General features: G+C 38.2%; 1 protein-coding gene and 1 long non-coding RNA gene across 2 annotated transcripts; one reads left to right on the plus strand and one right to left on the minus strand.

Moving 5' to 3' along the window:
- Positions 1–22,179: 22,179 nt before the first annotated feature.
- Positions 22,180–81,753, minus strand: ACTR3 (actin related protein 3). Its single transcript, XM_082689268.1, has 12 exons — positions 81,497–81,753; positions 55,336–55,391; positions 51,969–52,093; positions 49,301–49,411; positions 45,470–45,565; positions 43,629–43,736; positions 40,753–40,896; positions 38,694–38,867; positions 29,473–29,565; positions 29,145–29,270; positions 24,691–24,774; positions 22,180–23,407 (listed from the first exon to the last, which is right to left on the minus strand). Exons 1-12 carry the CDS (start codon positions 81,538–81,540, stop codon positions 23,312–23,314), a joined length of 1,257 nt encoding a protein of 418 aa, XP_082545394.1. The 5' UTR covers positions 81,541–81,753; the 3' UTR covers positions 22,180–23,311.
- A 398-nt stretch (positions 81,754–82,151) lies between these two features.
- On the plus strand, positions 82,152–94,008 carry LOC309843665. The gene is made up of 3 exons (XR_014300273.1): positions 82,152–82,249; positions 88,162–88,352; positions 93,570–94,008. It is a non-coding gene; the product is annotated as an uncharacterized lncRNA (long non-coding RNA).
- Positions 94,009–144,179: the final 50,171 nt, after the last annotated feature.

A 144,179-nucleotide genomic window follows, 5' to 3' on the forward strand; every position in this document is an offset into this window, starting at 1 on the left:
AGTCAGGAGATCCCTCAGTGTTGAATGTCAGAATCACACAAGGCCCATAATAAAAAAAAAAAAAAAGAAGAAGATGTAGATGAACTTTACCTTTGGGTCCCCCAGGCCCTCATTCCTGCCACCATTGCTCCTTCCTTTCTGCTCATCCCTGCCGTGGCCGGTGAGCCAGCTCAGGGTCCTCCTGCTCTCTCCCTACCCAACCTCCTCACCCAGGCTAAAACCTGTTCTCGGGAAAGAAGCAGCTATCAGCAGCTCGGACCTCCGTGAGAATGGAAATTGCTCCCTTTCCCTCCCATAAACCTCGCCTCCCATGTCTCCTCTCTGATTCCAGAATGCAGGTATGTGTGGCCAGTTCAAGGGACTTCAGGCATCTGCAGAGGACGATATGATAGTGAAAGGCAGTCAGCAAAGTGATAAAATCAGGCCACCCAAAGGACTTGCAGATCCTACTCTGCTTTATTACTCTGGGTGCTACGAGAGCCACCCCCAATGCACATGGACCAGTTTTTCAGACAGAGTGGCTCCAAATGTTTATTCTTCCCTCACCTTTTTGGAAAATCGTAAGTCACACCCGTAAGTGCTTATGATATTTTGATCCAGATGACAGAGCCTTCTGTCCATTGGATATTGCACGTGGGCCCTGGCTTCGGGGCAGGGCTGGAGATAAAGCTCTAGGTGGCCACCTAGACCCAAGCCACGGGCCTGATCTGACGCTGAGAGACTGACTGCATTCCATGATGCAGCCTCTGGCAGGCAGGGGGGACGCTGGTGGGGAGCCAACATTTCAACCCCCAAAGCTAAACATGTTGCCACCTTTTGCCACATCAGGGTTATAGGAAAGCTCCTTGAGAGCAGCAAGGCCTGGATCTCTCATTTCCATGAGCCCAGGCAAGCCCAGGCAATAGTCCGCACTCATAAAGGGGCTGCTTTGGTCACAAACCAAGACATATGGTCCACACTATGATTATATCCCTTGCTAGTGCTATGAGGGATACAAAGGAGTATGAGACACAGCATGGGCTGCCATCAAAAATACTCCAAAACAATTGCCAGAGTTGAAAAGGAGATGACAATGTGTTTGGAAGACTTGGAAAGCCCTCCTGTGCCAGGCCTGACATCAAAGATAGGATTATGAAGGAAACAGCAAAGATACAGCCTGATCAAAGGGCTGGAGTAGAGAGTACACGGTTGTACGTGGAACACAGGGCCCAGTGCCATCTGGCATAGTGCCAGGCATGCAGCAGGGAAAACTAGAAACAATAATGAAGGGCAGGACGGCTTGGCAAGCCGGCAGAAGCGGGCCTGAATCCCCCCGCCAGAGCGGACCACCCGGTGGCCGTGGTTGACTCGCTGGTCGACATCCTAAACCTCAGCTCCTAGAGCAGCCAATCTTAGCCCACAAACCCAAGCAATAAGACAAGTTTCACAGTAATCACTCCATTTCTTATGCACTTTCTGTGTAAGGCCTCATTCTTCCTGATGTCAGAGGTGTCACTGCCCACAGTCCTGGCTCCCACTGTAGGTGTTCCCAGCCTCGGTGGGCCCACCCAGTACTCAGTGCTGGTCTCAGTGCTGGCCTTTCCACCTCCAGGCTCGCCAGCTGGGACCATGCTAAGTGCCTCTCCTCCACCCTTGTTCAGGTCAGGGTCATCGCCCGGGGCTGCTAGAACAAAGCACTACAACCTGGGTGGCTTAAAATAGCAGACACGTATCCTCCCACAGTTGTGGAGGCTGGAAGTCTGAAATTGAGGTGTCACCAGGGCCAGGCTCCTTCCAAAGGCTTTGGGACAGGATCCTTCCTTGCCTCTTTGTCACTCCTGGTGGTGGCAGCTGGTCGTTCTGGGCGTTCCTTGGCTGTGCCGTCATCTTCACAGGGCACCTTCCCTCTAGGTGTGTCCCTCTGGGTCCACGGTTCCCTTTTCCTACAAGGACACTAAAGCATTGGATTAGGACCCACCCTGATCCAGTATCACTTCGTCTTAACTTGATGATATCTGCAAAGGCCGTTTCCAAATACCGCTGCGTGGTGAAGCCCTAGATGGACATGAGTCTGGAGAGGCACCGTGCCGCGGTCCCCTCTCCGAGAAGTGCCTGCAAGCGCACGGATTTCCCTTGCTGGCTCAGCGCCTCTCTGAGGCACCCGAAGCTCTCTGGCCCTCTGCTCTGGGGTAAGAAAACAACCCTCTCCTCTCTGAGGTCTGCATACCCCTCCTGGGTTCCCCCCCAAGCCAAGGGGGCCCGGATCCTCGCCCTGAGAGCAAACACTTCTCATCCTTGCCAGCGAGCTGACAGAAGGCAGACGAGAGCCAACATGCTTCCCTGCTCAGAGGCCCGCGTCTCATCACCCCAGGCACACTCTTCTCTCTCCCCAGCCTGAGAAAACTATTTATTTACCAGCTCTTCTCCCAAATCTATCATCTAAGGCCTAAACTTTTGAAACTCAGAAGCCAAGAGAAGACCCCTTTCCTCCAGAACATTGCTTTCCCTGACATAAGTCTCAGTGGCAAAAGGGAACCTGGGAATCTGGTAGGAAAACAACAGCAACAAAATGATTCATAATTTCAAAATAGTATTGGCTGCCCCCAATTCCCCAGCTCACTTCGTGTGTGTGAAGGTCTAGCCTCATCCCTGGTGTGACCATCCCAGGCAACCAGGATGACCAACCACCCCGGGCCAGAAGCAGGAAAGTACCAGATAGTGGGCCCCCTGCAGGAAAGACCAGTTATCCTCCCATTCCAAGGACACCAAGCAACCCGGGGAGACTGCTGCTCAGGCCTCAGAACCCAAACTGTTCAACGATGAGCAAGTCCCTCCAACAGAGGCTTTCTTTTGTGGGACATCTAGCCACATTTCAGAGCACTCAGCAGCGCTGGGCAGACCCCAGGAAATAGCACCCAGGCAGCACCAAGGACTTTTATGACCAGGCCTCCTGGGGGCTAACCTCAAAGTCCTACTCTCCCTGGGAGACTTCTCTATGACTTGATTCCACACATCTGCACGCGGCTCTCCTCATTATAGAAAGGACCCTTAGGCTTCAGTCCCATATTCCTGAAAGTGAACACACTGTCGCTGCCCACCCACCCCCGCCCCCAGGCCCTCCAGTGCTTCCACCAGGAGAGGTGTTCTCATCAGCTTCCTTTCCTTCTAACAGCAACTGGGGCAAGCGTCTGATTCTGTAGCTGGTCTGCGGGGTAGAAAAAACGCTGGAGTCCCGCAGCCTGAAACCTAATTTCTGGTAGGAAGGTACCATCTGGTGGATAGTTGGGAAACTGCTCACGTCCTGCGTTTGAAAAGGAGCGTCTGAGGGCAGTCTGTGCAGCGGCATGCCACTGGAAATGTCACTCAGAGACAGGAGGACAGCCCTGCATCCGAATAGGGGCTGAGCCCCTTAAATGCTGGACTCCACGTGCAGACGGTTATTCTTAGAACCCATCTGAAGCATCCACCAGAGTCTTCTCCATGTTCTGGCCTCCGCTGTCCAGTGTACCATGAATTCAAACAGCTACTCGTTGTCTGTTCGCTTCCTCTCAAAGTAGAGTTCTTGCTTCTTACCACATTTATTGATGAGCATTTTATCTTGAGAAATCTAGTTACACCTCATTCCATGAACACACTCACACAGTCAGCGACCCTTTGTCGGGGGACTTCCCACGGCCCCTTCTGCCAAGACTCTGCCTGGCCTGGCCTTTCTTTATACCCTTGTATCAGCCAGTCACTGGATGTGGTCATGTGGGAAAGGCCTGGACAAGGAGGCTGTCTTCAGCTGAAGGCTGTCTGTTGACCACTAGGAATGGGGAGACAAGTCTTCCCTGAGGGAGACCCTAATCTCTGAAAACACACTGGGCTCTTAATGTAATCTTTACCCACTTGCTAAAGTCTCGTTCCCACTAAGAGATGGCATCTTTCTTGTTCGCTCTTTTTTTGCTTTGTTTCATTTGTTTTTGTTCTCTTCCTTCTTTACCTCACTCCATGAGCAATGGACATTTACCTAAAGTAGATCAAACCATTCCCAAAAGATCGGGACCTCTGTGAGGAATACTGGGAAGTCATCAGTATCTGTTCCGTTTCTATTCTTGTTCCTTTGCCCTTTCCTTTTGCTGTACCCGCTCTCCATTCCTTCCTTCTACAGTCAGAGTTCTGATTTCTGAAGAATAAGCAACAGGATAGACTGATTTATACTATGGAATGAATGACTGCTAACCAACCATTCCCGTCCAATGTAATCTTCTCTATTCCTGCTGTGGACCAAATATTCAACATAAGTGTATTTAGACGCTCCTCTACCTGCTCTCCCTTCTCCATTTCTGAAGCCATACCAGCAACCTTAAATTTCAGTTTTGTCATGTCACTCCCTCATTCAGTGTAACCTCACCTCACTGACATGCCAAGTCCAAGGACAAGAGCACTGGACCAGGAGTCAGAGGACTGAAGCCGTGAGGAACTGAGAAATTAAGAGCACAAGCTCTGGAGCCCAACTGCGGCATTGGAGTCTCAGTTCTACCAGTTACTGGCTGGACTTTGAGCAAGGTACCAGTACTCTTCTGCCTCGGTATCTCCATGTGCGAAAACACCATTTCAGAGGTGAAAAGAACATAACCTGTATTAGATTCGTTGATACACTTAAAGCACTTAGGATAGTGGCTGGCACACATAGGTACTCTGTAGTCTTAGCTATTAATAGCACTGTTAGTACCATCATTAGTACTACTATTAGTACTACCAGTTGTAGTACTATTAATCACGGGGTTTCCAAGACCGAATGACCTTGACGTTGAACAAATCACTTCATCTTGTGGAGAAGGGACTTCAGTTCCCTCATCTTCAAATTGAGGGGATTGCCAGTGTTCCTTCCAGCCCCAGAACTTTGTTTCTCCCACCCTCTGCATATCATCTAGGACCTAGCCATCAACATGCATTATATTATTGTGTGGTGGCTGTAATTTTTGGCTTACCCTTACATAAGCCTCTGTTCAGATTTCTGCCAGCCTAGAATTGTCCATGCACCTCTCCTTGTGCTGTCCGTCTTCCTAAACATCGGACCGAATGTCGGTCTCTCTGATCTGTGTGTGTGCCTATGGACTCTGGAATAGCTTCTTCTATCTGGGTGTTCGGGAAGTGTTTATTGATCAAATTGATGTCAAGTACCCAATGGTTCTGGCCACATTCCAGCGATTTGTCTTCCCTGCCTCTCCCCCTCTGGAACGGCTCCTCTAACAGAGGTTCTGGAAATGCTCTGGCTTTTTCAATTGCCAGTTTAATTTGCCGCCATCTGTCATAGAGTATGTGTTCCCAGAGGCCTGGAGCACATCTTCCAGGGGCTCAGTGCTTTGCCGAGTCCAAGCACGCAGAGCGAGTTTACATGCAAGAAGCCCATATTGGTGGTGGGAGGGGAGAAGGAAGGTGGAACCTGGAAAGCAACACGCAGCTATGGCCTCCACTTCCTGAACTATGCTCATTCAGGGAGCACAGATACAATTTAGGAATTGATATCTAAACATTTAGAAAAACCAGTGTCCTTGAATACAGAAATATTCCAGAAAGATAACCTCCAACACACCATCTATTCTTTTGTATGTTGCCACTTACAGCACCAACCATAAGTAGGTTGAGGTTTGGCCACGATAAGAGAAGAACTGACCAAAAGTCTCAAGATCCACAGGTGTGAGAAGGGATATGGAAGGTGCCCTTTATTTCTCAAGGAATCAGTGATAAATGTGTGATTTCAGATGAAGAAGCCACCACAATGTGAATGAGTGCAGCAGCCTTGCACCAGTGTCTTCTGCTAGAAGGTCAACAAATATATTCACGTATTTTCAACCTGTGTATATTTGGGCCTTTTATGGCAGTCACACTGAGAACACTTGCTAGAGGTTTCAAAAAATATATCCTTTTTAAGAGGTAGCCAGTAGTATCTAAAATCTCTAAACACCTTATCAGACTCAACACCCAAAGAACAAATAATCCAATCAAGAAATGAGCAGAAGACATGAACAGACATTTCTGCAAAGAAGACATCCAGATGGCCAACAGACACATGAAAATGTGCTCAACATCACTTGGCATCAGGGAAATACAAATCAAAACCACAATGAGATACCACCTCACACCAGTCAGAATGGCTAAAATTAACAAGTCAGAAAATGACAGATGCGGGCGAGGATGTGGAGAAAGGGGAACCCTCCTACACTGTTGGTGGGAATGCAAGCTGGTGCAACCACTCTGGAAAACAGCATGGAGGTTCCTCAAAAAGTTGAAAATAGAGCTACCCTATGACCCAAGAATCGCACTACTGGGTATTTACTCTAAAAATACAAATGTATGAGCTGAAGGGGCACGTGCACTCCAATGTTTATAGCAGCAATGTCCACAATAGCCAAACTATGGAAAGAAGCCAGATGTCCATCAACAGATGAATGGATCAAGAAGATGTGGGGTACACACACACACACACACACACACACACACAATGGAATACTATGCAGCCAACAAAAAAAAGAAATCTTGCCATTTGCAATGATGTGGATGGAACTAGAGGGTATTATGCTAAGCGAAATAAGTCAATGAGAGAAAGACAATTATCATATGATCTCTCTAATATGAGGAACTTGAAAAGCAGGGGACATGGAGGTGACGGGGGGGACAGGAGGGAAAAAATGAAAAAAGATGGGACCAGGGAGGGAGACAAACCATAAGAGACTCTTAATCTCAGGAAACAAACTGAGGGTTCCTGGAGAGTTGCGGGGGATAGGGTGGCTGGGTTATGGACACTGGGGAGGGTATGTGCTATGGTGAGTGCTGTTAATTATGTAAGATTGATGATTTACAGACCTATACCCCTGAAGCAAATAATACATTATATGTTAATCAAAAAACAAACAAAAAAAAGAGATAGCCAGATCTGTAGCAACTTCAACCATCCAGAACACAAATGGGATCCCAAGTAAAAAGCCACAGAATTTCTGTCTTGCTGTCCACTGACATACATTCAAGGAGTTACAGGATCAACTTAGACTGAGCAACACACGCTCCCAAGCATCATATCCATTGTGAAACCCATCTAATATTCTGGGAGCCCCTTTTGTGCTGCAGATATAATTTTGAAAATGAATGCAAATAAGCAGTGTTTCTGAATTCAAAGTCCAGTGTGTCCCGGTTTGCTTTGCCAGCCTTCCAGTCGATGCTAATCTCACCTGTTGGTGCAATAGTTCCATCCCTGATTAATTTGATCAAAGGACATGTGGCCAGTGTCTCTTGCTAACACATCATAGTTGGGTTCCTAACCCAGGGCTTGCTGCCATCTGCCACAATGTGAGAGACATTACAGATTGTCTCCTGGGAGGAGGGATCTGGGAGAGGGATTTCTACCATCTAGCCTGAGCAGTTAAAAGAGGCTTCCTCTATATGCACTGCTTTGAAATCCAATTTCCTAAACCCTAAGGAGGCCATTTTATAAATTTCATATATTTAGAGTAGATAAAATAGAAAATCTCTTAAGGAGCGTGTCATGCCGAGAACAAGTGATTACAACCAGCATGCTCCATCCACACCCAGGAAGGGCTCACCCATTGTCTCCTCCTCTACTGCTTTAAGAGAAGACTGACTCTTCTCTACAATTCACTCACTCACCCCCAGCCCCGGCACTTTCCATCCCACTGTTCCTTATAATTCTTCTGGGAAGCTGAGTCGGAAACACTCTCTGCCTCTTCTGCCCAGGTTAGGGACATGCTCAGTGCTTCCCAAGGAAACAAACCGCACAACCTGTCCTCCAGCCTTTCCTCCCATCCTCCTGCTACCCAGAGCCCTTCTTTCATTCCTCTAAGTGCACATTTCTTGAAAAAAAGCTGTATTGGCTCTATCTCAGTACCTCTTACTCCACAGCTCCTTGCAACCTGTTTCAACTCCCATTTCTCTTCTGTAATTGATCCTTCAAAAGCCGGCAGTAAGCTTCCAGTTGGCACATTTAATGACCTGTCATTGTTTCACCTTGGTCAGCTCTCTGAAGCTTTGGCATTTCTAACTACTTCCGTATCCTTTGCTCTCCCAGTTCTCAAGATACTCCATGCCCTGCTATTCTCATCCTAATGCTGTCACCACCCATCCTTCCCCCTTTGACTTCTCTTCTTCCTTGAGCCCTCTGCATGGCCTTCTTCAAAGCTCCATCCCTATTTATCTCCTATAACTTTCCTTTCTCATGATTTCAACATTCACCTCCTTGTGTATAGAACTCTTGACCTCACCCTCAGTTCTGAAGATGGTATTGAACTGGAGATCTCTTTTACCGACCCCGTGAACATCTCCAGTGTTGCCTTCCATACTCCCCTCAAAATCAACAGAAACCAAACTCACTCATACTTTTCCATCTTCGGCCTGGTCTACTCCTAGTTCTGCCATTGGCACCAACACTCATCCTTACTCCCAACCTGATCATGTCGGTCACCATCCAGGCTAAACTGCTCAGCCTTGTTCTTCTAGGACTGAGGAGGTACCAAATTTCATGGGTGCTGCCCCTGTACCAGCTCTCTCTACCTTGTTTCCATGTTCCACTCTAACTCGGGCCCTCCTCACCTCTTCCCAGGGGGACCATTGGGCAAGCTTATTTGTTATCAATTTGTTTTCACGTTACCTTTCCCTCCTCTATTCCATGGAGACACTGAATACTTTGTGCATCCTTGCCTCTAGTAAAGTCCTTTATGGCTTTTACTGGAGAAAACATACTTAATGCCTCTGAAATCAACAGAGAGAAGGAAATGCTTTTATGGAAAGAGAAAGAAAGAAGGGAAAGACAGAAAGAAGAAAGAAAGAGGAAGGAAGGAAGGAAGGAAGGAAGGAAGGAAGGAAGGAAGATACCATTCCACGACAAAAAATTACTAGGCAACAAAAAAGGAATGACTGTTGTCAAACACAACAATATGATGACTCTCACAGATAAAATGTTGAGGGGAGAAGCTGGAGAAGGATTTTACTTATATGAAATTTTACAACAGGCCCACTCATCTATGGGGAAAGAACCTACAGCAGTAGCTGCCTCGGGGTAGGGAGAGGATTGCTTGGAAGGTGGCATGAAGGAACTTTCTGGAGTGATAGAAATATCCTGTACCTTCAATGGGATGTGGTTATATGGGTATTTGACTTCTCCAAACCCTTCTAACTCTACACAGAGGTCTATAAATCTCCCTGAATTCAAAGCTTAAAAAGAGGTCGGAGATTGGGGCACAGTGATGGGAGCGGTACTGATGGCAGGACCCTGAGAAGGAAACACCACCTCATGTCTGTAGAGAACCTGGACCTTGGGCTACAAGGGTCTCACAAAGCTTCGCACATTCTAAGCCGCAGGAGGCCACCAGCCTTCGTGGATGTTGGTGCGACCATGATGGAATAAAGGTCAGGGATCCTTTCCAGGCCGGGTGTGTAGTAGTTTCCAGATTCCAGAGCATGCTTGGGAAGGCAGACGTGCCAAAGAATGGCCTACCAGCCCAGCAGAATGAAACTGAAAATTAAACAAGAAGAAAATGAAGAAATAGGCATGTCTGGCACGTCAGACTCCTACAAATGTAAAAACCTCTTATATTTCTCTCAATTCTGATCTACTTTGACAGATTAGTCTCCCTAAATTGCAGTCAGGGTCATGTCTTCCTGTGGCTAAAATCTTCAATGACTCTATATTCCTTGGAGCAGGAAAAAAAAAAAAAAAAAAAAAGTCTATATCCCTTAGCCTGAAATTCAAGGGACTCCTTAATCTGTCTACCTTCCCAAACTCAGTAGCCAGCACTTCTCAGTAAGGACAGAGCAAGAGGGACACTATAAAGCACTAACACCAGTCAGAGGAATTGTTTTAAATGCTGCTGCCCTGCTGCTGGGGGGGATGAGGGTGGGGTGTAACATTCATGACCACAGTTGTTCCACACACCGCTTGGCTGATGTTGAGAGAAAGTGAACACTTTAATATTTACATAACCCAAATATAATTACAAGTGTGAACTTCTCAAAAATTGGGATTTGTTCGAGTCTTTTTTTTTTTAAGATTTTATTTATTTATTGACAGAGATTGATCGATCACAAGTAGGCAGAGAGGCAGGCAGAGACAAAGAGGGAAGCAGGCTTCCTGCTGAGCAGAGAGCCCAATGCGGGACTCGATCCCAGGACCCTGAGATCATGACCTGAGCCGAAGGCAGAGTCTTAACCCACTGAGCCACCCAGGTGTCCCCAGTCATGTTTTTCTTAAGAGCCACACGCAGGAAACCCTCATCCACACGTGAGCTTGGGGAGTGAGACACACCTAGGCTTTGGGATGAGACAGACTGGGTTTGAATCCCTGCTCTGCTGAGAGCAGCAGAGAGGGTTGCACTTGTACCTAACCACCAAGCACGCAGGCGCGTACACACCCCTTCCAAACTGCCAGATTTGTTTCAGTAAGTCACATTCCTCCGCTTGTCTCCCACTAAGCCAGTCACTAAAATCCACCCTACTTAGAACGGACATACGTGGCAACGCTGATCACTGAGACGTAAGGAGAGCTCTTCTGAGAAGCTTGCAGGAAATTTTCCTCTCTTAAAATTAAACTACCACCCAGGACGAGAGGGCTCTTCTGATGCTGGATTTGATTGTCTGGATGTGAAGCCTGAAAGAGCAACATCTGTCAACCAGAGGAGGAGACACCCTGAGGACAGAGGCTCTCCACTGAGAAGGGCACGGCAGAAAGATGGGGGCAAATGCTAGGGGTACAGGTATCGGTATTGGCAATCAATGACACATACCCCTTCCCAGGCTCTAAGAGGCAGAGATTTCCGGTTCCCCACCAGTCCCCTACATAAAGGGCAAGGCCCAGGGAGAAGGCACTGGAGTAATTGAGACTGTGCTTTTAATGCTGCTACATTCAAATCTAGTAATGTCTTCAGTGGTTTTCCTGAGCTATTTTTAATTGATGGTTTAGTTCATTCACTCTTCTTCAACTGACGTGGTGGATGAACAAAAGTAAATTCGCAGAGGTCTGAAAAACAAATCAGATTGAGGTGAGGAATTGTACATTTACTTCTGCGCATTTTTAAATGCAAATGACATTGTTATTTCCTCAGAGTGGAATCTGACAGCTGATCACCTCTTTGAGTTCCTGTGCATCTATTTATCTCTAATGATACTAACAGGGGGCTTATTTCCACTTACCACACATTATGACAAACACATCTCTCCATTGACATTTAGGTGACTGCAGACAAATGGAGCCATAAAAAGCTTCAATTGCTCAGCGCCTCATTGCCTAAGGATAATTTGTACATTGTAAGGTAGAGGTGGAATTGTGAAGAAAATGCCACAGCCTGCTTCTTTCAAACTTAGTGAAAGTATCAAAGAAACAGCTAAGACACAAAGCTACCTTGATTCAATGTGGAAAGTATTTATTGAGCATCTACTGTATGTACAACACTAGCTAACACTGTAAAAAATTCAGGTGAAATTTTAAGCAGCCAGACTACCCTCCAAAAAGAGATGCTACTTTTGTGGAAGTAAAGTACCTACATATAAAATCATAAAAGTGAAAAAAACACAGCACTGGACTATATGTAATGTACACCTTACATAAATACATTACACATACACATATACTTAATGCTAGATTTGAGAACTGTCAAAATGGAAAAAAAAATCCAAAAAATGGAAATTGTCAAAAAGAAGAAAGTTTACGTAGTCTCAAGTCTGTAATACCAAATAAACTGTTAATGACACCTAATAAATCATTAATACAACTGCCTTCTTAACGTGTTCCTGAACACTCCGTTAAAATCAGTTTCTGGATCTTACTCTGCTTTGCACTTTTAATGCACTTCTGTCCTAGGCCATCAGCCTAAGACTTCAGGGAAAAATCAACACTTTTCCTCTGACAATATCAAGTTTATTGACCCATTACTATGAAGGATGCAGCACATTGAGGAAAGGTGGTAACTTAAGATCCGGGGTGGGGTAGTCAAACAAAAAAATGAAATAAATTAGCTCTGCGACAGACTCAGAGTAAAGCACGGCTGAAAACAGAGGGCTAGACATCAGATCTGGACTGCAAAGTGGACCAAGGGGAACATAACCTTGAAAACTAAGTTTAGATGTGAAGTGCTATGTCCCCAAACCTCTCATCTGTAACTCTGTATCTTGTTGGAAACCGAGGCAACTTCTTTGGATCAAAGTAAATTATATTATAAGTGGGATGTTTCATTCTTACCGGTATCATTTCAAACAGCAAAATTTCTGACAGTCTGATTTTAAAGAACAAAGTTCCTCTGAGTGAAAAAGCAGCAGACACTGGAAGGGAGTTGTTATGACAAGGGTACAGCTGCAGTATGTCCTTGGGAAAATTGTTTTCCTGCTAACTGCAGTTGCTTTATCTGTGTCTGATGGCAGGGCAAGGCAGATTTATATTTTCTTAGTCTGAGCTAATTTTTACTTTCTCACGTCCATGACAACTCAAAACACACACTGCCTCGCATTTTGGTTAGTACCATTCAGAGCTGTCTCCAAGCTAGACTACAAATACAAAGTGTTGTGTGCCCACCAAGGGCTAGCAGTTGTCTCTGATGTGGTCGGTGGGTGCCCAAAATATTTTCTGGATTTGATTACCAAGAAATAGCAGTATTTCAACTTCATCAATGAGGGCACATCAGGCCCAAGCAAAACTAAGATCAGGGGATATTAAGTAGCAGGTTAGGAATTTCTTCTAGCAACAAAAAAAACCTCCCACTTCCAAAACAAGGCAGGCCATTCCTCCTCAGCTGGAAGAAACATTTAACAGGATTTCAACAGGAATCCATATAGCAAAGATGCACCTACAAAAAGAACTTGCAAAAGAAATAGGCAGCTAGGCACATGGGTTAGCCTTCTGCTACATGAACAGTATACTTTCAAATCTGCATCATTCGGATTTTGCTCTTTTATGAATGGTGACAGTGATCAGCTTTTTCTATCTTATCCTGCCCTAGGCATACATAATTGCTTAAAAAGGCATAGCCTGTCAAGTTTTTATTTGTTCAAGTAATGTCTGTTCAATCATCTCAGTTCAAATATGTCATCATTAAACAATCACACCCATTATAGAGAACACAATGAAACTATTTGGAGTGGAAAACTGTTCTTAACCCCGAAGTACCCCTTAAGTAAAGGGCTTTTGTGTCATAGGAGCACTTTCTACTTCCTCTCATCATAAAATGTTAACACAGTTCAACTTATTTGTAAATTGGCCTAGTGGGTGGAAACCAGAGAGCAATCAGTACAAAAAGCTGTTTTTCACAAGACCTAAAGAAATGACACTAGAATCTTCCTATGCATTTAATAATTCTAGGGTAAACTTATGAGGATTTGGTGAATGCCACAATTCCCATCTCATAATGCAGTTCTGCTTTGCACCAAATTATAAGCAAGAGTCCATGACAACATTGAGATTACTAAATGAAAACCATTCTTAAAGAACATTCCTTACCAAGAGTTCTTCCAGGTCCTGATGATCAGCCACATCTGGGAGAATGGGCATTCATCTCGGGGTGCGTAAGACACGGGTTCAGAGGCAGCAATGATGACAAATGTCAGCAATGCCTCTCCCTAAAAAAGACTGCTTTGCTTTCATTCAACATGTGGAGCCCCCTTTTGAGGTAAGGAGCAACATGACACGTGTATTACTAATAGCTGTGTTTTAGAGTCAGGGGGTCTCTGGCCTGGTGTAATCTTCAAGCTCTCCCACGGTAAAGTAACTCAAGGCCACCCAAAATACTTATGCACAAAACAATACATGGGACATTTATTCCATTTTCTCAAAACATTTGTATTTCGCTTCAGGGAGCTTTGATCAATCTGAATCACCATCCCCCAAACTCAGAACAGCCAAGGGACATGGGGGCCGGGGGGCTGTCAAGAGTCAGCTTTGGCTTGTGTTCAGTTCATTTTGAGGTTTATGAGGATGCTCTAAAAGAACGTAATAGCACATAGAAAAGAGAAAAATGCTTGTTTGATAAAGTATAACCAGTTTATTTACTACTTGGCTAAAATGCCCCACACCCACTTAACCTTTAATCACTTCCTTCTGCTATTGTTATGTCACTCACTTTTGAGACCATAATGGGTCCAAGCAGGAAAGCTTCTTGGGAATAGGCCATTATCTAGCCAAGAATACAAGAAACCCAGAGGACACAACTATTAGGACTCAGAACACCATAAATTCTCAGTTTTTGCTTCAATTGTTAAGACATTCATCAATTAGGACAAAAAAAAAAAAGTTGAGATTTTCTTTGGGAAATCACTAAACAATAAATTATTAGAATATGTAGTAGAGGAGGGGAGAATCCCAAGTTAATATATTCTGGAACCAAACCCACAATCCTCTCCCATCCCAAAGTTCAAGTTTTTCAGGACCAGACTGCCTACGGTAAGTTTTCTGCTCAAGCAGTAAGAGCAACTGACTATACCAATTCATACTGTCATCCAAGGTTCAGTTCAATACATGTAAAACAACTCATGAAGTTCTATATCACATGTTGCAAAGCAGTAATAGTTTTTAAACTTTGTTTCCAGAAAAGTATCTTCACGTACACTGAATATATTAATAGGAAAATGTGGGACATTAAGCTGATTGTTGCCTGATATCTGCATGATAAATTAAAGGCAATTATCATGTCCATGTACCTTCATAGTAAGGGACTTTGTTGACTCTGCAATCAAACTCTGCACCTTTTCAATGATCCTATCACTAAAGAGAATTTGTACAAAGTCTAACCTTAGAGAAACATGGAGAACACTAGTAAGGATTTTTTTTTTTCATATTTTATTTATTTGACAGAGACCAGGAGAGAGGGAACACAAGCAGGGGAGTGGGAGAGGGAGAAGCAGGTGTCTTGTGCAGGGAGCCCAACTCAGGGCTTGATCCCAGGACCCTGGGATCATGACCTAAAGCAAAAGTAGACAATGAATGAGCTACCCAGGTACCCCTAGGAAGTACTATTAAGAACTAAACTTAAAGCATTAAAAAAAGGCTTGAAATGTTACCCAAACCCTTACCTTTTCTGGCTTTCCTTAACATAAGAATATAAATGATGATGGTTGTCTTGTCCCATTGCAGTTTTAATATATTTTGCTGTGGCCTGAACATTCTTTTCAAGTTCCAGGAGGCAAAACATGTCTGTTTTGCCTATTATATCCCCACATACCTTGAAAAGTGTTTAGCATATTAAAGATTCCAAATTGATCCTGCTGAATAAATAAATTACACTGACTTACTATCACAACCTAAGGAACATCTTTTTTTTTTTTTTTTTTTTTTTTAAATCATGGATATGTTGCCGAAAATGGCATGAAACAGCATTTAAACGGGAACATGAAATGTGTTACTTCCATAACTCAGATCCAACTTGCTTTTGACAGGAGCAAATTTAATTGGAATATATTCATTTACAGATGAGGGGAGGAAAGAGAGACATCTAGTGGATGGACTGAAAGATTCAAAACTCAAAAGCCACATCTGCCTTTCCATTCTTCTTCTCTTGCTAAATGTCTCTGAAAAAAATTACTGTCTTTGTGAAAAGTTCAAGACTACTACTGCTAGAATGCTAATGCCTGAATGAAAATTCTTCCACCTGGGAGTTTAAGAAGTCATTTCGTTCTCCTGGGGGGAGGTGTGGGGGAGTACTTAAAACCATTTCCGTTCATGCTGCAAGTACCCTAAAAAATAATGTTCATAAAGTTGCAACTTTTATAATGGTGAAGGAAAAAAATAGGTAGAAAAATTTAGTGCTGTTCAGATCAAATAACCCAATTTCTTTTGGGAGAAATATTAGAGGCAGGTGAATCCACAGACATACAATTCAAATGTAATCCAAATATGAGTTCATTAGCAGATTACTGATCTTGAGTTTATTAAAACAAACATTCATATAAGGACTGAACCATTTTTTCAATGGATCATCTTGAAAGGGATGAATTTTTAAAAGATAGCTATAAATGGATATGTAAACAGAATTTTAATTTGTGCCAAATGTGATTTTAAGAGAGGGAAAGAGAATCCCATGCAGATTCCTCTGCTCAGTGTAGAGCCTGACACAGGGCTCAATCCCTCAACCCTGAGATCATTACCCAAGCTGAAATCAGAGTTGGACGCTCAACCAACTAAGCCACCCAGGTACCCCAAACATGTGACCTATTTTAAAAATAGATTTTCACCCTGCCTATATGATAAGTATTCTTAATCACTATCAAAACAGTAAGAAGATCAAAAACACCATTTTCTCGTGTTTTTTTTTTTTTAAGATTTTATTAATTTATTTGACAGAGAGAAAGATCACAAGTAGGCGGAGAGTCAGGCAGAGAGAGAGGAGGAAGCAGGCTCCCGCTGAGCAAAGAGCCTGATGCGGGGCTCGATCCCAGGACACTGAGATCATGACCTGAGCCGAAGGCAGCGGCTTAATCCACTGAGCCACCCAGGCGCCCCTCTCGTGTTTTTTTAATCCAGAACTTTTTTCAACAAATATTTAAGCACTTGCCACATGCCAAGAATTGTATTTCATAACATTATCACAAAGTACACTTTTATCTGTAGCCTAAAGATGATTTCCCAGTCTTTAAAACTAATTCAGGTACTTTCTAATTAATAAAAATCCAGTTATATCACTGACAAGTTTAATTTTCAGTAGATCTGCTACTAGGTACCTTAGTCTAGCTAATCTGGAGAGACACGGCCAAAATGTGCAAGAGTTCTAATACACTACTTGGCCTAGATCACGACAGTTCAATGCTTCAGAGGTTGTTCTGTATGAAGAGGGGTCTCTTTTATCTTTCTCCTTTTTTTAAAGAGATCATTTCCTTATAACATTCAATTCAGTCTCCAACAGATTTACTGAGTTTTTGCCTCCTGCTATTAGCTCAGCACTTTGGTCTGCTAACTGTGGACATCATGCATGATTTGGTAGACACATTTGATACCTCCCTCACATCAGAAGCATCTACCACAACAATGAGATCAGCTCTCCCAACTAAATGGCTCACTGCCAAGTTTTGAGAAAACTAGTTAATAAACTAAATGCTACTCCATATAAATAAAACATAAAAAGAATACTTACTAATAAGTCCTATTCTACCCCTAACTACTAATATGGCCTTTGCCAAGTCACTTACAGTATCAGTTGTCTTCCTCATCTGTAAAATGTGATTAGGACTAGACTAATCTCTGAAAATTCCGTATTACTGATGTCAGTTGTTTTCATGAGTGGTCTCAATCTTAACTGCATCCACTTTTTTCAGTCCATGTATGAGGACAGCAAATATCCCCATTGCAACCCACCACTATTTCCAACTTGCATACTAAAGTCACAACACACTCACCCAGACCGCAATCACTAATTGCTATTCAGGCTCCTTCTCCCATATTAAAATATCTTCCCTACCTACTTTCCATCTACCAAATTCTTACTCACTGTTCAATGTCTTGGGAAAGTCTGTTCAAACAGAACTGCTCTCTAAAGTACTTTGGTCATCCCCAAAATGTACAAGAGATCCCAATTAAGCATTATTGTACCAAAACAGGAGTCTCATATTTTCTTATTGCACAACCCTCTGAACATTTTTAATTTGTTTGTAAAAGATACTATGTACTCCTAATAAGAGAAAGGATGTACTCTCAATTCCAGTATCAACTTTCTAATAAGACCTCCAAGAAAGAGAAACAATCTACCGTACCAATGATTCTCATTCATTGAAAATGGGAGGAAATTTGGGGGCACCTGGGTGGCTCAGTTGGTTAAGCATATGCCTTCAGTTAAGATCATGATTTCAGGATCCTGGGGATTGAGCCCACATCTCTTCCATGCTCAGTAGGGAGCCTATTCTCCCTCACCCTTTACCCCTCCCCACTCTCATGCTCTCTCAAGTAAAGAAAAAAGAAAAGAAAATGGAGAAAGTTTTGATTTAAGTCATCATCTCTATATTTAGAGATAGGACTAAATAGAGATATGACTCTATTTAAGTCATATCTCTATATGAGATATCATATATCTCAAAATGGAATCTGGGTTAAGAGAGAATCAAAACTGGTGAACAAAAGCAAAGCTAGAAATTAGTAGAGTTCCTACTGCTGATAGAGAATGGTACCAAACATTTCAAAGCATTTGTTAGCACTGTACAACGCTCAGATTTAGAGTGCACATTATATTACAAAGATTTAAAAATGACCATAAACTAGATGAAGAATTACTGAAGACTCACTTCAGAAAATTTATAATCACTTAATAATCATCCACTGTTTTATATAGAATATCACTGTTTAAAGATAAAATCTAGAGAAACAGAAAAATATAGTAATTTTTACTTTCTTGTTAAATATGGGTATCTTTTAAAGGACCAAAAATTATATACACAATTCAAAGTTTTAATTTCAAAATGAAGGATGGATTTTATATTCACTCATTCATTCATTTATCAAACACATTTATTGAACCATTCCTATGTGCCAGGTAATATGTAAGGCACTAGAAATACCAAATGAATTAAGAATGCTCTCTATTGTGTAATTACTTTCTTCAACTATTGTTGGATTTAATATTTCTGATTGTTTTAAGAATGCCAAGAATACATAAGACTAATTTTAAACTGCAGCCACACATTTAACTTTTACCATAGTTTTTTCCCCTCAAAACAACCACCATCATCTTTATGAAGAAAAATCCTAGGCTTATGAAGACATCTCTGAAATCTCACTCCTCTGTGTATTTATCACTACACTAACCTCTAAGCTCAGTGCAGAAAGTTTTATTCATAATGAGACACAGTGCCTGAAACACAGTATGCAGTCAAGAAATGTCTCTTCAGATTGGGAGCCCAAACCCTGATGCAGTACATGGGTGGTATAAATGCATTGTAGTGTTTGAACAAATGTGAAACCATTTCAATTCAGCACCTTAATTTTAATGTAATGTATAAAAGTCACCAAAAGTGATGGAATGCTGAAATACAGTAAGGATCATTTGTTAAATCAAAGTAACAGTAATTGTTTTCTAATTTTTAACTTCCTCAGTTTTTTCCTTCAGGTGCCATTTTTGCTAAATCACTCATTTGTATTTTTGTACCCCCCCCTTTTTTAAACTGCTGCACCATTCATTAGAGCAAGATTAACACAATTCTGAAACTGAATAGGTGTTATTTAATTCATTTAATTCAGCTCCAAGTTCCAAGTGCATCAGTTAAACTGGGTTATGGCATGGAGAGTACCACAGACAACCACAGACTTGAATTTATTTCTGTTAAAATTCTATTAAGACCAAGCACATTACAATAAAGTGCCGGTATGCTGATAAATAAATACTATGGAAGAGGAATGAACAATATCGAGGACTCATCAACAAAGAATAGCAGAAATCCTTTTTCACTCAAGTCTACAGACCTTCCTACAGATCCAAACATTCTTAAGGTCAGCTTAAATGTGATACGGGCCTAATTAAAAAAACAAAGTACTGGGGCGCCTGGGTGGCTCAGTGGGTTAAGCCTCTGCCTTCAGCTCAGGTCATGATCTCAGGGTCCTGGGATCAAGCCCCGCATCGGGCTCTCTGCTCAGCAGGGAGCTTGCTTCCTCCTCTCTCTGCCTGCCTCTCTGCCTACTTGTGATCTCTCTCTCTCTCTCTCTCTCTCTCTGTCAAATAAATAAATTAAAAAAAAAAAAAAAAAAAAACCAAAGTACTTATTTTTAGGTTTTGCTATGAGAGTCACATAACTTCTTGCTGACAAATCTGCCATGGCCAGGGTGGTTCAGTCCATTAGGCATCTGCTTCAGCTCAGGTCATGATCCCAGAGCCCTGCTCAGCAGGCAAGCTGATTCTCCTTCTGCCCCTCCCACTGCTCTCTGTCAAAAAAAAAAAAAAAAAAGGACTATATCTTTAAAAAAAAAAAAAAAAAAAAGGCAAAAATACCTGCCCATGGCCAAGTGTATAGGCTACATGCTATTACACTGAAATATGCTCTAGGGCATAGAGAAGTAGAGGTTTCACTCTAAGAGTCTGTTAAGTATGTTGGTTTCTGTGTACTTTAGGTAATATATTTAGTGACATTAACCCAAGTCGGGAATCTACATGCTAACGGCTTCAGAGACTGTACCAGGCTATCAGAGATACCCAGGCACGGTGATATGAACAAGGTAAGGGAGTAGAGGGTCACAGGAGTCAAAGCTTGAGCTGGTAACAAAAGCAGAAATACACTGGACTTTATCATGGACTGATTAGTCCAGTATTTAGAGGAACAAGAAGTCTTTACAATAGCACAAATACCTTATGACACTAAAAATACTTTCATCAAAAATGTTACCTGGTACCATCTTTATGATTATCTGAATGAAGAAAGTTTCTATTTTGTAGATATATTCTCTAGGACTTCTCTGTAGAAAATAAATAAATAAACAATATAATAGCCTATTATCCCTATACTTCATATTATTTCTGAAGCTATTTCTACAAATAACTGCAAGAACAGTTATTTCAACTTGTTCAAGTAGCTTTGAAAACAAACCAAAAAATTATATTGGTGGACCTTAACAATACTGGATTGTTCTGTTTTATAAAAAAAGAAGGCAGACAGGAAGGTGATCAGTTGCAGTATATGCCACTTACTAATGGGTAAAGATTAAGTTGTGAAAACCGGCTTACTGAAGAGTAGGCAAACTAGAGAACCATTATCTACTTTATTTCTGTCCATTAATATTTCCCAATTGATCAAAGCTCTGCCTATTAAAATGGAGACATCAGAAAACACCTTTACTATCACAAATGAATCAATTCTAATAAATCACAAAAACTGCATTGTTAATCCATATATCACCTTCTATGTAAAGTGAATTAAGGTCCAGAAAATACAAAGAATTTGTCGAGGATTATACAACTGTATCTTCCATGTTTTAATAATAACAACAAAAAATAAAAGTTGAAGGAGTTCTATTATCAATTTGTAGAACCAGAATAAAAATTTCAGTCACTGGTCTCTTTTCCAATGTACCACACTCATGCAGCCTGGTATCAAATCAGTGTTACAGATCTGAATTAATCTTGGCCAGAATCTACACTTATATAACCAAAGGTGCTGTAAAATGAAAAATGATATACAGTAATAGGGAAGATGTAATGAAGAAAGAGCACTGTTTCTCTCATACTACAGCTCAGTCCCAGAAAAGCAGAGCAAAAGGGCCAACAAGAAATATAGTAAAGGTCTGAATTTTCTTGTTTCCCTAAAATATATGTAAGTTTAAAGGAAAATTTTTGATTCAGATTTTTTTAATCAATCAGTTAACATCTTTATATAAGTATGTATGAGACTGTAATCTGTAGCTCTGTAAACATGTCTTGAGCTTACTCACTTACTATTCAATAACACTAGGTGGAAAAGACATATTTAAGGTAATGCTAATTATACTTTATTGGACCAGGAGGATGCAATCTTTAATGCTTATCCATTTAGCTCTGTATCAAAAAAGATTTGAAAAGCAGAATGAAGAACAGTATATGTAGCAAACTCCAATTCGTGCTAAAATAAGGGAGCTATACTTCTTTCCATATGCACAGAAAATTACAAAAACACAAAGACATTTCTAACTGAAATAAAATAAGACAAGCTAGGGTGAAAAAGAAAACTACTTTCACTATCCACTCTTTGGTACTGTTTGAATAGTTTTTTTCTTTACATGTTCATGAACTACTTTTTTTAATAAGGGGGGAAAAGTAAGATCTTTGATTCTGATACTATCACTACCAGAGGATATACACTCTGCTCTTTACTCCCAAAGTTTCACAGAAATGATTAATACAATTTTAAATACCCTGCTTCATTTTAAATAAAATCTGAAGTTTACTCCTCAATTCTATCTTTATATTAAACACAAATAACAAAGACCCTTTACTTGTTCTTTAACTTTTAGATAGACGTATACTAATTCTCTGTGCGTTTTCACAGATAATGAAGTTCAAGTGTGCACTGACATTAATGCTGAAGTTCAAAAAGGCCTAAAAACATCTTCCATTTTTATTCTTCTATAAATATAACTGGTGAAATTTCAAGTTCACAAGGTATTTTCTACCATATACATTATAGAGATTTCAATGAATCCTATTATTCCAACAGAAACAGAAATCCTATAAGATACATAAACACAAAATAGAATAACACTGCTTCTAAAAAAAAAAAAAAAACTTTAGAAAAGGTAATTCAGTTTTAATTTATTTTCATCACTTTTTCTTCATGATCCAGATATTTTAAAATGCAAAGAAAATTAACTTTCCATGATATGTCAGGGACTGGCACTAAAAAAATTTTCAGACTGCAAATGAGTTATACAAATGAAAATATCAAATGGAGATCCAGTTATCAAAATGAAAGAACTCAACATATTAAAAGTTCACAATTATTTGTTTAGAGCACATAAAAAAGTCAGCTTGCTAACCAATTGTGATTTTAAAGAATTATAGCAGAGGTTTGAAGAAAATAGATTAGTTAACTTATAAAGAGATTAAAGAGCTTGAAACAAGTATTAAAAAGAAATTTGTGCCTTTATTAGAATGGTGTTAGGCTTTAAATATACCAATTTTGGTAATCAAATTTACTTTTAATAAGAAATGACACTACAGAACTGCAGTACTGGTCCAACAGTCTTCTCTTTACTTTTCCTTTAAAGCAAGAAACAGGATTCGAGTAGTCAGAAAGCACTAGCGGGCATCAGTTAATCCAAGATACTAGCTTCTTAGTTCCAAAAGCACTTGCAAAGAAAACCATTGAGGGGCACAAGGGGGTGGAAGCCATTTGTAATAACTGGAATCCCATGAGTGTGTGTATGCCAAGTCTCAGGAGGCTTTTTTTTTTTAATTTATCCTTTACTTGGTCACTTGATTCTCCTCAAATACTAGTTTTTCTTTGACTTTTTTCCTCAAAGTATAAAAAGTATGAAATATAAACAAGCTCTTGCATTGCACACTTAGAAGTGTACAACTCAAGCATTATAGAGCTATCTACATACCGATAAATCCCATCAAATCTTGGATAATTCAATAATATACAAAATATCAGGGCACAGAAAGAACTAAAACCCACTTCTTTTTGTTACACATAAGATTCAAATATTCAGTCTAAAGAAAAACACTTAATCATTTTGGCTCTCCTCTACATTCGCATGTTGATACACTTATTAAAATATTCCTGTATAATTATGTTTGGTCTTCTTACTTCAAGTCAGGTTTAAAACCTCAAAACCAGCCATCCAGACAAAACAGGTAATCAGAAAGATTATTTCTTCCCCACCTCCCTAACCCCAATAATTATGAAATCAATTTTACGACATGACTCCAAACACTGGATTGTGACGACAAATGCTAGGTCCAATTTCTTCATAATCCTTTTTGGTGTGGCATACTTGGTAGAACTCGGGCTGAAAATAAAAACATGTATTTTTACAAAGGTCAAAAGTGTACCAGCTCTCAAAATGCTTTAAAATAGAACAAAATGTTTACTATTAGTCCATCTGGGTATTTAAATGAAGCTTAAAAATTCTAGAAACCGTGACTTAAAAATCAGCTACAAGTAAGTATCAGTAATGAAAAGCAGGATTTAACACATGTCCTAACACACATCCTCCTACCTCAACATGATTCTGACATTCTGAGGACTGGAAGACTGATTCTCAAAAGCTCAACTATTCTGATGAGATTTCCCCACACTGTACAATAAATCGATATTCTAAAAAAGCTGCATTAATTTAAAATGTAAATAAGGGGCACTTAAGAGGTGCAGTTGGTTAAGTGTCTGACTCTTTAGGCTCAGGTCAATGATCTCAGGGCCTTGGGATCAAGCCGCATTGGGCTCCATGCTGAGCGCTGAGGAGTCTGCTTCAGATTCTCTCTCTCTCCCTCTGCTTCCCCACTCGCACCATCACTCTCTAAAATAGATACAATTTTTAAAGTAAAATAAAATATAAACTCCTCTTAGTCATATACAAAAACTTCTAGATTGTTTCCTCAATAAAGGTCTGACATAGACAGAGGCTCTCTCTCCCATAACTTCTTCAAAGGGCAAACTTACAAACTCATCAGGTTATGTGAAACAAAAGGAAGATAACTAAAATAAGGTAGAAAGTAACTACCTCTTATTTTTCAATGGTTTTAAAAATCCAAGTTTATGTAATTTTCAAAAATTCAGATAAAATTTCTTTATCTTATTTAATACTCTGTGTACTACAAGATAAAACACTGATATTTAATAGACAAATGATGTTACATTATCTTTTAAAGAGGTTTTAAGATGTTTTGTTTTGGGGAAATGGCCCTTAGAATAATTCCCTTTACTAACTTTTGAACATCATACTTCCTATGCAGTGATCTTGATGTTTTTAAATATTTGCACAGAAAAAGTAATGACCTTCTGATATCTGTATCATCACAAGATTAACAGAACTTTACCTACAGATTAATTTTAAAACCCTTAAGTGTTCACTCTAAAAAACTGTCTAAGCAAGCAAAAACTAAAATCCAAATAACTACATTTTAAAATACTATGTACATACCAACGTTTCTAATTTTAAAACTTGTTCATGCAATCTATAGCTATATGCGATAAATTTAAAGAAATTTCCCTTGTTATTCTACACTGCATAAATACTGTATTTCTTCTCTCTGGAAAAAAAAAATCAAATTTGAAATATAAGCTTTATCTCACCGTGGAAGCCAGCATGGATCCTCCAAACCAAACTGCATATCGCTGCATGTGGTGTGTAATGACTTGTACATCAATAGGTTTTGGCTAAAAATGACATAGCAAGAGCAGTTCAATAGTAAATTCAAGTAACAATTTCTGTATCATTTAACTGTAAATGTAGGTAACACAAAACTGTGTACTCAAAAGTAAATAAAACTTTAGAAGAGGAAGGATCCATATAAAGCAAAACAGAATACAACAGAAACAAATTAAGCTAATTTTATTTTTAAAAAGTAGTAATAGCCACACTGAAGTGGGGAAAGAGACTAACCCAAGTAAATTATGAACACGGGATTATGACTAGCCCTCTGTCTTAAAATAAAAACGAAGTAGGGTGACTGGGTGGCACCGTGGGTTAAGCCTCTGACTCTTGGGTTTTTATTTATTTATTTATTTATTTATTTATTTTTAAGGATTTTATTTATTTATTTGACAGAGAGAAATCACAAGCAGATGGAGAGGCAGGCAGAGAGAGAGAGAGAGAGGGAGGGAAGCAGGCTCCCTGCTGAGCAGAGAGCCCGATGTGGGACTCGATCCCAGGACCCTGAGATCATGACCTGAGCCGAAGGCAGCGGCTTAACCCACTGAGCCACCCAGTCGCCCTGACTCTTGGGTTTTAGCTAAGGTCATGATCTCAGGGTCAAGAGACCTAGCCCAGCCTTGGCCAGCGTCCTCAGGGCAGAGTCTGCTTAGGAGTCTCCCTTCCTCTTCCTATCTTTTTGTTTAAAAAAATAAAAAAGGTAAATATTGAACTCCAGTTAGTATTTTTATCACTGTGGTATGGATTAATAATTCTGAAAGCACTATAATATGTATTACAGTTCGAGCAAAAACATAAATATATTGTTTCTGTCAGAGAATAGCATTACAAATATGGAAAATTGGAAGGCTACAATGAACTTCTGGTATTCTGGAGCTAGCAGTATCACTATGAATTAAGTTTTTAATTTATATAAATATAAAACTGGATATAGATGAGTGTGTATATGCATGTGCACAAACATCTCCCAGTTCTGACTCCCAAGAAGGCCTAAGGCAGTGACCCAATAACAATGAGTATTTGGTTCCTTTTTTTTTTTTTTTTTTTTTTTAAGATTTTATTTATTTGTCAGAGAGAAAGAGAAAGAAAGAGAGCACAAGCAGGAGGAGTGGCAGGAAAAAGGAGAAGCAGGCTCCCTGGGGAACAAGCAGCCCAATGCAGGGCTCCGATCCCAGGTCACTGAAGGCAGATACAATGGACTGAGCCACCCAGGCAATCCCCAAAATGTGTTTGCTAAATAGCATTCTCCACTAAAAGAAACAAGGGTGTCTTCAGAAAGGAAGCGGGGGGGAGGCTGATTCCAATATTGGAGAACAGAAAGTACAAGATGAATCTGAATTGTTCTGCTGTATCAAGGAGTAGCAAAGACCCTAAGGAATACTAGGGACACATCAAAAGGACAAAAAGCCACTTTTAATGGCTCCCACTGGCCAAATCTAAGAAAATTTGAGCATCAAAATTAAAGATATTAATAGTATTGATACGCTAATATTTTATTGCAATGATATTAGTGATACAGCCTAAAGAAAAATATGAGAAATCAGGTTTTTATAGAGGTATTACTGAATGAATGAGAAGGGAAAACTCTTCCTTATAGTAAAATGAGACTAAAAACCATAGAAGGAATAACAGAATTTACAAAATACCAGTTGGCAACTACCACATAGTGGTAACTATTTTAGAAAAGAGAAATGGATGTTAAAACCAGTGGTTCAAAGTCTGATAAGAAACATGATAGCTAGGGGGGCGCCTGGGTGGCTCAGTGGATTAGGCCGCTGCCTTCGGCTCGGGTCATGATCTCAGGGTCCTGGGATCGAGTCCCGCATCAGGCTCTCTGCTCAGCAGGGAGCCTGCTTCCTCCTCTCTCTCTCTGCCTGCCTCTCTGCCTACTTGTGCTCTCTCTTTGTCAAATAAATAAATAAAATCTTTAAAAAAAAAAAAAAAAGAAACATGATAGCTACATAGTCCGAAAGTATCTTCCCGTAGTATTCTTATTACACATAAAGAAAAAATAACAATTTTATAGAGAAACCCAGCAGACACAACTAAAACCAACTGATCAAAATTAACATCTGGGACAAATTACACCATGTGTCTAGTGATATAACAAACTAAAAAAGGATACAACATCATTTCTGTAGTATTACTGCCAAAAGTACATAATCTAACCCTAACTAATCATGAGGAAATACCAGACAACCCCAATTGAAAAACATTCTGTAAAATAAATGGCCTGTATTCTTAAAAAAAAATGTTAAGGTTAAATAAGAAAGCCAAAAAAGGGGTTTTGGGTGGCTCAGTCAGTGTGGAGTCTGCTTCAGATTCTTTCTCCCGCTCCCTCTCCCTCAAACCCTCTCCACTCAAAAGCACTTACGCACACTCTCTCGCTTGCTCTCTAAAATGAATAAATGGAAGAAAGGAAGGAAGGAAGGAAGGACGAATGAATATAAAAGAAGACTGAGTACTTACTCCAGATTGAAGGGACATGACAGCGAATTAATGAACTGAAACATGCAATCCTAAGATTGGATTCTAGAGCAAAAAAAGGGGTGTGTGTTTTTTTCTCCCTTTTGCCATAAAGGACAATAATGGAAGAAGTGGTGAAACGTGAATCAGGTCCATAACTAGATTTTTTACTTTATCAGGTTAGTTTTGTGACATTTGCAATGTCCTGTTTTAAGACACACACACTTAAGTATTTAGGCGTGATGGGACATTATACTTCCAATTCATTCTCAAATAGTTCAGAAAAAATATTTGCACATATAGGTATGTGTGTTTATTTGTGTATGTAGGTATCTTTGTAGATACAGAATAAAGCAAATATAAAATGCTAACATTTGGAAAATCTAGGGGAACAATATACAGAAATTCCTATTAGGTTCTGTACGTTTTCTGTAAGTATGAAATTATTTCAAAATAAAAAGTTTAAAAATATTTACATGTCATAAAAAATGGCATTATTTTTTGATTAAGAAAAGTTATTTAGTTGTCATTAAAAATTACAAATTGAAAGGCAATAAAGTCAGATTTAGATACAGATACATAAAAATGTGATGAAAATCCATAAAAATATAAAGTAAAATAAAAAAGAAGGCAGAGTCCTCCAGTAAACTGGATTTCTCCTTTATCATTAATGTCAATACAGTGCTAATATCACTGACGAGGGAAAAAAAGTCCTCATTTCTTATTTTGAAATGTACAAAAAGCCTAAAAATGTGAAATTTTTACTTTACTAAAATACTATACTAATAAACAGCATTTGTTTCATTTCATTTATCTATAATGAGCCCATTACAAACTAAACAACTACTTTGAAACAAACTTTTTTTACTGTGCTCCAAGGGTAAGTTTAAGATAATCAAAATTTAGGGAATGAAAACAGTCAGCAGTCATGCAATTTCTAAACAAGCAGCAAACCATAGAGGATTATGTTTTATTTTTAAATAATTTTGAATGACTAGTAGTCTCAGATGAAGCCCTAATTCTTGATAATTCTCCAAGTTGAATAAAGCTTGTTTTTATTTAGCAATGTCTCCTCTAAGTCAATATTTTGCTTCAATATTCTAAACTGAACAAGGATGAAACATAACATTTACTGAAAAACTATCCCATAAATATAGAAAGCAAGCATCTGAGAATTTAAATTCATTTTGATTTTGACAGCAAATCCAAAGTCCAGGACATGTAAAAGAAGTTATTTCAGCTAAACCACCAACTGGATTTCACACTATGAGGCTGCTGTGGGGAAGCCAGAATGAGTCTGTGCAAGCAGGATAAACCTCACAACATCAGCTTCTCTATCAACTAGGCTTTGTTGTACTGCTATAGTATTCTTTAAAATTGTGTGGGTCCTTATGGAATATTATCCCTAAAATATGCAAGGAATTCTTCTCTATGTAAGTTATCTGTGAGATACGTATGAAATATTGTCACTCACACAGGCTAACAATATTTTCCATAAATGTTGATACCATCCTAGAACAATCAAATGACCAATTAAGGACATGATATTCTTGAATGATTTCATGTATGTAAATCCTTTAAAACTATATGTTTTTACATGTTTTTACATGCACAGTTAAAAACATGACCTGGGTAACCTAAACTCATGATAGCAACTACCCTCAGGAGGAAAAAGAAAGGATGGAAACCAAACAGAGAAAGGAAAAGGTCTAAGGAAGGTAAGATACTCTTTTTCTAATATTTTATTTCTTAAAATAAGATCTCAATATGATTAACCACTTTCCATTAGAAAACCTGACAGAAATCCTCTTATTTCCCTAAATAAAAGCAGAAGTTGCAGACATTTCCCATCCCCACTACAATTATCAAGGCACCCTCAACCCTCCCACCAATATATGAAAAAACCAACCTTCAATCTGCCACCACTCAATTCCTCACTTAATTTCAGCCTGGCATCTACAGTTCTTTTCAAATCTCTTTGCAAGCGACGTCCAAAGTCCCTGAACATGGTTGAACCTCCAGAGAGGACAATATTCTATATCATTGGAGAAAAATATATAAGTATGATTTTTATTTAGAAAGAAAAACAACAGATTTTAAGACATATGAAACAGTACTAAAATCTTATCATAGGCTTTTGAAGAGAGGATTTTTAAATTTAATATTCAACAATGGACAGAAAAATAAAGAAGTTTTTTTAAAAGAAGACCTTGAACAATTTTGCTGTAAATACTGACCTTGTAGAGTGGACGTCTGACATCGATAGGACAATTCTGAATTACTTCATCTACAACTTCTGAGATAGGTTGAGTAAAGTCTGGATTAGCAAACTGAAAAGTAAAGGTGGATACATGACAGAGATTAGATCCCTACTTAAATATCACAATAATAAAATAAAAAGTTTTGAGTTTTAAAAAAAAAAGGACTTTTTACAAACATAAATTCTGGTCTCTAACTCAAAATTAAAGACTCTGAAATCAGAGATTTCAGAAGAAATCAAATTATAGTAATGATGATATATATCATTTCATAATCATCAGAATAGCAAAACTATAAAAGCACACGTATACCATGAGCTGGTAAAAACCCAGAGGCATGCACATGAACAGCACTCTGAAAATCTGAGTTGACCAGCACATTCGTATTTGAGGTCAAAAAAGGAAATGCCCAGTCTTCTCATTTCAGCTTTCATACTGTAAGTGTCCTTTGCATGATCTATTTAGTGCCACAGCTTCCACATTTTTGTGGGTAATTTTGCTATTTAAAAGGGTCTCTGGGGCACGTGGGTGGCTCAGTCGGTTGGGGGTCTGCCTCTGGCTCAGGTCATGATCCAAGGGTCCTGGAATTGAGCCCTGAGTCGAGCTCCCTGCTCCACAGGGAATCTGCTTTCTCCTTCACCCTGCTTTTGTGCTCTCACTTAATCTCTCTCAAATAAATAAAAAATCTAAAATAAATAAATAAAAGGTTCCCCAATCACAGTAGTGCCAAAGTGCTATCTACTATTCTTAAGCTTAAGGCTATGATATATGTCATGGAGAAAATACAGTTTTGGATAAGGTTCATTCAGGCAGGAGTCACAGTTTTGCTGCTGGCCATGGGATCAAGGCTAATAAATCAATGATATATACTAAATACAACATCTTTAAACACAAATAATAGCTCTATGTTCACCTGACAAAAGTGTTGTAACCTAAAGCTCCAAGAACCTAACCCTGTTTCCTGCTATGAGCAATGATTCAGTATTCACTAATTCAGTGTTCACAGCAACTTTTTGGAGTATCTACTGTGAATAATGAGAATAAACTATATACTCACATGATGATATAACACAGTTAAACTATTTCCAACAGCTGACACTCAAAAGCAAAATCATTTTTTTAAAAGCTGACTTCAAAAAAACTTCAGTGATTCCATACATGTAAACCCTTTAAAAATATGTTTTTCTGAATATATGTACAGTTAAACACATGAACTGGATATACACTAAAATTTAAAGCAGCAACTGCCCTCCAGAGGAAAAAGAAAGAATGGAAACCAAATACAGAAAGAAAAAGGTCTAAGGAAGAGAAGACACTCTTTTTGTAATATTTTACTTTTTAAAATAAGATCTCAATACAGTAAATATTAAAATATTAATATGTATTTATTTGGAATGGAAGGTACATGTATTACACAAAACTTTTCAGAATTCTTTAACAGACTGGATAAGGTGTGAGGCAGAAAGCAATTTGACAACTTCAATTATTATGGAAATAGAATGAGGTTAAAAATAATAATTTTTAAAAAAATGTTTATATATAACAAACAGGCCTTACCAGATAAAGGGCTAGTACCCAAATTCCATAAAGAACTTATAAAACTCAACACTCAAAGAACAAATAATCCAATCAAGAAATGGACAGAAGACATGAACAGACATTTCTGCAAAGAAGACATCCAAATGGCCAACAGACACATGAAAAAGTGCTCAACATCACCGGCATCAGGGAAATACAAATCAAAACCACAGTGAGATACCACCTCACACCAGTCAGAATGGCTGAAATGAACAAGTTAGGATACAACAGATGTTGGCAAGGATGCGGAGAAAGGGGAACTTACACTGTTGGTGGGAATGCATGCTGGTGCAGCCACTCTGGAAAACAGTATGGAGATTCCTAAAAAAGCTGAAAATAGAGCTACCCTACAACCCAGCAATCGCACTACTGAGTATTTACCCTAAAGATACAAATGTAGTGATCCAAAGGGGCATGTGCACCCCAGTGTTTATAGCAGCAATGTCCACAATAGCCAAACTATGGAAAAAACCTAGATGTTCATCAACAGATGAATGGATAAAGAATATGTGGTATATACACATACAATGGAATACTATGCAGCCATCAAAAATGAAATCCTGCCATTTGCAACGATGTGGATGGAACTAGAAGGTAGTATGCTAAGCAAAATAAGTCAATCAGAAAAAGACAATTATCATATGCTCTCTCTGACATGAGGAATTTGAGAGGCAGGGTGGGGGGGATCATGGTGGGTAGACTGGGAAAAAAATGAAACAAGATGGGACCGGGGAGGGGAACAAACCATAAGAGAATCTTAATCTCACAAAACAAACTGAGGGCTCCTGGGGAGCTGAGGGGTAGGGATAGGGTGGCTGGGTTATGGACACTGGGTAGAGTATGCACTTTGGTGACAGCTGTTAACTGTGTAAGTCTGATGATTCATAGACCTGTTTTCCTGAAGCAAATAATACATTATATGTTAATAATAAATAAATAAAGCTTAGCAACAAAAAACCCCCTTTTTTAATATACAACAAACAGGCCTTATAAAAGGAGAAATAAGATTAAAGAGGTCTTCCTTTCTTTCCCGTTATTTATTTTTATATGCATGCTATGACCCTCCAAAATCATATAGATAGAGAAATGTAGCTTAATCTGAACGTTGAGAACCCAATGTATAGACTATTTCTTCTGTCAGAAGCAGTCCATACTGTATTCTGTGGAAAAATAGGAGAACATAACTCAGGTGGCTCTGTATGCCATGTATAGACAAGCTTAGTTAACTGGCAGGGAATGGCTCAGTCCATAACTAACTAGAATGAGCAAAAGAATTGGCATCCTGAAAATTTTATTTTGTCATCTGTAGAAACTCTCTAGGTTCTGACCACGAAATTTCTAAGGAAACTAAGTTCTCAAAACATGCTTTTATGATCCCATAAAGATACCTCAACCTGAGACCTTGATATGAGATTTAATCCCCAAAATGTGGACAGAGACCAATTTGATAGAAAATATGTTCCAGGCTATCTTAATACAGTATCAACTATTAATACTGAACTTACAAATTCTCTACATTATCTTTATTAGCTATATTCCTTTAATATCTACCTAAACAACATACACACATACACATACCCTCACAGAGGAGCACATGTGCTCAAGAGATTAACCCTCCCGTAATTCTTTCCTTAACCTTTAAGACAGTTTCTGCTGTAACATAAGCAAGTAAGACAAGAATAGAGTAATTCATTCCTGTGCTGGGCCCTTCTCATAGCAATTTTTAATCAAGAACATACAAAAGAAAGGATTTATACATTCTTTAAATATTCATATATTCTGGACCGATCCACAGATATTTTGATTTAGAAAGACATGAAGTCTGATTTGAATACATCTTCACAAAAAGCTCATGGACTATTATGCTATACAGAATCCCGGATGAGAAGAAGAAGAATATGTAATAAAGCAGCAAACATGGATACTTAGTAAGTAAACAAAGGAAAAGAGTAAGAATTAACAATAAATTGTTGTAGGTTACTTAATACTTGACTATGCTCAACCTAGGGTCTCCACTAAGACTATTTTTAGGCCTTTTGTTTTCATTTTCAGCACAAGGGTTAGTCTTTCCTCTAAATGCTTTCTGATCAGGTCTTACTACTACTGTAAGTGGCTATCAAAGGAGAAGTACCTTTTCTCTCTTCTGGAAAATTTATAGAGAATACACCCAAGTCAACAAAACAGTCCAAATAGCTTTGTCAAAAAAACTTAAATTTCCTTCAGAGAAAAAAAATAAAAAAAATTCAGAGTGCCAAGTCAAGCTTGTTCCTTCTAAAAACAGTCTTTCAAGCATCTGTGATGAATTTAGCTATTCAAAAAATAAATACCCTTACTCTTTTATACAGTTTATGTTCAGTGTCCAAGTTTAGATACCTACACTTTCATCTAGACAAAACAAAAAACAGAGTGAAGATTTCAAATGACAGAGGAACTCTGGCACAGAAATATCTAGAACTACAAAAGACAGAATCTTAAAATTCACTTGGGAAGTGACACAGTTCATAGGATATAAAAAAAAAGTGTATTCTGGAAAAACATGGTGAACTAAGCACACGTATCTCAACTTGTTCTCCCTACTAAAAGCAACAAAAAAGAAATTTTTTTAAAAAGGAATAATCCCAAATGTATGGAGAGAACAGAACAAGAAGAAACAGCAACAAAATCTGGCAAACTGGAATCTGGAAAGCAGATGGACAAGACATGCACTCCCTCCAAAACACTTAGTAAGTCATCAGTTGGGAAAGCCAAGAATAAGGCTGTTTTCTATTAACACTCCCCTCCCCCAAGAACTGGCTGTACCTGTCAGCACTGAAAGTGAGGTAGAAGGACAGGAAGGAACACTGGTTAAAAGTCTCTGTGGGAAAGAAATAATCTATGAAATGCCTCCTCGTCCAAGGAGAAAGGTGACTTACCTATTCTCTAAAAGGAATAAATTAGAGCCCGGGGACTCTTATAAATGGCTGAAAAGAATGAAAGCTGGGGGTTTTTAAGTGAGCGTATGCAGCCTACTGCTGACACACAATGTCTGACCCTTTTCCCGTTTTACTGCCAACCTCTACCCTCCAGGCAGCAATCTTTCTGGGACTATGTGAAATGATCTCAAGAAACATGCACAGGGCACTCCCCCAAAGAAAAAAACATAGTCTTCAAGTCCCATCCACAAAGCTCAGATTTCCAATCTGATTTTTAGCGTTCCCTTCTTAAATGAGTGGCTCTCAAAAACCTCTAGCATGAAAAATACAAGAATCAAAACAAAGAAAACAAAGAGAAAAAGCAACCTGGAGAAAGAGACAAGGCAGAAAGAAGAAAACTTCAAAAAACCTAGACTAATATCCTCAGAGAGCCAGAAAATATGCAAACATGAAACAAGAACAGAGCAGCATAAAAAAGGAATATTCAAGAGCAGACATAGGGGAGCCCTTGAAAATTAGGTATGTTACCAGAAATAAATTCAGTTAAATGTTCAGAAGATAAAACTGAAGAAATAACCTAGAGAGTGGAACAAAAAGTACAACTAGAAGAGAAAAAGAGAGTACATCAGAATGTTAGGGGAACAAAGGGACAATATACAAGTATATGGAAAGAAAAAAAGCAGGCCCTATAAAAGGTTTAGGAATCAGAACAACTTTTTACTTCAAGCTGTAACAGGGAGCAACTGAGCTAAGGCTTCAAAATGCTGAGGAAAAATGATTTACAATCTAGAATTCTATACCCAATTATCAGACAAGCATAAAGGTAAAATGAGTACATTTTCAAACATGCAAGATCTTGAAATTTTCATCCTTCATGTGCCCTTTGTATCAGGAATCCCAAATGGAAATGATTTCCACCAAAATAAAGATTGATAAAGATATGGGATAGAGGGAATTAAGTGAGAGGCAAAAGGAATCTCCACAATGATGGTGAAGAAAGATGACAACTCTTTACCAAGTGCAGAAGGAAACCGCGTCTGATTGGGAAGTAACACATGCTCTGGAAAATTAAATTGATTATAAAACCCTATGCATCTGAATATCCTGAGAAGACAGTTTTAAGACTGGAAGGTAGAATTCAGAGGTGAATTAAGGATCCATTATTTTAAAACTACGCAAACAAGTTACTATTTCCCATGGAAAACAAAATATAGGACAGAAAAATATTTCATGGTAAACTGCATAACTCAGATTTGATCAGAATTTGTGTTCAGAAGATCTAATTAAAATTTGTGTTCACAAAAATGTAAGCACTGCATTTTTACCTAACTAAAAATCACAATGTAATTACTGGGACAAAAAGGTATGGAAAGGTACTGCTTGTCATGGCAAAAAAAGAAAGGGAGAAAAGGCAATCCTCTTCCTCCCTATCTGGAAACTGACAGAAAATGCCTAAAACTGAAAAAAGCAACCAAAGCAATGTGTAGCAATGGAGGCAATCACCAAAACAATCAACTAAAAAAGGCTGAAGTGCTTACCTCTAGGAAAAAAATAGAAAAGTATGCAGGACACTCCTAGTTTTTGTTAGAAGTTCAATAATCAAGACTTTTGAACAATGTGCATACGCGTAACTGGTTTTAAAAAAGAACTCAGAAGAAGAGAAAAATATGGATTTCTACAGAAGAAATAATTTACAAAGAAAAAAATGCTATATAGAGTAAAAGATATCTCAAAGTTTTAAAAAACTTAATAAAGAAAACTTAGCTTATCAAATGATAAAGATTAAATTAAAGGAAAAACATTACAAATAAAACATTAGCAGCAAGGTAAACTGACATCCTGACAACTATCCCTTTACTAAGCAACACAACACAACCAAAACAACAGTTTATTTATGTATCTAATATGTCAAAGATTAAGACTGTCAGGACCTTGCTGAGGGTGTAAGTATTCCACTCAAATGCTTCCTCCTTTAAAATCCAAGATACCTCTTACCTCCCACGCTATTATCTATCTTGTAACGATCCTATTTATCTAGGACTTTGGTTCTGGTTCTTCTGCAATTCTCTAATTCCTGTCCTCCACATGGAGGTTTAGTACGTCTCCCCAGTATTTCAAATACAACTGATGTTCCTTAACCTGTGACCTTTAATACGTTCAACTTCAGCAGTTCACATATACATGACCCCAAAAGAAAATATGACCTGACTGCCAGCTACACAGTTATCTTTTGATCTTCTTAAATCACTACTAACACGACAGAGAAAATTACAAGAAAGGAAAAATGCCCAAGGATGAAAAGAGAAGGTGAGTAAACATGAATGAAATACTTCAATTCTGTTTGGAAGAAAAAAAGGAATGTTACATCCTAAGTGCCTCCAGAGGGCATACTGCTAAGAAGTCAATTCATTCACCCTGGAGAACCTTGGAAGTACCCAAAACTCAAACGATAAGAAACCACAAAGAAAAAAAGTAAAACAAGGTTTTACAAAAAAACTGTTAAATTTCTCTATATAGAAATAGACCCCCAAGATCCCTTCAGATTACAGTTAATTATACAACCTCAATGAATAAATGAAACAAATGAACAGAGAAAAAAATGACACAAATGAAGAAATGAAGTAAAAATTTAGGAGCAGCTCAATTTTAAGAGAAAAATTTACATTACAATTTTGCCTCAAAAGCAAAAAATATTAACAGGTATAATAATATTTATATACTGTAAAACTACTGATTTAGCTAATAACTGTAACATAACATACAGACAAGCTGAAGGAAGAGGGTCTAAGGAAATACCAACTAACCTAAAAGGAAGGTGGTAGACAAATTACTTATGTTGCTATGTCAAGAAATAAGAGGACAAATATTTGGAGATGTGCAGGTAATTGCCAAGAGTGCGGGCTAAGTGAGAGCTAGTGAATGCTCTGCGGAACATATAAAGAGTGAGAGTAGGGGTGGAGGATGAGGAGCTGCTATTTTTATTTAAGCCTGTCAGTGTTCTTTTAAAACTTTTAAAACTATGTACATACATCCTTTTATGAATTTTTATTTTAAAGACTGCAAAGAAAACGTGCTGTCTAAGCCTTAAAACACCCATATACTTGTCTGACCACAATGCCTTATCCCAGGTGCTCGCTCCCTCCTTTGCTCCCAATTTACGGCTATATGCCAATTCATCATGATCTCTGATCCCTGCCCATATCTCCTTCACATCCAGCTGTTCAAGTTACACACATGGGAATCACAGATTTCTCATGTTTACTCCCCTCACATCTAAGTAATCAGTAAGTCACGTTGATTCTATTGCTTTTTCTTATCCTTTCTCAATCTTATTGGCCTGAAATTACTTAACCTTCATCTGGAAAACTGTAATAAACTTACCTGTTTCCAACACAATTCACACCCCTATTTCAAATCCATCCAAACCAGTGCTATCAGAGTGATCTTTCTAATCTGTGTCATTTGCACTGAAGATCTCTACACAGAATCCAGAACTCCTTTCTATAGCATATTAGTCCCTCATAAACACCCATCTGGGCCCATCTCCTTCCAATCCCTTCCTTTATAATTTTATTACCTAGCAATCTCCTATCCCAACTTCTACCCAACCTATCTCTTCTGCCAGAAAGATACTTCCCTAACATACTTGCCTGACAAATATGTATTCACCCTTGAAGTCTCAGCTCATAAGAAGCTTCCTTAGTTCTCCCCAGCAGACTTAGATGCTCTTTGTTTCTATGCCCTCCCCAAATCCATGCATTTATTGAAACTATGCCTGTTTAGATATCATCTTCCTTACTCTGAGCTCAGTAAGAGCAACAGAAAATACTTTTTCATCTTTAAATATTCCATACTTCAACTGAGACCATGAAAATTATATTCACTATTTGCTAAATGGATAAACAATATTAAAAAATAACTTTTTAATGCCAAGTAAGCACACTTGGCATTTAATGTAATTCTATTAACAACTTTCTTCTATTAAGTTACCAGAATAATTTTTCATATTAAAAACACACCTTTTATTTACTTAATAAAACCTCCATGTTGCTAACATTTTCATAGAGACAGAAAACTATTTTGCTAATAAATATTTTGTAATGATAGTCGACTAACAGTTCTTGGTTTAATGGTTATTTTATATGGGGCACTGGTAGTTCTAGAACTTTTCCAAAATACTTTATTTAAATGGTCATAAATTTTAGGGGCTTCCCTCTTTTCATGATCCCACATAAGCCACAAATATTAAAAAGACAAGTTTTAGTTTTCTAAATATACAAAAAATAAGGTGCCTGGCTAGCTCAGTCGGTAGAGCATGAGACTCTTAAATATACAAATAATAGTAACTTGTTTAGCCTATTTCAACATAGGAAACTATTCCTCTTGAAAATAACTCACAATAGGGCACCTGGGTGGCTCAGTGGGTTAAAGCCTCTGCCTTCGGCTCAGGTCATGATCTCAGTGTCCTGGGATCGAGTCCTGCATCGGGCTCTCTGCTCAGCAGGGAGCCTGCTTCCTCCTCTCTCTCTGCCTGCCTCTCTGCCTACTTGTGATCTCTGTCTGTCAAATAAATAAATAAAATCTTAATAAATAAATAAATAAATAAATAACTCACAATAGCATTTTAGTATAGGAAAAGTTTCTGAGATTAACTCCTCCCTGAATTTCTCAAAACAATCCTATCTGAGGGGGGGGAAAAAAAAAACTTACCTCTGGATGAAAAAAGATTTCAGGTCCCAAGAATCTCTCATAACCAACATCAATAGAAAATTCTTTCTTTGAGATAGCATTGATTCCAGTATATTGTTTAATCCACTTTGATCCATCTGTGTCATACTTGTTAAATTCTTTTACTAAATCTGGGCAGACATAACTATAGCGCTCCTAGGAAAACAAAGAAATGAGTAATTATTTCCTCATTTTAGGAACAGTAGAAAAGGATGACATATTTTTGGCAAACCAGAATCAAATGAACAAATATCTTTGGAAAATAAAATTAAGAAATTAAGCTGAAGATAATTTCATGTTAGGACATTAATTTATGTTTAGTACAAATAACTCATCTCTCATTTCTTATACATAATTCCTAGCTTCATACATACTGAATAATACTTGATCAACTGAAGAGACAACCTCTACTATCTCAAGGTTATTTTATGAAAACATTCATTATTGTCATTCAACTTTTTATGCAGTTCCAATAATTAATGGAGTCTGCGTTATGAAGAGGAGAAAACATAAAATAAATACAGAACTAGAGAATAAGTAAAAGTTGATATAACCCACAAATTAATATAGACCCTTAATCCTTAACACCTTCCTGGAACAAACCTGAATACGATCTAAGTAAATGAGCAAAAGAAAAAAGGCTGAAAACAAAAACTATTCTTTTTGACTGTATCACCTACAATGCCAAATTGCCACATATCTGATTAAGTCCTAAGTAAAAGTTTTCATTAAAAATGCAATTCAAAAATGTTGTGAGTTGTAACATTCTATTTACAATTTATGGACTCCTGAATCCACATTTCATTTTTTTTAAAAGAAAAACACACACTTCATATATTTTTGTTCATGAAGAATTCTAATCCACAATAGATGCAAATACTAGTACTAATAATATACAGACATATAAGGAAAGAATTTGGAAAACAAAGAACAATTTGATGTTATTGTAGGTCTTCTTTTTCCAACATCAAAAGTAGGAATTACATGGAAATTATAATTCTTAAAATACATTCAGACTGAGCATCAGTATTCTCTAAAATAGATTTTAATCCTTGGTGCTTTTGTTATTTTTTAAACCCCACAGGCTTCCCAAAGATGCTGAAGCAGTATTCATGTTAATTTTTCACATATTTAATTTTGATGCCATCCTTTGGGTTAGTTTTGGCAGCCATTTGATAATTCCCTTACTACTAGGAAGCAGTAAATTCCTTAAAGTTATTTTTGCTGCGGGATTTTTGCTTTCACATACTGAAAACATATGAGAAACCCACTAAAATTTTTGTAGGTATGTTGGCAAATGATAAATTTAAAAAGTGATTCTAAGTATTTTGACAGTTTACATAAAAGACTGATCTAACAAAGACTTATATAACATACAAATTAAAACACCTTAAATAGTCTTCACGTTTTTCTTTTATTTGCTGTATCACGTGAGCCAAACACCACCTCTATTCTAGTGAAATGAAACAATTACATCAAAAAAAAATTTTTCAACAGAAAATTGTTAGGATTAAAATAAAGAACTCAGGGGCGCCCGGATGGCTCAGTGGGTTAAAGCCTCTGCTTTCCAATTGGGTGGGCTCTCTGCTCCGCGGGAAGCCTGCTTCCTCCTCTCTCTGCCTGCCTCTCTGCCTACTTGGGATCTTTGTCTGTCAAATAAATAATCGAAACCTTAAAAAAAATAAAAAATAAAGAATTCAGTGAAAAAACTGAGATACAAGAACTATGAAACAAACTAATTATTTTTACTATGGGGAATAATCACAAAAATGTATGCTGAAGTCAGCTGGTACAAATGTTCTTGACTCAAATGTGAAATGTGGAGACAACAAGGCACAGAGCTGATCATCCCGCAAAATCTTCTTACAAGAAATAAAGAGAAAACATATATATAATTAAGGGTATTAATTTATAACTGGCTAAGTAAAAAGTTTTCTTTTTTTTTTTTAAGTACCATTCTTCACCTGAGAGTTTTCATGTTAATATTGTAAATGTGATTTCAATTTCTAACTGAATTACACTTTCATCATTACTTTTTTACCTTTACTGCCTTAGCAGTTTCCAAGGATTGCTCTGGAGGGATTCCTACTTCTCGGTCTCTCAACAACTGCTGAATAAAATATGTTATATCTCGTCCTGCGATTGGAATGTGCTTAATACAGCTGCCAATCACATACCCTTCGGCCTATACGGGGGGGGAAAAGAGTGGCAAATTTACTTTCAGTGATTTCAAAATTAAAATAACCTAAATAATCATCTAAGATTAATTTCTCAAGTTAGTGTGTTTATATTCCCAAGTATTGCTTTATCCCAGGAGAGTTCTTCTAGTCTTTATTCTTCAACCATATTCCTCACAATACTGTATAATTTATAATACTGTACAGATATTATGAACAAGAATGGCCAGCAACTTAGATTATTCGTTCACTGGTAAGAGTTTATAACTAAGACTGAAATGACTTAACAACACAGAAATGACAAATTTCAGAAGTTTAAATGTTTTGATAGGAGACCAGATAGGAAATTATTTAAAACTCTTTAATAATTTCAGTAAACAATTTAGATAGCATTGTAGGAAATCTGATCGTTAACCCACAAACTCATTTTTCCTAATGAAGCAGGTACCAATTTCACAAGGCAGAGGCATTCTATGCATTATTATAATGCCAAATAATTAAATTCTACACAATTCATAAATTTACGGATAGGAGTCAGAAGTACAAAAAATAATGTAACAAAATTAAATTTCATTAACAAAGAGTATAATCTGGCCATGACAGAGTATTAGGGATTGGATTTAATCTCTCACATTAAAGGAAAAAAAAGAACAAATTAAACAAAATAAACGTTTTCCGACTCTAAACAGGCAGAATAGGGCAGTGTTCTCAATGAGAAGGGAAAGCAAATAAGATGAGTGCTATAAACAGCCCATCTCACTGCCTAGGAAGAGTTGCTAGGCAGCAATAATGGGAGGAAGAACCCAAGCAGAGTCAGAAAGTCTCATTAAGTTGAGGATACAAAATTTAGATTTCAGGCAAGTCTACTGCTACAGCTTACATGTCAAACTACTAAAGCTGAAATAGCTACAGTGACACAGAGCTCTGAGATGTGAAAAGTAAAACCTTAGCTGACTAGTAATCATCACATTCATGTTAGGAAACCAACAAGGCCAGAGAAAGAACCTCTAGAAAGTGGGAACAAAACAATCCTCAAAGCTTGTTGTAGCTGGGAATAGTTTACATTCCCATTAGGCAGTGTAACAAGACCTCAAACACAGGACACTGAGTAGAATCCTCAGAAGTGTGCCTCAAGAGTGGGGACAAAGTAGGACCAGACAAAAGATTGTTCTGGACTTGCTCAATAATGTTTAAAAGGAACCCCTGAAAGAATCCAACTGATTCCTAGTAATTTAACTGTATCCCAGGAAAAATAACTCAAAGTATCTTTAAAAGTCCCCAAATCCAGGACATAACAATGTGAACACACAGTACCCAATGAAAAATTATACACAAGCAAGAAAGTTGGAAAATGCAACCCCTGACTGGGAAAAAAAATCAAGAGAAAGAAACAGAAATATCAAAGATAATAGCATTCATAGAAAAAGACATTAAAACAACTACTATATATTCCTCATAATCAAGAATGGAATCATGAATGGAAACATGAATGAGAGAAAGAAAAGATGTAAAAGGATCCAAAGAGAACTGTAATGGAGAAAAATAAAAAATCTAAAATTAAAAAATACCCTAGGGCGCCTGGGTGGCTCAGTGGGTTAAAGCCTCTGCCTTTGGCTCAGGTCATGATCCCAGACAGGGTCCTGGGGTCAAGCCCCACATGGGGCTCTCTGCTCTGCAGAGAGCCTGCTTCCTCCTCTCTCTCTGCCTGCCTCTCTACCTACTTGTAATCTCTGTCAAATAAATACATAAAATCTTTAAAAAAAAAAAAAAAAAAAAAAACCTTAATTTGCCATTAAGAATTGGAAGCACAAAGGCCTTGGCAGAAAAAATGCCATCTCTGACAAATAATCCAATCTGATGCATTTTTTTAAATATACTTTACTAAATACAAACCATAAAAAACACAATTGTAACTTGACCTTTTTATTCCAAAAAAAAAAAAAAATTTTCCAGGGGCACGTGGCTGGCTGAGTCAGTAGAACACGTGACTCTTGATCTTGGAACCTTGAGTTCAAGCCCCACACAGGGCACTGAGCTTAATTACAATAAATAAATCAAAATAATTCCCAAAAGTCATTAATGGCCATATGCTTATAACAAATTGTTAGCTAACCTATGCACCAAACTGAAATCTGTTAATTAAGGATAAGAGAGTCTACCAACTGGCTAATACATGTAACACAGACACATCCAAACTAGAAGACAGAATTCCATGTTTAAGAAAAGAAAGGCATAGTGGCACCTGGGTGGCATAGTCGGTTAAGCATCTGCCTTCTGCTCAGGTCCTGATTCCAGGGTCCTGGGATCTTGCCCCCGCATCAGGCTCCCTGCTGAGCAGGGAGTCTGCTCCTCCCTCTCCCTTTGCCTCTTCCTCCCCACCACCACTCATGCTCTCACTCGCACTCTACAAAATAAATATAATCTTAAAAAAAAAAATGCAAAATATCTTCTACCATTCCCATTACATCTTCTAATTATGAATTAGAAACAATTTCTACTATTTTTAAATCATATCCTAATTATAGCACAAACCTACAGAGCAGAAGAAAGATTTTGGAATTTCTTTATAGAATTTTAATATTAACTTGAGCAAAACACAGCCCTAGATGAACAAATGGCCAAACTAGTGCAAACTTTTCAAATGTTTAAAATTTTTTAAAAGTAGTATTAATTCGTATCATTTAACTCTGCCAGATATGTTATCTGATAGGACTATTTGGTAATTTTTAAATATCCTTACCACTGGAATGACATGGGTGACACCATCTCCACTGTCTATTACTGTACCAGTCAATGTCCGTTCTCCTACTTGTCTTGAGGTCCAAGAGGCAGCTAAGGCAAGAACAGCCTTAGACCAAAAAATATGACAGGAAAGAAAATAAAAACAAGCACAAAGAGTTAATAGAAAAAAATATTTCATGGAGTACTTCAATTTTAAATGTGCAGTTGACTCTGGAGCAACACCAGGGTTAGGTGCGCTGATCCCTCCAACACAAACAGTCGAAAACCCAAGTATAACTTCTGACTCTCCAAAAACTGAACTACCAAGTGTCTACTGTTGACCAGAACACATAAACAGAAGATTAACACAGATTTTGTATGTTATATCATATACTGTATTCTTATAATAAGAGAAAAAAAAATGTTAAGAAAATCATAAGGGAGACAAACATTTATAGTACTCTACTGAAAAAAATTTGCATGTATGTGGACCTATGCAGTTCAAACCTGTACTGTTCAAGGGTCAACTACAGTCATCTCTGAAAAAAAATACATAAAGTAATTTACATTACACAATAAAATTATTCGCATCCTACAATTTAAGAAAAATGTAACAAGCTTGTATTTACTTCTAGAGGCATATTTGTAAATTTCCCATGTTTTTATGCAGACCAAAATGGGGAAGACTAACATCATGTATCACAGCACTAAGACTGCTAGGACTTAAAATTATGTTTATATGGGCTAGCCTGTATACAAACCACAAAGTGTAAGTAAGATAAAGAAATATACAAACAAAATATATGTATTCCATACATAGATGGCTATAAACAAGTATCTATATCAAGATAAGCTCCAAATTTTTAACTGCAACATGCTTTTAGGAATATATAACAAGTTAGTTAACTACAGGAAAAGCCATTATACACTTGTAAATATCATGAGTTAATCAGGAAACAAAGTTGATGAAATTATATTTTTCTATGAAAAAGACTGGCATGGACAATAAAGTATAATTCTTTTAAGTTTACAAATTAAGAAATTAACACAGCTAAGTCATTTTTTAAAAACAGAATTTCATACAATCCAAGCCTCCAACAAGATATATGTCCAATAACTAAAAACAGAGCTAAACTTTCACCTACTTGCAATATAATAGCTGAAAGGGGTGGGCGCCGTGGTTTAGTTGGTTAAAGCGCCTCTCTAGTAATAGCTGAAAGGGACCTACAAAGTTATCCAGGACATCCTCCTATTTTAACACAGAATCACACATCATAATCACTGTTACCTAGGAGAACTATACAATAGTTTATATACCTATTAAGCATTTGTGATATGCTAGGCATTACATTTGCTACAGGGTAAGAGGTGAGCTGTGATCCTGAGAGGTGGGAGAGAAGCCATTCCATGAAGATACATTTAGAAAGTAAGCTCAATATTAATGAAATTTAATTAATAAATTATTACAGTAATTTATGACATAGAATACAGAGGGGCACAAAAGAGAAAGTGGTCAAATATATCTAGCAGTAAGTGAATCAAAATAATGAAAAAAGGACACAACAAACATTTCAAGGATAAACGAATATGTATATAAAGTTCTTGACCTGAAATAAATACTTGGTAAATATTAATACCCTTATTTCTGTCCCATGAAAAGCCTTAAATTATCTACAGATCAATAACTTACTTCCTTCAACATTTCTCTTTTACAAACTCCTATTTACTATGATTTCTAAATTATTGATTCAAGAGAGAACAATGATATGCTCTGAGGTCATAAAAAATATGTATTTAAGAGTGAATTAACCAGATAAAAATTCAAGAGTCAAGCTTATCTTGACTTGTGAACTTTCTTACCTGCACAGCAATGTACAAGCCTGGAACATTGAAGGATTCAAACATTATTTCAGCAGTATATTCCCTGTTTTCTGGAGTATTCAGTGGAGGTTCAGTCTATTAAATGGAATAACATTTCAAACAGACAAAACCAGATTATTTTGACAACTTTTAAGCAATTTTTAAATAAAAAATGTTAGAATTTTTATTTAAAAATCTTAAATTTAGAGATACAAAGACAGACCAAAAAAAGAAAAATTTTATAAAGAATTCAAACAGACCTATGCATATATGAAAAGAATATAATCACTCACACACAAAAAGAGAAACCAAATTTCTACATTACACCATTAAACACTTATAAAAGGAATGAGAGGGAGAAAGGAGACCTGGTCAAATCATCTTATAAAAAAGGATAATGACAGACCTCCAGGGAGACTTAACAACGGTGTTTCTAGTGGCAGAATTCTCACCTATGTAATGTTTTCAGCAGGATGTACCAGGTCTGTTTATAACCACAGTAAATAAACCAAGATTCTACAAATTTATGCCATGCTTCTTGGAAACTGTTAAGTGATGTAACTGTTAAGAGTATTAAAATGGAGATATTTACACAGTTCTCTTCCATTTATATGACCGTATACTTCACTTAGAAACCTGCAGATTTAAGTCTGGGCCAAAACACGTTCTAATGAGGCAAGAGAGGACTAAGGAAACTGTACTTGCAATCCTGTACTTCATGTTTCCCATATGCCTCGTGATTACTTAAATCATTTAAATTATTAAAGCTTGAAAATGGGTAAGGCCTGATTCTTATGAATCTGATCTGACAATCCTTGTTTTCTCAAATATCTAAAATGGAAGGCAAAATTTTCAAACTTCAGAAACGCAGAGGAATGATGTTTTTGACCTTGAGGTAAGAAGGACTCCTTAAATGTCCAGAACACAAATTATAGAGAAACATGAATAAAACTTGAATTCATTGCAAATTAAATCTTTTTGTTAATTTAAGAAAACACTGTAAGGCTTTTTAAAAAAATGGTCAACTAGGAGTAGACTTTGTGCCTACATAAAACCTTTAATAGCTAAAACTACCTGATGTGTTTAAACTTATTGAAAGCAGTTTTGGAACTATTTTTCAAGACTTTGGAGATAATTTAGTGACAGACACATACTAAGCAAACTAAAAAAAATCAAGTTAAATTATAAACTCTAAGAAAAACACTAGTTCTATATAAAATAAAACATAATCAGAAGACCTCCCAAGGAAAATATACTAACAGCTAATAAGCACATAAAAAAGTGCTAAACATCGTTAGTCATCAGGAAAATGCAAATTAAAACCAAAATGAGAAATTTTACACACCCACCAGAATGGCTAAATTTAAAAAGACTAACACACCAAAGGCTGGATAGAGCAACCAGATTGCTAACACATTGCTGGTGGGTGTGCACAAAGGTACAATCCCTTGGAAAGAGCTCTGAGAATTTCCTATAAAACCAATCATGGACCTACCCTACAACACAGCAATTCGGTATATAGGTATTTATGTAAGACAAATGAAAACATGTCCACAAAAAGACTTGTATAAGAATGTTCACGATAACCAAATTTGTAACAGTCAAAAACTAGAAACAGCCCAGGTAATCATCAACAAAAGTGAGGCACATTCATACAACAGAATATGATCCAGCAACAAATTACCAATATATGCAACAATGTGAATGAGTCTCAAAGATTATGCTGAATGAAGTCTTACCAAAGAGCGTAACTTGTGCAATTCTATTTATATAAACCTCAAACACAGACCAAACCAATCCGTGCCAGAAAAATGAGAACAGTGATTGCCTCTAGGACACAGGGGCAGGAATTAACCAGGAAAGGGCAGAGGAAAACTTTCCAGGCTGATAGTAATGGTCTGTATCTTAATAACGGTTTAGGTTACACAGATGTATGCATCTGTTAAAAACAGAAGCTGGGCAAACTGTATCATGCATTCTATAAGACAAACCCATCTCACCATTTGTTTTTGTAAACACAATTTTACTGGAACACATTTAGGTATCATCTAAGACTGCTTTCCTGCTACAACAGCAGAGCTGCAGAGACCAGATGGCACTCAAAGCCAAAAATATTTACTATCTGGACCTTCAGAGAAAATCTGCCAATGCATGATCAATACCCACAGAATTGCAGAGTTAAGATATATACATTTTATAGCATGTGAATTTTATATATATAAAAGAACCATAACCAAATAATGTACTCTAAGTGATGATACACATGCGAATGTATTTAGGGGTGAAACTACTCCACCTGCAACTCATTTTGAAGTAATTAAAAATATAAGATGGAGTGATAGATAACCTGATAGATATCATAAAGCAATTATAATAAAATACTTGGGTCTAGGCTGTGTACATGCAGGTATTTAAAGGTCTTTCAACTTTATGTTTATGGTCTACCCATAAACAATATTCACAAATTATAATAAAATATAGAACATTGATTTCATATAACTATATTGTAAAGAGGGGGAGAAGACAGGGATTCTATGTTAAGAGAAGGAGGGTAAAATAAAACCCTCATCTTTCCCACTTAGGAAGTCAGTAGGTAGTGTGAAGTATTTAAATAAACAATAAATAGAAAATGTTTAAATTTATGAGATAACTATTAAAAAGCTCTTTAAAAATTTAAAGAGTGTGTCTCTAGATATGAATCAAAGGCTGGGAAAGGCGAGGAAGGAGAGTGCTGCTTTTTTTTGTTTTTTTTTTAAGATTTATTTATTTATTTATTTATTTATTTGAGAGAGAGGGAGAGAGATCACAAGCAGGCAGAGAGGCAGGCAGAGAGAGAGAGAGGAAGGGAAGCAGGCTCCCTGCTCAGCAGAGAGCCCGATGCAGGAGGGACTTGATCCCAGGACCCTGAGAGCATTACCTGAGCCGAAGGCAGCAGCTTAACCCACTGAGCCACCAGGCGCCCCAAGAGTGCTACTTTTTTTGTTTTAAATCTCAGAGCATTTGATTTTTGTAAGCTATAAACATGCACTGCTTTGGTAAAAGTAAGTTTAAAAATTACACTGTATTGGGCGCCTGGGTGGCTCAGTGGGTTAAGCCACTGCCTTCGGCTCAGGTCATGATATCAGGGTCCTGGGATCGAGTCCCACATCGGGCTCTCTGCTCAGCAGGGAGCCTGCTTCCCTCTCTCTCTCTGCCTGCCTCTCTGTCTACTTGTGATCTCTCTCTGTCAAATAAATAAAATCTTAAAAAAAAAAAATTACACTGTATTTTTGCTGCCAAGAATTACTAAAGAAATAATAATCAGGCCAGTTATTAAAAAAAGGCAAAGTGCCATATTTCCAACTTTTTTTGAACCTTACTGTTCCTACCATAAAGATTACGTATTGGGGCGCCTGGGTGGCTCAGTGGGTTAAAGCCTCTGCTTTCGGCTCAGGTCATGATCCCAGAGTCCTGGGATCGAGCCCCGCATGAGGCTTTCTGTTCAGCGGGGAGCCTGCTTCCTCCTCTCTCTCTCTGCCTGCCTCTCTGCCTACTTGTGATCTCTGTCTGTCAAATAAATAAATAAAATCTTTAAAAAAAAGAAAAAAAAAAGATTACGTATTAATTATGAAAAGAACTTTTTCTAAGTGCCTAAGCCTCAGTACTTCAACATATTACAACCCTACTAGAACTGGACGATCTTAAAGACAGTACAGCATTATAACAAAGTCTTTTAGACATAGGACAATTTAATAAACAATAAAATATGCCCTAGTGAGTACAGATGTGATAAAAACATTCTCATTAAGTTTCTTCGAAAATGTCCTTGGTGAAATTATAATTTGTACTTACCAAAAGAAAATAATGGTCTTCTGGTTCTGCCCTTAAATATTTAAAAATCACTTGCTCCATAAACCTTTCCATCAAGTCCCAATCTTCAACTATACCATGGCGAATTGGCCACTATTAAAACACAAAACACAAATGAAATCCTTTAATGTCAAAAGTAAATAAAACTACCAAAAAAGGAGATTATTAAATCAGGACAGCATTTTTCAGTGTGATTTAATGATACTGTAGATCACCCTTAGGAGACGCATACTTTACTATTTAGAGAGCAAAGGCATTGTTCCCCCAACCTATTTTAAGATGGTTCAATTAAAATACATAATGTAAATATTAGGAAGTGCTCGCTTCAGCAGCACATATACTAAATATTAGAAGAGAACCATCAGAGCAATTCTGTGATAAACAAACCAAGAAGGGTTAAAGATTATTATATACAGTGGGCTTTAACAAAGAGCTTAATAATAATCTGAGCACAAAGAATCTAAAACTAAGTAAGTTTGGTACGTTTGTTTTTTTTTTTTTTTTTAAGATTTTTATTTATTTGAGAGAGAGGGAGAGAGAGCACACAGGTGAGCAGGGGGAGCAGGAGAGGGAGAAGAGATTTTCAAGCAGACTCCCCACTGAACCCAACTTCAGGACCCTGAGAACATGAAGTGAACATGAACCAAAGCAGATGTTTAACTGACTAAGCCTCCAAGGCTTGGTTTTAAAAGAAGAAAGCAACAGCTAAAAGGCTCCTGAGGAAAAAGAAAAGGAAAAAAGACTGAGAGAAGTTTTTTTGTTTTGGTTGGTTTGTAGCATATGGAAGACTTAAAAATGTATTTAAGAGAACAGAATCAGTGCAGAAAACTCTGGCCTCTTAACTCACTGACTTCATCACCTTCAAAGATTTCTTTTTGCTGTTTCAATCTTTGTATCACTATCACATCTCTAAATTCCTAAAAATCCAAATACATCCCTCTCTGACCACACCCTCTTCTCCCCCTACCACACTCTAGCAGCCCGCTATACTTCTGATCACAAATACACTTGCAGTCCACTGGCTCTTGTGATTACTCCCTAGCCATCAAACTTGCCCAAAGACACACAAACACATACATAGAGTTTAGATTTTATGCTCCATCACTTTGAGTATTCTTATTTCCTTTTGTCATTCCACCTATCAAAACCCAACCTAGCATCATCCTTCACTAACCTTGCCTATTTCCACAATGCTGATAACTAATTATGTGGTTAAAATTAAGAATTCGTAGTTGCTATTCTCAAATGAACCTAACTTTGCATGGCAACGCAAGTCTTTGTTTCCCTACTCTGTTCATCTTCACTCTTCACAATGATAATTTTAAATGTTCTCCCTATCACTCATTGTTTTACCTTCTCCCCCTACAACTTGGGCAGCAGAGATGATGTCACCATGTATCTCACAGGGAAAGGAGAGGCCAAAAGTCAGAAGTCAACGTCCCTTCACCAAATCTATAAAACTGATTCTGTACTTATCCATTTCACTTTTTTATAATATGAGACCCTCCACATTCCAATTAGATCATCTGTGCTGTGGATCCCATTCCTCTAGCTTTCTCAGAGACCTGGGGATTGAACTACATCTTTCCTTTTACTGAAATCTAATGGCTCTTTCACGTTATCATTTAAACACCTCTTCCATCTTAACTCCACAACTTGTCTATGCAACGATCTCTGCCTCCCAATCATACCCAAACCTCACTGAATATTACTGTCATTTTTTCCTGGCCTAACACTCACAATCCGACCGACCTGAACCCAGCCTCAGAGTTCTCACTCTTCTAAAACTATTCTTATTAAGGTTACAAATGACATCCTTGTAGCTAAAGACATAAATAATGTATGGGTTCTAGCTTACTTGATAGCGCAGCAGCATTCCACACTGTTTACATTCCCTCCCGTCTAGTGCAGTCTCTCTAACCACAGCTTCTCAGTCTCCTTCTTAGGCTTTTTGTCTTCTACCAAACCTAAATGGTACACTGAACAGGCTCCATCTTGGGCCTCTTCCCAAGTACACCCCCCTAAATAATCTCACCCTTTCTAGAGGTTAACTGATACCTTCCAAATATTTGTCTCCAGCTGTCTTATTTCAGAGCTCCAAGAGCCACATTATTTGACAGCCTAACAATGTGTAAGACGTCTCTCACGTACCTCAAATACAACATTCAAAACTAACATATATCTAGATGTGGCAATGTAGAGGCAAAAGAAAGCCATTCACATCAACAGCTTTAAGATCTAACAAGTATGGAAAAGTAAATACTGCTCATTTGGGTGAAAATTCTCCTCCCAGGATTAAAAAAAAAAAAAAATGTTAAAGTGAGACTGGGAAAAGCCACAGGGAAAAAGAAATTTCTACGGTGAAGAAGTTGAGGATATTAAGCCTGTAACTGAGTAAAATTCCAGACTGCACAATCACTGAACTAATTATTTTTGATGATTTTATTTATTCATTTGTGAGAGAGAGTGAGCACTAGCAGGAGAGAAGCAGGCAGAGGGAGAAGCAGGTTCCCAGCCAAGTAAGTAGTCCAATGTGGTACTCGATCCCATAACCTGAACCAAAGGCAGACTCTTAACTGACTTAGCCACCCCGGCATCCCAAATTAATTTTTTAAAAAATATATTATTGTTATAAATCATAAAAATATACCTTTGTTGCATACGTAGGTTTTTCTATTGCTTCATCACCAATGAAGAAGTCTAGGTCATCAACACCTTTCATCACCCTCCTTTGAGCTTGATCACCCACTTTTGCAGACTCCTTAATAGCAATACCTTAATAACAAAAGTTATTTATACATGTCAAAGTTTATTTTCAAATGAGACAGAATTTTAACTTCTGATTCTTTCAACATAAAGTATTATTAAACAAAACATGATCTAACATACTTAATCTGTTAAAGTTAAAGCACAGAGGTCGTTTAAGAAATTGACAACAAAATTCATTTAACACAATGAAATCTCAACTTCCAGCCAAGGCTTCAAGTGTAAAAAGCCCCCAAAAAAAGTACTGTTGTGGGAATGTTTCAGCTGCATTTTTTAAAAACTCTGTAAGCTCTATTTCGATTTAAATAAAATTATAATCCTACAAAGTCAATCAATATATATACTTGATGGACAATCACAAAGAAAAAACTAAAAAACACTAAATGAAAATAGGAAAACTGAAGGGGAATTAAAAAAAAAAAAAGCTGCCTTCCTATTTGCACTATTACAGACTTGCAATTTAAAAATAACACTGGCATTGGGTTCTGTTAAACTCTAATCACATATACAAAGGGAAATTTCAAGTCATTTAGGTAAAAATCAAAATAATCCCCTCAAATTATTTCAGAAATCCAGCATACTGTTTTTGACCTAAAGTTGTGACATATTTTAAATTAAGTTATAAATTTCTGAATCTGTCAGTCATTCATTCAAAATAGTTACCTGCATGCACTTAAATACTACACTTTTATTTAATAACAATTATTATCCCTAATAAGATGGATAGAAAATACTGAATGAATGACATTCTAAATCCAGTTTACTCCTTCAAAATTTTAGAAAGCTTCTCTAGTATTTATAATGTACACAGACATCAAGACAGCTCATTCTAAGTTCCCTGAAAAACTAAGATATATGCAAATAACCTTGAACCATATAAACAAGCTTTCCAGATCAAATATCCATGCTCATCAGTGGCAATCAACTGTATCTAAACTGGTTATAAACACTGGACTTGCACCATTAAAATCGGTGGGGAAAAAAACCCCAAATCAAAAACCTTCTTTCAATAGGAAAATGGATTTTTAACATGCTGCAACTTCTCATAAGACAGACAATGAAAACTAAAATTGCATATTTTGGCAAAGAGATGAAAACAAAGACTGGAAACAATGGTGATAAGATCCTAAGGTTCAAAAGATCAATATATGGGTCTCCAATAAAGACAACACAACCACTTAAGAACATAAAATATCAGTAATCTCATGAAATAAATGTATAACCACAATATAAACCTTATGAAAGATTATAAGTTATAAAATAACAAATTTGGCATTTTATGGGTTGAATTATCTTCCCAAAAGTTATGCTCAAGTCCAAACCCCCAGTACCTCAAACTGTGACCTTATTTGGAAATAGAGACGTGTGAGTTAAAAGGAGATTATTAGGGTGGGCCCTAATCCCTTACGACTGCTGTCCTTATAGAAAAGGGAATTTGGACTCAGTCACACAGAGAAGACAGACAATGTGAAGACAAGGAGAAGACAGCCATGTGACTGGAGTAGTACAAACACGAGCAAGGTAATACCAAGCACTGTCAGCAAACATGGGAAGCTAGAAGAGGCAAGGAGGGTTTCTCCCCTAGAGCTGTCAGCAAGATTAAGGACCTGCTGACAACACCCTGATTTTGGACTTCTAGCCTCCATACTGTAAGTTCCGAATGTTTTAAGCCACCCAGTTTTTGGTACTTTGTTATGGTGGCCTTAATATATGTATGTATGTATGTATGTGTGTGTGTGTGTGTGTAAAACATATATTATATATAACATACATAATATGTGTGTATATTACATATGCTTATGTATATTATTTATATGTGTGTGTTATATGTGTGCATATTACATATGCTTATGTATATTATTTATATGTGTGTGTTATATGTGTGCGTCTATATATATAGGTATGTATATATGTGTGTATATATAAGCTTCCCTTTTAAATACAAATTTGATAATGCATTTCTCATATTTCATGTTTAATTATGTCCTTGCTACATTAATTACAAAACTACTGACCTATTCATATCCAATGAGTGCCCATTTGAAACTAAAGATTGGCAGTTTTTGATAAGCCCAATAACTCCTACCTTGCTCTCAACTTCACTGATAGAAACCTAAGTTTCTTTCACTACTATCCTACATGTTTATTTTTCTATTTCCTTATTTTCAGAAATTAAGAAGAATACACAAAAATATTTATTCACATAAACTCCTGTGTAAAACTGTTCTTTGGTGTGTGGACGTGATTACCGTTTACCAGACCTGGGCTTACTGACATCCCTGATGACATCCCTGAGTCCGTGTTTTAAAAGAAGGATGACATCTCATTTTTAGAGATGAAAAACCTCTGGAGCCATTGCTTGGTGACACTCTAGAAGCCAGCATCACCAAGCAATGGCTCCAGAGGTTTTTTCATCTGTACATTCAAGTCTTCATATAGCAGTAGAACAAGTAGATCAGAGGTATTCCTATATAATGTACAAAAGGTGAACTATCTGAAAGTCAAAAGTACAAAAGTATGTCTATCAAGAACCAGATACATACTCTATACTAACAAATAAGAACACTAACAAACCAAATGTGAGAGTATTTCTTAAAACCACTAACTACTAAAAGTTGATGGCCAGCCCAGTGTGAAGTTAATAGGACAGAACAAAAACAATGGAAAATCAATCAACATCTCTAAAAATGAGATGTCATCCTTCTTGTAAAACATGCAGGGATGTCATCAGGGATGTCATCAGGGTTGTCAATAAGCCCAAGCCTGGTAAACGGTAATCACGTCCACACACCAAAGAACAGTCTTCACATACATTTGATGGAGGATGCACTACTTAATATTTAAATCCACGCATTGTTAACAGTAATATCCTCAAAGCAAAAAATATTTAATTAGCAGCTCATTTACTTTTGTCTTTTTAAAAGGAGAGATTTGGTAGATTTGGTAAACAAAGAACTAAACAGCTAAAATGAATGGTGAGAGGTTTGGAAACGAGGTCACATTCAGCAAACCATGTTTTTTTTTTGTTTTGATTTTGTTTTTTCTTTTTCATAATTTTATTTTTTTATAAACATATAGTATATTATTAGCTCCAGGGGTACAGGTCTGTGATAGTTTACACACTTCACGCAAACCATTATGTTTTTAGAGAGCTAAATCTTATACAGTGTCAGAAACAATTATCTTTTACTTTAACTACTACAGAAAAAGATCTTTAAATCAGCTTATTTGTGACTTAAAAAAATACTTACAGGAAGGGATGATAAACTGTGGTTCTGTATTTCCAGCATATCCTAGCTTTGTATACCTGCAAAACAAAAAGGGAAATTATAAGGATTTCACTAATATCTTAGCGATTACAAATTTATTTCTTAGATTTCCATTTGTTATTAAGTGTAATTCCACTGTGGGTAAATATACAAAATTCTATAGCTTCAATGTATTTAAGCATCCCTACTTTCCAAAGCTGTACCAAATTTATACCCACAGCTTTTAACAAATTCTACTTCTAGAAACAGATCCTACAGGGATATTCATACATATGTGAAATAATATGCAATAAGACCATTTGCTATAATCTTGCTAATAACAGCAAAAGACAGCAAATAACTTAAACAAGATGTGAGAAACTAGTTAAATATGCTAAATTTATACTGTTACTTTATGCAGCTATTAAAAAAGATTGAGGAAGCTTTTTATGGACTAATATGGAACAATCTCCAAAATGTATTGTTAATTGAACAAAGCAAGGGACTGAACAATGTTTTAAGTATGCTATAGTTGTACAAAAGTAAGGGAGAGGAGTAAGAACATATAAAATAATTTGATTGTACGGGCACAGAATATCTCTGGAAAAATATAAAGCAATCACTAATTTCACTTGTCTCTAGGGAAGGACCTGAGTAGGTGACAGGCAGGAGTGATGAGATTTTTTTTATTAAATATTTTTCATACCATCTGAATGCATTACTATTCAAAATAACTGTAAATTTTAAATGTTTTGCCACAGTGGATTCAGCCTATAATCTTACAACAGGAAAATAATAACAATGATGATTAAGAACTATAAAAGCTGAGCTTTGATAAGCTGCATGTTGTGGGCTACATAGGAGATAGCTGGACTTCTGTGGCCATGCATGAAAACCTATTAATGAATACTAGACTTTAAAGAGAAGGGACAGCATTTTACATTATTCCATATTCAGATTCACTGCTAAAGAACAGATAGGTAAATTGCTGTGAAATTCTTGAATTCTAATAATATCTGCATAATTTTCCCCCTAATATAAGAAGGAAAAAAAACTCTCTTTGGGGGATATTTTAGTCCCAAAACTTAAGTTCAAGAACGAACTGTGCTGAATATGCTAAATCACTAAAAATAAGGTAGACGACATAAACTGGTCCAAATGGGATAATGGTCTGACTAAAGCTCTTCCAAGATTCCCCACTGTTCACGTTTGAAAAATCAATAAGCAAAACTTCTTTGCAAGGCATACAGAAGAGCTCCCTTAATATCTGGTTCTTTATCACCTTTTCCAGCAGCCCTGACACACTACACCAGTCTCCCTAGCCATAAAATGGCTAACAGTCTCTGGACAAACCAACTCATTTGCATGGCACAAAGCCATTACCAACACTGTTCCAACTACAAGAGATGCTCCCCTTTCGATGCTGAATGCAGCTAAACTCTTACCCATCCTACAAAATTCAAGTATCACTGCCTCTATATGAAAACTTCCCAAATCTTCCAACAGTACACTTTGCCCCTACAGTAGACAAATGGAAATGACTTATGTCTTATTTACAATAAAGACTTACAAAAAAGGATAGTCTAAAACAGTCTGAGCCACAACACCCTAAAAGTCTACTCTCTTAACACCTAATTATTCCTTCATCTAGTCTCTCCACCTTTTTTTTTTTTTTGCCATTAGTCACCAAGCAGTTCAAGTCATTATACATAATACCCTTATAGAATACCTTACTTCCAATTTTATGACCCCTACAAAGAATAATCTCCCTAAAAATCACTGCCTAACTCAAAATCCTCAAATGAAGCTGTACTGCCCACAAAACTTGTTCCCATTTCTATAAAATGATTCATTGAAAGTAATTCCTAATGTCCCTTACAGATAAAAAAAAAAAAAAATTTACATGATTCTGATTCCTTCAGCTGAATATTACAGTACTTCACAATAAGCCACAATTAAACTTTTTTTTTAAAGATTTTATTTATTTATTTGGCAAACAGAGATCACAAGCAGGCAGAGAGACAGGCAGAGAAAGGAAGGGAAGCAAGCTCCCTGCTGAGCAGAGAGCCCAATGCGGGGCTTGATCCTAGGACCCTGGGATCATGACCTGAGCAGAAGGCAGAGGCTTTAACCCACTGAACCACCCAGGTGCCCCCACAATTAAGCTTTTTAAGTGTCTCCCATCATTTGCTTCCATGAATTCAGCTCAAAATACACTTCACCTATTACTCATTTTCCCCTACATGACTTGCAATTTCCCCATCACATGTGATCCGTGCTTACATTGCACCCTCTCAAAATGCTCCCACCACTTAGGACTCCTCCATGAAGTCCTTCCTGATCATTTTAACCATCAGTAATTCAATAAACTCTATTGCAACAACCACTCACTATACAGGCCTATATTGTTATTTTCATGTGTGTAAATACCATCTCCTAAATATGGCAGTAAGATATTTGAAGTAAAAACCATATTATAGTAGAAATTCCCTTAAGAAAACCTCCATTTATCAAGTTCACCAGATTAATCAATATTCCATCCCTGGTCAAAATCAAATCCCCTAGGCTGAGCATATTCAGCAATAAATTACTTTCAGAACAAACACTATAAGAAGAGTCTAATGAAGGTAATATAGAACAGTCAATACATAACCAAAATAAGTGTGCTCTTCCCCAAAAGACAAAATTAGCTACCTATAACATATCAACCACATGGATATACCACAACATTTAATCATTTCTACTACATTTATAATACCATAGCCAAATAACTTCATGACACTGGATTTAGCAATGATTTCTTGAATCTGATACTAAAAGCAGTCAATAACAAAAAAATAAACTAGACATCATCAAAATTTGTAACTTTTCTGCACCACAGGACACCATCAACAGAGTGCAAAGACACACATGGAATGTAAAAAAAACAAAAACAAAAAAACCCCACCTACACCTACAAATCATATACACGCAGTTCCCAACTTAGAATGATTCACCTCAAAATTTTTTGACTATACAATGGTGCAAAAGTGATATGCACTCAGAAACTGTACTTTGATTTTTTAATTTTGATCTTTTCCTGGGATAGCAATATGCAGTATGATACATCTGGTGATGCTGGGCAACAGCGGTGAGCCTCAGCTCCCAGTCAGCCACATGATCATAATAAACAATGGATACACTTACAATCACTGTACCCATACAACTATTCTGTTTTTTACTTGAGGAAAGTAGTCAACAAATTACATATTACCTTATTATAAAACAGACTTTCTGTTAGATTATTTTACCTAAATGCAGACTAATTTAAGCTTTTGAACATATTTAAAGTAGGCTAGGCTTAGTTATGATGTTTGCTACTTTAGATATACTAAATACATTTCAACGTAGGGTATTTCCAACTTATAATAGGTTTATCCAGATGTGAGCTCATTTTTAAGTGAAGATCTTTACTTGATAAAGAGTTAATATCCAGAATATACAAAGTACTCCTATAACTCAACCACAAAATAAACAATACAATTAAAAAATGAGCAAAGCACTTGAATAGACATTTCTCCAAAAAAGATATACAAAAAGCCAATACACACAGGAAAGATGCTCAACATCATTAATAACTAAGGAAATATAAATCAAAACCAAATTAAATGCCAGTTCATACCCAGAAAGGGAGGAATGGAGGGAGGGAGTGAGGGAGGAAAGAGAAAAGAAAAGAACAAATGTTGGTGAGACTGTAGAGATACTGGAACCATTGCACATTCCTGATAGTAAGGTAAATGGTACAGCTGCTGTAGAAAACAATGTGACAATTCTTCACATAATTACTATGGGATCCACCAATGCCATTTATGGGTATATAACCAAAAGAAAAAGCAAGGGCATGAAGACCAATATCAATAGCAATATGATGTATATAAGCCAAAAGGTGGAAGCAACTTAAATGTCCACTGTCAGGTGAAAGGATAAACAAAATGTGGTAAATACATCATACAGTAGAATATTAGCCTTAAAAAGGAAGGAAATCCTGGCACATGTTACAACATGGGTGAACCTTCAGAACATCATGCTAAGTGAAATAAGCCGATCACAAAAGGTCAAATATATTATGATTCTACTTATATGAAGTACAAAGAGTAGTCAATTTATAGACAGAGAGTAGAACATACAAGTCAGTTTGGAAGTTCCGGTTTGAGAAGATGAAAAAGTTTCTAAGATGGGGGAGACAGTTGCACAACAATGTGAATATACTCAATGCCACTAAACTGCACACTTAACAATGTTCTGATGTGTATATTTTACCATAATTAAAAAGAAAAAAAACCTAAACTTTGTAGCTATGTGAAAAATAATTAAATTGGGTACATGCCATACCATACATGCTTAAGTAATATAAATCTAAATGCATCAAAGATTAAAGGGAAGAAAAATTAAACCATAAGTCCTAAGATATAGGATAAAATGTAAACTTTCTAACTAAAATTTAAAATCCAGACACTAAAAAAGATATTTCAACTACATAAGAATTAAATACGTCTTCACAAAACATACCAAAAGTAGCCAAAAGAAAAATAACCAACAGAGAAAAACTGTACTCAAAGACAAAGAATTAATCTCCTTAACATATATAAAGGAAATCCAGAAGGTGATGATAAGGGAGAAAGGGAAATAAAGAGGAAAGGAGAGAAGAAAGAAAGAAGGAAAGGCAAAAGACAGTAGCCATTTGAGGAAAAAGAAATAGAAATAGCTATAAATGAAAAGGAGCTCAACTCTTTGGGCTTAAAACAATGCAGATTGAAAGTACACTGAGATAATGTTCATACATTCATAGATGGAATGCAAGATAATACAGTTATTTTGGAAAACATATGAACATTCACTTACCATATGACCCAGCAATTCTACTTCTAGTACATACCCCCCAAAATAAAAATGCATGTCCACACAAAGATGTGAACACGCTTGTTCAAAACAGTATTATTCATATGGCCCAAAACTGTAAGCAAAACATATGTTCATCAACGAGAAAATAGATAAACGAGAGTAATATCTTCATATAAACCAAAATTACTCTACACATGAAGAATTTAAAAATGTAACCCATTCTCCAAGGAAAAGTATTCAACATAAGACAAAATGGCCCAAATGTTGGAATTATCAGATAAAGACTGGAAAAAAGTTATGACAATGAAATAAAGAAAAGTGCACTTTTTTTTTGGGAAGTGCACTTATAATGATTAATAACATTGTAAACATCACCAAAAACTCTAAAACTACATAAAGAACAAATGGAATTCTAGAACTGAACAATGTAATACCAGATATACAAAAATCACCGAATGAGCTAAACAGAACACAGGTTAAAGAGGGTAAAAGAGGAAATATCATCAGTGAACCTTAAAGCAGATCAGTAGAAATCATCTGAAAAAGAGAGGTGAGAAAAAAATTGAAAGAAGAAACATGAAGAAAAAAAGAACAGAGCCCCTGAAACTTGGGAGACAGTATGAGAAAGGTGATATACTGAAGTCCCAGACAGAGAAGACACAGGGTAGTAAACACTTTCTGAAGGAATAAATGACAGAAAACTTTACCAATTTAGTGAAAGACATCAATTTATAATCTAGAAGGCTCAAACAACAACAACAGAGCAGAATAAATACAAAGAAACCATAACTAGGCACATCACAGACAAACTAAAAATCAAAGATAAAGAAAAAATACTGAAAGCAGCCAGAGGAAAAGGCCCATGAGCAGGAAACAAAAATTCAAATTACTACCTCCTTCTGAGAAACTATGAAGCCCAGAAGACAGTGGAAAAACATTTTTGAAGTCTGAAGAACACAGGGAAACAGACAACCCAAATATCTATAGGAACCAAAATATCCTTCCAAAATGAAAGTGAAATAAAGACATTTTCAAACAAAAGAAACTCACTGCCCTGAAACCTGGACGAAAAAGTTTTTACACACTGAGGGAAAATGATACCATGGGACAGTGAGGCATTAATAAAGAACATCAGAAATAGTGAATACGTAAAGGTAAAAGATTTACATTTAGTTTTTTGGACATACATATAACCAAAGCAAACACCATATTATCTTATAGAGAATTATACTGTATGTAGAAGTAATATCTATGACAAACAGCATAAAAGGACAGTGGGAAGCTCTGGCATGGGAAGCAGCAGACAGGGGAGTTAACAGACTTCCTGAGATGTGGGGTCTCTACTCTTTGCATGTTTTAAATTAACTCTAAGTAAACAGTGAGTACTAACTTTTCTTAAAGATGTATATTGTAGTCCCTACAGCAATCACTAAAAAATGCCAAGAGGTATAGTTAAAAGGCCACAGGTAAATTAAAATGGCATTCCAAAAAATATTCAATAATTCAAAAAAAGGAAGGAAAGAGGAAAAGAACATCAAACAGAGACAATAAATTCTTTAAAATAAATACACAAACCAGCACACCTAAGTCCAACCACAACCATTATTACATTAAAAGAGACAAGAGATTTTTTTGTTTTAAAAATAATAAAGTAAGCCCCAACTATGCTGTCTCCATACAAAGATGGAGAATGAAAATGGATAGAAAGCAAAAAGCAAACCTTAGAAAGCTGGAGTGGCTATATGGATATCAAATAAAACTGCTCTTTAAGAAAAAGAGTAAATACCAGAGATAGAGTAACTTTATAATAATAAAAGGATAAATTCATCAAGTCTTAAAGGTCTATGTGCCTATTAACATAAGTTTCAACATACTTCAAATGTTATCATAATTGAATGCTGAGATAATTCAACTCTTTCAGTAGGAACTTTTGTCACCTATCTCTTAGTTAATGGATAAAATGATACACACACACACACCCCAAATCAGTACAAGCATAGAGGATCAACATTAATAACGATTTTGATCTAACTAATCTTTACAGAATATACTCAAGAAATACAAATTATGAATTCTTACTAAGTACACATGGTACATTCGTTTGGACCATGGATGAGTAAACTATGGCCCAAAAATAAAATTCTACCTGTGCTCCGTTGTATCACCAGTGAATTTAAAACAGTTTTTACTTTTTTTTTTTTGCATTTTGGGAGAAGGAAGAGAAGTGAAGAGAAAAGGTAGGAGAGGAAAGCAGTAGCATAAACCATGCCTGGTCCACTAGCTTAAGACAAAGATGGTATGTGGCCCACAAAGCCTAAAATATTTACTATTTGGTCTTTTACTGAGAAGTCTGCCAATCTCTGACCTCGACCATATGCTAAGCCATAAAACAAATCTCAATAAATGTAAAAGATTAAAATCATAAATACATTGTTCTCTGACTGAAAAGGAATTAAGTCAGAAACCAATAGCAATAAGGTACCTAAATAAACCGCATACATTTGGAAATTAAACACTTCTGACTATAATCCATGATTCAAGGAAAAAAATCACAAGGGAAATTATTTTAAGTTGATTAGCAATGAAAATAAAAATTTTAACATCAAAATGTGTGGGATGCAGCTAAAACAGTGCTTAAAAGGAAAATTCCAATTTTCAATGCTTAAACTGGAAAAAAATGAAAGGTCTAAAATCAGAGACCTAAAATTCCACCTTAAAGTTAGAGAAAAGAAAGAAAGTAAACCCGAAAAAAAATAGAAATAAACAATAAATAAGATGGGAAAATCAAGTTCATAGGAAAGAAATAGAGAAAATTAACAAAAAGATGATACCAGGAAAAAGGATGATCAAGAAAAAATAGTATGGAAATTGCCAGCAAAAAGAGTGGAAAGCTGGTTAACACTACAAATAATAGATATGAAAACGGTTAAAAAAAAATTATAAACAACCATGCCATCATATTAAACTCAAGATGTAATGGACAAAATTGCTTCAAAGATACAATTTACTGAAATCAACACAAGATGAAACAAAAATATCTATTTGAATAAGCCCAAAGTTATTAAAGAAATTATCAGTAACCTTTCCAAAAAGCAAACTGCAGGCCCAGGTTTCACTGGTAAATTCTATCACTCATTTAAGGAAGAAATAACAATCATTTTATATAAATTCTTTCAGGAAAAGGAAAAAACTCATCCCAAACCCTTTCATGAGGACAGCGTAATTCTAATATCAAAATCAGAGACAGACATTTCAAATAGAGAAAATGGCAGGACAATATCCATCATGAATACAGCCGCAAAAATCCTCAACAAAACAAATACAACAATATGCCAAAAAGATACACATATACTGTAACTATGGAAGACTTAGCCCAAGAATCCAAACTTGGTTTAATAGACAAAAAATCAAGCCTCTGCTTTTTTTTAGCACATCTCAATTAATTTCACTGGTTTGAAAACCACTCCTCAACATGCTATGGTCTGATGCCTACTTACCTCCCCAGATTCCTCTAAATACCCACTTCACTTTCATAACCCTCAACCCCTGCAAAACACAGAGTTATATCTGAAATGCATAGTTATACTCTTATAAAAAGTCTTGATAACTGATTAGGAATAGCACACATAAATCCTAGCACTTACATGACATAAATGCTCATTCTTCTTTCCATCATTGTTTTTGTTTTATTTCACCCCAATGCTTCATTTCCTCACAGGCCCTTTTCAAATCTCTCATTTTCATCATCCCTTTTGGAGACATTCAATTTTCATAGCATGATTCCTAAGCAAAATTAGTAGAGTCCTAATGCCTTCCAACTTGCCATTTTTAAATAAATGGTGTGTACTTATGTGTGTTCGTGTGTGTACTTGTATTATTGCTTATTACCTTGCACTTGTTACCCTGCACTACCTTAAGAATACTTTCAAACCTAGTCCGTTTTTAATGTCAATTCTAAACAGGAAAATTACACTTTGTGAATACCCTGAAATCTCAAAGATACTTTCAAAAGTGGTATCTTTTTTTGATGTCAACTGTAAACAGAGATTTACATTTACATACAAAGTAGAAATAAAATTACACATCAAAAATTCTATTACAGAATGCTAGAATATGCATACATTAATTCTTCAGGAACTCTACAAAAGAAACAGTAAATTATAATTGTCTCCGGGCAGCACGATGGAGAGAAGGGAGAATATTGTTTTCTAAATTTACACTGTTCTGTCTTAAATGATCTAACAATACACATTACTTTTTTTTTTTTTTTTTTTAAGTAAAAGCACTCTGAACTGACTACATTTGCCCATCATTAAAATTTTAATAATACCGAAAAAATGTTAAGTTTCCCAACCATGCCTATATCCCCTAGCCACCCAGGTGCCATCCCAAGAGTAAATCTCTTACATATCCCAAGGATCATTCATACATGAACTTGCATATGTATTACTTTGATTTAAAACATGTTACTGGGCAAACTATGAGTACACTTTCTTTACACTCTCCCGTATTTAAAAAGAAAGTGTAATTTCCCAAATGGTTTTTAAAGAGACCATAAAATGAAAAAGGCAAAGCTATCCTACCTAAGGTTTATGAAGTGCATAAGCACAATACAATATTTTGGAAAACTAAACCAAAATTTTCCTTTGTGACCCAAGGCAGCAAGCTAAATTTACAAAAACTCCCTGAAGTATACAGCAATGAAAAAAATCTCCGATGTTGATCTGGGCCAGCAAGAAGGGAAAAGGAATTGGAAATGGCTTAGAGAAAAAAACAGAATTCAAAAAACACTTTTGAAGTTATCAAAGACTTGGTGACTAGAAGAATGGTAGTGAAAATATAATGAAATTATAAAAGAGAGATGACCTGCACTGGGAGTAATGAATGGCAAAACACAAACAAGTTTTATGTAAGAAATGCTTGGTCTATCATGCTCCTAACTGCCTCTGGGGTAGGTAAAAGTAGATCTGAGAATGAGAATAGTTATCAATAACTCACTCTCGCTCTTAAAAATAATGAAACAAATAGGATAAAATGCTAGCAGGCAATAATTCCAATAGAGGAGTATCTGTCCTACTATTCACTGTACTTCTCTAAAAGAAAATAATTCATTTAAGGAAAGAATATTTTCAAGTAGTAAAACGCATTATGCTTGTTAAAAACATTAGCATCCCTTATGTTGGATATTAGTTTTGATTCTACAAATTCAAATCTTCCTTATTAAAAGCATGTAGTTGACAAAGAGTACTTTTACTTAATACAATGGTTCATATTTCTTTCTGCTTTGAAAACTATCTCAAAGCAAAAAGCTATCTGAAGATTCTAATATGTTATTAATACTGAACCACTAAATGGGAACAAAATCTTAAAAATAAAAAAGTTTGAAATTAACTAGAATAAAAAATCATTACAGAAAAGAACGAACATGTATTGACACTATCACAGTAAATCCAGTTAATAACCTACAGCCTATGTAAGGGAGAAACAGCACTAGAATTTTAACTTTCCATGTTTCCACAGTCTTAAACCATATAACAAAATGAATATAAGACTCTCAAACTTTAGGACAGAAAGAACCTTAATGATCTAGTGCAACCCAGTTTTCCAAAACTTCTGAGTATGAACCACCACTAATTTAAAGCTGAAAGAATTCTATCGCAATATGACCAGCTTCTACCTTTACCTTGTCATAAAAACAAAGTATGTATTATGTATAAATATCAAATTTTAAATGAAAATGGAGGTCCACTGCTTAAGTTCTGTAATACCTCAATTCTCAGCTATAGTTTTCTTTGTACTTCTAGTGTTGGGAATTTTTAGAACGACAATACAGTGGCTAATTCACAGGGAATATTGGCTATAAAGATAATTAGCAATTATTTGAAAAGAATTTCCAATGCCCTCCAATGTTTTTCTCACTATATTAAAGTAAATGTTTAACGTGACACACACAAAAAAACTGATAGAACTCCAGGTGTAAGAAAGGAGTGGACTCCTCTGTGTAAAAAGAAATTATATTCTCCCATTCCTTTTAGGTCTAAAACATAAAATCTAACTCCTTTTCACTAGTGAGGAAGAAAGAATATGGATCTTAGAATCAAAAAGTCATGAGTGAAATGTCTGTTCCACCATTTACTAACTCTCCCATGATCATAGACTATTCCTAATTCATAAGGAATAAAACTGAATTCACTGTCATGAGGATTAAAAAAGGTAACAGTAGATGGCACTAAATATTCAGTAAACTCAACCCACCCCCAGATCATTTTCCTTTACCCAAGAGACTTCTTTTATTTCTCTACCATCCCTATAATTTTTCTTTCAAAGACAGCAATGTTTTCCCAACCTCTTTGCAGGTACACCAGTCCAACTATCCACCACTTAAAGAGGTATTATTCCACTTACATGAAACGACCACAACAGGCAAATCCATAAAGACAGGAAATATATTAGTAACTCCCAAGGGTTGAAGGCAGGGAGAACAGAGTTTGACTATTAAATGTGTATGATGTTCTTTTTGGGGTGATGAAATATTCTAAAGTTGACTGTGGAGATGGTTGCACAAACTTGTGAATAACTCAACTATACACTTTAAAAGGGTAAATTTTAGGTATGTTAATCATATCTCAATAGAGCTGCTTAGAATAAAGTACAAGATTCAGATTGATACTGCATAAGTTTAACTTTTATCAGTCTTCTGCTTAATGATCAACACAATCTAATGCCAATCAAATCAATTCTAAACCATTGTTTCCCATTTAAATCCTTCCCAAACAAGGCAAGATAAGTAAAATTAACTACCTACTGTCCCACAGCTCCAAACAGGGTCAATTCCAAGCAGGCCAATCTCCTAACTGATCACTCCCTCAAACACTTTGAAATTCCTGCCTGACTTAACTTCATCAATAAAATATTTAATGATCATTATTAAATACTATGCACAAGGCCATAACTTGGAGAGAGTGAACAAAAAAGTTATCCTACCATCATAAAGCTTCCAATTTAGCTTCCGTTAACAAAGCTTTCCCTCCCTTCCATCTATCATAACCTATTTATGATTTTCCAAGAATTTTAGCAAGTTCAGCTCCTTCATAAACCATCCTCCCAAATACTACAGCCTTTATTAATCTCCAATTAAATAATTATATACCATCTTCAGTTATTTCACATACATTTGTTTCATCTCTGAAACTAAACATAAGCCTAAAGAATAAAATCATGTCATAACTTTCTGTATGTACCAAAATATTCAGCGTAGAACTGAAAATTCCAGTGATGAAATAAGAAGTTGATTACCTGCAATACCTTTTTTTTTTTTAATATATATCAATAGTTCATTACTTTTTATTGCTGAGTATTATTCCATGGTACATACCAGTCTGTTTAATCATTCACAAATTAAAGGACATGTGGGTTGTTTCTAGTTTTTCTAGTTTGGGTTGTGAGTTTTTTGTTTTGTTTTGTTTTGGGTTTTTTTAGTCTTTTAATGGCTTTACTTGGGGATTTTTTTTTAATTAACATATAATGTTATGTTTCAGGGATAAGGTCATCAGTCTTACACAACACCCAGCAGCACTCACCACAGTACATATCCTCCTAATGTCCATCACCCAGCCACCCCATCTCCCCAACCTCCTCCCCTCCAGCAACCCATAGTTTGTTTCCTAAGATTAAGGATCTCTTAGAGTTTGTCTCTCTCTCTAGTTTCCTCATTTCATGTTTTCCTTGTCTTCCCCTATGATCTTCTGCCTTGTTTCTTAAATTCCACATATCAGTGTGGTGTATATACATACAATGGAATATTGCCCAGCCATCAAAAAAAAAAAAAAAAAAAATGAAATCTTGCCATTTGCAACAACGTGGATGGAACTAGAGGGTATTATGCTAAGTGAAATAAGTCAATCAGAGAAAAACAATCATCATACGATCTCACTGATCTGCAATACCTTTTCATAGTAATTTTAATAATAATTGCCGTTGTTACTCTATATCAATTATTTTGCTATGTGCTTTATATTTTCCCTCTTACCAAAACCATGCAAAACGGATCTATTTCCATATTGGGGAAACTGCACCTCACAGAAGAAGAAACCACTGCAAATAAATATTAAAGCTAGATATGAACTCAAGATATCTATCAAAATCAATGACTTTTATACTGTCTCCTTTAAATATGAGGGGGTTACATCCAAAATAAAACCAGAGAAAGGACTAACAGTATAGTTTGCCATGCTAACTATGGGGATCTTCCTCACTTATACTTTCTGCATCAGTTTCATCTCTCTCAGTATCTATGTTAGAGGATTAGGTATCAAATGAATTAACAAATAACAGTGCCTGGCACACAGTATGCACCGAATAACTGCTGGATATTATTTTTATTTTCATCACCATAAATCACCATAATGAAGTCACCAAATATACTTCCTATTCTCATAAGCTTGGTTTATGATAGATTATGGCTTCATACTACTTATGGCATAAAAACCAAAGCAGTGCAGAATTCAAGGTCTTTCAGATCTCCATAATCCTGGGGGTATAGCTCAGTGGTAGAGCACCTGACTACAGATCTCCATAATCAGTTCCAACATATCTTTTGAATTCAACTCAAGAAGCACTTACTATCATACAACAGCCTCTTTTACTACTCTCCTGTACTATATCAAGTATTCCACTACTTTTCTGTACCATATTGTATATCACTATTTCTTTGTACCATACCAAACCTAACATATCCAAATTTCAACCTATACTCTTCCACCTCACTTTGTTTCCTACCACTGTTCTCTCACCTCGTACGCTAGTCTTATTTCCACCTATCAATACTTGATTCAACCTTAAAGGCCTTCTTCAGTTATTATCTCTACCAGGAAATCTTTTTTCATCCTCCCTGGAAAAAGTAAATTTTCCTTCACCTATGATTCCAACAAGTTTCATTTACACCTGCCAGAGCATTTACCGTACTGGTATTATGTGATGTGAGCTTCCTAGACGGCAGGTACCATTTCCTAATCATCTTTATATTCCCTACAACAGAAGTATGGCAAAAGTATGCATTTGCTCAGATGCTCACTAGAGTTACTGAAAAGCAGTTTTTCCAACTATCAACAAAAAAGATGCAAAAGCTATTTCCTACTTTCTAGGATTTTGTCATATATCAATAAATATATACGGCCCATTATCTCTGAAAAAGAAAAAAATTAGCGCAGCTCAAATTCTCGTAGTTATAATTCAGGTTTACTATTAAAAAAAAAGTTTAAAGAAATGGTCTATCATATTACTGAATTTATCAAGTTGGTCCTACTTTCCAAAATATTCCATAATCCCCAAATTACTTGACTGTTACACCTCTGTTCTAATGAAAAATCCTGTATTAGTCACATCATTAATTATTCCTTTAATAAACTGTCCTTGATTCACACATTTAGAACGAAAGGAGGGTGAAACACAGGGTTTTTGCACTTTTGGGAAAAAACGTGTTAATTCGAACTGCTAGTTATTAAAAAGGATTAAGCAGTTATCAAAATGAAGGAATTTAAGGCAACATAAAGACTAATGGACAAAAAACTTCCCCATCCTCATCTTTCTAATGACAGTGGACACGCACTTTTTCTGCCAGTATCAAATTCCCACTACTATTATGATCAATCCACCAAGGATTAAGTCTTTGCAGGACATGAAACCTCACATCCCTTTATAGAAGGAGGGACCTGATACTGATACATTCCATTTCTGCCACCTACTACACATAACGTGATCGATATCAAATCAATCTGAGCTCAGGTCAGAACTTTGAATCTTGACTGAGTAAGTACAAGATGAAGAGATGTTTTAGAATTTATATCGCTAGTATCTAGTTGCAGCATCCTGCCAACTTCCTGCAACATGACTTCGACTGCAGACTCACGCGGCCTGGTCTCTGTTTTCTCTGCTTTTCTGAGCCTGGTTCTCCAGCCTTCCCATCAATTTTGTGATCTAAACCATATCCTTTCAGTAATTACTTTTTTGGCTTGTATTAGCTAGATATTTTGTTGTTTACATCCATGATTTCTCACTTATATAATCACATTACATTTTCTTCGTTTCTACTTCTCAGAATCTTCCTATCAATTTAAATCCTGCTTCACTACTAAAAATAAAAAAGTTTTGTTTTACTCAAATCCTGACAAGGCTGCTTGAAACAAGCAAAGCAGGTCCCTTCAAAATGTATTTTGGAAGCAATAAAATTCTCAACTAGTCTATTATCTGAATAACAAATTAATCAAGAAAAGAAAAAAAGCCAAGCCCAAATAGGTTTCCTTTGCTTTGTTACCACTATCCTTTTGATTAATATGAAGCAAAATTTTAAAATAAATACTTTCAAAAAGGAAACATAAGCTTCTACTACAACTGTGTACTTTTTAGATGAAATGTATCAAAATTCATCCTAAACTCCATAGATTAACAATCTCTTTAATTCTATTTGGGGGGGGCTACTTTCTGGTAACCCATGTGTTTCTCTTAATCTATATATTTACTACTTTCAGATCAAATACCTAATATTAAGTATTCTGAGTCTAATAAAAGAAGTTTCTTTTTTGTAATCCTACAATCTTAAATCCTTATTCTTAAATTTAACTTTCATTTTTGGGTTTTTTTTTTTAAATGCAGGCATTAATGAGAGAAATAACTTTGTAATGAATCAATTATTCAAACTGCAGCTTCAGAAATATGTATACCTTTATTCTGAAGTTATATGTAATTAAACATCATTTCCTTAAGTGAGCTATCTTGAATTGACCAGTAACCATCAGCTTTATCATGTTTCATACAATGTCTGTCCTTACAATATTCACACAGTTAATAAACAATTCTATGTCAATTAACTTGCTTGTGTTTTGGGTTAATCAAATCAATGAATTAGTCACTAAGACTTTCCTACATATCTCATATTTGTACTGAAAACTAACAGTTCTAAAAAAAATTTTTTAAAGATTTTGTTTATTTATTTGACAGAGAGAGATCACAAGTAGGCAGAGAGACAAGCAGAGAGAGGGAGGGAGGGGAGGAAGCAGGCTCCCTGCCAAGCAGAGAACCCAATGCGGAACTCGTTCCCAGGACCCAGAGATCATGACCTGAGCCGAAGGCAGAGGCTTAACCCACTGAGCCACCCAGGCGCCCCTAAAAATATATTTTGTTAAAAAAAAGTATGTTTATGGGGCGCCTGGGTGGCTCAGTGGGTTAAGCCGCTGCCTTCAGCTCAGGTCATGATCTCAGGGTCCTGGGATTGAGTCCCGCATCAGGCTCTCTGCTCAGCAGGGAGCCTGCTTCCTCCTCTCTCTCTCTGCCTGCCTCTCTGCCTACTTGTGATCTCTCTGTCAAATAAATAAATAAAATCTTTAAAAAAAAAAAAAAAGTATGTTTAAATTTTAATACTCTTCAAAGACTTGGTTAACAATTTAACCACTGATACTGAATATATCCCAACCGAACACAGTATTAACAGTGGGTTCTGGAACCAGACTGCCTGAAGTCTCAATGCTAGATCTAATACTTAACTGTAGCTACTATTTAATTGAGCAAGTTACTTAATTCTCTATACCTCAGTTTCCTCATCTTTAAAATAGTTATTATATCACCTACACATCATAAAGCTTCTGAAAAGGTTATGCAGAATTACCTCAAAAACATAATTCCTAAAGGACTTTGAAAGGCTGATCTGTACACATCCCATGTAATGTCTTTAAAATTTAAATGCCTGAAACAATAAAAAAGCATATTTCCTTAAAAAAAGGCATTCATTTGGGGCGCCTGGGTGGCTCAGTGGGTTAAAGCCTCTGCCTTCGTCTGGGGTCATGGTCCCAGGGTCCTGGGATTGAGCCCCACATCGGGCTCTCTGCTCAGCAGGGAACTTGCTTCCTCCTCTCTCTCTCTCTCTCTCTCTCTCTCTGCCTACCTGTGATCTCTATCTGTCAAACAAATAAATAAAAAAATCTTTAAAAAAAAAGGCATTCATTTTATGAATAATTTCTGAATTGTGTTAAAATGTTATGACGGGAAACAAAATTAGTTTTGCATCTGTGCCATCTACTATGCATCTGTATTACAATAAAAACACTTAAAAGATTTCTGAAGAATGTACTGAACCAGGCCTCAACCAAACGACTTTAACCATTAAAAAAATATACTGTTATTTCAACTGGCAAGAAGAAACTTCAACCACTGTACCTCAAAAACTCTTAAGAAAATTGAAGAGAACTCAACAACGCTATCAAATGATAACTAGGAGCAATCCTGAAACACATTTCTCAACTCTGGACCTCTGTCTCATTTATAAATAAAGAGCAAGTTAAATTATTTCTCAAAGTCTTTTCGATCTCCATAACTCTATGTAAGTCATTTAGGCACTTCCCTTAATTCACTAAAGTTTCACAAATACACATTAAATGCTATTTTGTAGCCCCGAAATAACTGAAGTTAAAAATGCTTCAAGAAAAACACATCAAACTTATACTAAGCTCTAAGACTTTAAGTAAGCAAAAAATAAGAGTTTTATCACAAACCAATACTAAAAACATAGTAATTTTACATAGTTCCAAAACCAACCCTAAACTGTAAGGCCTTTTGCACCCTAATTCCCCATCTTAAGACTTTCAATTTCCTTGTAGTAATCCCTCATTCACACTAAGTACTGTAACTGAAAAAGTCTTAAAGACACCCTTATCAAGGGAATTGCATTTTCACAATGGGCAAGATGACTTAAAGGAAAGAATATTTAAAGATGTAACATTCAGCATCAGACCAGATAAAATATTTTTGCAAGGATGTGTTAGACGTAGAGAGGAGTTAGAAAGGAAAATATATCAGGCCACACAAATTCAAGGCTGTCCCTTTACTGGTTATAAAGAGTATGTAAGAAAGACCTGAGTTTAAGGCAACAGTTTTGAAAAGTTTTGAAAAAAAATCTTCAAAGAAAATAAAATTACAGGAATGATCCTTTGGAAAAATTAAAATACTATTTGTCTTTTTTGTTCTGGTATTAATCCATTATGGATGTATCTTTCATATATTTATTGTATAATATAAAGGTCCATATAAAGATAATAAAACCACCAGCACAGAAAGTAATATCAGTCACTATCATATTTTGGAGAACCAAATTTAAACATTAATCCAATAATACCACCTTATCTTGTGCTGTTACTTAATAATTCATGAATTTATAAGTGCTTGGTAAACTATAAAGCATGTTAATGTAGTGTTATTATTACTTAACTGCTTTGCTCTTGCCTCTATGCCAGTGGCTATTACAAATCAGTAATGTCATAAAAGAGCCTGCAAGTTCCAAGAGAATTACAGACAAGCATTCAAATGCCTTTATAATACAGGAATTTTGTTTCAGAAAACATACTGCTTGAAGCTACATTTTAACCATTCCAAACTCCTGCCCCTACTCCAATCATTCAGCTGTTTTGACCTGCTGAAGGTGGGAAAGCACATTGGATAAGGAGGAACACTGTGGAGGGAAATTTACCCCTATGCTGAGCTAAAATCTCCTAAAAAGATTCTGCTTTAAAGATGTAAAGCAAGGGACGCCAGGATGGCTCAGCTGGGTAAGCAGCTGCCTTTGGTTCAGGTCATGATCTCAGCATCAAGTCCTACATCCCACATCGGGCTCCTTGCTCGGCAGGGAGTCTGCTTCTCCCTCTGACTCTGCCTGCCACTCTGTCTGCCTATGCTTGCTCACGCGCGCTCTCTCTGACAAATAAATAAAATCTTTAAAAAAAAAAAAAGATGTAAAGCAAAAGGATGAAGCAAAAGACCAGCTGTCAGCATAGCTGATCACTCATCATTTCAAGCCATATATGCTCACTCATTCTTCTCACTGTTATGCTCAAGAAGCCAGATTACATATCGAAGATTTTCAAAAGAAGGAGCATTAATATTCAATCTTCTTGCTATCTATTATTTTATTAGCTTCAGCTTATAAATCACAATGATGATTGCCACATCTCTACCTTCATTCCTGAAGTTTCTGTATTTTTAACTTCCTTTAGAATATTTCCAATTATGATCGTCATCCAAATTCAGTAACAAATAACAATTTCACTCAGCTTCTTAAAACCAACTCCCTTAACTGTCCCACTCAAACTCAAAATCCTGACATCTTCATTGATGACTACAATCCACCACAATCAACTGTCAAGCCCTAGCTATACCTTCATCTCTCCAAACAGCAAAAACATTGTGTGCAAAGAACTGTTAAGCCAAGCACTGCAGAAGAAAAATATCCATAAGACACTGTGTTCCTTTCCTTAAAAAATAACAATTCAATAAAAAAGAGCTAATTGATAACTATAATAATTATGATGTATCAAGTTTTTACTATGTGTCAAGCACTGTGACTAACCATTTTCATGCATTATCTCAAAAAACAAGAAACGGGCGCCTGGGTGGCTCAGTCCTTAAGCATCTGCCTTCTCCTCAGGTCATGCATGATCCCAGGGTCCTGGGATGGAGCCCCCAGAGGGCTCCCAGCTCAGCAAGAAGCCTACTTCTTTCCTCCCTCAGCCTCTCCCTGCTTGTGCTTTCTCTCGGTATTGTCTGTCTCTGTCAAATAAATAAGTAAAATCTTTGTTTTTTTTAAAGATTTTATTTATTTATTTGACAGAGAGAGATCACAAGTAGGCAGAGAGGCAGGCAGAGAAAGAGGAGGAAGCAGGCTCCCCGCTGAGCAGAGAGCCCGATGCGGGACTCGATCCCAGGACCCTGAGATCATGACCTGAGCCGAAGGCAGCGGCTTAACCCACTGAGCCACCCAGGCGCCCAATAAGTAAAATCTTTAAAGAAAAAAAGAAACAAATGAAAAAACCCCACTCAAAAGGTAGATACTATGATCTCCAAATTAAATATGGGAAACATGCGACATGCAGAGTCTGAAGCATACAAAGTCATACAGCTAGAAAAGCTTGAATTCAAAAACAGCTATGACTACAAAGCCCTCGCTAACCATAATACAAAACTATAACTGCAGAAGTACAAACAAACAAACAAAAAAAGCAATGTTTCCCAAATCTATCTCTTCTGCTCTACCCCTACTGCCAATATCCTATTTCAGAATTTCTGCAAAGCTGGTGCTGAGAGGACTGCTTAAAAATTCTCTAGGAAGATCATCTAAATTTATATTCCTAGGTCCAAGCCCTGAGATTCTGAGTCACTGGGTATGGGGTGTTTCCCAGGTAGTTTTTTTAAACCATACCCTAATTCTTGTTCCTTCATTCATTTGCTTGTTCATTCAACAAACATGTGAGTTCATATTATGTATCAAGTTCCATAACTTCATCCCAAATACCTAATCTACATCCGATTCAACTGCATTCCATTCTGCAAATATTCTAAAAGCCCTATTTACAACATTTAACTCCTCTTGTAAAGGATTTTTATTTCCTATCAAATAAAAATATTTTGAATCAAAGTTCTGCTGACACACAATGAAAACCTGGTACAGTAAGTGCTCAATAAATGTTAATTACCCTTCACATTATGTAATCTAGATTTGCATTATTACATGATCCTCAATTCCAACGGAAGAGGGTGGTGCAATGTATGCTAACAGGGCTAAATACAAAAAGCAGTTACTCTCTGCTGCATATGAACTTCCTTTTCCTGTATCTGTCCAAATCCGTAAAAGGAGAGCATACATCCTACCTTCACTGCAACTTCCTTGACTCTTCCTGACCACAATAATCTCTCATACAACCTATAGAGCAGCTATTACTATCACAAAAGTAAATATCTTAACACTTGATAAAGTGCAATTTTTTATCATCCTAATTTTTTAAAATAATTTTTAGCTCTTATCTCATTAAGATTCTTGAAATCAGACTGTATTATACATTTTCATTACAATTCCAAGAGTGTCTGACCTGCTGCCAAGTCTATAGTTAGCCTTGATTTGGCAATACCACTTCTTCTACCTGTGCAACTAATCCTTAAGTTACTAACACTGCTTTCTGCCTTTACAACATCATAAATGAATTTTCTCAAAAAAATATGAATCTAAATGATTCATTACTGTTAAAGGCTCATCCTCTATGTAAGGAGACTATTATATAGAGTAGGGACTATATCACATTTATTTGCTACAATACCTTGGGCAAATAGTTTAACCTCTTTAAACCCTAATTTTTTCTGCTTTAAAACAGAGATAATTCTTAGGTTGATGTGAAAAGTAAATGAGATGATATAAAGCACTGGGTCTGACATGTAATTCTTAATAAATATCAGCTGTTAGTATTTCCTGATAAAACGCAGAGTAAATTTTTTCCAGAATTTCAACGTAAGCAAAGTAACATGGAAGTAAGCTAGGAATTCACATATACTATATATATATTTTTTACATACATATAACTATATATATGATAGATATACATATATACTTATATAAATAAAAATCTGAAAGATTTCCACAAGAATTCTCTAATTCATTAAATCTAATGCATAAGGCTAAGATTTATAATAATATTTAAACAAGAAGAAAATTAGCCTTACTAATAAAAACAAAGAAACGTACATAATTCTGATAAGGGCTCAGGAATCCCCACAGTGTAACAGAAAGAACACAGGGCTTCAATACAGAAAAGCTTAAGTCCAAATAGCAACTCTTACCACCTGCTAACTACATGCCACTAATAAAGTAATTTATATTTCTCCAATCCTGTTTGCTCATTTGTAAAATGAGGTAAAAATGACTGTCACAAAACTAACAAGATAAATATAAATCCTGGCCAGCATGTCCTCCGTAGTGCTCCGTAGTGGAGCTTCCCATTCTGTGCTTAAAAATAAATTTCTGGGGGCGCCTGGGTGGCTCAGTGGGTTGGGCCGCTGCCTTCGGCTCAGGTCATGATCTCGGGGTCCTGGGATCGAGTCCCGCATCGGGCTCTCTGCTCAGCAGGGAGCCTGCTTCCTCCTCTCTCTCTCTCTGCCTGCCTCTCGGCCTACTTGTGATCTCTGTCTGTCAAATAAATAAAATCTTTAAAAAAAAATAAAAAAATAAAAAAAAATAAATTTCTGAACTATGTCTTACAATTAGGCTGGAAAGTTCATTAGATAAAATATATATACACAACCCAAAGTCTGTATTTCAACACAGAATGTGCATGCAGGGAAAGAGACTGGTGGGGAAGGAAAGGAGAAAGATTTTAGGTAAGTCTAAGTAAGAAAGTGACTTCTCTTTCATTCCCATCACCCATTTACCCCATCCCCCGACCAACCTCCCTTTCTGTAACCCTCACTGGGTATCATATTAAACTAATGAATAATTGAAAATAATATTAAAAACTAATGATGTACTATACCTTGGCTAATTAAATTTAAATATATTTTTTAAATGCTCCAAAAAAAGAAGAAAAAAAGTGACTTCTCAACAGGAGCCTGTTACACTTACTTCAAAGGGCATACAAAACATGACCCCTGAAAGAATAAGAATTTCTGTATTTTTTATTGAGGGCACGGATTGCATGGAGCACTGGGTGTGGTGAAAAAATAATGAATACTGTTATGCTGAAAATAAATAAATTTAATTAAAAAAAAAGAATTTCTGCGTTTTTTGGTAAGAAGATACTGTAAATGTTTCTGCCCTTGAAGATGGCTGGAGAAATAGTGTTGTTTTTAAATATTATGTACAGAATTCACATAGTTAACATGAACTTCCCACTGTTTTTCCCCACCCACTCAGCTCTTCCCCACTGGTTCTCAAAGAAGATCATCCTATTTGTACTAATTGCTAGAATGTGGCCACAGTATGAATTATATAAGCTCCTCATCCATTGACTCTAAACAAAATATTTATGCTTACATTTTAAAATTATACTAGGAAGCTTATGTCAATTACAGAAATTCCTGAACTTATTATAAATCTGAATATATCTAGATACCAATATATAGCTCTCCAGCAGGGCCATATTAACCTCTGCTATCATAATGGAAATTTACCACAGCAGTACTGATCAGATAAAAAAAAGAGACATGGGGCACCTGGGTGGCTCAGTTGGTTAAGTGTCTGCCTTCAGCTCAGGTCATGATTCCAGGGTCCTGGGTTCGAGCCCCACATCGGGCTGTCTGCTTGACCAGATGCCGCATCTCCCTCTCTCACTCCCCCCTGCTTGTGTTCCCTCTCTCACTGTGTCTCTCTCTGTACAATAAATACATAAAAACTTTTTAAGAGAGAGAGAGACATAAAGGGGAAAAGGAAATTTGACAATGCAGAACTCTATAATTGAGCTATAGCGTTAAAACAAGTATATAAGGAGTTCCTTTATTTGGCTTGAATGTTGAAGAAGTGAGTGAAAACATACAAAAAATAACTTAAGATCCTCTTAAACTTTGCAAACGTTACAATTTCATAAAAATGCTTTTGAAAAAAAAGTTTCCCTCACAACTGATAGTTCTGTAATTTAGTTCTTAAGCAACCAGTTCTATCAATGAAAATCTCTACACAAGTATTTTTCCTACAGCACTATTCCAACGCAGACCAAGAAAGTGTGCAGAGATGACATCAATATGAAAGAAACAATTATTTCTAAATAATTTTCCAAAGGAGTTTTTTTTTTTATGATCTCAGCTTAGGTGATTCTTTATCTTATGTGGAGATAAAGGATCTTTGCTGAAGGATCTCTAACTTTGGTCTGGGGTTTAAACTGCGTGTTTCCTAACTCTTAAATAGCTTTTCTTATTGGTGAACACTAAGTTTCATAGATGGCCACTTTTTCCAGTCATCTTTTTCCTAACTTATATGATGAAATGGAAGAAGCAACCAGATTCAGGTTATAACTTTTCACTTATTTTTTTAATTTTTTCACTTATGTTAAGTGGGTAATTGTAATTATAGACCAAATAGATGAAGCATTCTCTAAAGCACAAATTACAGGCACACAATTTGCATCTGGGGACCACAGTGCTCTGGAACATAAAACTCCCCGTGAAGGCCTTACTTAAATATGCTTATCACAGTCCCAATTTCAAAGAGCTATCCACTTCGTGCTAATAAAGCTGCAGGTGTGACTTTCCAGGAGTTGCATTAATAGGCAACACAAAAGACCAAAAACCTTTTGAAGACCAAAATAAATGGAGCTCTGACAGATGGTTAAAGAAAAAAAAAAAAAGGTGAAAGGCAATGGGGAATCCTAATTAGTTCCATTTAAATCATGAGTGTCCAGTTAACTACTCACCTTGTGAGGTAAAATTAATGCATTCAAGTAAAATGTAATAATGTAGTAATAACTGAAATATTAACACAAAAATAACCCTAAGTATGGATTGAACCCCTCTCACATCTCCTGGTCACTCAGCATGTGTTTCAAATTCAGGGTTGCCCTATCAGAAGGAGGTCACTTAAGGACAGTTAACCTCAATGAAATACCTAGTATACTAACGCAAAAATAACCAGAACTGATTTCGAAAGGGGAAAAACAGTGAGAAAAAGTAACATCTTACTTGTTACCATGTTAGTTGTTAGGACTACAATTATCTATACTAATTTTATTAACAACCCAATAATTTCTAAAGCATAAATTATTAATTATGTAGCAGTATTTTTCACTTGAACAAAACACACCTGAAAATTCCTTCTCACTCGGACTAATCTAATTTTAAAACTGACCCTAAGCATGAAGCTACTCACCAATTTGACTGAGGAGGAAAAAAAAGAAAAAAAAAAAAAAATATATATATATATATATATAGGCTCAAGAACATTAGACAGGATTTAAAAAATATTTAATAAGCTGTCCATCAAAACAATACATTTAGAAGTTCCAAGGCTAAAGTAGGCTCTTGTTTCCCAAAGGAAAGCTAATCGGTGTTTCCCCATGCACGGCTGGGATTTTGGAAAGTCACACTACCAAAGTTCAGAGCATGAAGACTAGAGCTAGAGCTGTTTTACAGAGAACAAACCGAATGAGGCGTTTGTGTATACAATCCCTTAAACAACAAAAGTCTGGTGAATAATGAAAGGAGGGCAACTACACTAATACTCTACCTCTCATAACCCCCCGCCCACTGGATTATTTTGGGAATTAGAAATATAACCATATATCGGCACAGGGCACACACTCCCAACACTGCAACATTAAGAAGTCATTCCACATTAAAATATAGACAGTATTTCTAATGAAAATACAAAGTGTGCCAAAACTCTAAAATGCCTGTTTATGCACTTTAACGGCAGTCTACAGTTAAAAAGGCTATCCTACAGATCTGGTAACTCCATGAAAAGCAACCATGCCCCCTTATAGCTCTATACCTTCCTTCTCGATTTTGAGATACCTTCACAAAACGAACGCACACAACTTATTTTCTTTAGTGCTTCCCGTCCTCCCGCCCCACGAAACATCAATACATATATATTTTTAAGTTCACATAAACTGGTAACTGGCACCTGTAATTCAATGTTTGGAAGACGCTTAATTTTGAAAGTTCTAATAAGATGCGTTCAGGTTGGAAGCGAAAAACTACCTTATAAGGGTATAAAAGACTGAAAGCAGGAAGCGGCTTTGACAAAACTAAGGAAGTTGCAGCGCGCTTGCTCACTGGGGGACTTTTTTGAGGCAAGAGAAGTAACACATGACATCTTTCTCTCTCAAATTAAAATGTGACTTGGTCCACCGGTATAGGCGCAGTAGGAGATGGGAAAGACCGGAGTCGGAATAGGAGAGGAGGTGGGTGGTCAAATAAAAGCCCCGACCTAGGTTCCCATTTTCAGAGTCTGATTCTTCCCTTTCCCCACCCACACCCCTGGGCAGAGTGTTGTCACAGCAATCTTGCAAAACCCACAAGGAGTGCTTCTCTTTTCTCGCTCCTCTGCCGGCTGTCCCCGCGCTCGATCCTCTCGGTCCCCAAATCCACGGGCAGGATGGGACATGGAGGCAAAGGAGAGCCGGGTGCACGGGGTCTGAGACCACCCCGACCGCACCGCGGGCCCTGGAGGAGCGACCCGCCCCACGTCTCCTTGGGCGACGCTGCCCACCGCGATGGGGGAAGGGCTGGGAGGGGTCGCACGGAGCAAGCCGCTCCCAAGGGGTTTCTCGGCCCCGCGCCCCCGCCCCGGTCCCAGCCGGTGAAGCCAGGCAACAAGGGAGGCCCTGGCTCCGGGCCCCACCCCTGGCAACACGGCGCGGCTAAGATTGACACGGCCGGCGGCACCACCTTGCCGCAGCACACATCTGCCGACCTCCACCCACCCCCGCCATTTTCCCACCTCCGCCTCAGTTTCCCCACCCCCTCCCCCGCCCGTCAGCCCCCTTACCCCGTGCCACAGTCCACCACACAGGCCGGCAGCCGTCCCGCCATCTTCCTCCTCGCCTGCTACTGCCGCTGCCGCCGTCTGCTCCGTGCTGATTGGGGCCAGGGATTGGCGGCAGGAGATCGGAGCTATCTGACCATCCACAGCCGGGCCGCCGTCTCCGTCCGGGGGGGGAGCCGGGAAGCCGAAGCAGTAGCGAGAAAGCAGCAGGCTCGGTCAGCGGCTACCACTTCCGCAACCCAGGCGGGCAGACAGTCCCCGCCCTGCCCCGCCGCGGCCTCCTCCCCCTCTCTCCCCTCCTCCTCCCTCCTGCCCCCACCCTACAACTTCTTCCCCCCACGCCGCCTTGCCCCGGGAAGCCAAGATGGCCGCCGGTGCCGCCGCCCCGGCCAGGCCAGGCCCAGGCCGCGAGCGCTCCCCCTTCCGGCTCCGAGCGGGAGGGGCGAGAGAGCATGCGCAGTGACGTGCTGCCGCCAGCTGCCGCTCGCGTCCCGACGTTAATGAAGTCCACTTCGGGTTTTCCCAGAGGGTAGGGGCGGGGAAGTCGGCCGGAGCCTCTGATTCTCCTGAAGCTGGAAGGGTTCTTTAGTTTCAATTACTAATGTGCTAGGATGGAGGAACTGCAACCCGCAGCCGCGAATATCTTCTCCATTTCCCTGGGGAAAACTGGCTTAATAGAAAACGTTCTACACACAACCTTCTTGTAACTTGGAGAATCCGCTTTTCTGGGTGGAAATGAGCGATATCAGACCGAGGGTGAGCACTCGGGTGGGATGGGTAAACAAAGGCTTGCTCCGTATCCCTTCTGCCTTCGCGTGGAGTTTTTAGTCATTTACACCTGTGCATTGTTACATTGCACAGGACAAGTGTTACAACATTGTCTAGATTGTAGGCCACCCCAGGGGCAGGCCTGTACCCACGAGGAAGACAAACCTCCTCGGAGTGCGTTCTACATAATGTTCTCTATAAACGAACGGTCCGTTATTCAAGGCTTTTGGATGACGGCAAAGATAACCTCTGCAATAGTTCAGGCTTTTACTGTTTTACCAGCAGGATTATACCAAAGGTTATGGACCCCAAAAAATTAGGATAAAAAGGTTAAAAACTGGAAAGCCTAGAACAATGGTTTTCAAACTTAAATGTGCATCAGAGTTACCTGGAAGGCTTGCTGAAACAGATTGCTGGGCCACATCCCTGGAGTTTCCTGTTTAGGCGGTCCGGAGAAGGGCCTGGTAATGTGCATTTCCAACAAGTTCTCGGGTGATGGCGTGGGACCCCACCTGGGGAACCTAGAAGTTTAACAGCTTTCCACCCGATTTATCTTCCGGTAAATCATCAATTTGCTTATGTAGCTGAAATAAAAAATATTTTCCCTAAGAAGGGATGTCTTATTCACAACAGAAGTTAAAAGTAAGTTGTTAGACTGGGCTGCGAGATGGAAAGTGGGCTTTTCACCTATCTGACAGATAAGTTTTGCTCACCTACTCAATTATGGCAGGGACCCTACTGCTCCTGAGTAGTCATTGGGCACAAAATAGATAAGGTCCTTATCTCAAGAGTTCACAGTTTAGTGGGAAAACATAAATTGTGTTAAAAGCAATACCAGAGAGCAGGGGGCTATGAGAAATGAAAATTAAGGGTGGGAGAATGGGAGGGAAGTGGAAGATAGGGAAGGCTTCTCTGACAAAGTGACATTTTAAAGATGAGGCAGGAGATAGGGAAAAGGGTGAGGAAGAAGGGGAGCCCTCCAGAACAGGAAATGGCAAGTCAAGGACCTGAGGTGGGAAAGAGCTTGGATCCTTTCACCAATTCAAAGAAGACCCAAATGGTCCAAGTGAAGTGAGTCAGGGAAGTTGCAATGGGAGATGGAGCCAGGGAGATAAGAAGAATCAAAATACAAGGATTTGTAGACTTCTAAAAGCAGCCTGGAAGCCATCAAAGAGATTTAAGCAAGGAAAGGTGGCTGCTTGGTAGAGAATGGACCCCACAAATTAAAGATGGAAGTGAATGGTCTTATAATACATTGTGTGCTATAAACCAGGGATAGGAATTATGTGAGCAGTAACATCCAGATAGGACCAAACATGCAGAGAGACAACTTAGAGAAATCATCATCACCAACTAGTGCCCAGCACATCCACAGCTACTCACAGAAAACAGATAAATAATCCTCTGGGGAGGCTTTCCTCAGTGATTGTCTTCCAAGAAGTCATGCAGAAGTGGTTCTGTTCAGATGCATAGTTGCTTTTCTCCCTACATTTTAGAAGACACTAAGTGAGGATTCTTTGCTGCCTTTCACAACAGCAGATATTTAAGGTCATTTAAGGTCATTTCATCTTTGAGAAAAGATACCTGAAGATCAGCTGTGTCAGAAAAGGGACATGTGGGTTGGTTGGGGTAAACAGTTGTTTCCAGCAATACCAGTAGTAAGTCAGGAGCAAAAGGATCTTACCAAATGGGTCCTGAGAACAGAGGTTAGGAACTTAAACAGGTCCATCAGGGAAACCCACACTGGTGGATCCTCAAGATGGCTGCTCACATACAGGCCTTGTGTGGTTTGTCACAGAAATAGTTACATCAAGGGTCAGGAACTGGAATGCTCCCAGGGTCCAAACAGGTGCATTATGTGTAAAGAGGACCCTGAGGAGGTTTGGTGATATGGAGAGTCCACATCCCCACCAAAGGCAGTAGAAAACTTGCTCCACAGAGATGTAGACGCAGTGCTGCCCAAACTTCCCTTTGTGGGGGGATAATCTATATTTTTTATCTGTTGGTAACTAATTCTCTGCAGGCTATATCTGACCTGCAGGCTACCAGTTTTCAACTGTTTGAAAAGTTTTCAACTTTTGATCTGGGAAGCTCTTCAACATTTACATAGAGATTGTATTCAAATATGCAGCTCAGGTCAGTGCTAGATACTGTATCTCATCAGCATAAGGGAAGCTTCTAGGATAGTCTTTCATGGAGTCAAGTCTGCTCTTTGTAAAAGATGCAACTGTTAGAAACCTTTGGAAGCTTCTAACACTCACTGATGGCATTATTTATGCTTGTTCCTCATAATTTGTCTACCCAAAAACACTTTGCTTGCTTAAGACCCCTCCTACTTCCTACTTCCTAGTGCCAGAATTGGTGAGCCTCTGGAGTGTTGCTGTGGTTCAGCCTTCCTCAGCGTCATGCAGCCTTCAGATGCACATCTAGCGAGAGTGCATCTGACCACCCTATTTGCATATGTACCCTTCCTCCTCCAAATACAGAGAAGCAGAGGATGTCGGAGCTAGAAGGGCTCACAGAGATCATCCTTAGACAAGAAAAGGAAAGCAGTGGTGGATGGGTGGGGTTTGTTTGCCCCATACCCATTCATCCCTAATAGCACCCCAATTTCCTTTTAGTTCAGATCAACTTGTCACTTTCTAAGCCCGGTACCCAACATTTCAAGCATTTGTGAGTCTTGTAATATCTTTCCAAGAAAGCCCCTTTTGCTTAAGTTGGTAGTAATCAGCTTTCATTGCTTACATCAAATTTAAGAATACTAAGTGATACAGAGGACAACAGAATTTAAGTGACTTTCCCAGTATCTCAGAGAAACTAGGGAACAGGACCCGGACCAAAGCCCAGCTCTTTTCAGGGCTCTTTAGTTGTAATGCCACAGCATTGTTTAATTTTGACTGATATACTAGTTAACCAGTTACTGTGAGATTTCCTAAGTTATTTGTGTTTTAAGGCCAACTTAGCAAATGTTTCTGGATCTTAAATGTCCAAGAAACTCACGTATCACTCATCTCCATTATGTTAAAATGAGAAATGTTATTATTTTTTTAAAGATTTTATTTATTTATTTGACAGATCAAAAGTAGGCAGAGAGGCAGGCAGAGAGAGAGAAGGAAGCTGGCTCCCTGCTAAGCAGAGAGTCTGATGCAGAACTCGATCCCAGGACCCTGGGATCATGACCTGAGCCAAAGACAGAGGCTTTAACCCACTGAGCCACCCAGGATCTACATGTTGTTGTTGCTTTTAAATCAACATAAGTACTTGCTGCAAGGATGACTATTTGCAAATTAGCAGACCAATCAAATCCACAAAGAATATTGATTAAGGGCAGATAGATAAATGGGCAAGCTGTCCATACAGCCTAATGGTGAGAGGAAATGGCTGTGAATCTTGGCTTCTCCCTAGTCCCATTGTGTGATCTTAGTCAACTAACTTAGTGTAGAGACAGCACTGAACTTAGAATCAAGACACTTGAGGGTGTGGATTCCTGGGTGGCTCAGTTGGTTAAGCGTCTGGCTGTTGGTTTTGGCTCAGGTTGTCATCTCAGGGTGGTGAAAAGGAGCCCTGTGTCAATCTCAGAGTGCAATACAGAGTCAGCTTAAGATTCTCTCTTCCCTTCTTTCTGCCCTTCTGGCTCATGCACTCAAGCTCTGTCTCTCAAATAAATAAATAAATAAAATCTTTAAAAAAGAGAAAGAGACTTGAGAATGAATTCTTTAATCTATTTTAATCTATAAATTTGCAGAAATAACCTATGGGGTTGTTTAAAGCTTGAATTTTAGGAAAGGATATTATAAATTAGAGAATGATCTTATATGGACAAATCAAGAGGACGGTGGTGTAATTTTAAATTAATGACTCTTACTTACTACCTAGACATACAGACTTAAACATCCAAAAATGTGTCCTCCTCATCACAGAGGTTATCTTGTGGCCTACATGCTTACTCTTTTCATGCTACCATTGTGCAGAATATTTTTAGAAGATCTCCTACAGACTTGCCTTCAGAGCCCATGGCACATTCTCTTAAATGTCTCCCTTGGTGGCTGGTCTTGGCCTTTTGTGGTTAGATTTGATTTTGGAATTGGTCAAAAGTCATTTGTGTAAGAGCTCAAGTTCAGTGAATAAAATGGCAGATCAACTAGAGCTGTTTTTTTGATGGAACTGCTTTGTGTGACTATAAAGTAATAAAACTAGTTTTCATAAGTGACTTTCTCAACTGCTGCTGCCCACAAACTTCTAAAATGAAGTTCTGGAATGATTTTACTCCATGGCTACATCCCTGGGATAAAATATCTTATACTCATTATATGCTTCATTTCAATTGAAAATATATTTCATATAGTAATAATATTGTACAGTGTTTGAAAGGAGGTGAGAATCTGTGGGATCTATCACTATCTGGTCTCCATCACCACTGCAAAAAAATGAAGTTTATTTAATATATAAATCAGTTGGAAAGAAAATACAGGTTAGACTCCCTCACCCCCTCCCACATACATCATATTACATATAAACACAAGTTGCAGATAGACTACATAAATCTTCAATATAGAGTAAAATCCATATTCCTCATTGTGGTCTGCTAAGCCCATTGTATCCGGGTGCCTGCCTCCCTTTCCAACTTCTCCTGTCCCTCATGAGTTAGCCACATAAGCCTTCTTGCTCTTCCTCACACACACTGAGCCTGTTTCTACCTGTGTCTTTTCCCTGGACTTCTGTCCTATCATTAGTTATTCCAGAATCCATTTAAATTTCATTTGCTCAGGACAGCCTGTTCTGACCACCGATTCTCAAGGAGACTTTCTCACTCCCCCATGTCACCATGTTTTAATTTTCTAATGAAATGCCTTTTTTATATACTGGTTTATTTGCTTATTATCTATCTCTCTCAACCAGAAAAACATGCCCTCTAAAATCTGAAAAGGAATGGGCTGATAACAAGTGCACAACAAATATCAATTGAATGAATTAGTTAAAGAACAAAAATAAGACTCTAAATATATTAGAATAAAATTTAGGAAAATATTTGTATAATCTCAAAGTGGGAGAGACTTTCTTAAGTAGAGACTCATAGCTATTAACAGAAAGACTTGGTTGTATAAACAATTGGATTTTCATTGGCTAAAGCTTTTTCTAGAAATTATAGATTAAAAAAATATTTATATTACATATAACAAAGGTTAATATTCTAAGAGTTAAAAACAATAATTAAAGTGCAAATAATCCAACAGAAACATTGGCAAAGGCTATTAACATAAACTCCCTACAGAGGAGTAAGACAATTAAAATAGACAACTATCATAGAAAAAGAGGCTTTTCATTGCTGATAGTAAGGGAAATACAAATTAAACAATGGCAACATCTTTAACCCACACTTCACAACATTTAAAATGAGAAAAAAGGGGCACCTGGGTGGTTCAGTTGGTTAAGTGGATGCCTTGGGCTTAGGTCATGATCTCGGGGTCCTGGGATGATGAAGCTGGGCTCCTTCTCAGCAGGGAGTCTATTTCTTGCTCTCTCTTTGTCCCTCCCCCTGCTTATGCACACTCCCTCTCACTCATCGTCTCTCAAATAAATAAATACAATCTTAAAAGAAATACGATAAAATGAGAAAAATATGCAAAGCTGATAAGTGTACATGCACTTGCATTGTACACCGTTCTGAGAACATGCATTGCCCCACTTCCTACGAACTTAGCCATTGATCTCAATTTTTTTATTTATGTGTATTAGTACGTATTAGTCTTAGGAATCCCATTTTGGTGAATCCTAAAAAAATAAAAGTACTATAATAGGAGGGAGAGAAGATTATGATCATGAAGAATTATTTTTAAAATTTGCAGTTTTAGAAATACATTCTTTTTATTTTAAAGATTTTATTTACCTATTTGACATAGAGAGAGAGCACAAGCAAGCAGAGCAGTAAGCAGAGGGAGAGGGAGAAGCAGACTCCCTGCTGAGCAAGGATCCCAACGTGGGACTTGATCCCAGGACCCTGGGATCATGACCTGAGCCGAAGGCAGGCCCTTAAAGGACTGAACCACCGAGGTGCCCTAGAGAAACATTCTTCAAGTTCCTCTCTGACCAGGTAAATCTCAGGTTTCTTCTAACATAGAAGAAGGGGAGCTTGGGTCTTAAGAGGCATTCACAATCTCTTCCATATGTCAGTAATAACCTGCAGGGCAATGTAGCAGACTGATATTTATGTCTTCTCCTTAGTAACAATACCTGGATTTTACTAATGAGCCTGTGTGCCCCAAAAAAGGCAATATTTCTCAATTGCATTTGCAGCTGATTGTGGCAGTGCAATTAAGTTTTGGCCAGTGAGATACAAGTAGAAGTAGTGAAGTGGAGTTTCTAGAAAATAACTTTAAAAAAGGTTTACTCAGAATACCAATTTTTTCCCCTTCGCTTTTCTTCTGCCTACACCATGGATAAAGTACCTGGAGCTCTTCAGCCACTATGAATGGTTAACTGACCTCGAGACCAGGAGCCATGTCCTAAGGAAGATGGGGCAGAAAAATGGAAGGAACTCAGGTTCCATACGGCCCTGAAGTGCCATATCAACCCTTGACCACCTACGTTCAGGCTTATTTTACATAAGAGAAAAATAAACCCTTAGTGGTTAAGCCACCATAATTGAGTGTTTTTAGTTATATGCAGCTGAATCTCATCCTGATTGATAATGCCATGGGTGATCAATAGGGACTGGAGAGACCGTATTAAATTCGAAAGCCCATACAACATCAGTAATATTATCGCCATGTAGGCATGTGGAGCCAGATCTTCCAGTTTTTCATATTAAATTTTCCGCAATATTTTGCCAACAAAACGTTTTCTTTGCTGTATCTAGACCAAAGGCCACCACTTTGTGACCTTGGATTTGTAGTGTGATCTAATATTTAGAAAGATGCACAAAAGTGGGGGGTAAGAAAGGGAGAAAGGAAGGAAGACCTCCTGCATGACACAAAATGAAGAAACCTTTTAGAACCTCTAAAAGTAAGGAGAGTTTAATTCGAGCCCAAGTGAAGACTGCTGCCTGGGGAACATGTTCTTTACAGGGAAGAATGTGCTCCAGAGAATGAACTGTCTTTAACAGAGTTAAGTACTTTCTACATCTTATCAAAGCTCAGCAACTTATAGATTCACATATAGAGAGGAATCATGAATTTTATCGTAAAGGATTGCAGGCAGTGGGAGCACTGATGGATATCTCAAGGATAAAACAGTTTCCCATTAGGCTACTCATTCACAAAGCAGATGTACAATGTGTGCATGGCAGGCCATAAATCAGAAAACACATATTTCAAAAATGTCCTGGCTTCTCATTCCAATTTAAAACTGCATTTGGTTCCAGTTTGAGGAGAAGAAACTAAATTGTGAATACATTTGTTCAGACACATTTATTTTCATCCTTTGGTAGATTTGACAACCTGTAACAGTTCTCACATTTCTGGAACAAGTCCACTAATTATAGAAGAAACTAATAATAACAATATGATAAATAATAAATTACTTAACTGTACGGAATTATCCAAAATGAAGTCATTGAACTTTCTCCGTGTGCTTGTTCCCCCCAACCCCAACCCACCCCGACATGCACCATGTACCACAACAGCATATATGCCTAGGAAATTGTGATACTTAAATAGTAGTCAACTGCTCTAACATGAAGTCAGTGTTTTTCTCATAGAATAATAATTGTACATGAGAGTCTTGGTATTAATGAGTAAACTGGAGCACAGAACTAAGTGACTTATTTAAGATTTCACAACAAACTAGTACAGTGTATTCTCTACTTAAATATGTCTCTAGAGGTTCATAGATGATAAGAGCTATATTGAAAATCCAAACGATTGGGGTGCCTGGGTGGCTCAGTTGGTTAAACATCTGCCTTGGGCCAGGGTTCTGAGATCCAGCTCAGTGGTGAGCCTGATTCTCCCTCTTCCTCTGCCTGCCTCTCCCCCTGCTTGTTCTCTCTCTCTCTCAAATAAATACATAAATTTTTTTTTTTTAAAGAAAGAAAATTCAAACAATTCTTGTGAACTATAACAAATTCAATGACGTTATAAAATCTTGGCATAATTTCTAGTAGGTCGAGACACTTACGATGGTAAATTAGAGAAGCCAAACTCAAATCAGCTCAAAAAAAAAAAAAAATTCTTGAACCATGAGAGACTATGGACTCTGAAAAACAATCTGAGGGTTTTGAAGGGGTGGGGGGTGGGAGGTTGGGGTACTAGGTGGTGGGTATTATAAAGGGCACGAATTGCATGGAGCACTGGGTGTGGTGAAAAATAATGAATACTGTTATGCTGAAAATAAAAAATAAATTAAAAAAAAATATACAATAAAAAAAAAATAAATAAAAAAATAAAATCAATCAAGATCAAAAAAAAAAAAATCTTTAGAATGAGTGATTTCAAATAAGTGTAAATTCTGAGAGGCAACTGGGTTCAAGCGTCGCTGGATGCAAAGCTCAAAAATAGCAGAATCTGCCTCTCTCTTTTTGGCTTTGCCTGCCACTGTGGTCATTCTCAGGCAGCTTTACTAACACAATGGCAAAAGCGGCCTATGTTCTAACAGTTCATCAACTGCAGGGCAGAGAGCACATCTTTCTCAATGGCCCGAACAAAGGAATTGGGAGTAGCTCTCATTGGCTGGCATGCATTGGGTGTCTTTCCTGGCCACTTCACTGGAGCTAGTTGGCTAAGCCTGAGTCACATACTCTACCTCTTCCCTACAAATTCCATCAAAAAGAAATACCTGTATAGGAAGTGGAGGAGGCATAGTCACACAGCGGAAAAAGTGCTTATTACCTAAATAGAAGTAATGAATATAAGGCAAAGAAAAACAAAGTCTATTAAATTTACATTGAATCGTAAACTGATATACAATTAAGTGCTAATTTCTTGCTTAGTGGTTGGGGGCTCCTGGTATTTTCATTTAAAAAAAAAAAAACTACCAACCCTCTAGAAGAGGATACTGTAATACCAGGAAAAACTGAAATATACTGAAAAATATTGTTGAATTTGGAAAAAAATTGCGTGGTATGTGTATGTGTATATTGACAGTCCATAAATGAACACAAAGGCAAAAGAAAAATTAAGATGTTGGACATCTGCCAAACATTACATTAATTTAAATGCTTAATTATTCCCTCAATCGTGTACTGGGAAAGCAAACATTATGTTTTTGCAGTAGCATTTATTTATTTTGGTTTCCATTTCATCTCTAATGCTGATGACTTTGTGCTAACTTCACTTAATCGTATTCCATTGGAAGGCATATAATTATTCAGTTCATAAAGAGTAATGGCCTCATACATAGCTAATTTTTATCACAGTGTAACTAGAACTCTGCTCATTCGTTTCTCCATTTGTTCATTTACGCATGGGCCAGTTATGAACCAGGAACAACGCTGGACGTAAGATTAGAGAGATGAGTAATCTGCAGCCTCACCCCCTGAAGAAGTCAAAGTGCAATGATGGAAACACACAAATAAAAGTTAAAGAACACTATGGCAAGGGATTTGCACAGGTCTTTAGAAGCAGAGGAGGACCCATAACTTACACAGCTGAAAGACCAGGCAACGCTTCAAAAAAGAAGGTGTAGGGCATTCTTTCCAGGGCAAAGCAGGTGACAGGCAATTCTGGAGAGAATGACATGTGCGGCAACACAAAAGCTTAAAAGGAACCGTGGGAGTTTCAGAAAAAGGATATAATTGTGGCTGTGGTATAAGCTGTGTACAGGGTCAGAGTCAAGGTGAATGACTCCTTGTGCTAAGTTTGGACTTGATCTTGCAGTTCCAAAACCCTGGTTCCCAAACTGGGACCCAGCTGACAGCAAAGAGCCATCTGGAGAGCTTGTTAAAAAGACAGATTGCTCAGGCACCACTTCCGGAAATTTGGGTTAAGGAAGACTCTGTGTTTTAAGAAATTTCCCTGTGTGATTCGGGAACATATGCAAGTTTAGAGAACCACTGTGGGGATCCTTCAGAGGGTACTGGGAAAGAGAATAACATGTTTTGGAAAGACAGCTCCTTGCCAGGGGAAAGTTGCAGTAGAGCAGGTCAAAACAGGAGATGGAGAGACCTGATTAGGAGACCATTGTGATAGAACAAATTGAGAAATGGCTAGCACCCACACGGCAGCCGAGGCAGTGGGGGTGCAGAGGAGGTGAACGCTCAGATATATTTCTGAGAAATGTAACCCTCGGGACTAAATGATCTGTTTGATGTGGGAAGTGGTGTGTGTGGGCGGGAAGGGGGGCGGGAGGGGGAGGCGGGGGAATCTACTTTGCGAAGGGTGCCCTTGAGAACCGGAAGTAAGAGGCAAGCAGGAGGTGTGGCTGTGTGTACCGCAGGGGGATGTTAGCTCAAGGTGGGAGACCAAGCTGGAGCTTGCCAGGGGCAGGAAGCCAAGGCTTGGGACTGGGCTATGCAAGATCCGGAGGCTCGGCTCTGAGCTTCAAAACTTGCTGACGATCTTCACCTGGGGATACCTCCCTTCTTTGTGCCACGTGGGGTCCCTGCCAATAGTCATCTCTCACAGCCCCTATAGTAGCTACTTAGGCTTTTTTCTCTGGCTTATAAACTGAAGCCAGGAATTATGTGACTCTATGTTCTTAGAGCCTAGCCTAGTGCCTGCACATACTTGATGCTTATGTTTCTAAGTAAATGAATTTTATTAATTACCTAGGTACAGCTACAGCCTCATTATATCTGTACAGGTTAGGGCTTCATGTGTGCGTGTGGGGGGGCGGGTATATAAACTTATATTTCTATAATTGTACATGCTTCCTTTATTACTTTCCAAAATGCACATTTTTATGAAGAATAAGAGTATGCCAGATACAGGGCTTTCTTCCAAACACTAATTATTGCAAGATGCATGTGTAATTAATGAACCAGGCATCTGCCACAGATATTTAAATTCTACCAAAAAGAGCTTGATTAATAAAAAATTACTTTCTAAAACTTTTAAGCTAATTAATTAAAGACAAGGAGTAATTTTCAATTCAATTATCCAAATAAGTGCATGTGGATCTACAGAGATTATTTTTAAGTAGAGTGGTATGTACTTCAAGGTATCAGTCTTTTTCTCATTGGTAGTACATGGAATAAATAAGAGAGGCTTTAGCCTGTCCTATTATTTATTTTGCATGGAGTCACTACCATGCAAAATAAATAATAGGACAGAAAATGTAAGGCTAACTGAAAGGATATGTTTTCACTTTCTTCACTGATTGGATCCTTCTTTTTTTTTTTTTTAATTCCCTATTATGTTTGCCTTCCTTATTGCAGATGAGCGCCCACTGACTACTGAACTGGAACATCTTATTTACATGGTTTCAAATCAACAGAAAACTCAAATACTTACAACTTCCCTTTATAATCTACCCTCATGAGAAAAAGCAATGACAAGTCAGCAAGTTAATATCAGTAATTACAAAGTACAATTTCCAAACAGATGTGGGAATTAACATCAGAGAACCAAAAAATGTAAAATAGCAAAGATATCAGCAAAAATTAAGAGAAGTATTTTGGGGGGTACCTGAGTGGCTCACATGGTTAAGCACCTGCCTTCTGCTCAGATTATGATCTCCAGGTCCTGAGATCAAGCCCCAGGTTGGACACCCAGTTCAGCGGGGAGTCTACTTCTCCCTCTCCCTCTGTATTTTCCCCCTACTCATGTTCTCTCCTCTCTCTTTCAAATGAATAAATAAAATCTTTTTTAAAAAAAGTAATTTTTGGATTCTAATGCCTACATTTCAAACTGGTTATTTGTACTTAATTTTTACTTATGGATACCAAATTATACCTCTCTATCCCTCTTTAACTCTTTGTTATTTCCCAGGGTGTGTAAATGCATTTGATATAACCTAATACTGTGAAAATTTGTAAGTTCCTGTTTCCCCTGATCTCCAGGAGGTTGTTTTATGCTTCTCAACTTATAATTTACAATATGTATGTGCTAGTTCATTGCCCTTCTCTTGCTCTGTCTATATTGAAGGAAGTTGGGTCTTGCCAACTCCATTTGCTAGGCTCCTTTGCCTATGCCACAAAGAAATTAGCACAGTGAAAGATAAAAAGACAAAGTAGGAACACTGGCAGAAGAAGAGGAGAAACCAAGGTATTTCTCCTCCTCTCCGACTCAGAGAGCTTCCCCCACAATGGCTGCTTCTCTGTGATTCCTATTCCATGTCCAGCCAGAATCAATGGTTCTAGGACTCTGTTGAACCCTAGGGATGGAGAGGAGAGGCTTCCTGCTATGGCTACTGGCTGGGGTGCCCATCCTTCTCCAGTTTGGCTTTTCGGTCCTTCCAACACATTTGTACCTAGTTCCTGGTGTTAAATTCCCTCAACTGACCTATCTCACTGGGGCTCTGATTTCTGGTTGGACCCCCATCTCATACATTGAAGTCACAATACCTGGGAAGTGGTTAGGCAAAGAACAAAATGATTATCATCACGGAATAATTTATGCAGGTACTGCAAGGCTCACATCCAAAAATGTGAGATATAAAATAACTAATGAACATGTTGTTGAAAATATATAATACAATGGAAACAGTTATTTAATTTTTTAAAGCCACTTTCACTTAGTTCTTATCTTCATTCATTAGTAATCTCCCATCAATAGGGAAACTGTGGGGAATGGAGCAGAGGGAACAAAGAATCATGCCCACGCTGAGCCCGAAATAGTTCCAAGTAGAATTGCCTGTACAAAAGAAAGAGAGATGTAATCAGCACTCAGGGTAGGAAACAAGATGCATTTACATGGTTACTGTTAAATAACAATGAAGACCTCTCTGAAGTCCCCCGCAGCGAACTCCCCAGACACTCTTTCTTTCTCTGCATTAATCTGACCTTCCCAATATACAAAAGCAGTCAAGCTTCATTGGATGGAAGAGTCTAAGACAGTTGTCAGTGACCTAAAGGGCCTGGGGATGAGCCATCCTTTGAGATAGGCTTTGAAATCAGATTTGGTGCTCTATGCAAAGTGGACGCTGTGATTTCATGATCTTGGGCAGGGTTTGGTTCATCATGTCTAGCTCCCAAGCAAATCCATTTCTGATTTTGTTGAAGCCACACTGGAAGCCCCATAAGGGGCCAGTTTTATTCTCCAAGGAGTGATGGGTCATGTGTTGGTTTCCTGGGACTGCGGTAGCAAAGTACACAATCTAGATGGGGGGCACTTAAGCAACAGAAATTTACTGTCTCACAGCTCTGGAGGCTGAAAGTCCAAGACCAAGCTGTGGGCAGGGGGGCTCCCTTGTGAGGGTTGTGGGGAAAAATGTGTGCCAGGCCTCTCTCCTCATTTCTGGTGGTTTGCTGGCAATCTTCTGTGTTCCTTGGCTTCCAGAAGCATCATCCTGATCTTGTCCTAGCATTCTCCTTGTGTGTGCATGTCTGTTTCACACATGTGCATTGTCTACCCCAATTTCCCTCTCATCAGGACAGCAGTCATTTTGGATTAGTGCTTACCCTGATGATCTCAGTTTAACTTTATCACCTCTGCACAGATCCTATCTATAAATAAAGTCACTGAGGTCCTAAGGGTTAAGACTTCAGCAAATCTTATTGAGAGGAACACCATTCAACTTCTAACTGGCCATTTATACAGATTAGCTCATAATTTCTTGCTGAACTTTTCTTCCCACACCCACCTACCCAATTCTTTCCACCACAGCCTTCTGGCAGAACTTAGGTCAGGAGCCCATTTGGTAAACTCATTCACACTGAAGCATAATTCACTAGAATTGTCTTTGTCTATTTATAAAGTATAACAGTCCAAAAGGATATGAAGCAGCAATAAGAAAACAATAAAGTTTAATATACTGTCCCTTCTGGAAATATGTACCTTTTATCAAATCACAAGAATATACCCACTCCTCACTGTAATGTGAATGGTAGCAACACTTTTTACTTTAAAAAGTTGCTAAGAAGCCCTTGGTTTTCATTGTAATTAACATAAAAACTGCATTCTCTATTAATGGCAGAATAAGGTTAAGATTCTATGTTTTTGATACAATGGTTTGCACTCATAATTTCTTACTGAAGATTACTGTAAACTTCTTTAACACTAGCTAAAAACATAAACACTGCTGAAGGAACTGTAAACTTGGTAATAGCTACTGAAACATTATTTATTTCATAAATGGTGCAAAAAATTGGCAAGATATTTGAACCACTCAAAGGAGCAATGGCTTTTTTTTAAGTCCATACCCTCCTATAATGCCTCTGCCCATAGCATTTAACCCACTGAGCCAACCAGGCACCCCTACCCATAGCATTTAAAAGCCATGTTTGCACCCAATGAAAAATTTATTTTTTTAAGCTAAAAAGTGTGGGATATGATGGCACTAATATGACATTTAAGAAAAACTTAAAAATAAAGTGACACTAAGAACTCAAAGGTAAGATAGAACAACTTCATGCTCTAAAATACAACTGATTTGTAATATTCACAGAATCGATTTTCTAAAGGTTCTGCCAACCTGGAATTAGCAAATACTAGGCCATCATTCTTTGGGAAGGACAGGGTACAAGGCTCTGGTCACAACTTTTTGTCAACCAAATGCATAATCTTATTTTGTATGTGCTTCTTTTTAAAGGCACATTCCTTAATATACGTTGCTGATTCATGAATAGTGAACCCGTGGCCAGCAACATCGTAACTCATGCCTGAATGAGGCTTGTCTAACTGTTTTCCCCTTTGGGCACATCACGGTCTTCTTGCACTTAGGAACATTAAACAGCGTGTCAGGACTTTGCTTAAGGGCCATTTTAAATAGCAAAATCAACTGCGAAAAACACAAAAATGTGAAAAATTAGCACTAGATAAACCACAAGAGGGATATTTGTTTACAGTATCAGAGCCAAATCAAGAAGGCAAAGAACCCCCTTGTTGGACCTTAGCTGTGAACATGCCCAATCAGCAACTCAAATTTTGCCATTCTGTGCATATCTGGGAATGACCAGGAAAGTGGCATGGGTATTGATTTTGGGGTTACAAATAAAATTTTTATTGAATAGAATTCTCAAACATGGAAGCCATGAATACTGAGATACTTTAATCTGGCTTCCATGACCCATAAGTTGAAAGGGAAAAAAAAAGGCTCTATTTGTCTCACAAAATCAGTTATTTACATTTTTTTTTAAATCAGATTTTTAAAAGATTTTTATTTATTTATTTGAGAGAGAGAGAGAGAGAGAGTGAGAGAGAGAGCATGAGAGGGGAGAAGGTCAGAGGGAGAAGCGGACTCCCCATGAAGCTGGGAGCCTGATGCAGTCCTTGATCCTGGGACTCCAGAATCAAAATCAGATTGATTGACTCAATACAGTCAGGGAGTTATTTACATTTAAGGTTCATATTTGTAAGCTGAGACCTTGTAGAGTGGTGGATAAGTACAATGTTCAAGTCCTTCTACTGATTATCTGAGTGACCTTGGGCAAGAAGGCAAGATCTCTGTGGGCCTCAGCTTTTTATTCATTAGAAGGTTTGGACTACAGCTAAAAAGTGTGTGTGTGTGTATATATATAAATATATATATGCATACATTCATATATATATATATATATATATATATATATATATATATATATACAGATACTTTTCAAGTTATCTTAGAATTCTAACACACACAACAATGTTCACCCATAAATGTGTTTACCATCAGGAAGACATATAAGAAATAATACCCTAGATAGATGGAGGGCAGTGGTGTGATGGGAGATGTTTCACTGTATTTCTTTTGGTGTTTGAACAATGAAAACATATTAACTATTTTAAAAATTAAACTATATAAAGAAGGAAGAGAATAAGAATTAGACTTTAAGAAGAAGGAAGGGGAAAGGAAGAAGAGGTATTTTAAGCTCAGATGACATTATGACCATTAGGTCACAGGGTTTTCTTCTTTTACGTATCTTTTTATAAGTCACATATTTATTAAGGACTTACTGAACACCAGGGACAGTACTAGACATTATTCATTCTATTTAATTTTTTCTTAGGCCTGTGAAGTACTTATTAGGTTGAATCACACCAAATTGCTGATTTTTAACGATTTTGACCTACACAAATGTCTGTTGCTTACATTTAACCTAATGTTAACATCCTCATTTCAATGATGAGGAACCCAAGGTTCCCAAAAGCTGAGTAACTGCCCAGCAGCACACACAGCTTCGAAGGCCCCTGACCTGAACTGAGATCTGTTCCCAGAGTCATGTGTATGAATTTCAGGCCATGAAAATAAATGTACAAGAACTTTTTTTCTTTTCCTATATGTGACCTTAAATGCCACCAAGTGGCAGAGATGTGATATCCATTAAGTCAGGATCGTCTCCTCTCACCACTTCACACTCACTCCCTAGAAGTGCTACACAGATGCCTCAGGCTCAGGAGCCCTGGGGTCTCCCAGTCATTCCTTCTGCTTTCCGCTCCTTTTTGGCAGGGAAAGGGAACTCTGGGATCCCACTCCCTCCTCCTTAGCCTTTGGGGGAGTGCCACATGTCCCCTTTGTTCTCAGGGAGGAAGTATACATCACAGACTACTTTCTCTGAAACCACCACTGGCTTCCTCACTGGGTGTCCTGGATGCAGACCCTTAAACTAGTTTCAAAAGGCAGAAAAGTCAGGCTTTGACATATTGTCCACAATCCAAGGCTTGAGTCCTTTAAGGCATTGGTTTTGAAATTTCAAAAGCTTAATCTTCTACATTTATAGACTCTTCTCTTTAACTCTTTCCTGCTTAGAGTTTCAAAGCCTATTTTTCTAACTAAAAAAATAAAAAATAAATCAAGAATCTATGTTTGCTTTCATTCTTTTCCTAAGGCAATAAAGGCAAAAGAATTAGTAGCCTGAAAGGTGAGTGTCTGGGAAAGTATAGGGGTAACAGGAAAGAAGGAAAGAATGGATGGGAAAAGAGGAACACATAAGTTAATGTTCAAAATACTGTCCTGCCGCAGACGTGTGCTATTCTTCTCTCAACCTGACTTCTCAGGTCGTCGTCATGCATAAGGAGAAGGGGTGCCTGGGTGGCTCAGTCAGTTAAGCATCCAACTCTTGATTTTGGCTCAGGTCCTGATCTTAGGGTCCTGAGACAGAGCCCTGCATTGGGCTCTGTGCTGGCCATGGAGCCTGCTTAAGATTGTCTCTCTCCCTCACCCTCTGCCCCTCTCCCCAGCTCGCTCTCTAAATATATAAATACATAAATAAGGATGAACAAGAAGTTGCATAGACCCAGCTTTATTTGGAGAATACAGGGTTAGACCATGGAAATATGGTTACAGTGATTTTCATTTGTGACCATGTCTAGATTAAAACAAGAAATTGCCAGTCTTACTAAATAGAAGGGATCTTTTTAGGCAAGTGAAACTGAAACTTAATTTCCAACCAAGAGTTGAATAGCAACCTGGCACTGATTGAATAGGAAAGCCCATTGTGGCTGCAGCTCTGTGGCCCTTTTGCTTTGCTTGTGAAGCAGTTCTTTTAGACATAGATGGGGTGCTGGGCCACTATTTAGGCAAGACTCACATAAAAAGAAATCTATCAACATGACATGATAAATCAGAGAGGAGAGTCAAGCAAACGGTACTGCTATGCTGCATCTAAATTGTAAAAGTGAGGAAGGATGGGGAAAACAGTGTAATTAGAGGCATGTGAACTCTCTTGTAGAAGAAACAGCAAAATATACTATATTTGAAATTATAGTGGGAACTTGAAGTCCTAAGGAGATGGGAATAAGAATAAGAGAACAAGAAGAAGGGTAGAATAAAAGGGAAAAGGCACAATGTGTGCTCAGACTCAGAAAAGTATTTGATTAGACACCTCTAAGAATCAGAGAAGGAACAGCAAAAAAACCCCATTTCTCCTAAGTACAGTAAGAGATACAAGGTTGGAGAGGAAAAGAGTGAGAGGTGGTGGGGGAGGGTTTGACACTAACAAATTTAATGGAAGAAGAGTGAATGTTTGTAAGAGAAAAAATAAAAATTGATTTTTTTGAAGTAAAAATATTTTCAAGGTACAAAGTCCCTTGGTCAACCATTAATGTTTAATTTAGATTATACAACTTTATCGCACTTACTATGTATTTTTCTAAAAATAGTTTGAAGAGTGCTACCCAACCTTCGTGGCCACAGTTCAGAATACAGTTATGGAGTCTCATATAATCCCAGATAGTTTCTTCTCCTGAAGGCTAATTTTGTTCTCTACCTGCCGAACTGAGAAAAGAAGCACGAGTTATTTCTTCACCAAGGAGCGATCGTTAAACCGGCTCTAGTTCTTGAAGGAGAGGCAAACGTATGGATGTTTCAAGTTTCTCTTATAAAGGTTTCTCCTGAGGACACCTGGGTGGCTTGGTTAAAGTGGCCTTTGGTTTGTTTGGGTCATGATCCCAGAGTCCTGGGATTGAGTCCCACATCAGGCTTTCTGCTCAGCAGGGACTCAGCTTCTCTCTCTGCCTCTTATCCAACTCATGCTCACTCTCTCTCTCAAATAAATAAATAAAATCTTTTAAAAATAAATAAATAAATAAGTAAGTAAAGGTTTCTCCTTGCACAAAGGATCTCTCACAATGGTGGGGGCACTTTATGCTCTCAGCAGTTTCAGATGACTGACTTTGTTGGCATTTTGGTAAATTCTATCATAAAGGGCATTTTCTACAACATGTGTTTTCACATACTGCTTTTCCACTATCAAAACCAATAAAATATTAGACGTGGTTAATTCATTAGTTTCTTATACCCTAATTTTCTCAACCTTTCTCTGTTTTCCCTCAGTTTTGTCTTTTTCTTTCCTTCTGACTAGACAGCTTTTTGGGCCCCTGGTCAGTTCTGTTGACGTTCTAAATCTCTAGTCTTTCACTTGGCAAAGTAACACAAAACCTAGAAGACTGAGAAAAAGTCCACAACGGGGTAAATATTTGGCCCCCTGATACTGTAATCAACTGCTGCCAGGCCCTACATTGGTACTGTGAGAGCCACTGTGGCCTTTTGAGGTAGTCAAAGTGCATCAGGGGTTATCAACCAAAGATTTAAAGCCAGGCTAGACCTGACTGGATTTATCACTCAGCTATGTGGCATCCTACATGAAGTAGTGATATCCACTTGATACCATTTATAAAGTTTCTAAGGGCACTACAGTTCCTGCCATAGAATAGGCATTGAAAGAATATTCATTCCTCTCCCCTACCCACAGCAGACTGTTGAAGTGCTGAGTCGCTCACAGGTTACATGACAAGGGCTGGGGTTAGATCTTCCTGACAGAAATAGAGGTGAAAACTCGACCCTCACACCCTAGGGTCATTGTGCAGTGGTGCTGAACTCTGACCAGCCCACCAAGCCTGCTGAAACCAGGGCATCAACTGACACCCAAGTGGATGACATAATCTCCCTGGGGGCAGCCCATAATCCCAAAATAGCCCAAATGCATACTGTAATTTCAAAGAAGACCACCCTAATTAGCCCCATAATTACACAACAACAAATGCAGATATTCCCAGCCAAACAATATCACTCAGAACTTTTAATTTGTTAATGTGAGACAGACAAGGTTTAAGTGTTTGGGCTTTAAAAGACTTAGCGCCTGGAGCACCTGGGTGGCTCAGTCTGGAGTCGGGGGATGGAGCCCTGCATCAGGCTCCCTGCTCAGCTAGAAGTCTGCTTTTCCCTCTGCCCCAGACCCCGCTCATGTTCTCTCTCTCATTCTGTCTCTTGAATAAATAACATCTTTAAAAAAAAAAAAAAAAAAAAGACCTACCTGCTTTCTCCTTCCCTAAATCTCATCTGTGAGGAACTCCTAGACCTCTGTCTCTTTCTGGCACATGTTCCCTGCTTTTCCACTTCAGCACTTAATCTTAGGTCTCTAATAGTCTTATTATTTATGTTTTTTTTTTTTAAACAGCATATAAGAAAAATTAGTGTCAGCCTTTGTGGAAGAGACTTGGCCTTTCTTCCTCTAGATAAGAAAGTAAAAGAAAGTCCCTGTGAACACAATAGGACAGATGTTGATTCTCTGCATAGAGAAGAGAACAAAGCTGGCAGAACTGGACTGGAAGGTAGGAAGAAGTTGCTTCAATATTACAACTGATCTCTGGGGCAGACAGTGGCTTGGTTTCCGTGAGGACACAGTGTACGTATATTGGCCAAATACTGCACTAGCTACCAGAGGTGTGAAGATGAATAGAAATGGTCTTTCTCCTAAGGACTTCAAAGCCTAGTAGGACAACTGAAGCACAGAGTACCAGACATCATGATTGCAACTGATGCTAGGAAAGACTCAAAGTGAAAGTATTCTGGGTCATAGAGGGGAGCAGTCAACTGTGATGGGGAGAGGGGAGAGCAGGACACCTCATACAAAGGGTAATACTGATATTAATTAGGATCACCATATTGGTTCTAGCCAACTGTTATTTTTGTGAAAATGAAAAAGAAAATTACAGCTTAGTGACATTTCTGGTCTGTCCTAATTCTTATACCTTTTCTTAAATGATCCTTTCACTTTATCCATAAAGTGGATATGTTACAAATACATATTTTTATATTTTACAAATACACATATGTGTATGTGTGTGCATTACATATATGTGCATGGTTGTATGGATATGTATGTAGGTGTTTGTACAGAGATATATGTTAGAAATATTGTGCTTTCTTTTATGACTCGCTTCTACTTCTCCAGCCTGTGTTAAAAGGGTTTAAATATGCTTGAAGTTATGTTTCTCCATGATAGATATTAATAGTGATTTCTTCTAAATAAGTCAAAATCGGAGTTGATATGCATATATATACATGTACCCCTATTAACACTAACCCCCCCCCCAAAAAAAAACCCTTCCTTTCTAAAACTTGGCATCTTTGTTGTCTGTCCTGTGTTTTCTTTCTTTTTTTTCTTATTTCTATTTATTTGACAGACTGAGATCACAACTAGGCAGAGAAACAGGCGAGGGGGGTGGGGGAAGCAGGCTCCCTGCTGAGCAGAGAGCCCAATGCAGGGCTCGATCCCGGGACCCTGAGATCATGACCTGAGCCCAAGGCAGAGGTTTAGCCCACTGAGCCACAGGCGCCCTTGCTCCGTGTTTTCTTCACTGTGTTTCTTGCCAGCATCACACAGCCTGTAACTCAGCAACATGCCTCAGGATGCCTTATCAGGGACATCTGGAGAGGTTCAGGACTGTTGTCTTCGCACGCATTCTCTGTCCCAGCTTTCACGCTGCCACTTCCAAATAGGTGCGCACTCTGGAAAGCGCCGCGGCTGTCTTTGTTGCGAGGAGACGCCCTGTGGCCCGCGTTGCTCTCAGGAGCGTTTCCTGTTAACGGAAGAGTTGCCGGAGCTCTCAGCTTTGACCCGTGTGTGGGAAGCCGGTCCTCCTTGAGTTCTCTCCGAGTCACGCTGATCCGAGGAGAAGGCATCTGTCCCGTTCACCTTTTAATAGGAAGGGAGCTTGAAGGGGCGTAACCTGATAAACAGTCCTTAACTGGAGCCAAGACTGCTTTGTCCAGTTCCCTAAGCGGCCTCCGCAGCCGCCACTACCTCCCTCCACACCCGCCCCGAGAGTGGGGCAGCCTGGGCTGAAGCTTACCTCCTTCTCCCGATTCTTTCGGCCACAAAAGCACTTTGCAAACGCTAATGCATTGCGCAGACATAGAGTCGTAGAGTATGATTGCAGTTATGTTAGAAACAGCAGCCCATTCAAGACTAAAGGCTTCCTTCGGAGATCACACCCACCCGGCTTTCCTTTATCACCGTTTACGTGAACTGCTTTGGAACTAAGTTGCCTTGTTGTTCCCTGGGTTCATTTCGAGACTGCCCCTGTGACGCAGAGGCCCCAAAGAACACAACTTTTCAGGAGTGTTTCTTTATTTTAAAAAAATGATGAACATTAATATTGCTTTCCTATTATCTGTGGGATTTTTTCCCCCTGCACTTATAAATACCTTCAAATTTTAAAAAAAAATTAAAAATACCCCAAGCAGAACTGCATATGTGTGAAAACATACACAATTAATGTCCAAGAAGCAAGAACCCAATTCTGCTGAATTCACTGGCTTCTAACTTTTCCACATTTATCTTCTTCCTTCTAAAAATTGCTCTTTTCTTAATTTTCCTTAGTGTATCCTATTTATGGTGAAGAAAAATATGCTTATAGGAGCATATTTATAATAGGCAACTGGGAATAATAGGTGCTAGATGCAGAGATTAAGAAGACTAAACTGGAGTGCCTGGCTGGCTCAGTCACAGGAACATACTCTTGATCTTGAGGTTGTGAGCTCCTGCCCTGTACTGGCCTAGAGGCTACTTACAAAACAAATTAAAACATAAAATAAAATAAAATAAAATAGTATCAAATACATGTTAAAAAAAAAAGAAGAGTAAATCTAAAAACTGTGTTAATGTAAACATGAAATTTTAAAGAGTGGCATGCCAAATTGTATATTATACTATGATTAAAACCGGGTAAATATTATATACATACTCTGTGTGGGGTGTGTGTGTGTGTGTGTGTGTGTAAAGGGGATGGATAAAATTATGAAGGAATCTGAAAGAACAAAAAATTATTGTATAGTAATATGGGAATTATGGGTGGCTTTAAAAAAAATCCCTTGTAGGGGTGCCTGGGTGGCTCAGTGGGTTAAAGCCTCTGCCTTCGGCTCAAGTCATGATCCCAGGGTCCTGGGATGGAGCCCCACATCTCGCTCTCTGCTCAGCAGGGAGCCTGCTTCCTCCTTCCTCTCTCTACCTGCTTCTCTGCCTACTTGTGATCTCTGTCAAATAAATAATAAATAAAATCTTAAAAAAAAAAAAAATCCCTTGTAGGGGCACCTGGATGGCTCAGTCTGTTAAGCGTCTGACTCTTGATTTTGGCTAAGGTCATGATCTCAGAGTCCTGAGATGGAGCCCCATGTGGAATAACGTCCCCCAGGAAGCCCCTTGTGGAGCCCTGCATTGAGCCTCTTGTTGGGCTCCTCCCCAGCCAGCCAGCCGGCCAGCCAGCCAGGCAGCCAGAGAGGAGCCTGCTTAAGTTTCCCTCTCCCTTTCCCTCTGTCCCTCCCCCTTAACATAAATATGTAAATCTTTTTAAAAAGATTCCTTAAAAATTTTAAGTCTGTTTAGTAATAAAGAAAAGTGAATGCCCTTACATTTATATCTTTGTGGCACTGAGTTTTTCTTTACCTCCCCTTCTTTTAAGTTTGAATTTCTTTTGTGACAATTGCTTCTGCTTCTCCAGCATGTGCTCAAGTGTTCAAATGCTAGATGGTATGCTTCCTCTGTTACACATACTAGCTCTCATGGATGACTTCTTCTGCCTAAGCTGAAAATGGGGTCAGTTCACAGATCTCCGGCCCTTTCTTAAATTTCGTTTCTCTGATGTGTGGCGTGTACTGTTAAGCACCACAAAGATCAGCCTTGCCTTATGTTCCATTACACTCTCTTGCTCTCCACCCTGTGTGCGCAGTGAGGAGACCCTGCTAAGGAATGTCCTCTTTAATTCCAGCCTCTTTAATTTCACCCATGGGTAGCCCAATCTTAAATCTGTATTGGTGCAAGATTAAAAATAACTTTCCTAATTCTTTCTTTTGGCATATCCCACAATCCCTCTTAAGTTATCAGGCTATTATTTTTTACTCTTTTTTTTTTTTAAGATTTTACTTATTTATTTATTTGACAGACAGAGGTCACAAGTAGGCAGAGAGGCAGGCAGAGAGAGAGGAGGAAGCAGGCTCCCTGCTGAGCAGAGAGTCCATTATGGGGCTCGATCCCAGGACCCGGGGACCACGACCTGAGCCGAAGGCAGAGGCCTCAACCCACTGAGCCACCCAGGCGTCCCCCACTTTTTACTCTTTATGATCTACTTTGTCCCCTGTGAGTCATGCTCTGGGAACTTTCTGCTTGCTAGCAATCAGATTTGACCCCAAATCTGAGAATTTAGAATTACTAGTGATTCCCAATTCCCAGTAGCTTCCATGTCACTTTTGCAAATGTCACTGTTAATATACAATCTATATATATGTGTGTATAATATATATGGATGTCAAAAATAATATATATGGATGTGTCAAAAATATAAAGTCATGTGCTAGAATGATACACACTGAATTAATGAGAGACACTTTGATATAATGATAAACACTGATGTAGAAGAGAAATAGGGGAGGTCATTAGCATAGAGGCCCTCAATAGACTGGTAATGTTTTCTTTCTTTCTTTCTTTTTTTTAAAGATTTATTTTTTTTAAGATTTTTAATTTTATTTATTTGACAGAGATTACAAGTAAGCAGAGAGACTGGCGGAGAAGGAGAGAGGAGGAAGCAGGCTCCCCGTGGAGCAGAGAGCCTGAAGAGGGGCTCAATCCCAGGCCCCTGGGATCATGACCCGAGCCGAAGGCAGAGACTTTAATCCACTGAGCCACCCAGGCACCCTAAGATTTGTCAAATTTGTGACAATTGCTTCTGCTTCTCCAGCATGTGCTCAAGTGTTCAAATGCTAGATGGTATGCTTCCTCTGTTACACATACTAGCTCAATTTGATTTTTTATTTGACAGAGAGAGACACAGTGAGAGGGGGAACACAAGCAGGGGGAGTAGGAGAGGGAGAAGCAGGCTTCCTGCCCAGCAGGGCCCCCAAATGTGGGGCTCAATCCCAGGACCCCCGATCACAACCCGAGCCGAAAGAAATTCTGTCACAGTGTTAAGATCTGATCAAGTTGAAAGTGGATCTATATTCTCTGTATCTATGGGTGTGTTCCCACATTAGTCTCTATTATTGCCTATGTGCATGAAATATTTCACAATTTAAAAAACATCATTGTTAAGAGTTTTTATTCCATGGTGCTGGCCATTTTAACTTCTTTATTGATAAGTTTTAGAAAACAGAGAATTGAGAGATGTAGGTCATAGATAATGGAACAGGAAACAAAGGTACAGATGTTGAGAAAGGCATAAAGAGGAAGTAAAGTAAGTGCAATACCTATAATTACACTAGGGGAATTAAGAATAGGAGGTGGTCATACTGTGGGGGAGGGGGGAGGGTATAAGTAAACTAAGTACTCATCTATCAGAATGGGAAGGAAGCCCACAGATAAAGTCTGTCTGATAAATGAAGAAGTGGCTATTTGACTGTATTACTGAGAGATAGGGAAGTAATCGTGCAGAGAAATTAAGAATGTTGTTACAAAGTTAAACTTGGTTGCTTCTCAAGTGTGAGTTTAGGGTTTGAGTGGAAAGCTAAGGGGTGGAATAGGGGTGAGATGTAGCAACAAAGCCTTCTGACCTTTTGCAGTAAGTGCTACAACACTATTGATTTTTTTGCAAATGTGGGTATACACTGCTTTGATTTAAAAGATAGCACAATGGTAAGATCATGGAACCCAAGAAAATGTCCCTCCCTTCAATCATCTGATCAAGTTAGTATTTACTTCTTAAGCTATGTTGCCTGCTTGCTGATAAATTATTTACATCTTCACCCATTAATTGGTATCCCAGGACGATCCTCCGTTTTTCTCTGTTTCTTTTCTTTCTTTTAATTTGTACCCTCTGCAAACATTTTAGCAATGGTTTCTTTATATAAAAATTTTAAAACTATTTATCCACTTAAGGAAAGCTTGTTTCTGATAGACTATTAAGTGAACCAAGGAAGTCTCCTCCAATTCAAATTGCTTAAAACATGCCTATGACAAACAGGGAGAGGTAGAAAGTGGAGATTTGAGAGGGAGGCATGGGCATAAGAGAGTAACCGCTAATGAGCTTTGGAGGAGGGTTGGGTGACAAAAATATTTTAGACTTAGAGAGTGATGATGGCTGCACGTCTTTGCAAATATACTTAAAGGACTGAGCTGCACATGTTATAGGAGTTAATTTTATGGTACGTGAAATGTATCTCAAAAAATATGCCTATGAAAAAATACTATCAGGGGAAAAACTAAAATGATCGTCATGTAATATTCAGGGGGTATTTTTTCTTTCACTTCTCTTAAGCTTTAGTAATGTGATATCACCTTTGTAATTCTGGATGTATTTTAAAGTAATATCATTAACATCAGTGTGTAGTATCATCTCCAATGTATCTAACTTTTCCTCCCAATTCCATGACACATTTTATTTTCCAATGACTTCTTATGTGCGTATTTATTTGAATTTTAACCTATTTTCTTTATAGCTTGGGATTTGGTGTTACTCTTATTCTTGTTTGACTATTTCTTTTTCTTTCTGTCACCTCAATGCTGCCAAATCTTTACTTGTAATTTGCTTTTTCTGCTCTGTTTTCTTCACTCACTATACCACTTTGCTTTGCTGCTTTTCTTGAGTGCTCTCCCTGAAACACATACAGATGCTTTAACCAAACGGTGACTCTGGGTAGGAGGCGTACACTTTCCTGCCTTGAATCATTCCTCAGTCCAATCAAAGCTGGCAGGCAATCTGGAGAAGGGGCGGGGGTGGAGGGTGGGGGGGGGGAGAACAAGGAGAATAAGAGGAGGAGAAATGTATTTACTGAGCCCCTTCCAACTGCCAGGTTCTGTACCTGCATTTTCTCAATATTCCCTCAAGCTGAGGAAGCACTGTTACCCTCTCCTTTTCTTTTCTTTTTCTTTATTTTATTTTTTTAAGATTTTATTTATTTATTTCTCAGAGAGAGAGAGAGAACAAGCAAGCGGAGCAGCAGGCTTCCTGCTGAGCAAAGAGCCCCATGTGGGACTCTTGATCCCTGGACCCTGGGATCATGACCTGAGCCAAAGACAGAGGCTTAACCGACTAGGCCACCCAGGTGCCCCCACCCTCTCGATTTCAATGCAGGCTCTGTGACTCAGATCACTTAAGCAACATGCTCAAGGTCATACAGCTGGTAAATTGCAGAGGTAAGTGTCAGATCTGGTACTGCCTCACTTCAAAACCAACACTCTCTTGCCTTACACCTTCATGTTTAGCTAGGTCGATTTTATTGAAACATATTGTCAAGACAGCCTCCAAAGGTTATACCAACTTATGCTAATGATTACTGAATTTTCATGTTTATTGGCCATGTATATATTTACTGTCAGTAGATTTTCTGATTATGTTACCCATTTATATAATTTCTTCTCTGAATGTCCTCCTTATTCCCTTTTCCTATTCTCCTACCGTATTATACATTATTTATAATTCCTATTGATTTATAGCATTTGATCTCTATCATGGATAAGGCTTCTTTATTTTCGTGTTATAACTGTGATTTCCTAGATTGCCATTTGCTTCCCAATTTTGTTTATAGTGCTTTTAAATATAAATTATAAAATATATAATTGTTCTCATTTTACCTGGTTTTCATGGTAGTTACATGTTTAATGTTACTCCAAAAAATGATTTTACTACCTTAAGGTTATGAAAACATTTCTGTGAATTTTGTTTTTAGTAGTTTTATAATTTTTTTTATTAAAAAAATGTAGGTCCTTAAGCTATCTGGAATTAAGCATATGATATGAGAGGAAATGAACATAATCTCTGTCCTGAACAATAATCAGATATCCCAAACCAATTCATTTAACTTTATATACTGAATTTGTAGGCCCCCTTTGTGGAATTCTAAAGGCTTAGAGAGACCAAATTGAGATACATACACACAGGTCTGTCTCTAAATTTTCTAGCCCATTCCATTGATTTCCTGCCTATTCTTAAACCAGTAGCATGCTGTTAATTTTGAAATTCAGTAGAAAAAAAATCTTATCTTCTTACAATATCTTTTAAAATAATAAAGAAGCCCCCAAAACACATGAATAAGTAAATAACTAAGTAAACAAATAAGTATTGCACCCAAAGATGCTAAATGACTTGCTCAAATGCATGTATCATTTAGAGAGAGAGTTCAGAGAGCATTCTGTGTCTGGAGCTTGAGTCATTTATCCATTTATTTAACACAGGTTTCCTGAGCACTAACCATATGCTACAAGTTGTGGTAGTGTCTGAGAAGCCAGCAGGGAAACAAACAAACAAACAAACAAAAAATCCTATGCCCTCATGCGGTTAATGCATATTCAATATTATTATTTGTTCTCAAATAGATATAGCCTCCTTATACCTCTGCTACGTTTCCCAATTTTTGCAAAATACATCTTAGTTATTATTTCAGCATTATTAAAGAAGTTAGTCTAGCACTTTATATTTCATAGCCTCTTTTTCTTGCATATAAAATTTTCAGACTCTACAGTTTCATTTCCTTTTTTTTTAATGCAAAGTAGTATCTCTTCTATATCCTAATTTCTTTTCTAAAAAACTCTTTGTAGAGAATTCATTGTTAAGGAGCTTAAGGCTTTGTGAGGAAAACCAGTTTAGGGAAATCAGGTCATAATTAAACTAGAAAAAAATAAATATTTTCCTTAAACATATATTAAAATAAAATAATACATCTAGCATGTATTATGCATCTGAAGTTAGTAATTAATTCTCCTTAACCATTTATTGCTTTTGGGGAACTTTCCAGAACTTCTCTTTTATGAAATTTCAGCAAGAATCCATGACTATTTTATTTTATAGCTCATGACATTCATGATGAGTATTCTCCCTATTAGTTTTGATCCCTACATTTTAAATTTTATCACTTGGATTAGTTGACTCCCACTCTGTAGTTCCAAAATGACACTAAAGAAAGTCACTTGACAATAGTTAAATATAGTTATATATTTGGGTCCTGAAGTTGTAGAGATCTGGATTTAGAATCAGCTTTGCCTCAGAATCACTGTGTGACCTTGGGCAAGTGAGGTAAGCTCTCTGAGTTAGATTTCTCCATCTATAAATTGGTGAAAATAATAATAGTGCTCCATAGTTTGTTGAGAAAATCAAATAAGCTGAATACATGAAGTTTAACAACCAGTGCTTTTCACATGACATGTGTTAAGTAAATGTTAGCCAATATTTTTATTGAGATCGTCGTCAATATCCTTACGTTACAAAAAACAGTGGTTCATTTGGGTGATAGAAGCAGGGGTATCTTGAGGATATTCATGGAATGAAGGGCTCTAAGAACCTCCCGGGGACTCGGGGGAGGTTAGGCCCTATGGATATTGGCAGCCATCCAGGCCACTAGCGACATCCCTGGAAGAGTCACTGACCTGAATCATCTTGGGGAGCTCAGGGATCCCATAACCACTGTGACTCGGTAGCCCTCCACCTGCGCCGCTCCATTTCTATTCCTTCTCATCAATTTCTCAACTCCCTGTGAATACCTTTTGATTTCAGCTTACCAGAGGTTCTGCTTGTTCATAAGGGCTTGCTCACCTTCTCTAATAATGCAAAGCTTCAACTTATTCGCAATTTGTCAGTTCCATGTCACATTTCTGAGAGGTAGAGTCTGCTTGACCTGATGATATCCTTCTTGCACAGACTTTTTTTAAGATTTTATTTATTTATTTTTTTTAGAGAGTGAGAGTATGAGAACGGAGAAGGTCAGAGGGAGAAGCAGACCCCCCATGGAGCTGGGACCCCGATGCAGGATTTGATCGCAGAACTCCAGGATCATGATCTGACACGAAGGCGGTCGTTTAACCAACTGAGCCTCTCAGGTGCCCTGCACAGATATTCTATGCCAAACCATCTCATAGACCTTAAACACATCCAAAAATTGTTTGGGAGCTAACACTGAGGTGGGAGAACAGGGGCTTGAGAGATTAGGTGGGGGTTACATGGTCATGTAGCATGGAACATGCCTACCCTTCTAGTAGGAGTCACAGGCTTTGTGGTTCCCCCAAGAGACTGGGTGGTGACTCGTCAGCGCATAGCTATACTTTGAGGACATTATATCTAATCTTTTCAACATAGCCAAAAAGGAATCTATCAGTCTTCTTCCTTCCATCTGAAGGAAGTAAGTAATTAATTTCCCTTCACCATTATTTTATTATTTAGGCTGGTTTCCAACTTGGTGTAAAATGGGGAAGTTTTTGGCTCAGAGGATCCAGTCAAGGATTAAAAAGTACATGCACAAACTCTGTTTTTCTTCCTATATTATTTTGTTTCCTATATTAAAATTACTCCCTGGGTATGCCTGGGTGGCTTGTCGGTTAAATGTCTGACTCTTGATTTCAGTTCAGGTCATGATCTTAGGGTCCAGGGATCAAACCCCACATTGGGCTCTGTGCTCAGCCTGGAGTCTACTTGGGATTCTCTGCCTCTGCCCTCCATGTACTCACATTCTCTCCGTCTCTCTCTCACACCCTCTCTCTCTAAAATAAACAAATAAATCTTTAAAAAATAAAATTATTCTCTGCTTCTTTCCTCTATGACCTCCATAGACAGTAACTCTAAATTTGAGGGATCTAATGCTATCTCAATGACCTGTTTCTGGTTTATATAATGCTTGGCCCATATGTGTATGGTTTATTTTTAGCTCCTCTAGGCTTACTTTGAACTCCTTTTACTTCCTTAGATTCTTAATTTTTTACTTCCTTTAGTGTCAGGACTCATGTTACTATTTCTCCTTCTTCTATCCCTCTGTCTTCAATAGCTCAGGCTCCCTCCATGGTGCTTCTCATCTCCTTTGGGCTTTACCTCTATGGATTTCCCTGGAACCCCTTTCCTCCCACTTCTTCCTGCCTCTGTCACTGAGTTCATGAAATTTTCTCCTCCATTGACTCAAAGCAAAGGTATCTCTGCTTATCTCTGTACATAATCTTGCTATTATTTCCTCAACAATGTTCATGTTGGCAATCACTGTCCACTTTTGTTTATTCATTTAATTTTATCTCCACCATTTCCTGAAAATCATCTTGTTTTTATCCACATGCTTCTATTGCCCCTTTATTTCTTATTTCTCTAATGGAATCAGTTAATTCCCTGCCATTCAAAGGACAAGTGATACCAGACATTGCCTGCATTAATTTTCTAGGGCTTCTGTAATAAAGTACCATGACTAGGTGAGTTGGACAACAGAAATTTATTTTCTCATATTTCTGGAGGTTGGAAGTCCACTAATAAGACTGGTTTCTTCTAAGACCTCTCCTTGTCTTGCAGATGACCTCTTTTTCCCCATGTCTTCACATGGGCTTCCCTCTGTGTCTGTCTTAATTTCCTTTTTTTCCTAATAGGATAACAATTATAGGACAACAGTTATATTGGATTATGGCCCATCCTAATGACCTCATTTGAAAATTACTTTTTAAAAAGATTTTATTTATTTATTTGATAGACAAAGATCACAAGTAGGAAGAGAGGCAGGCAGAGGGGGTGAGGGAAGCAGGCTCCCTGCTGAACAGGGAGGGCTTGATCCCAGGACCCTGAGATCATGACAGGAGCCGAAGGCAGAGGCTTAACCCATTGAGTCACCCATGCACCCCTGAAAATTATCCTTTTAAAGAACCTGTCTTCAAATACTATGATATTCTGAGGTATTGGAGGGTTAGCACTTCAACATATGCATTTGATGGAGGGTGGCCATAATTCAGCCCTTAATGCTAACTATTCCTTAAAATACAAACTGACATTTTTCTCCTCCTCCATGATGTCTTCTGATCCCAAAAGCCCACAGTGACACGGTCCTTCTAGAACATGTGTGGGAGTTATTATCCCTACCATATATCTGGTAATCAGTAATGAGCTCTATTGTAACATCTCTTGTTTTGCCATATTAAGTTATTATGTATGATTTGTGTTGATAATTCCTTCTGTTTAATTTCTCAAATAGGGTAAATGATACCTCTCACTCTCTGAATCACCATATCAGGGCCAGTACTTTGCATGTCTTTTGTTCTCAGTAATTTTGACAATTATAGTCAATGTTCTCCTACTTTAGATTCTTCTAAATTCAAACCACCTTAACACTTGTCATTAATTACTTGTTTTCAGTCAATGAAAAATATTTTTTCCTTGAAAAAGGGCCCTGTTGGCCCAAGTTAGTCAGAACCCCATCAGGTATGAACAAGGCAGATAAGGAACATGGTTGAGGCTGATTCTATAGGGGTCAAAAACAACTGAGATTACTGGTAAGGTTCGGATGGGGTCAGTTCAGGGCAAGGTCCTTGATAAGACCTAATAAGACTGTGGTCATAGGGTGGGTGATGGGGGTCTGTTTGATCGGCAAGGTGAGTATGGAACAAAATACATGCCCAAGTTGCAAGTCAGGCTTTTGTTGGAGAAGCAGGGGGAAAGCATTGCTAAGGAAACAGCACCCAGTGTGGGTTTGAGAAAGAAACACTGTCTTAATGCTCAGGTGGTCAAGAATCCCTTCACTGACAGTGCATAGTTGGAACAATGACCCATGTATAAGATTTCATTTTTCTAGAGGGCCCAATGGGTGTGGCCTTGCAGAGACCCTCAGTTTCTATCTCATGGAGTCTTGTTCTACTGGTGCCTCACTTTCCCTCCCACCAGGCCTTGATGCATCCTTCCAGTTTTTCCCAATGGTTCCCAAAGACCAGAGGACTTGAGGTCTTCTCCCATCGGGCCACATATGCATCACTAACCATGGCCCCCTGCCCCAAGCAACATGTGTTATGCTCGAGTTTTTGCGTCCGAGAGACCACCAAGGAGCCAAGCACCAATGCAATCACACGAGGGTTTATTTGACAAGCTTAATCTTGGGCTCAAGTATACCTAACACAGCGGAGTAGGGACTTAGACCCCCAGCCAGATTATAGTCAGAGTTTTTAAAGGCAGAGTAGGGGTGGACTCGGCGGTAGGTGAGGACAAAGGGGGTTATGGATGATGTAAGTCTCTAAGGAATTTTGGAAGCGAGGTCTCTAGGACCTTGAGGGGTTAGCTGTTGTCTGAGGAAAAGGTTATTCATTACCAATAATAAAAGTCTTCTTGTGAGACCCTTTAGATGCATATCAGTGGGTCATATACTTGGGAATGATTCTCGACACTATCTTGGAGGTTTAGAGATAAAGTTTCCTAAAGGAATTGTTTTAAAGTAGACTTACAGGATTCTGGTCGGACTTGTCGGGGTAAGGGGTAGGTCAGGCTAGGATTGTCCTTAGCAAAATCTCAAAGTGAGGGCAGTTAAGTCCCCAGGCGAAAGCCACTCTGTGTTTTAAGGGCTTGTCAATAGGTGAGGAGTTTTAATGATTTTCTTCTCCCTCTGTTTCCCACATCAGCTAAACTTGAGGTGGGATGACCTTAATTTTCCCGGCCTCCACACATGTAGCTTCTTTCCCTACAGAACCCTTGCCCCTTGTGTCCTTACTTTTTTAAATCTGGTCATTCAAAATCATTTGTAATGTTTTTAAGTGTATTAAGCAGGCCTAGTCAAATATTTCCAGATTGGGACCACAGGTGGAAGATTGGGTGGTACAGAACAATCACTGCACAGAACAGAGTTGTGCCAGAATTGTTCCTCATATCCAGCTGATCATCAGTCACCAAGGGGAACTTTTAACAAGATCTCAGAGTCCCAGTGAGTTTAGGACCAACAATGGAGGGTGCCATGTGGTAGGTGAGAGACAGGGAGCCACCATTCTCAACCATCTTCAGGTTTGTAATTCGCTAGCCCTGATGATCGCCATCAACATTAATGTTTGCTAGTTGTCTCTGAAGCTCTTTCACAGCAGGAGGCTTGGTCCTGTGAGTTATTAGTCCTTAACAATTCCATCGGGTCCTCTTACTGAGAGCACACTTATTTTTACCAGTGGGCCACTGAATAAAAGAAAACCAAAGTGCTTCTACTTTAACTTTTTTTCTTCTACGTTGAGCTGTGAGGTGATAATATTATTTGCATAGAAAAAGACTTCTGCTTTTATTTTTTATTTTTTTTAAAGATTTTATTTATTTATTTGACAGACAGAAATCACAAGTAGGCAGAGAGGCAGGCAGAGAGAGAGAGAGAGGAGGAAGCAGGCACCCCGCTGAGCAGAGAGCCCAATGCGGGGCTTGATCCCAGGACCCTGGGATCATGACCTGAGCCAAAGGCAGAGGCTTTAACCACTGAGCCACCCAGGCGCCCCTGCTTTTATTTTATTTTTATTTTTTTATCTTTATAGAAATCACAATTATAAAATATTATCTGTATTTTATTTATTTATTTATTTATTTATTTATAAATTAATTTATTTATTTTCAGCACAACAGTATTCATTATTTTTTCACCACACCCAGTGCTCCATGTACCCACCACCTGGTTCCCCAACCTTCCACCCCGCCGCCCCTTCAAAACCCTCAGATTGTTTTTCAGAGTCCACAGTCTCTCATGGTTCACCTCCCCTTCCAATTTACCCCAACTCCTTTCTCCTCTCTAACTCCCCATGCCTCCATCAGAAAGGATGAATACCCAACTTTTGTAGCAACATGGATGGGACTGGAGGAGATTATGCTGAGTGAAATAAATCAAGCAGAGAGAGTCAAGTATCATATGGGTTCACTTATTTGTGGAGCATAACAAATAGCATGGAGGACATGGGGAGTTAAAGACTTCTGCTTTTAAAAGGAATGGTTTGAAAAGAACTGGGGCGTAGAGGAGGAAGGAATGCCAGTCTTTGAAGACACACAGACCAGGTTTGAATCCCAGCACTGCCACTTCTCTCTGGGTAACCTTGGGGGAGTTGCTGCATCTCTCTGAGTCTTTTCTTATCAGTATGTGGAGAAAAATAGACCAAGCTTGGTGGTGGTTCTGAGCTCTTTGAAGTCACTGTTGTATTCCTAGCTCTTGGCACACACAAAAAAACATTTGCTGAATGAGCTTTTTGATATGTAGACAGTAGCACAGCCCCTGCCTACTAAAGGGGAGTTAGTGTTATTACAGCAAGCAACCCCAAACCCTCTTTTTTTTGGACTCGTGCTCAAATATGACATGTGCCTCACTTCACAGTTCAGAAAAAAATCATTTGAGGAGACGTGGAGATTTGGATGTGGTATAGTTGAGATGTGGCCAGAGGGCAATTTATTTTGACCTATAACTTTTGTAATTGTGGAAAGTGTTATGCCCCAATAATGGGTCCGTGATTAAAGGAGCGAGACTGATATAAAGCAAAGGTCAAGCAAAGCTTTATTTCGTGCCAAGCATCAAGAATCTAACTGAACGTTCAGGGACGCACCTCTTACAAGAGAGGGCGACCCTTCTCTGTTTCACAGACTAGCTTTTAAGGGCAAAGGCCATGCGGTCAGGCCTGGCCATGCACAGGTGACCAATGAGATTGTCACACACACAGGAAACTCCACAGTGATGCTAGGTGATCAATTGAGTTACAATTTACTCTAGCAGACATTTGAACCAGCCTATTACACCTTGATTGGGATTGACGCCCAAAAGGTCCCAAAGGGCAGGGCCCATACTCCTTGGTAACCAGGGAAACAGTATGCATTCGCCCCCAATGATCGATGTCTCCACCAGGCCTGACCCACCTTTGTATCTGGGCTTTGTAACCTGAAGTTGGTTTTCCCGGACTTGTCTCCAAGTAAATCCCGTGGGGGGAGGGGAGCAGGGACAGTTTCTAAAAAGGTCCTTACAGAAAGGAAGACAAATTTATGTGTTATTTGTTCACATAAGGAAAGAAATAGAAAGATTGTTTTAAAAGTAAACTAAAAGTCTCCCTCACATCACCCCATAAATGGTCTGTCAGCCAGCTTAGGGGTTCTTCTTGGATCTTTTTTTTTTTTTTTTTAAGATTTTTATTTATTTATTTGACAGAGAGAAATTACAAGTACACTGAGAGGCAGGCAGAGAGAGAGAGAGAAGGAAGCAGGCTTCCTGCTGAGCAGAGAGCCCGACGCGGGACTCGATCCCAGGACCCTGAGATCATGACCTGAGCCGAAGGCAGCGGCTTAACCCACTGAGCCACCCAGGCGCCCCTTCTTGGATCTTTTACTCACAGTCCCGCATGTGCGCACAAACACACAGACACACACACAGACACACACATGGACACACACACACCAGACCTTCAGCTTTCCATCTAATTAACATATTTTCCTTTTCATTAAACAGATTGCCTCAAGCTCTTCTACTGGAGAAATATGTATATTTCTTTTTATTCAACAGTTGCCTCACCCTCTGCCATCTGAGCCCCTTATCATGTTCAGAACAATTCTGATTAATTTATTTAAATCTTTTATCTTGAGAAGTACTCCAGTTACAGCATCTCTCTCTTAGTGGTGTGTGCTGTTTAGGCGGCCTGGGCTGAGAGTGGTCTCTCTCTCTCCCTCTCTTTTTAAGATTTTATTTATTTATTTGAGAGAGAGAGAGAGAGACCACAAGCAGGGAAAGTGGCAGGCAGAGAGAGGGAGAAGAAGACTCCCCAGGGATCAGGTAGCCTGATGTGGGCATCAATCCCAGGATTCTAAGATCATGACCGGAAGGCAGAGCTTAACCGTTGAACCAACTTCTCTTAACCCTTTGCTGCCCCCCAAAGTTCTCCATTTGATAGCCATTAGTCCAAAATTCTTTGCTTGCCTTTGCTTGCCTGGCAGGACCATCAAGGTTTGGTCCTAGTGGTGTGTGCTGTTTATGCAGCCTGGGCTGAGAGTGGTCTCTCTCTCTCTTTTTAAGATTTTATTTATTTATTTGAGAGAGAGAGAGAGAGACCACAAGCAGGGGAAGTGGCAGGCAGAGAGAGGGAGAAGAAGACTTCTTCTCCCTTCACTTCACCTAGTGGTCTCTTTTTCTAGTGTAAACCTCTCAGCTCTTCTAGGGGATGATGAATTCCTTGGGAGTGGAGCCTAAGCCATCAACCTGTTTATCTCTTTTGCCCAACAGTCCCTTAGTCATGGAGGAAGTGCTCCTGTTGGATGAATGAAACTGGAGTTTTAATCTTGTAATGTTTTTTTTTTTTTTTTAATTTGTCTGGTTACTACTTTTTATCTACAATAAATAGAAGTTGTGCCCAAGGGGCAACTTCCCCTTTTTATAACGGGTAATTTCCAACTGTCTATTGTTTTCAAGGTCATCTCTAACTTCCAGTCAAGTTTTTAAAATGTGGATGTTGTAACTTCTCTTGGTCATTTACTTAAATTCATCCTGGGTTTTATTCTGAATGCCCTCATTTTTCCACCCTATTAATTTGGCTAAAGACAGTCTTAACTTCTGTTCTGTTCTTGCAGAATATGCTGATTTTATAGCTTATTTTTTTGTGACAACTATGTCACTGGATGTGAATATTGGAGAAATTTCAACATCTTCTCATCCACAAGGTTTTTTTGTTTGTTTGGTTGGTTTTTGGTTTTTCTTAGTAAGGACTGCTAGCTTTGGGAAGTCCTGGGTTTGAATCCTGGGTCTGCCATTTAGTAGTTTTGTGGCTGTGGATTACTTATTTTACTTTTTTAAGTCTTATTTCCTTGTTTGTAATAATAAAAGAAAAAAAACACTTCCCATACAAATTATTCAGAGTATTAAATGAGAAAATGACATTACAGACTTAGCTCAGTGGCCAGTCTATAGATAATGCTTGATAAATTATACTTAACAATTATTATCTAGGTAGACATTGTGGTCTTTATTCACTCATTTATTCATCCACTCATCCAGTTATTAGAGTGCACCTGTTTTATAATGAAGCCATTTCCCTAGGCAGACAGGGAAAGAAAAATGACCAAGATATTCTTCTTGCTTTTACTAAATGAATATTCGTGTGTGTGCCTGAGTCTATGCATGTCTTTTACTATCTCCTTATATTTATGCAAACAATGGTGACATAAATTATAAGTGAGCAGTAAGCATTTTTTTTAAAATTGAGATATAATTAACATACAATAGGATATTAGTTTCAGGTGTATCCATGCTTTTTTATGTTATTCATGTAACCAAGTCTCTATTAAATGTTCTCAATACTCAATACTCTAAGGAGCTCAGAAATGCTATACACAAAGCACTCCTTACGAGAAGTTTCTATGAGGTTGTAGATACAAATATAACAAAGAAAGACTGCATATAATTAGGATATCAAGGCACAGCATTGCAAATTGTGGTTCTCAGGCTGCTCTCAGCCAAGGTACAACTGAGGGACTATGATTCACACTCTCCAGTTAATCATGGTTGTCTCAACATTTGCTCTGTCCCCTATTACTCTTGCTCAACAGGACTGAATGAGTATGCAGTGCAGAGATAGGGATAGTTCTGAACTCAATCCTTTGAGCTATGAGGTACAAATTATTTGGCTAAGGTTGAGGAAACAGTCAGAAAAGGGTCATAAACTGAAATGCCTGCAGGAAGTGAGGTGAGCTGAACACAGAAAGCCATTGGGGAAAACCATGGTGCACAGAACTACATACCTTCTGAATAGGGCTGTGCTCACATGGCTCTAGGAATTACAGGACTGGTATCTACAGCAACCCTGGTGTCTCAAAAAACCCCAGATATCTGGAATCTTAGGTGAAATTTTTGTACTTAAGTGTTGATTCAAACAATTTTAAAACAGTGTGAGACAAATCAAACATGCCAGTTTGTGACCAAATTTATAGACCAAAACTCTATTGATTTTATATCCTTGTCAGTTTAAGAAAAAAATTGAACATGCAATTCAGAATGTAATTTATAAATTATTTACATGTACTCAAAAATCTATGAATTCAATGTGAATAATGTCTTCTTTCTTTTAGGAAAAAAGTAAATCTAAATAAATGTTCTCACCTTTCCCGTTTTTACCCTAGTGTGCTGTGGCATGTGGTAACATGGAGACCACTGCCAGGACTCCGGCAGATGGAGGAGTTTGAAGGTCATGGGACATAGAGAAGTGAAAAGTAAGTTTCTCTTGCTTTCTCATGCCTAACACCCAAGTTCCCAATTTCCTTCCCCCAAGCAACCACTATAAATAGTTGGAGGGTTTTTTTTGTGTGTGTGTGTGTATGTGTGTTTGTGTCTGTATGTGTGTATTTTTGTTTATTAATTTATTCAAAAGAAATATATTAATAGCTCCTATGTGTTAGACCCTGTTTTAGGTGCTTGGGGATAAATGCAATAAACAAAACAGACAAATATGGCTTCCATCATGGGACTTTAGATTGTAGTGTTCCTCATGGGACACTAATTATGTTCTGTTGGAGGAGACAGCTAATAAACAACTAAATATTAAATATATAATTAAAAGTCAAGTGATGCTAAGTGCTATGAAGAAAAATAAATGAGGGTGGGGTGATAGACAATGATGGGTAAGTGGTATATAAGGAGGGAGGGTGCAGAGAGGAACTAGGAAAGGTCTCTCTAGGGAGATGACATTTGAACACAGATCTGATTGAGAGGTCAGCCTCACTGTGTCTGAGAAAAGCACTCTAGGGCAGAGGGGCTATGAGTTACAAAGACCCTGGTGTAAGAATGAAATAAAATGAGAAACACATGAGGTCAGAACCAGATCGTGTCAGGCTGTAGAGCTCTGGTGAGGAGTCTGGTTTTATTTGGTTGATTGAAAAAACAAAAGTTTTAAACACGGGGATGATGTGATTTAATTTTTCTTTTAACTGGATTCCTTGGGCTGCTCTATGGAGACATGACTTAAGGAAGGAAGCAGGGAGGCCAGTCAAGCAATGAGAAGCTGCTAACCTAGCAGAGGCATGAGATGATGGCTTTCTGAAGGATGAGAGTGATGCAGGGAGAGATATGGCTGGAATTGGGATTTATTTTAAAGGTAGACTCAACAGAGCTTGCTGATGAATTATTCTAGGCACACAAAAATATATATTTGTATCTACCACTCCATTTTTTAAAAGAATTATATTTATTTATTTGAGAGAGAGAGAGAGAAAAAAAATGAGAGAAAGAGCACGAGAAGGCAGGGGTCAGAGGAAGAAGCAGACTCCCTGCTGAGCAGGAGACCATTGGGGGACTCAATCCCTGGACTCCAGGATCATGACCTGGGCTGAAGGCAGTCCATTAACCAACTGAGCCACCCAGGTACCCTGCCACTCCATTTTTAAAACATAAATAATTGTTTAATATACAAGCTCTTCTGCATCTTGCCTTTTGTTGTTTGATATGAGAGACCATTACATATCAGTCCATATTAAAGACATTTATCACTTTATTTTCTGTCTCTCTTTTATTTGTATTTAAGTTAACATGCACATAATGTTGAATACAAATATTTCTGTATGGCTGATTGTGAAACACAACAGCTTCTCATCTTTTACCTAATTGTTTTGGTATTAGTACCCATTTCTCTAGGCAGCATTCTTGCATTGTTATTTCTGGACTTTCTAGTTTTATTTTATTTTATTTTATTTTATTTTATTTTATTTTTAAAAGATCTTATTTATTTATTTGACAGGGAGAGATCACAAGTAGACAGAGAGGCAGAGAGAGAGAGAGAGAGAGAGAGAGAGAGGAAAGCAGGCTCCCGGCTGAGCAGAGAGCTCGATGCGGGACTCGATCCCAGGACCCTGAGATCATGACCCCAGCCGAATGCAGTGGCTTAACCCACTGAGCCACCCAGGCACCCCTGGACTTTCTAGTTTTAAATATAATGTCTTGATTTTCCTTCATGAAGAGGACCCAGGGAGTAGAACTCCACTCTTTTATCTTTCCTGCCCTACTATATGTACCCACTTTCTATACCCCATTTTTTTCTCCTAATATGGTCAAAATATAATTTTGGTTAGTTCAATATTCAGTGCTGACTGTCATATGACTAAGTAAACACTAATTACCAGTAAGTTTGTTACAAACTATGGTTATTTTTATTTGCTGAACAATGTTCTGTTATCCTCAGAGTTACTAAAACCTATTTTTCCCCTTTTGCTTAGTTTTCTTTCTCTTAAGTTGAACATCAAACTCTTTAGCAATTTTCTTAATATTCTCTCACATGTTCAGACACATTGAGAATATTTGGCCAATTTTGTCTTCTTAAAGAATTTTCTCCTGGAATCTTTTGATAAGCTCAGTGGTAGATTGCTAAAAAAAAATTGGCCAACAAAGATTCCCTTTCTTATATATCCCTGCTCCCTTGCTGTATAACTTTGAGTACAATTTCCACTTTGAGATTTATTTGGGTCAATGAGATTTGTTTGGGCAAATGAAATGTTAGCAAATGTGACATAGTAGAGGTTTGAAAAGTCCTTGTGCTTTGGGCTCTTAGAACCCTACTGCCATGTGAAGAGCAATATTCACCTGCTGGATAAGGAAAGAAACATAGGCCATTCACGTTCATGGCCCTAGCCACTACCCAGTCAGTGTGCAGTGTGCAGCCATCTGGAACCTATCAATTCTAGCTGAACTGCCAACTAACCACAAATGCATAAGTCAGCCTAGCTATGATCAGTAAGATGAACTTTCCAGTAAAATGTGAGTTAAGGATGGTTGTTTTAAGTCACTGCATGTTGGGTTGATTGGTTATGAAATACTAGATAACTGGTACAATCTGCAGTGTGGACTGGTTTGCTTGGGGGTATAACTAATATCCTGCACTCTTCACCATCTTCATCATTGTCTTTTGCTCCCCCGCCCCAAATTGGATTTCCTATTTCCAGTAACCCCTATCTTCCTCTTAGTTGGCTTCTTCCAATGACTTCCACAGAATGGGTATATGAGAAGTAAACTGTTTAAGATCTTGCATGCCCTTCAAGTTAGTGTTTGAGCCAGCACAGCAGGCCTCTCCCTCAAAGACTAACACAAACCCCAGCATATACCAAGTCTACTGGTTAAAGAAAGCTCTAAAACATCAGCTTCTAGCTTAACTTCACAAATAAATAAAAGCATACCTACTTAAAAGAACAAACACTTCCCATTACAAGCAAGGAGGAACTCTGTAGAAGAAAGAAACAGTGGGAAAGAGCAGCTTAAACACAACAACACAGTATACACAGCATATAACAGAAACACTTGCTGAAGTTTTTGTTGTTGATGATGATATTATTATTGCTGGTTTTGCTGCCTCCCCATCTCCCTTTTTTTCTTTCTCTTTCTTTCCTCCTTTCTTTTCTGGACAAAATGACTAGAAGGAGAAATTCATAACAAAAGAAATAACCAGAGGAAATACACTCTGCCATAGATATAATCAATATAGATATAAGTAAAATGTTGGAACTAGAATTCAAAACAACAACTATAAAGATAGTAGCTGGGATAGAAAAAAACATAAAAGACACTAGAGAATCCGTTAGTGCAGTAATAAAAATGATTAAAATCTAGTCAGACTGAAAATAAAAATATATTACTGAGATGCAGTAAAAAATGGAGGCTCTAACTGCTAGGGCAAATGAGGAAGAAAAGAGAGTGATATAGAAGACAAAATAATGGAAAGTAAGGAAGCTGAGAAAAAGAGAAAAACAACTACTGGATCATTAGGGGAGGCTTTGAGAAATCAGTGATACCATTACAGGGCAATAATACTAGAGTAATAGGGGTCCTGGAAGATGGGGAAAGAGAGAGAGAAAGAGAGAAACAGAAGGTGTATTTGAACAAACTATAGCTGAGAACCTCCCTAATCTGGAAAAGGAAACAAGCATTCAAGCCCAGGAGACACAGAGAAACCCCCTCAAATTCAATAAAATAGATCAACACTGATATATAACAGTGAAGTTTGCAAATTTTAGAGATAAAGAGAAAATTCTGAAAGTAGCTTGAGATAAGAGAACTTTAACCTACAACTGTGGAGACATAAGGCTGGCAGCAGACCTATCCACAGAGACCTGGCAAGCCTGAAAGGACTGGCATGATATATTCAAGGGGCTAAATGAGAAAAATATGCAGCCAAAAGTACTATATTCAGCAAGGCCGTCATTCAGAATGGAAGGAGAGATAAAGAGCTTCCAGGACAAACAGAAACTAAAAGAATTTGTTATCACTAAACCAATGCTACAAGAAATATTAAAGGAGATTGTTTAAGCAAAGAGAGAACCCAAAAGTAACATAGACAAGAAAGAAACAGAAACGGTCTACAGAAACAGTGACTTTAGAGGTAATACAATGGCATTAAAGTCATATCTTTCAATAGTTATTCTGAATATAATGATTTAAATGCTCCAAACAAAAGATACAGGGTATCAGATTGGATAAAAAAGCAAGACCCATTGATATGTGGTCTACAAGAGACTCATTTTATTTTATTTTTATTTTTTAAAAGATTTTATTTATTTATTTATTTGACAGATCGCAAGTAGGCAGAGAGGCAGGCAGAGAGAGAGAGAGAGAGGGAATCAGGCTCCCTGCTGAGCAGAGACCCCCCCGATGCAGGGCTCGATCCCAGGATACTGAGCTCATTACCTGAGCCAAAGGCAGAGGTTTTAACCCACTGAGCCACCCAGGTGCCCCAAGAGACTCGTTTTATTTTATTTTTTTTAAAAAATTTTAAATTAATTTTTTAAAACGATTTTTACTTATTCATTTGACAGAGACCACAAGTAGGCAGAGAGGCCAGAGAGCCTGATGCAAGACTCAATCCCAGGACCTTGCAGGCATCCTGAGACTCATTTTATTTTTTATTTATTTTATTTTATTTTTTAAAGATTTTTATTTATTTGACAGACAGATCACAAGTAGGCAGAGAAGCAGGCAGAGAGAGAGAGAGGAAGAGGCAGGCTCCCTGCCGAGCAGGGAGCCCAATGTGAGGCTCGATCCCAGGACCCTGGGATCATGACCTGAGCCGAAGGCAGAGGCTTTAACCACTGAACCACCCAGGCACCCTCTAGACTCATTTTAGACCCCAAAACATCTCCAGGTGAAAGTGAGGGGGTGTAAAACCATTTATCATGCTAATAGACATCAAAGAACAGCTAGGGTAGCAATCCTTATAGACAAATTAGATTTTAAACCAAAGACTGTGATGAGAGATGAAGAGGGACACTATATCATACTTAAAGGGTCTATCCAACAAGAAGATCTAACAATTCTAAATATTTATGCCTCTAACTTGGGAGCAGTTATATAAACCAATTAATAGCAAAATTTTAAAAATCACATTGGCAATAATACAATAATAGTAGGAGACTTTAACTTCCCCCGCACTGCAATAGACAGATCATCCAAGCAGAAGATCAACCAAAAAACAAGGACTTTGAATGATACACTGGGCCAGATGGACCTCACAGATATATTCAGAGCAACAGAATACACATTCTTCTCAAGTGCACATGGAACATTCTCCAGAATAGATCACATATTACGTCACAAATCAGGTCTTAACAGTACCAAAAAATTGGGATTATCCTCTTTATATTCTTAGACCACAGTGGTTTGAAACTTGAACTCAATTCCAAGAGAAAATTTAGGATGAACTCAAATACTTGGGGGCTAAAGAACATCCTACTAAAGAATGAACCAGTCAACCAGAAAATTAAAGAAGAACTTTTTAAAATTCATGGAAGCAAATGAAAATGAAAACACAACAATTCAGAACCTTTGGGACGCAACAAAGGCAGTCTTAAGGGAATGGTATATAGCAATACTGACCTTTGTGAAGAAACAAGAAAAGTCTCAAATACACAAATTAACCTTACACCTAAAGGGTCAGGGAAAAGAATAGAAGATAAAGCCTAAACTCTGTGGGAGAAGAGAAATAAATAAAGTTTAGAAATAATAAAGATTGGAGCAAAAATCAGTGGAATAGAAACCAAAAGAACAGTTGGAATGAGACTAGGAGCTGTTTTTTGAAAGAATTAATATGGTTGATAAACTCCTAGCTAGACTTACCACAAAGAAAAGAGAAAGGACCCAAATAAATAAAATAATGAATGAAAGAGGAGCGATCACAACCAACACCAAAGAAATACAATTATAAGAACATATTATGAGCCATTATATGCCAACAAATTAGGCAATCTGGAAGAAATGGATGCATTCCTAGAAACATATAAACTACCAAAACTCAAACAGGAAGAAACAGAAAACCTGAACAGATCCATAACTTACAGCAAGGCAACTGAAGCAGTAATCAAAATCCTCCCAAAAAACAAGAGTCCGGAGCCTGATGGCTTCCAAGCGGAATTCTACCAAATATTTAAAGCTGTTTCAAAAAATAGAAAGGGAAGGAAAACTTCCAAACTTGTTCTATGAGGCCAGCATTACCTTGATATCAAAACTTGACAAACAACCTACCAAAATTGCTAACAATTACAGACCAATTACAGACTAATATCTCTGATAAACACTGATGCTAAAATTCTCACCAAGATACTAGCCAATAGGATCCAACAGTACGTTGAAAGGATTATTCACCACATTATTCACCATGATCAAGTGGGGCTTATTCCTGGGCTGAAAGGCTGTTCAATATTTGCAAATCAATCAATGTGATATATTTCATTAATAAAAGAAAAGACAAGAACCATATGATCCTCTCAAATGATGCAGAAAAAGCATTTAACAAAATACAGCATCCTTTCTTCATTAAAACTCTCCACAGTATAGGGATAGAGAGGACATACCACAATATCATAAAAGCCAGCTACAAAAAGCCCACAGCAAATACCGTTCTCAATGGGGAAAAACTGAGAACTTTTCCCCTAAGGTCAGGGACACAACAGCAATGTACACACTCACTACTGTCGTTAAACATATTGCTAGAAGTCCTACCTTCAGCAATCAGAGATCAAAAAGAAATAAAAGGCATCCAAATTGACAACGAAGAAGTCAAACTTTCATTCTTTGTAGATGACATGATATGTTATGTTGAAAACCAAGACTCCAGTAAAAAATTGATAGATTTCCTACAAGAATTCAGCAACGTGGTAGGATATAAAATCAATGCACAGAAGTTAGTTGCATTCTATACACTAAAACAAGACAGAAGAAAGAGGAATTAACAAATTGATTCCATTTACAATTGTACCAAAAGTCATAAGAAACCTAGGAATAGACCTAACCAAAGAGGTAAAATACCTGTATACTGAGAACTACAGAACGCTTATGAAAGACGTTGAGGAAGACACAAAGAAATGGAAAAACATTTCATGCTCATGGATTGGAAAAACAAATATTGTTAAAATGTCTTTGCTATCCAGAGCAATCTACACTTTCAATGCAATCCCAGTCAAAATACCATTGACATTTTTCACAGAGCTGGAACAAATAATCCTAAAATTTGTATGGAACCAGAAAAGACCTTGAATTGCCACAGAAATATTGAAAAAGAAAACCAAAGCTGGTGGCATCACAATTTCAGACTTCAAGCTCTATTACAAAGTTAAAATCATCAAGACAGTATGGTACCAGCACAAAACAACAGACATGTAGATCAATGCAACAAAAAAGAGAACCCAGAAATGAACCCCAACTCTATGGTCAACTAATCTTTGACAAAACAGGAAAGAATGTCCAAATGGAGAAAAGATAGTCTCTTCAATAAATGGTGTTGGGAAAATTGGAAAGCCACATGTGGAAGAATGAAACTGGACCATTTTCTTACACTATACATGAAAATAAATTCAAAATGGTTGAAAGACCTAATGTGAGGGGAGTCCATCAAAATCCTGGAGGAGAACACAGGCAGCAACCTCTTCAGCCTTGGAGGTGCACTTCTTGCTAGACATGTCTCCAGAGACAAGGGAATTAAAAGCAAAAATGAACTATTGGAACCTCCTCAAGATAAAAATCTTTTGCACAGCAAAGGAAATAGTCATCAATACCAAAAGACACCCAACAGAACAGGAGAAGGTATTTGCAAATGTCTTATCAGAAAAAGAGCTAATATCCAAGATCTAGAAAGAACTTACCAAACTCAACACCCAAAAAACAAAAAAATCCAGTCAAGAAATGGGCAGAAGACATGAACAGACATTTCTCCAAAGAGGACATACAAATGGCCAACAGACACACGGAAAAATGCTCAACACCACACGGAATCAGGGAAATACAAATAAAAAACACAGTGAAATACCAACTCCCACTAGTCAGAATGGCTAAAATTAACAAGTCAAATGACAAATGTTGGTGAGGTTGCAGAGAAAGGGAAACCCTCCTACACTGTTGGTGGGAATGCAAGCTGGTGCAGCCACTCTAGAAAATAATATGGAGATTCCTCAAAAAGTTGAAAACAAAGCTACCCTACAACCCAGCAGTTGCACTACTACTAAAACTATAGGTATTTACCCCAAAGGATACAAATGTAGTAATACGAAGGACCACCTGCACCCCAACATTTATGGCAACAATGTCCATAAGAGCCAAACTATGGAAAGAGCCCAGATATCTACAACAGATGAATCGATAAAGATGTGTGTGTACACATGATGGAATATGACTCAGTCATCAAAAAGGATGAAATCTTACCATTTATATTGACATGGATGGAACTGGAGGGCATTATGCTGAGCCAAATAAGTCAGTCAGAAAAAGACAATTATCAGACGGTTTTACTCATATGTAGAATTTAAGAAACAAAACAGGCTTATAGGGGAAGGGAGCGAAAAGTAAAATAAGACGAAATCTGAGAGGGAGACAAACTATTAAGAGATTCTTAACTATAGGAAACAAACTGAGGGTTGATGGAGGGGGGTTAGGGAGATGGAGTTACTGGGTGACAGGCATTAAGGAGGGCACATGATATAGTGAGCACTGGGTGTTATGGGCAATGAATGAATAACTGAACTCTACATCTGAAACTAATGATACACTATATGTTAACTAACTGAATTTAATAAAATATGTTTAAAAAAGATCTTGCATGCCCTTTTAAAAATTCTTGTATTTAAATGATAGATTGGGTATACCATTCTAGGTTGTTAACTATTTTCCTCAGAATTTTCAAAACCATTATTCATTGCTTTGTAGCTCTCTTCTTCTTCTTCTTCTTCTTTTTTTTTTTTTTAAGATTACTTATTTATTTATTTGAGAGAAAGAGGACATGAAATGGGAAGCGACAGAGGGAGAGAGAATTTGAAGCAGACTCTGCGATGAGCCCAGAGCCCAATGTGGGGCTCGATCCCATGACTACAAGACCATGTCCTGAACCAAACCAAACTGACTGAGCCACACAGGCGCCCCTCTTTGTAGCTTTCAGTGCTCCTATTCAGAAGTTAAAATTCAAACTATGTCAAAGGCTGATGAGACTCAATATCTGAAATAAAAGGACACAGCTGAGGTTACTGCTTGCTATAGGAAAGAAGAGCTACTGTAGGCAGCACAGTCTCTCTAAGTAGGGCAGACTGCCCAGCTTGTCTAGGGTTTGGGGGAAGCATGGAGTTCAGGGACTGGTGGACTTGGAAGGCTTCAGTGGGTTGCTCTCATTTGTAGGGATTCTCACACTTCCTTGGGTGTGTTTGTTGGAACAAATCTATTCCTGAGTGGTCAAAGGTCAAAATGAAGGATTCATCTGATTCTTTGACTGACAAAGGCATGTTTACTAGAGAGAGGGGACTTTGATCAATTAAATGTGTTATAAACAGTTTTAATGGCTACTTGTTACCATGACTACAGAACAATAGCCTTTACCTAAGTTTTTAGAAACATTTTTATTCTCACTAATTCCCGATCTTATGTATATGATCTAGACATTTTCTTTCCTCTTTATAATAGTGCAGGATTTTCTCCTCGCCTTCAGTATTTGACACTAGACTGCTCTCTTCTTGGTGAATGTTTCAGTCTGGAAACTCAGATCATTAACTATCTCCTCTCCATTCTCTCTTTCTGGCCTTTTTAAAAAATGCTAATATTCCTTCATCAAATTCCTAATTGTCCTAGTTTTATCTCCTATTTTCTGTTTCTTTCTTTCTTTTTTTCCTTATGTTTTTGGAACATTCTATTTATTTACCTATTTGTTTATATTGGGGTAGAAATCCGTTCTTGTTTCAGAGTTATGGTAGCTTCTCTTTGTGAGGTTTTTGACATTTATTTGATTTTTTTTTTCAAAAACCCTTTTCTATCTCTATTTTATTTTCAAGCGCCTTAGTTAAAGGCTTTTCTTGGACCTCTCACATTTTTTGTACCTGATGATATTGAAGACTGAGATTCTGTGACACTGGCTGGAAGCTTGAATATATGAGAGGGGGCCTGGTTGGGTGTGAGGTTTACTGCAGGAGCATCAGGGTGGGTTTCCTGAATGAGAAAACTTCCAATGTCAGTATCTTTCCCATGTCATATCTCTCCTCATGGGCTAGCTGTATTTCCTGGAGAAGGCTTTTTCAATGTCCTGCCAGAAGGGTGAAAGTCTAGCTTTTCATGTGTTGGACTCAGAGCAGAGAAAGACAGATGTGACCTGTTCTGCCTCTCAAGCTAATCTGCATACATTCCCTTCATCCCCTATTGTTATTCCAGCTCTCACCCTCAACTGTATGCACGGGTATTCTTCCACTCGAACCACCTACTTTCCTTCTTTCTGAAAACAAACCATCACTCTTCCAGTGAGCAAGGTGCGGTTTCTGGGATGCTGCACAGATCATTGACGTCTAGGGATCCAATCCCTTGTAAAGCACACTTTGTAACCATCTTCCTTATTAAGGCCATACTTTTGCTCTCATATCCACAAGGACCTGCTGCCATTAGTTTCTAGGTCTTTGGATATTCTGTCAATCAGGTTAGTTGTTAGTTTTCTTTGTTGAGTGACTAGATTCAGTTTCTCAGCTGTTTATTCTATCACTCTATTCATCTGCTTCCGGCTTCCAAAATGATCTCTTCTCCAGTTCTCTCCATGCATGGAATGTAAGTCTTAAAATATCCCTTCACTGGTTGTGTTAGTGGGGTCTTAGGTAGGGGAGCAAGTCGAGATGCAAGTTAAATCTCCTATCTTCCTATAGAACTTGCTTTTCATTTTCTAGTCATGTGAAGTATGTTAACGGCTTCATAATTGAATCTAACTTATAATTTATTTGTTGTATATCAAACACTGGTTTATGAAAGATGGCTCCAATTACAATAAGCTTAAAGCAATGCTCTCCTCCTTAACAAAACAGAAGAGAAAAGGTAATTCACTAACCCAGTGAAGGGGGACACATAATTATAAATCAAGATTAATATGCCTGGGAATATTCTTTTCATGCATTTGTATGCCCCTGCTAAAATGCATATTGCATAATCACCTTAATAAAAAAAATTCCTAAGCTTGTGCAAACTTGTACGAGAGGTGTAGTCATGCATAATCTCACACTAAAATCTGCCAAGACAGTGTGTACTATGGAAGTTATAATTTTAGGTTTCATTCCACACATTAGCTCAAAGCTGGAAACATATGTGCTCATGAATCTTTGTCAGGTTAATCACTTTATCCTGCTTCATCAAAAGGTTAACACAGCCTTCCTCGCAACCTGTCACTAGAGTAATCTGCTTACTAATCATATGATAAATCACACACAAGGTAAGTTAATGTCATTCCGTAAGTAAATGTTGCTCTGTTAATTGTAGTCATTTTTTCCAGACGTCTGCTCTTCAGCAGCCTTTGGGGGATGGCTGGCTTCCTTACCCAGAGCTAAGTCAGACAACAACATACTGTAACACTGTACAATAAAAATAAACAAGAAGGTACATGTAGACAGTTACTCCTTCTCCCTTGGAAATGCTTCCTTATTCCCTAGCTGAAACCATGATCCACTCTCCCCAAGTTAAGAAAATCTTCCCCTGGGGCGCCTGGGTGGCTCAGTGGGTTAAAGCCTCTGCCTTCGGCTCAGGTCATGATCCCAGGATCCTGGGATCTAGCCCTGCATCAGGCTCTCTGCTCAGCAAAAAGCCTGCTTCCTCCTCTCTCTGCCTGCCTCTCCACCTACTTGTGATCTCTGTCTGTCAAATAAATAAAATCTTTAAAAAAAAAAAAAAAAGAAAGAAAATCTTCCCTCAATTTTGCCACCTCTGGAAAGCTTCCTTTGACCTTCCAGAGGTTTTTTTTTCCCTTTTACTTCCATCCTCTTTCATTCCTGAGCAGTATTTGCCAAGAACACTCTGACCCTCTCTATTGCAAGATAACTTATGTAACAACTCAAACAAAGGACTTGAGACTTAATAGGAAATCTTGATTTCCCACTTCAAACCTAAACTTTTCCTTTTTTAACCATAATTCTGCTGGTGATAATAATAAGCTTTTATTGATACTATGCTAAGTATTTTGCATATGCTCTTTTTACCATCATAATAGCCTGATGAAATACAATCTATTATTATTATAACCAATTTTTAAAAAAAGATTTTATTTATTTGGGAGAGAGGGCAATAGAGCGCACAAGTAGGGGGACCTGCAGAGGGAGAGGGAGAAGCCCGCTCCTCGGCAAGCAGGGAGCCCAATGCAGGGCTGGATTCCAGGACCCTGAGATCATGACCAGAGCTAAAGGCAGAGGCTTGCTTCACCGACTGAGCCACCCAGGAGAAGCGAAATACCCAATTTTATAAATATGATAACTGAGTCCAGAGAGTTCTGTAATTTGCTAAAAGAAAAACGCTGGCCAATGGCCTGCATTTATGGATACATGTGTATCCATGTATGTGAATGGTACTTCCATCTGTCTAGTTACCCCAGCCAGAAACTGAGGGATCAGTATTAATTTATCTCTTTTCCTTTCTCTCTACCGTATTACTATCTTAGGCCAGGTTACCACCTTTTCTCACCAGAACCAGCCTTCCAACTAGTTCTATTCGTGTTACTTATAGACTGTTGTCCATATAGCCAAAGAGTGAATCTGATAAATCTGCAATCACAAGAGATTTTTAACAAACTTCTTTCAAAAATCGATTCCATGCAGTCGAAATAGTCCTATGGATAGAGATGTCTCTTTATTGTGTAGATAATACAATTAACCAAACAAATCTGATAGACATACCTGGCAACAACACTCTCGTGCCCCATGCCTGCCGCAAGCACTAACTTTATGCCGGTTGGTATACTCTAGAATTTATATCCCTTAGTCCTAGCTCCTCTCCTGAACTCCATTCCCGTGTTTATAGTTGTATACAGGTCATTTCCCCTTTATATTTTGAGAATACCAAATTTAACATGGCTAAAGCTAACTTCATCATCCTGCTCCCGCGACCCCAGAATCTGCTGTTCTTAATCCTCTGCCCTACCCGCTCACTTGAAACACCCATTCTTAAAAGGTCAAACATCTTTGGAGGCAAGGCCCGCATCTCTTCCATAGTCATGACCTCTGGTCCAAGCGCAGAGCCTGACATGTAATAGGTATGCGGTAAATATTTTCGGAATCACTGGAAGACTCCACCCTCTCGCTAATTCCGTATCATTTTCATTTTTTATAACTGTAATTTCCCTCAAAATCCATTCTCTTTCTACTTTGGTTGTGATTCGTCTTCTTGACCAGTCACTTCCAGAGGCGGTGAGACAGACTGAAACTCCCAGAGTTAAATGACAAGGAATCCCCTAGCAGTGTTTAACAACAGCCGTGTTAAAGGCAAACTGCTTCCTAGTCAGCAGGAAGAAGGAGACCTGGCTGCAAGGTTCTTCAACTATTAACATAATTGAGAAAGAATGTGCTGATCAGATGGGGAGCTGGTGTAAGGAAAACACTGCAAAAGTTAATAATGCCAGCAGTGCCCGGTCAAGCTGTGCTCAGGATGCCTTCCAGTCCCAAGGGCTCAGCTTCTTCTGGTGGAAGATATCACCCTGTTGTTTGCAATTGTTATTGTTGTTGTTGTTATTGTTATAGCATTTAACTTTTCTAGAGCCCAAACTAACCAAGCTCTAAATTCCTGAGAATCCTACAACTAACTATTCCTTCAACTACCCAAGTTCGGATTATAAAAATCATTGCTGACTCTTGTTCACCTTTATTCTTCATATTGACTTGATTGATTGATGTGACTCTTTCCTTTTCTTTCTCTTTTTTTACCCTTGCCTCCTCCTTACCAACCATAATTTATCAGGTGGTCATTAAAACACAGCCGGATTAACCCTTCAGTTAGATCTCTTTGCCTCTTTCCACTCCTCCAGAGAATCTGCCCATGGATCCAGATTCCTCATCCTGGTGTTACCTTTCATTAGGTAATGATGGAAGACCCAGGCAAAGATCCCCAGTGGCCTTTCCACCCTAGTATTTAAAAGAAGCACAACTTTCATCAGCAAATCCCCGCTTGCTTGCTCTCTCCCTGAAAGTGCTGAAACCTATAGCAGTGGGTTTCAGTCAGGTGGACTTCTCCACCCTGCCCTGAACAGATGATGCTCATACTTGCCCCCCAGGCATTTTACACAGGGTGGCCAGATGGAAACCATCCCTCAAAGACCCATTGCCACCTTCAGACCTTTGCTGATATACCTGCCTTACACAGATTCCTTCCTTCTCCGGACTTCTTTAGGCCCAAGGGCATTTGGGTGAGGTGATTTACCATGAAGCCAATTAAAGCTTGTATTTGAAGGCCTCCTCCTTGGACAACCCCTTCCAAGACTGTGCAACTGATTTTAATGAAAATTTTGTATTTTGTATTTTTTTGTATTTTTTGTATTTTTCTCTCAAAGAAAATTCTCCAAGTTGTAAAAACCCTGGGTCCCACATACTCTGGATCTACCCCTGCATTTAGGCATTTAATATTTCCTTGAAATATTTTTTAATTGGTTAATGTATAACAAACTTGTTTTCCTAACTTTGCAGGAGCTTCTTGCCATGCAATGTTATATAGTTTACGATGTGGCAGTTAAAAGGATCATTGGTGGAATTGCACAGATTTATATCCAAAAATTACCTTGGCCACTTCCTTGTTGTGTGGCAAGTTTCATTTCAGAATTTTATTGAGCCTCATTTTCATCTGTTAAGTGGGAATGATTACAGCAAGGACCACTTTATGACTTTCAGAGTTCTAAGGCTCTTTGGTCCTCATGGGCCCCTTAAAAAAATTACAAATTATATTTTATGACTATGTGGTATGAAGACTAATACAATCCAGGGAGGATTATGTTATTTTGGGAAGGATTATTTTCAGGAATAGATGAGATAATGCATATAAGGCAATTAGTGACTTTGCCTGACACAAATTTGGCATCCAGTAAATATTAGGTATCATCACTAGGCAAAGCGCCTAACTCAGTATGTGGCATGTAGTAATTGTTCAAAATATGGTGAGTAGTCAAAAAGAAAAAAAAATGGTAGGTATTCTTACTATGTTTTTAAATGTTATTTTGCTTATTTTTTTTTATGCCTGGAAAGTTTTTCTTGTTATTTGCCTGAAATTATTTGCAATTATTTCTTGTTTTAAAGGAAAGATAATCCCAACAACATTCTGAAGGATATTCTTCAAAATATGTGGCTCAGATCCTCAAAAGTGTTAATGTCATGAAAACAAAGAAAGATCAAGTACTGCTAATGTTAATTTTCTGATATTGATAATCAAATATACATTAGTCTGAAATTAGTTAAAATAATTAGTTAATAAGTACAGGTAATGTAAAAACACTGTGATCCATTGCCAATAGTATATAAATTAATATGACTTCTCTGAAGGATAATTTGGCAATACTCTTCAAATGCAGAAATGCATGTACCGTTTGACCCAGAAATTCTATTTCTAAATAATTATCCTACATATATGGTTCCACATGTGTGAAATGATTAAAATAAAATGATTGTAGGTATTCATTACAAGTGGAGCATTTGGAAAGAGCATACATGCCTATCAGTAATGGAATCCTTACATGAATTATGATATATTCATACCACAGAGTAAAATGAACATAATAGACTGTTCTAAATGTACTTTTTGGAAAGAAGTTCAAAGGAAGGGCAATTGAGAGAATAAAGTTTAGAAAATTGGGCAGAATCTGCCCCCGGCATGTGGGAAAAATATGTGTTTATGCATGTATGTGCATTGATTTTATGTGCTTCTGTTTATATTCTCTGTGTATAATAATTCTCTGTAAATAATACATATATTTGTTTATTTCTATATGTGTTTATATACAGATTTTTAAATATATTTATCCATGCATATATTTATAAATGCATAGAAAAGCTCTGCAATTGTTCAGAGACAGAGAATTAGGTAGACTTATTGATGTTGGTATGCCATTTTCTGTTTTTAGTGTTTTGTGCAATATTCAGGCATTACCCATCCAAAAAATCAAAGAGAAAGGACAATTTGGAGTGTTGGAGAGCCAATCTGAAATCAGTTGAAAGGAGTGAACATTTGTTAATAACATGAGTGCAAGCAGATGGAGAAGGATCTTGTGCTGAACAATACTCCAAATATAGAAATAGTGTTCTTCCCCCCCACCCCCAAAAGGCACAGGAACAATGGGGCAGGAAACCAGAGAAAGTCAGACAAACATGGCATGTTCAAAAATCTGTTTCCAGCTTAAATGGTATCTTTGTATGGGGTGAGGATTATCATAGGGCCCATTTCCTCTTTTTTGCAAAACTTAAAAGTGGCTAATTTTATTGGTATGTGAATTAAACCTCAATTAAAAAATAAATATATTTTCAAGAAGTCAGTGATGGTGACACATCCATACCATGGAATACTACTCAGCAATTAAAAAAAAAAAGGAAGTATTGATGCATACAAAAACTTGAATGAGTCATAAAGACATGCTGCTAATTGAAAGAAGCCAGTCTCATGAGGTACACGCTGTAAGATTCCATTTATATGACATTCTCAAAAATACCACTGTAGGGAAAAAGAACAGATCAGTGGTTTTCAAGGGCGAGGCATGAATAAGTGTAAAGGGACAATAGGGTGGAGTTATAGGGGATGATGAGTTGTTCTTTATTTGGATAATGGTGGTAATCGGACAAATCTATGCATGTGTTAAATAAAGTTCATAGAACTCTACCTCAAAAGAAAAAAATAAAATGTTTTATTATATAATTATTTCTTAAATAGTGCTTTAAAATGCTGGAAAACAAAAACACTCTAAAGTGTGGGGACTCTTGCAAGAGTGTAGTCTCAAAGTAGAGTTCATTTTGGATTTTGAATTTAAGTTTTCTTTCTATACCAAAAGTCAACGAGGTTTTGCTGGTGATCATTTTGTGGTCCTAATTGTCCTGTCCTCTTTCCACATCATAAATGGACCCTCTCCATGACTCTCAGAAAGAGTCAGGGAGTCATCCCAGCCCTATGTTTACAGAGGCACAGGGGCTGCACGCAGTAATTGTCCTCCCCTGGGAATGACCCAGCCAAGCAGACACTGGTGGATGGTTACAACACACCCAGTAACACCCTTCTACAATTCACTCACAGCACACCCTAGATGCTGATATGAGGATGACACAACAACAGCAAAGAGGTAGGGATTCTCAGAGAGTGTCAGATCTAGTAAAGCAACTCTGGCACAAGTTCCTTTCCCCAGAGCAGTTTTGCTGCAAGGAAAATCAAGTCAAACAAGCCTTCTTAAGACAAAGTGTGAATACCAAGGGCCATCTTTGTTCCTGGTGACCAGACTAAGTAAGTATGTGTTGATAGGAACTATTATACATTCTCTCCATTCCTCACCTAAGCAATTTTATCTTCTTGGAGATGTAGATAGAGAAAAATACCTGCCTATCCTTCTTTTATTTCTCCTGCTGGTATTCTTTAATGGCCTGCTTATTTCACACATTGATGTAAGGCTTCATCCCAATCACCCTAGAAAAAGCCACTTGTATCAAGCAGGAAGGGCTGATGGTTTGAATTATCCCTCCATGAAAGAAGAAATTATCCTGAGGAGAAGGCTGTAGAAAGAACTTCTCTATTGAAGGGAGGGCTCTGGATTCAGAAGTCTTGAACCTGAATCCTAACTCTAAAATGTATCAGCCGTGGAACTTTAAGTTAGTAACCGAACTTCCGTGGCCTTAGGTTCCTCTCTGTTAGTTGCAGGTGCTAACAAGGACTCTTTGAACTGTTAAATGGAAAAATATATGTAATGCACCTAGAGCCAAGTCTGATGCTTCATGTATATTCAGAGGGTGTGACCATTTTCATATGCTAAGTCATTTTCATGTGTGTGAACATGAGGGGTTGGAGGTTCTTGGAAAGTGTTTAAATCCCTTTTTATGCTCAGTTCCTTTACTCTATGTAGGGTGACCTACAAATTTCCCAGGGCAACTCCCCCTGCTTCCCTACCTGGCCAGTGTCCCATTCCCTTACGGCCTTTGCTGATCAGCCAATCAATCCAGTAAACTAATCATCACAGAGATGTTAGTTGACTTCTTAGAAATCTAAGAAGTATACTCCAGTCTGGAAGTAGCTGGGTCCATCAGCAGCCTTCAGGGAACACCTCTTCCCACACAGATCAGCCTTGCAACCTGGCTGTGGCTTCCATGGGAGTTGGCCACCTTACACTAGTGGCTACTTGGGTGGGTAGGTGAGGTCATCGTTTTCATACTCCAGGGTCCTTGTGCCCATTCATGACACCGTATTTCTGCTTCCCAGACTTTTCTCTCCCTTCCATCCCAGATCAGAATGGAATAGGGCTCATTAAAAATGTATGGGGTAGTGCCATAAATACCAACTTCAGGAGCTGGGTTTGGTCTGGAGAAGAACCATTAGTAAAGATCAACTGTATGTTCAGGGAGCCTTTAAACAGCCACTGCTCCATTGGGTGTCTAGTATTTATTGCTTCCTCAATCTCTCAGCTGCTCTTTTGTTGATTTTAGGAAGACAGGGGGAAAGTCCTATGAATATTTATTTTCTGCCCTGTAATATATTTACTATTTGGCTTGAAAGTTTAAGTTTTGTGTTTCGTACATGAATTATGAATAAAAATAAAAATCATTACCATGGCTTTCAGGCCAAACGTATATTATCATGCAACAATGTATTATGTACAAGAATATCACAAAAATTGCAATTCCTAGAAGAATTTGACACAACACAATGACACCACAAGATTAAGATGGAGCTATGAATGTAAAAAGAATCCTTAAGTCCCCAGGACCCATGAATATATTAGGGTACACTGCAAAGAGACATTAAGCTTGCAGACAGAATTAAAGTTGCTGATGAGTTGACCTTAGAATATGAAGATGGTCCTGGATTCTCTGGGTGAGCCCAGTGTAATTGCAAAAATTCCTTCAAGTGGAGGAAGGTGGAAGAAGGTGAGATCAGGGAGGAATTTGAAGATGCTGTGCAGAAAAAAAAACCCTTCCCCTTCTCTGTACCTATCTCGATCTACTGCTCCACTGTTCTCTTATCTTTCATAGCTTAACTTCTTGAAATAGTTTCTGCGTTCTCTGCTGAGACTTTCTCATTTCTCGTTCATGACTTAATTTTTGATGCCTGACTTTTCCTCTATGTTCTACTGAAATTGTATCCCCCAGGTCACCAGTTATTTCCCAGTAGCTAAGTCCAGTGATCTTTTTTTTTTTTTTTTTTTTTTTTTTTGGTGCTCTTGTAGACCCCTGAAAACTCCGTTGTCCTGAGATAGTCCCATCCACACTGGACTTCTATAGTCCCACATTCTGCTGCTTCTCCTCCCATCCCTCTGGCAGTTCCTTTCCAGTCTTATTGAGGCCAGTGGTTTCTCTGGCTGTTCTCGAAATGATATTTGTTATGATAGATACTCCTTTTATTCTACATACTCTTTTGAAAATCATCTACATCCAAAACCTCAATGAGAAAGCATATACAGATGATGCCCAAATGTATGCCTCCCATACAACATTTGTTCCTGAGCTCTAGACTTTCACATCCATTTTACTCTCTGGAAACTGCACATGGTGGTTTCACGGCACCTTTTTCTTAGGCTCTGACACTCTGATTTGGACTCAAGTAGTTTATTTTGGAAGGAGGTGATCCCAGGAGACATTCTAAGGGAGTGGGAAGTAAAACAGAGAAGGGAGAAGAGCCAACAGGCAGTGTGTTAATGAGCAGGCTATCACTGTTGGCCACTGGTGCTCAGTCTCCTTGGGGACCCTCTGAGACACTGGATGGGAGACACCACAGACTTGATGCATAGAGGGACAGGAAAGCTGAGCCACTCATTCATCTGTTCCCATCCCTCACTGTTGATGGTCACTCCTGGCACATTAACTCTCTGGAATTTCATGGCTGACTGCATATGTCCTGCAGCCAAGCTCACTCAAGTGGCCAAAGAATGACCTCAGGCAGAAGGATGCAGGAACTATCTGCAGACAACTTCATGGTAGACTAAGGGGACACAAGTAGGTCACTGACAGTATCCTCTGTACACCTCAAATGAATACCCCAAACTGAATTCAAGGGCTTAAGCTCTAAGCCTGCTCTACCTCCAGGGTTTCTTGTTTTAGTAAATGATCCCACCATCAACCTAGTGTCCAAGCCAGAGACCTAAGCAATCTCAATATCACACTAAATACCCCTCTTTCCTGTCCCGCCAATGTCACATCTGTCACTAAATCCTGTCAATTCTACCTTTTAACATTTTCTCACATCTGCCCATCTGTGCATTCCAGAGCCAATACATAATCTCAAGTGACCATAATCTCTTATCCAGATATCTCTATAACCTCTGCCCTGGTCTTTCCATCTTTTATCTCTAGATTTTGTCTCTCCTCATCTAAATTCAACATAACAATCGGAGTGGCCTCCAGAAACAAATCCAATCGCTTTCCTGCTAAAAAAAAGATTTAGCTACACTGTCCATGGAGATAGAGGTCACACTTTCTAACACATTTTGCAAGACTGTCCATGATCTTGCATTTGTTTGCTGCTTTATGTCTCCTTCCCTTATCTGTGCAATTACTTTCTACTCTCAGTCCTTCAAATATGTCATGTTCTGTCCAACATCAATGCCTTTGCTTGTTCTGTCTTCCTCTGGTTAAGACCAACTGCCACTGAGGTCACAATTACAAGTCCTTTCTTCCAGGAAGTCTTCCCTGATCTTCCCACTGTGAGATTCCCATACTACCCCATGTGTTTCTGTCATGGTATTTCTCACACAAAACTGTAGGGTATTTACCTAAGGAGACCCACATCCTTTCCCCAAGACTGAGAACTCTATTAGGTGAGGGGCTATGTCAGTCTTGATCATTGCTCTATCATTGGCACATAATACATATCTGCAAAAGAGGTCTCTCCTTCCTATAACAAAAGCAATAAATATGTAAATTTGACTGACTGTTGACTCTTTTCCAAGTAGCTGAAATCTGAGAGCCCAAAGCAGTTTCTATATTTGAATACTACATAGTAAAGAAAGACCTGTCTTTGAAGTCAGTGGACCAGGAGAAAGTGTGAGATCAATAGACCTACCTCCCGCCTGCTGTTGGAGGAATTTATCATAACTCTGAAGAGTATCCAAGAAGATATGTTTCCTGGAAAAATCAAACCAATGATCTTTCCAGAGCCACTACTTTTAGTAACCCAGTACAATCGGTCTATTCATCTTTCTGGTAATGATTTTTTTTTCTTCTCCTCAAAGCACTCAATTCATTTTCCATTGCTGACATGTAATCCAGAAATAATAGAGGTCGGTTTAGTATAACTCATATCCAAAAAGGGAAAATGCCAACACCCTGAAAGAAAAGCTCTGAATTAAGTATTCCCGAAAATAATTCTCAGCAGTTCAAGGGATATAAAAAGGCCTATTCAGCTGTAGATGGTATTTCTTTTTGTTGTTTATGATAAATATGGTTCCCTAGTAGAAAGTTATGTTTGAAAATACCGCTTTGGCACAGTCTTTGTAATTACATCCTAGGATTCAAATGTGAATATTTTTTTCTAGATCTGTTTGCTAATAAAGTTCTATTCAGAGGGACTAAAATTTGAACCAGTCTTTAAAAACTGTAAACACTGGGCTGTGTAGGCAAAGCCAATGATGAGAGACCCAGGGAACGTATAACAAGAGCAAAAAATAAATCTTTGTTGTTTTAGCCATTGGGATTTGGGGGTTCTTTGTTTCTACAGAAGTGATAATTTCCTGTCAACCCTCTGAGTTCAAAAGCAGTTGAGAAATGGACACAAGAATCAGACAATTGGAGAACAAAATACCCATCTTAGGACTCTAAAGGGCCAGTTTGGAGAACAGATATAGATATCAGCCTCAATTGGGTTCTTTAGTAACTTTCTCTCTGAATTGACTCTACCCATCCCAAACTTCAAGTCTGCCCATTTGAAGGTCAGATCCTGATGTAAAAATTCATCTCATGGAGAAAAAGAATGAGAAGTTCTTGACAAGAGGTAGGGCAGAGAAAGAGAACACTAAAGCACAGGGGCCAAACCGAGAGTGTTTGGTTCCTTTCTCTCATTCTAGAGATAAGGCAAACCCTCCAGGAAAAGCATTCCCCCACTTGTCTGTCCTGAGGAGAGGAACTTCTTTCCCCAGAATGGAAAAACTCACAGTTGAAGGAATGGGCTGTTGATCCGATGAAGCCAAGAGCAAAAGCGAAAGGGATTTATAGGGTCTTCTTTTAACTCAAATTAGCTTTAAAATTCATGCCATGTGGCATCTGTCCTGGGACATAGAGAGTGCAAGATCATCCATCTTCAGGGAAAGGAGGGTCCTGTACTTCCTGGGATTATGAGATGCTAAGTCAAATAAAACCATATCTGGGTAACAAGAGGTTCATCTGAGCTCCAAGACCCGATCTGAAAGAGAAAAAGTCCTACGGGACAACCTGGATAGAGGAATGTGAAAGACAGTCCTATTATTTTGACTTAATTTAGACAAAGGGCTCCAGAACTGATTACAGGCATATCAGCCTCAAGGATTATAGTAGCTGATAATAGAAGATCATGCTTTACTGCATTTTCCTTCCTCAGTGGCTGCTTTCCCCATTTACCAAGTGAATGGTGTTTAAAACTCTTTGTTTACATCTGGAATATTCTTGTAGGTTTCATGATAGCAGTAGTATGGAATTTATCTTAGTTCATGACAAAGAAGTGTCTTGCTGAGGAAGTGGGTGACACTGAAGCTGAGCAGTTTTAAGGTCGGGGAGAAGAAACAATGGTGGAGTGACACCTTGGAAAAAACAACCAACAAATCCTATGATTGTCATGTGGTATTTATCAATTGAGTAACAAACATGTGTTTGGCTTCCAAAACAATGGGAATGACGTTGACCTCTGCCAAGTTGTAAAACACACACACACACACACACACACACACACACACACACAGTCTTATATAAAGTCAAGATAGTAGATAAATAGATAAATAAGAAGGAAAGAAAAAAAAGAAGGAAGGAAGGAAAGAAAGAAAGAAAGAAAGAAAGAAAGAAAGAAAGAAAGAAAGAAAGAAAGAAAGTATTTCTCCTCCTTTTAACAAATTTATAAACCATTTAACAAATTGAGT

This window comes from Mustela nivalis (genome assembly GCF_964662115.1).
Source record: "Mustela nivalis genome assembly, chromosome: 11".
NCBI lineage: Eukaryota > Metazoa > Chordata > Mammalia > Carnivora > Mustelidae > Mustela > Mustela nivalis.

What these genes read in the sequence shown, in the direction of transcription:
- ACTR3 (XM_082689268.1), bottom strand. Translation starts at nt 81,540, where the DNA reads ATGGCGGGACGGCTGCCGGCCTGTGTGGTGGACTGTGGCACGGG. An exon ending in ACAGTTTATCATCCCTTCCT is followed by an intron (nt 52,094 to 55,335) that starts GTAAGTATTTTT and finishes TTTGTTATTAAG; the next exon opens with GTATTGCTATTAAGGAGTCT. An exon ending in AAACTGCTAAGGCAGTAAAG is followed by an intron (nt 38,868 to 40,752) that starts GTAAAAAAGTAA and finishes TTGTTTTCCTAG; the next exon opens with GAGCGCTATAGTTATGTCTG.